Below are 144,179 nucleotides of genomic sequence, written 5' to 3' on the forward strand. Positions count from 1 at the left end.
GATGGCCTATAATACCTGTCACTGGATTGTGACTGGAAAAGTGAGAAAATGTTCACCTTCCAATGCCCAAGTGTTTCTCCTGCTAAAGGATGTGTTGTTGTTTGCAGGTGTTAAAAGTTGCTTCAGTTTGGGTCAGGTGAATTGGCTCCACCAACAAAGGGGCTTGCCACCAAGCCTGATGGCTTGAGTTTAATCCCCAAGATCCACACGGTGGAAAGAGCAGCGGATTCTTACAACTTGTCCTTTGACCTCCCCAGGTGTGTTATGGAATGCACATGCATACATGTGTGCATGTACAAATATACCTCTTCATACACACAAAGGTAAATAAATGTAATGTAAAAATTGTTTCAAGCTGGCAGACCAAAACAACATGGCCTGTATGTAGCAATACTGTCTCCATGTCATGCGCATAGGCCCTCCTCTGCTGGGCTGGTTCCTACAAACAGCCCTGGGGACAAGGCAGGGAAGTGTTCCTAGAAAACAGCCTCACAATAGATTGGTGGCACTAATCCATAGCCACAGTTGTAAACCATCTGAAGGGATGTGTTTCTCATGAAAACAATGCCCAATTGACCGAGGAGCAAGTTGCATAAGCTGGTGAAAAGTGTCTCTAACTAAAGGCAGATAGATCTGCGGGCTGGAGAGGTGACTCAGTGATTAACACTTGTGGTTGTTGTTGCAGAGGGCCAGAGGTTGGTTCCTAGCACCCGGACTGGGCAGCTCACAACTTTCTTTTAACTCCAGTGCTGGGGTCTGATGCCCTCTGATGCACTGCACTTACCTGTGCATCTGTGTACAAAGGCACAGTTACACATATACACACATGCACATAGACAATAATAACATAAATATTAAAGACAGTGGAAGAAGAGGGATGATTTTTTCCATTTCAGGATGTCTTTTTCCTACCTTTTAACTTCTGAGTCTTATAGGCTCGGGGAAGATTTTCTGATATCTTTTACTTTTTATTTCCTTTCTGTGTAACTATTGTTGCTGCATGTGGTATGAACCCTATTGTGTACAAGCCTGTGCTGAGATATCTGTACGCTAAGAGGCTGTGTCAGAAAGGTGCACAGAAGCCATCCTCTGTATGAAACAGATCTCCAGAGAGTTACTCCTAACAGTGGCGAGTGACAGATGGGGCCATGGATAGACACATTAGATTCCACATGATAGGGGCATATTGCCCTCTACATTGTAGAAAAGAACCTGCAAGGAATGCTGTCAATAGCTTAGTGTGTACACTCTGTTAATGGCTTGCTAATGGAACACCAAGTCAGCTCCCTAGCTCAGGCGGTCCCTGGAATAAAGTGGGGCTGACACCGTGGAAACTAAGCCTCCTGAGTATTCAAGAGGCTCCTGATCCCAGATGCCCACAGAGATGATGATGAAGAGGACGGGAGTGATAATGTGAGAGGCACAGCCATCACACATCTCAGGAATGTGGCTGGCCATCTAAACAGAGGGCCAAGACTTGGCCTCGAATGGCTGACTGCCTTTCTTCCCTCCTTATAAACCTGCTGGCTGGAGAGAAGAGAGGTTCTCCTTACGATTTCCAGGCTTCTGGATAAAACATTGAGTCCGTTGCTGTCTCTGCTCTTTGGCGTTTGGAGGGACAGGTAGCAGGTGTTCTGACCAAGAAGCAAGTGGACTGAGTGGGTTATTTTGAAGGATGGACCACTGTGAGTACTGATCAGGCCCCAGGCAGCTGACAGGGTGAAGTGGAAGGGATGTGGGTTGTGGAATATATTTAATCTTCTACCCCGCCTTTGATTATTCAATTCTCAGATAAAAGCCATGCGACCTTTAATTTATATTAAGCCTTTATCCGCACTAAAGCTGGACAGATATCTACCTTCTATGCTGTTAGAGTCTACTTTCCTATTGATAACTGAGTTATTACTTACCATGTTCCATCTGGTTCCATCCGCTGTGAACTTCAATTGGTCAGCTCTCTTGGCCACCATTTTAAGATTCTTACCCCATGGCATCTTCTCCTCTCTCTCCATCTTCCTCTCCTCTCCCCCTTGTGGTTCCCCTTGGACCAGAAGCCCAGGAAACCCAAGCCACGCCTACCTCAATTCTGCCCAGCTATAGGCTGTAGGCATTTTTGTTCACTAATCAGGAATAACTTGGAGGGCAAGGTGTAGCATCACTTGGGTCTACGTGTGGATTCTCTCATCTCTGGGGGCAACCAGGCTTTAGGGGTCAGCACTGAGCATGACAATACAAGCAGCATCAGAGCAACCCACTACATTCCTCCTATTTGTCCAATTAAAAAGGCTTCTTTTCTCTCAGATAGAAATCAAATACAATTATAACAATTGTGAAAACCGTAAGGTATGATACACATTTATAACGTCCAGTCTGTTTATATTGGCAACTTAGATAAAGTTTTCTATCTATCCTATCTTGGTGGGTTTAGAATTTAGTATTTAAATCATTTTTTATTTTAATTTGTATTACCATCCTGAAAACACTTTTCAAACCTAGAACATCCTAAATGCTAAACACCTTAAGCTTAATTGTGGACTGCTGACGCTTTTGAAGACCATCAATCTATTTATAGCGTATTTGAACAAGCAAACATTGCCTGTCTCCAGCTACCTATTATCTGTACTACCCAGGATGCATATGTCTGTGATAATACAGACTGATATCTAACATGACTATGAGCTTGATTGATTGATTATTGACTTGCCTATTTTAGTTATCCAAGACAGTTTGTAATAGCAACTATTTACAGGACTGAGATTAAACCTTGTGTTATTAAATGAGTTGTATTGGCACAATACCCATCAACGAGTTAATCTCAAACTTTGTACCGATATACATTGATTTATATCAATGAAAACTTTAAACATCTATCAATGTACAAAATTCTGTACCAGTGTAACAAAACATAACCTCAATTCTGCATCAAAATATAAAGATCTCTATCAGTATTGGATTATGGTCATGAAATGCTTTTGTTTAAGAGTCAATTGAGTTGTCTGTTTTATGATATTACTATAGCCTCCTTTTTCTTCTCAACCTCCTGCCCTTTACCTAACAAAGAAAGAAGGATGGATAGAAAGAAGGAAAGATAGAAATCCCCGAGTCTAAATTTCCTATTTTGTTTCCTCCCTGTTCAAGACCATAATTATTTGTTAATTATCCCCTAAAATGACAATATATTATTTACAAAATAACCGGACCACCCACCCCAACTTGGGACAACAGTCTTTTTATTATTGCTTCCTGCCGCATTGGGATGAAGAATTCCTGTTTGTTCCCCATCCCAAGGAAACCAGCTACAGATGTAGAGGCCAAGAGCCCTTTGGAGAAACTACCCAGCCTTAGGAGAGCTCAGGGACACGGGAACTCCAACAGTACTCAAGTCTAGGAGGAACAAAAGGCACAGGACAGTGGGGCAGGTGACAGGAGGCCAGGCCTCAGAGGAACTGTTTTTTCTCACACCTGATTGAGGTGGGAATATCTGGTGAGGGAGATACTTTGTGTAGAATGTCATGAAGCCTATAGAGAAGACAGAATTACCCTCACCAGACAAGCTGACGTAATACAAATCCTCAAATACAAATACAAATCACCCACGTGGTCTGGAACTGCTGGGGAAGGATACTATATGCAGTTGCTGCTCAGGACAGCAAGGGACACACCAGATTAGACAGTTAGAACTGACCCTGACTGGTCCAGACCAGTCTGTATGGGGCTCCCAGGGAGCAGAAAGGACAGTGGTTAGTTGGTTAGTGTGAGGAGAAAGGAAAGAAAGATTTGGTGGAAGCCCTTTAAGGACCCACTCTTTTTTTTTTTTTTAAAGATTTATTCATTTATTATATATAAGTACAATGTTGCTGTCTTCAGACACACCAGAAGAGGGCATAGGATCTCTTTACAGATGGTTGTGAGCCACCATGTGGTTGCTGGGAATTGAACTCAGGACCTCTGGAAGAGTAGTTGGGTGCTCTAAACCGCTGAGCCATCTCTCCAGCCCAAGGACCCACTCTTAATCTTGTCTCTGCCACTCTTCCAAAGTCTTTGGACATTTTTCTCTGCAGAAGAGAAACTCAGGACCTTGCTTTGACTTCGTTTACCAGTTAATATTGCAATTTCTAAAGTCATACAGTTAGGAAATTGTTTTCCCTTAAGCTTTTCAGTTTTAAATACAAATTCAGACGCGTCCCAAAACTCCAGCAGCATTTTGAGAGACTGTGACTGACGTTTATTCCTACTCATAAACAGCAAAAGGAGCTGTTGTTTATCTGCTTGCTTCTTTGAGACAGATCGTTCTGTGTGTCCTAGGGCCACCTCCTGTAATCACCCACAACTACTTACTGGGTCAAGGTCACCCCACACGGCCACTGGAATTAACTCAGGCAGGTCGGTGGTCAGTCTCAGCAAGACTGAAACTATGCCAGTTTATCGAGGGCCACCAGACATCTTATCCCTTTTTCTGAAACAGAATACAGTGGCAACCGGAATCAATACAGTTGCAGTTGCCAAAATGCGATGACTCTTGCAAACTTTGCCAGTTGCACGAGGCCAACGAGGCCAGTTGTCCTGCCGAGCTTCCGTGCATCCTTGACTTCTGAGGGGACAGAGAGGGAAACACAAAGCAGTCTGCATGCTTCACTGTCTGAGGGAGCACATCAGTCTCTCAGGAGCTGGAAGGTCTCTTGTGACCAAGGAGCCATAGACTCTAACCTGAAAAACCTATGATGCTTATTTCTCAAGGTATCTAGGTCAGGCCAACTCCATGGTTCCCTGCAACCTACAGCTTGACATCCTCCTGCCTCTGCCTCCTGAGTGCTTGTAACAACTAGTCTTACAATGAAGACCTTAAACTTCATTTATTTTTTAATTAGATATTTTATTTATTTACATTTCAAATGTTACTTACTTTCCCAGTTTCCCCTCCGGAAACCCCCTCTCCCAAACCTCCCTCCCCGCTTCTATGAGGGTGCTTCCCCACCCACCCACCCACTCCCTCTCCCTCTCCCTGCCCTGGCTTTCCCCTACACTGGGGAATTGAGCCTTAACAGGACCAAGGGCCTCTTTTCCTATTGATGCCAGACAATGCCATCCTCTGCTACATATGCGGCTGGAGCCATGGGTTGCTCCATGTGTACTCCTTGGTTGGTGGTCTAGTCCCTGGGAGGCTAAGCTATCTGGTTGGTTGATAGTGTTGTCCTTCCTATGGGGTTGTATATCCCTTCAGATCCTTTAGTCCTTCCCCTAACTCCTCCATTGAGGTTCCTGTGCTCCCTCCAATGGCTGACTGTGAACATCCGCCTCTGTATTTGTCAGGCTCTCACTAAGCCTCTCAGGAGACTCCTGTTTCCTGAGACTCAGGTCCTGTCACCATGTACTTCTTGGCATCCACAATAGTGTCTGGGTTTGGTGACTGTATATGGGAAGTAGGTGGGGCAGTCTCTGGATGGCCTTTCCTTCAGTCTCTGCTCCATACTTTGTCTCCATATTTCCTCCTGTGAGTATTTTGTTCCCCCTTCTAATAAGGACTGAAACATCCACACTTTGGTTTTCCTTTTTCTTGAGCTTCATGTGGTCTGTGAATTATATCTAGGGTATTCCGAGCTTTTGGGCTAATATCCACTTATCAGTGAGTGCATATCATGTGTGTTCTTTTGTGACTGGGTTACCTCACTCAGGATGATATTTTCTAATTCCATTCATTTGCCTAAGAATTTCATGCGGTCATTTTTTTTTGAGGGCACAAAGTTTAATAATTGCATAAAATATCAGACATTATTATTTTATCTCTTCCTCCTCTTTTTTTTATTGGATACTTTTATTTACATTTCAAATGTTATTCCCTTTCCAGGTTTCCTGTCCATAAGCCCCCTATCCCATCCCCCTTTTCTTCTATAAGAGTGTTCCCCCTCCCCAACCACCCCCCTTCCTGCCTCCAAAGTCATTGTTTTTAATAGCTGAGTAGTATTCCACTTAAACTCATTTATGTGTGTACTATATGACATATTCTTTAAATGTATTTCAGTTATTTTATTTGAATGAAACTTTTTCTGAGTTCTTATAAAATTATATATAGTCAATTTTAATTTCTTGTAAAATTTTAAAGAAAGAATATACATATTTTGCCATATGCTTCTAAAAACTGGAAGAATCATGAAGTATAGTGAAATATAATTGTCTCTCATAGTCCACAAGAGATCAGTTCTGGGACTCCTTATCTAAAGCTGCTTGGTACACACACGGAAACCATGTGTGTTCTCCTGAATGCTTCCGATTACCTCTAGATCACTCACAACACGGAGTGCAAGGTAGACATAGTGTGATGACTTCTACACTCTTTAGGGAATAAAGACAAGGAAGAGATCTGTTCCCCCTGCTCAGTGTGGACACAGTATTTTTTAAAATTCTTTTTTAACGCAAGGTAGGTTGAATTAGTGGAAATAGAATCCAAGGATGTGGAAGGCTGACAGTACATGTATGAGAACTAAAACAAATGCTCTGAGGGCTTGCTGCCCTGTCCACTAGAGGGAGGGAAGCTCAGTGGGCGTGCATGGGTGTATTGAGTGTGTGTGTGTGTGTGCGCGCGCACGCATGCCCATGTGTGTGCAAACCATATAAGCTCAAACAAGGAGTGAGGCTTGATAGCTGTACTAGGGTTGATGGTAGGGCAACTGTCTTTAAAGTGCCAGGATGGGAGAGGAGAGGGCGCCAACTCCTGCTGTCCTCATCTGAGGTAGCAGGGGTTGCAGCTCTCCTTGACACTTCCTTTTTAATCCTGGGCCATTCTGGTCCCACAAGGGTTGAGAGGAAGCATTGCAGGAGATTCAGGATTTCTGAAGCAGTGGCAGACTACTGTGGAGTGTGCCCACACAACCCTTCATTCCTGTACATTTGGCATTTCATGTACAGTGTTTGGCATGTGGCAATTCAAGTTTTGCTCTTTGGAATCCTCTGTAAGTAAAAAATAATATGTATTTTTAATTTGCAGTTAGTATCTAGAGGTGTGGACCCTACAGATTTGTATACATTTTGAATTGGAGTTATAAATCTGACTTTTACTCCAATTAGGCAAAATTCCCTTAGATGTGACAAATACTTGTAAAAATCCCAAAGAATATTGCATATATGTATATAAAATTATAAAACAATAAATACATTAAAATCAAATATGTAGAACAAATATGTAGCTGAATGGTAGTGTTTGTCTAGTGTGTGCATGGGGTCCTGATTTAGCACAGAAACAAACAAACAAACAAACACCCATGCCCATGGGTCCTGAAACATAAAATATGCAAACGCTACTTATAAATCTTCTAGAAACATTTTTGGGTCAAATACAACTGTCTATAAATTGCACAGAGAACACAACTTCTTAGATTCGAGAGACACACATGTAGTTAACTATTACATTTACATAACTTGGGGAATTCCTTCTTATTTGCTCAATAATACTGGCCAAGAAGCTGGTGATGATCTTGTCTGAGGCTCTGACTGGCACGCCGTGGACTCCAGTTACATTTAATAATTAGGAACTAAGCCAAGCAAGACAGTAGTCACTTAGGTCATGCATCTTGTTTTCCAAATGGTTCATCTTTCCATCTGCACGGAAGTTGTCAACCCTTGTTGAGTTATTGTCCCACATGATTAGGCTTAGCAGTCGTTGGCCCTTGAGATGCTTCGGTATATTATAAGGTACTCCAAGGAACATACAGTGTGATAAAACTCTGCCTTCTTTTCAAATTTTTCTGCTTGGTGTTATGACACGTACTGATACCAATTGGTGCACTTTTTCTGAGTCCTCTTGGAAGGGGGCAGCTGCTGGGTCACCATCTAGTCAGTCTGTTAGGTGAGAGACCACTGTTCAGTTCCTCTCCCTTGCAGTGCCTGTGTGTCTGTCAGCAGCTGTTTCCGGTGTCTACACTTATTCATCAGTACCCAGTTAAGCTCTGAAAGGAGGAGGAAATGCATGACTCAAGGAGTGCTGGGTGGATGCCATTCCATCTTGAGGTTACTGTATTTCCTCACAGATGAGCAAACCCCATGCTCTGGGCATTTCCATCCAGTCACGATCCGCAGAAGTGTGTGCATCAGCAAGTGCCTCCTTTTTTGTTCTTCCTAAAAGAATTCATACAAGGAATGAAAACTATTTATCTTGTTTTTGGGAATTTTCTGTGTTTGGTTCCAACTTAAAGAAGTCCACCTCACTCATCATCTATGGATTGGCCCTTGTAGTATCAGAAAAATCAACATCTTTCCCTCCCCCCTCTCCCTTCCTACCTCTCTCCATCCTTCTCCCTCTCCATCCACTTTGAATCTTTCTCTCTCTTTCTCCTTTTATTCCTTCGATCTTTCTCTATATTCCTCTACTTCCCTAAGCCTTATATTCCTGGAATATAAGTACCCTAAAAAAGGAAAACAAAACTATTGCGGTCAGGGTCTTAACTGCGGCAGAGCATGTATGTGTTTAGCATGCGGAGGTCCTGGTTCAGTCCCCAACACCAGAACTCCAATTAAAGCAAAACAACTGAGGTCCGACTAGATTCTATAGGGTCTGTGTCTCCGTTAAAAGACAGATGCTTCTGAATGCCAGAGAGGAACCCAGAAGCCTGAAGCACAAGTGGACCTGTCATTTGGGCAAACATACAAAATAGTTTTAATCACCAAAGTTTTGAAAGCCTTCCAAATTTACAAAGTGAAAATTGCCACTCCAACTACTGGAGTGCTGGTAGGAATTTGTGGCTGAATAAATGGCTTTGTTTGTTTGTTTTTTGAGACAGCATCTCATGTAGCTCAGGCTGGGCTAATTACACCATGAAATCCTCTTCCTTGGCCTCCCGAATCTTGGGGTTACAGGTGAGTCCCCACACCAGGCAGAAATCAGTGGCTTTTGCTCAGCCTTGCTTTTAGGATGACGAGGCAATAAACTCAGTTAACCTAGGCAGGCCAGTTTGAGAAGTCAGCGCAGAGAAGAGCAGCTCCCAGTGTTAGGGCAAGAGCTGAGTTTGAGAAATGTGGAGGGAGTGAGGCAGCTGTGGTAGAGCCTGAGCCTCCCAGGCTGTATCATCACATGGTGAACCTACAGAACCAGACTTCGCAGGGCACAGAAGTTCACTCTCAAGTTGGTACTGGTGCGTAGTGATCTAGTTTCACTGAGTTTCGAAGCTGATCCTCCACAAGAAATCACTTTGGAATCCAAACTCACAGCTTCTGTTACAGCAAATGCAGCAGGGGCTGTGTCTGAGTTTTCTTATCTGCACAGCACCTCCACCACTGAAGAGGAACATTACTGCCTCTGGCTCTTTCGAAGGCTAATCTCAGAGGGAAAGATTGAAAAGCCAAACCATGCTGGAGCCCAGTAGTCTGTGGCTGCATTTTCTTCTCTAGAAGCAAATCCCCTGGAACAGCAAACTTTTGTTCCTGAAGAGGTTTTTGAAGCACCAACACGTTAGCCCTTCTTTGAGTCTTATTGCCTTGTGTGTCCTCCAGGGACATGTGTATGAGAAGAAATTTGCTTTTCTCTTGTTTTCAGTTTGTTTTAGCAGGTTTGCAGGCTTAGGGATGTAACTTCCAGAGAGAGAGAGAGAGGGAGAGGGAGAGGGAGAGGGATAGTAGCAAAATTACAGTTATAAAGTAACAACAAAAATAATCTTATGGTTGGGGTCAGCACAACAAGAACTATACTGAAGGGTTGCAGGGTTAGAAAGGTTGAGAACCGCTATTCCAGATCTTATAAGGGATGTGGAGCTAAGGGGAAAGAGAATCCTGGGTTTAAAGGGAAATAATTCTGGGTTCAAATCTCAGCTGCTATTTCTGATGTACAGGATATTTTCATGTGAAAATGGGGGTAGGGATGCTTGCTCTGCCTCCAGCCTCACTTTGCAGAGGTCACGTTGGATCACAGGCACAGAGGGTAGATTATTAACTTGTTTTAAAGCAGGGGGTTTTCCCCTTATAACTGCCCTGTGGAGCCACATCTCCGTCAAGAAGCAAACCAATCTACCACCGTTGTCTTGATCACTTTGAGATGCGGCTATGGGATAGAGAAAGGGAAGTACTTAGCTTCAAAGCCATAGATAGAAGTGAGAGCCCCGAATCTTCCCCGTGGGTGCAAGGTTTGGCTGCTGCTCAGGGGACCATTCTGGGGGCCAAGGAAAGAGAAAGAAATCTGTGCCATCCTGATCCATCCATATCCTGAGCAAAATGCTGCCATTCAAGTCTGGATGGAAGCTGGTAGACTCTTTTAACAGATGTTGAGCAGAAACGGATGCCAGAGACATCAGGGTGGGGTGGCAAAGTGTTGAAAAGAAGGAGAAAGAGACAATATTCCTGGGCCCGAGTTGCAGCTTCCAAGGATGGAGAGAAAGCAAAAGAGTTCAAAAGATGTGTTTGAGGGAGAAGTGAGATTTTATGATTGGAGTAGTTAGGATTAAAACCTGGGTCTTGGCAGCCCTGACTAGCTAGCCTCTCCTATGGGGGCTCAATAAGCTATTTAAATGATTAACAGTAGACAGCAGAAAAAATATCTGTTCAGTGTAACCACACCAGGAAGACAAATAATGGGGGTGTACGATGCCCGCATCCTAAGTTCAACATCCCGTTACCACGGGTTTAGGTTTAGATAATTCAAGAAGTAACAATAAATAGACAGTTTGGTCAAGATGTGATATCCCCTAGTCATTCGCCCATCATCCAGGCTTCCGGTCTTTTCCTCATGGTGATCGGTGATCTGATTAAAAAACAAAACAAAACAAAAAAAAAACCTCCCTGTGATTGGCACCGGGTTATAATTTTTAACTTTCCCTAGCTGGAGCATTCCAATAACCAAAGAGAGAATGTGTCTGTCTCTTTAGAATATCCTCTTCCTTCCAGAACCCTTGCAGCAGGATGCTCAACTCAGCTAAAGGCGAGCTGGAAGCTCAACTTAACTTTCTCTTTAATAGCCTGGTCTCAGGCACTTGGGGGAATTCCCATACGGAGCCTCTGGACTCTCAGTTCTGTTTTGTCTGCCCTGAAGCCTCTGCCCTCTCTGGTGCCATGCTTGGCTCCCCTCGCAGACCCCTGTGGGCGGCGCTTGTCGCACCGGGGGTGGTGCTAGCGACCGGGAAGTTTCGTCCCTGGCCTGGGGACGTCCCCTTCCCGCACTTCCCGATCTTCATGGGCTGGTGCCCAGATGGCCAGAGGACTCAGGAGCAGCGGCTGGAGGTCTCCAGGTAGGTGGGTGGTTTCCCGCTGCTGGGTCGCTGCACCCCTCCCTGGGCAGGGTCGGAGCGACCGGGCGGCCGCTGTGCCTCTGCGTTGCGGGGACCTGGTTCCCAACAAGAAGCACCTGCGCCCCCAGCCGGGCGGCTCAGCTTTCAAGACCAGTGTTTCCAGCTGCAGTCCCAGTCTAAGCTTTGGGGCCAGAAGTTTCCAGCTGTGATCCCTGCAGGAAGAGGGATAGCCAGAGAGGTTAGGGGCACCGCAGAGCTGCAGCCACTGTCCCGGAGCCCGTCGCTGTGTGATCGGCATCTTTACAGGCTTTCTGGCCCCAGGGTCACAGAGGGGAACATCCGTAGTGCCCCTCAACCTTGGGGCGCTCAGGGTGACAGTGGCGCTGTCCTAGTTAACCTCCAGCCCACCCCTGTCGTCCCCAGTCTCAGGGCAGGCGGTCACTTGCAGGGGGTGTGTCTGCAATCATAGTTTCGAATGGTGATGTTTGGACAGCAGTGGAAAAGATGTCATTCGAGGAGGTGCAGACTGCTTCCTTCTGACCAGGATCTTGTTTCTGAGTGTAGGGGCTTCACTTCTCTGCTTTTCATTTATCTCTGGAGCATCGGAATTGCATCTGTGGTCAGATGGAACCGGCAAAGAGTGAGTGGAGTCTTTTCATAAGGACCTCCCTCCGAGGTTGCCCTTTCGGCTTCTTCAGTTCCATAAACGAGAACCCTGTGCTTACCTCTTAAATGTCAGGAAAAGGCTTTTCTGGTTTTAAAAAAAAAAGGACATTATTTTGGGTGTAAAACAGCTTGCCTGGGATGGTCTTGATCTGACAGAAAGTTCTTCAGCAAAGAGCAAACAGTCGACGAGGTGGCTGGACTTAGACGGAGAGACCCTCTTCTTCCTCAAAAGGGAAATAGTGAACATTGTGACTATTTGGAAAATACCTTATTTCACCATATTTGAAGTTTCTTTCTTTTTCAAGCAAAGAACACTTGCACCTTAAACGTTTAATCAGTGGGTACAAAACCTGCCAGACATTGACAGTATGTTTTGGAAATTTCTAAGCTACCAGGTTTTTGTTTTTGTTTTTGCACTTCTAAATTTATACATAAATTAACTAGATAAGTGCTCAGTGAAAAATCACCCTCAAGTTTAAAGGAGTGAAGTTAAGAGAGAACACTTAACGGGGAAAAATTTAGAAAGTTCATAATGCAAGGATTGGAAGCCTCCAAATATCAATCATATGGAATAAAAGGTACTTCACTTAAATGTTCAAGTTAATAGCATCAGAAAAGAATTAACACCTACGACCTACAAACCATCAGCTGGCTTATCTTTTTGAGATGATCTCATGCCTCACGGGCTGAGACTGAAACACATCATGGGGGTGTGGATGTCTTTGAACTACTGCACTTCTTGCCTCCACCTGCCGAGTGCTGGAGACAGAGGGGTTCACCACTGTGCCTGGTTTGCTCAGTGCTGGGGATCGAACATACTAGCAGAGCACTGACTGACAAGCTACGTCCATGGCCCATCACGTGCTGAGTCTAAGAAATAGCTTCCTTAGGGGCACTAAAAGGGAAGATGCTCAACCACTTATCCAAAGAAAGCTGTGGGAGCTGGAGAGGCGGGTTTGCAGTAAGGAGCACTTGCTGCTCTCCCAGAGGACCTGGGCTCAGTTCCCAACACCCACATGATTAGAGGGGATCTCATGACTTCATTTGGCTTCCAGGGACACTGCACACATGGTGCACATGTATGCATTCGGGCAAGCCACTCATGCACTCACGCCCGTACGATAAAGTGGCACTTACCATCAGGCCTAATTGAGCTCAATTTCCAGAAGCCACATGGTAGAAAGAAAGAACTGGCTTCCTCAAATGTCCTCTGACTTCCACATTTGGGTAGTGGCACACGGATGACCCTCCCAACCAATACAGAAGTGTAAAATGTATTTGGAAAATTGTTGCGTTACTTCTCTGTGTAAATATGACCATGAAACATGTAGCTGCATGGAACAGCTACAGGGTATAGGGCACAGAGGATGACCTGGGAGAGGAGCGTTGGATTCTCTTAGGAAATCATACTGGGGAAGTGAGGGGCAAGCTACCTTATTTCCTTTGCATTCATCTAAGTAGCCCAATCCGGGATTGAACGCAGCTTTCCACAAACTTAACACTGCAGAATGAGAAGGTTCTGGCGGCCTGAATGTCTCCCTCAACTTAGCAAAAATGACCCCACTCTGCCTAGGACTCCAAATGTTCCTTCTATCTGCTACTAGTAGGAGCAAGGTAGAATTAGTGGGCGTGGGAGTAGGCTGCTTCTGTGCCCAGTGAGAGACGTAAAGTCCTGTGGGGTTATGAGTCAAGTGATGAATCAAGCAAGAGACATGCTTGATGGCCAGAGGTATCAGAGATAGGAGCTCAGGACTAGAAAGCCATACAGCCACATCTGGTTCATTTCTTTAACTTCTTGCTTGTTCATTCCCAAGCATTCATCTGGTTATTTTCAACCCACATTTATTGAATCCTGTGTTATTTTTTGTTTGTTTGTTTGTTTGTTTGTTTCTCTCTTAGATGGCTGTTTTTACATTTCTTCATCAGCAGACATATATCTGCTAGTGCTATTGGGGGGGGGAGAGAGAGAGGGAGAGAGAGAGAGAGAGAGAGAGAGTGTGCACAAGAGTGAAAACAATGATCTGCCCTCAGGCACACTCACACATGCTTTGTTTGTTTTCAGATCAAATCTCAGAGGATGCTGCAAGCTCTTTGGCTCTTCTGGATCTTGATGGCTGTGATAGGCCTCTCTAGGGAAGGCCATTCTGCCCAGGCATCTCTGTCATGTGATGCTGCTGGTGTGTGTGATGGCCGCTCCAGGTCTTTCACCTCTATTCCCTCGGGACTCACAGCAAACACAAAGAAGCTTGACCTGTCTTTCAACAAGATCCCCTACATTGGCCATGGTGACTTGCGAGCCTGTGTGAACCTCCGGGTTCTGACATTGGAGTCCAGTGGAATCAACACAATAGAGGGAGATGCCTTTTATTCTCTGGGCAGTCTTGAACACTTGGACTTGTCTAATAATCACCTATCTAGTTTATCTTCCTCCTGGTTCAGGCCCCTTTCCTCTTTGAAATACTTAAACTTAATGGGAAATCCTTACAGGACACTGGGGGAAACATCGCTGTTCTCCAATCTCACAAATTTACAAACCCTTAGGGTAGGAAATGTTGACACTTTCAGTGAGATAAGGAGAATAGATTTTGCTGGGCTGACCTCTCTCAACGAACTTGAAATTCAGGCATTAAGTCTCGGCAACTATGAGTCCCGAAGTCTACAGTCAATTAGAGACATCTATCACCTGACCCTGCACTTGAGCGAGTCTGCTTTCCTGCTGGGGATTTTTGCAGATATTCTGAGTTCCGTGAGATATTTAGAACTAAGAGATACTAACTTGGCTAGGTTCCAATTTTCCGAACTGTCTGTAGACGAAATCAATTCGCCAATGAAGAAGCTGGCATTCCGGAATGCAGATGTCACCGATAAAAGTTTTAATGAACTCCTGAAGCTGTTGCGTTACATCTTGGAACTGATGGAGGTGGAGTTTGATCACTGTACCCTCAATGGGGTTGGTAATTTCAACCCCTCAGAGTCAGACGTAGTGAGGGAGCTAGGTAAAGTCGAAACGGTAACAATACGGAGCCTGCACATCCCCCAGTTCTATTTGTTCTATGATCTGAGCACTGTGTATTCCCTCCTGGAGAAAGTGAAGCGAATCACAGTAGAGAACAGTAAGGTCTTTCTGGTTCCCTGCTCTTTCTCACAGCATTTAAAATCATTAGAGTTCTTAGACCTCAGCGAAAATCTGATGGTTGAAGAGTATTTGAAAAACTCAGCCTGTGAGGGTGCCTGGCCTTCTCTACAAAGCTTGGTTTTGAGCCAGAATCATTTGAGATCAATACGAAAAACTGCTGAGATTTTGCTGACTCTGAAAAACCTGACAGCCCTTGACATCAGCAAGAACAGTTTTCAGCCTATGCCCGACAGTTGTCAGTGGCCAGGAAAGATGCGCTTCCTGAACTTGTCCAGTACAGGGATACAGGCCGTCAAGACATGCATTCCTCAGACCCTGGAGGTGTTGGATGTTAGTAACAACAATCTCGATTTATTTTCTTTGTTTTTGCCTCGGCTCCAAGAGCTGTATATTTCCAGAAATAAACTGAAAACACTCCCAGAAGCTTCATTGTTCCCTGTGTTACAGGTCATGAAGATCAGAGAGAACGCAATAAGTACTTTCTCTAAAGACCAGCTTGGTTCTTTTCCCAATCTGGAGACTCTGGAAGCAGGTGACAACCATTTCATCTGCTCCTGTGAACTTCTGTCCTTCATTCTGGAGAGGCCAGCCCTGGTCCATGTCCTAGTTGACTGGCCAGACAGCTACCTGTGTGATTCTCCGCCTCGCCTGCATGGCCAGAGGCTTCAGGATGCCCGGCCCTCAGTCTTGGAGTGTCACCAGGCCGCACTGGTATCTGGAGTCTGCTGTGCCCTTCTCCTGTTGATCCTGCTCTTAGGCGCCCTGTGTTACCATTTCCATGGGCTGTGGTATCTGAGAATGATGTGGGCGTGGCTCCGGGCCAAGAGGAAGCCCAAGAAAGCTCCTTGCAGGGACGTTTGCTATGATGCCTTTGTTTCCTACAGCGAGCAGGATTCCTATTGGGTGGAGAACCTCATGGTCCAGCAGCTGGAGAACTCTGACCCACCCTTCAAGCTGTGTCTCCACAAGCGGGACTTTGTTCCGGGCAAATGGATCATTGACAACATCATTGATTCCATCGAAAAGAGCCACAAAACTGTGTTCGTGCTTTCTGAGAACTTCGTACGGAGTGAGTGGTGCAAGTATGAACTGGACTTCTCCCACTTCAGGCTCTTTGACGAGAACAATGACGCGGCCATCCTTGTTTTGCTGGAACCCATTGAGAAGAAAGCCATTCCCCAGCGCTTCTGCAAACTGCGCAAGATAATGAACACTAAGACATACCTGGAGTGGCCCTTGGATGAAGGCCAGCGGGAAGTGTTTTGGGTAAATCTGAGAACTGCAATAAAATCCTAGGTTCTCCACCCTGTTTCTGTCTTGCCTTAACTAAAGGTCTTTGTGACAGGAACTGTAACAAAGTTTATTCTGACATAATTATGTAAGTATCATAGAATTGTACTATTGAGGATTTGGTAAGTATAACTAGTAACTATGAGCTTTATCTTGAATACTGTTATATAAATATTTGACATCAGTTTCTCTGTTTTTCTTTATCTTTCTCCATTATTGCTATCTGAATAACCTGTTCACTTAGAGCATCTGGAAACGGTACATGTAGAATGACAGTTTAATGCCTATTATTTAATGCCCAGGCAGTGTGACATAGGGTCACAGAAAGTATTTCCTAATCTACTCACCTGCCATCCCTCCGTGCAGCTGATATCAAGAGCAAGGAGTCACGATATTTGGGGCATCTAGGCAAATCTCTTGCTATTCCTAGAGAGGGGGTTGTATCCCACCATCTCCTCAGACCTTCCAGTACAAATGACACAGGCTGCAAAACTAGGCTTGTTTGTCTGAGTATTTGATAGTTTTCTCTAAGTATGAATTAAATGTTGATTTGTAAGGATCTGGTGCAGATTCCCACTGGACTTTAGCTCTGAATTTCCAGTGACTGGTTGCTGTGGCTCCTGATCCCCTTGGACATTCTGTTGCCTTTTTTCCTGTGCAGGGTCTCATTTGTAATTCTATAAAGCTTTTCTTTGCCTGTATGGAAAAAATACATGTGTGCAAAAGATTTTTAAAGTAATTATATGACTCCGTAATCTTATGACTCAAAATAACTCCACATGTAGAAATCTGGGAACAGATACCCCTGCCTTTAATGCTTGCAAGTAAGATTTGATAAAGCATCAAATTTTAATGAACTATTCTTTACTAAGAGTTGTTTGCTGGTTCTCAGCAACTTTTTTTTTTTTTTTGGTTCTTTTTTTCAGAGCTGGGGACCGAACTCAGGGCCTTGTGCTTCCTAGGCAAGCGCTCTACCACTGAGCTAAATCCCCAACCCCGGTTCTCAGCAACTTTTGTCTTGTGCTGGGAACCACAGGCAAAAGGAAACGAATGTCCTTTGACCCCTTGGCCAGAGCTAGGTTTATGTGGTTAATTGGGTTTTGGAGTCAGAGAGACACTTAGGCTAACAGATGTATGATTTTGAGCAAGTCACTTGACCTAACCCCAAACCCTTTCCTGTCCTTAAGATGGGCAGCATGGCCTGTGTACTCTGGTTGATGAGGGTTTGAGATGAGATGATGGAAGAACACTGCTTCCTGGTTGCCATCGCCGATGGAAGGATTATAGAGGCAAGACACATCCAAATGGGACCTAAGGGTAGCTGTGGAGTTAGAGGGATGTCTGTTGTAATATTTGCTACCAACATTAGTGTTTTATGGGAATTATTTATTTTATATGACTGTTCATATGCAGATATGCTCCTATTATGTGCACCAGCAGAGAGATCAGTGACCCTCCTTGTTTATAGAAAAATGACCTCAAGGAAGAAGTTCATTAGTGCGCCATGAGCGTTAGTGTGGGAACTTGGACAATGTTTCTTTCTTTCACAAGCTCGCAGGAGAGTACTGGGCAGAAAGCAGAGGCCAGCCTATGAAATGAGAGGACATACTCAGATTATTGTTACCCTGGCGAGAAAACCACAGAAATCCATCACAGTAATAAACTTTCTTTCCTCTTTCCCCTTCTTACAGCATTGCCACATTACCAAGAGAACCAGAAAGACCAAATATAGACTTATGTATCTATACGTGGCCTTATATTTAGCCAGAGAGGTGTGGACTTGATCGATTTTAAATAATTTAAGCCACAATAGAAATGGCTTCGTAGTTTGATACGTTTAAAACGACCTTTAATCTTCATTATTCATAGAAATGAAGGCTACTTTCAGCAAAGTGGCGGGATGCAAAATTAACACACACACACACACACACACACACAACAAAACAGTAACCCTCTCTAAGCCAGTGGTAGACACACAAAGACAGAAACTAGACAAACAACACCATTGCCAGGAGCCTAAAAGAAACCGAAAGGGGTAAGTTTCATTGACAGCTGAAACACCTCTACCATGAAAACTTTAACACACTAAAAAAGAAAAACCAGCAAAAACCCCAACAACAACATCATCATCAACAACAACAACAGCAAAAACCTGAAGAAGACACCAATAGAAGGGAAGATCTGCTATGTTCATAGAGCCAAAGGATTCCTATTATGAAAGTGGCCACTCTATTAAAAGCAGACCACAGATTCAATGTGATACCAATGAAAGCTCATACACCATTTTTCACAAAAATGGGGGAAAAATCTGCAAAATTCATTGAGAAGAAAAAATACCCCAGATGACCAAAATCATCCTGAGCGTAAGGAATGCTGCTAGAAGTATCCACATAGCTGATTTCAAACTCTGCTGGAGAGCAATGATAGTCGAATTAGCAGGCTAGCAGCATCGAAGGAGACGTGTGTCAGTGGGATAAAGTGGAGATCCCAGATTTAATACAGAATGAACAAAAGGCTGAATCTTCAGCAAAAGATGCCAGGAAAACCTGGTATCTACCCATAGAAGAATGTAGCCATGCTTTATCTTCCACTCTACAAAAGTCAACGCTAAATAGAGCAAGTACCTCAGTATACAAAACTCTGAGACTGATAGAGGGCGGGGCACCGAGAACCAGGTTCTTTGCAATGATATTGTTACCGTGGTTTGCAGGCCTTTGAAATTGGTTGGTGGGAATTACAGGGAAGAATGTGGAGTTACATGTGCAGCAAGTCCTTGCATGCCATACTCAGTTATTACTGGCCATTCCACTGGGTTTTTGGAAGACCAGCATGGCAATAGAAACACAGACAGTAAAGACTCGTGAGATCTCCTGGGAAGAAGGATTCCCGAGGAGTGCGGTGAGATGCCACTCAGGTTACAATCCAGCAGAGAACTGGTCTGTAGTCTGCCAGTGTCATGAAAGTTTAAATAGCTGAATTCAGAAGTAATGGGCTAATTTATTTGACAGAGGAATAGCAGGACAGGATAGCATACAGGCTGAGAAATGTAAGGACTCTAATTTTATTTTCAGAAACAAAACTAACTTTTTGTGCTTCTCCAAATGTGATATAAGCCTTGCTTGACTACATACGTCTTTGTTCTTGGTTGTCCTCAAGAATTTTATAGTAAAATTCTATTGCAGAAGATGCCAGATACTTGACTTGTAGGACACAGAGAAATTGAGGTAGTACTGATCTTGAAGTTTCCTTTCCCTTGCTAGCTTTCATAGTGCCAGAAGGTGCTTGGCATGTTATCAGGTGAGAAAACTTATCTTTAATCTTACTCAGCTCGGAACCATATGGGCTCAACCAGCCTGGGAAGATATACCAACTGTTAAAAGATATTGTTGCATGGCCATTTTCAGAACTGCTGTCTGATTGTATTTAAGACCTGTTCCCCAATAATTCCCATGCCTAGTACTGTTAACTGGGCCAGGAACCTGTGGCTGGCTAGGTCATAGGCTCTAGGGGAGAACTAGATATTGCTATTGCACTAACTGGACATGGTATTAAACTGTGCCCTAAAGTTTTCTTTATGTCCATAGATTAGTGCAGCTCTCACCTTTGATAGAAAACTTTCTTTTTGCAGCAGGTATTGATCGATACCGAGAGTCACAACTGGTCAAAGTACTAGGGAATGCTCATCTGTAAAGGGACCATCTTATGACAGCCCTTCATCCCAAGGCTCAGGGATCACTGTGGAAGAGACAGAAGCAGCAATAGGATAGGACTTCTGTGAAATAGTCCCTTCCAGGCATGACAGGATGCTACACACATGGTGGCCGTGGCTGCAAACACAAGGCCAGTATAAGCCAGCTGAAGCCCCAGCATGGATTGGGAATGAGTTCACAAGTCCCACCCCCACATCTGTTTACTCTGGATGCAGTCCCTGATAGGTTGTCCATGTTCTAGGAGATGGCCTCATGCTTGTGCATATGCTGGCAGCATTAAGTGCACTTAGTAGGTTAAAAAGAAAAAAAAAGAGCACATGAACTTGGAAGGGAGAAGTAGAGATGTGGTAGGAGAGGTAGGATGGGAGAGAGTAGGGAGATTTGGTCAAAATATGTGTATGAAATTCTCAAACAATATAAAAGAATATTTTCTTTCTTTAGGCCATGCCTATATATGCCTAGTGCACAGTGCATTATACCTAGTGTCTAATGGTTAAGATGTCTGCCAAATAGAGAAACACTACAATTAAATCTAGGAGTTTGAAAGGTGAACCAATTGTAACACCGAGGCACTTGGTAGTTTGAAGAAGAAAAATCCCCAACGAGAAGAAAAGTGAGTTACTTTGACAATGAAACACTGAAGGTCACACTGCCAGTTTGTAAAAGGCAAGAAAAGTAACCGGTGCCGTTTCTTCCTCATAAAAGTGTAAACGCCTCAGGAAGTGTAGAACACGTGTCTGCCTGTCTGTAGATAGTGTTGGCGGTTGAACAAGTGACTGCTAATGTTAGATGAATGAATTTTAGGAGTACTATCGGTTATTTTTCTATTGCTGTGATAAAACCATGACAAGGCAACTTGTAGAAGGAAGGGTGTTTGGGCTTGTGGCTCCAAAGGATAAGAGTCCATCACCATTATGATGGGGCAGAATGGCAGCAGGCAGGAATGGCTACTAAAGGAACAAGCTGAGTGCTCCTATCTTGAACCACGAGTGTGAAATAGAGAGAACAAACTCAGAATGTTACAAAACTCTTAAAGTTGGTTCCAGTGACAGACTTTCTCTAATACTGCCACACTTCCTAGGCCTCACAGTCAATGACATCAACAGTGAACCCAACATTTAAACACTGAGCCTATGGAAGGTACCAAAGTGGATGTGTATGTGTGGGTGTGGGTGTGTGAACGGAGAAGTGATTCTTTCTCCTTTACTTAGGCCCTTGGGTGGGTTGAATTTGACAGTACTTGGGATCTCTGAAAAGCCACAGCCCTACTGATATATGATGTATGAATAGAGGGGCTTCACAATATGAGATCTGTTGCGTGCTAGAAAGTATGAAGACTAGAAATGCCATCTTTCCTAGTTTTAAGCTGCTGAATACTTAACACTGCTACTGACTCTCAGATGATGTTGAACTGATGGACACCCTTGTGTGTGTGATACACACTACAAGTCTCTGAAACAGGGGGTGTAATGCCCAGGGAGGGAAGAAACAACAAATGTGCTTCCTGCATGGGTGAGGGGGTAAATGTTACAGGAGAGATGTAAAAGCACATGTGTTTATTCCACCGTTGAGTCTTTAATTCTTTCTACAGAGATAAATCATGTTAAGTGTGACATTAGACTTTGTTTCCTGACCTCTTTGGATCATCTCCACCATCCAAACAGAATGCCAATATTGAAAGCAGCAGAGAGGATTTAAAAATATCCCCATTATGCAATGCAGTGGGGAAGTCTGCGATGCTATTCCTCCTTCAGGAAACAGTTAATGCCTTGAACTATTCCAATCACTGCGGGCTGCCAGGCCACCAAGTAATGAAGCCAATCCAAGATCTTCCCATGCATGTGTGTGCTCTCCCAGCTGAGCCTTAGTTGAGAGTTCATTCTCTATAGAGCCAAGCAGAAGACACACCCATTAATTATCACTTATAAATATGATTAAAATGTCTCAAAGGGGCAATTCCTCTTTTAAATTCTGCATGCCCTACTAAAAGAGCTTTGAGTACTAGGCTCCGTGACGTGTGTGGTCCCAGCCGCTAGAGCGACTGAGTCAGGAGACACGCTTGAGCATGAGAGTTTGGAGCCAGGCTGGGCAACACATTGAGAGGCCGCTTCTTGAGAAAAAACAAAAATAAGCGAATATATAAACAAACATTCGCAAAATCTGCAGCATTCTGATTATTGTTCTTTACATCACATTCAATTTCTGGAAGTGAGCTGAGATTAAGACTAAAACAGTGATAAAAGGGCAAGGTCTATACCGAAAACAGGAAAGGAGAAATCTGTCTATGGAAAACCCAGGAGTAGGAGCTGCTGTAAAGTGAGCACAGCTGAGCTCCAGAATCCCGGCCGTGGATGCATCAGAGAAGATTCGGGACAGTAAGAACAATAGCACTGGTTTGTTCCATACCACGTATCTTTCGATTTCTCTGGCATCACTAGTTAATCATACCAAGAGAGCTTACCTGACGTACAGTTCATGGATAGCAATATTACAAAGGAAGACCGGCTTTCTCACACAGGTTTTTCCTTGCACGAACCTCAGTAAACGGAGTATACGGTGCACCCAGTGGCTTGTTCTTGCTAGGCAATACAAAGAGACAGATCCCTCTTTGTTATTTAAAGTATAGTTCAATGTGATAACTGGCTTTGTGACCGGTGGACTCACCCCAGCTTTGTAAGTTACTAACTGCAAGTTGTCGAGCCCAGTCACACGAGAAGCGAAATTCAGAAGCAGTAGCTGAAGGAGAGGGGACACCATGTACGCAGTGGACTTCCGGCCTCAGGCTGGGCCACACCTGTGGGTGGAGCAGGTAACTTACACAGGTGGCCTCAACCACAGCCTGACCCTAAGACCCAAAGCTACACAGATGGGGTTCTTCTCATGTCCTAGTTTAAAGAGGCCCAGTCTGTAATAGTCAGAGACGGGGCGTGCTTTGGGGTGGTGAGGAACAGAGGAGTGAGAGGGAGGACGTTGCCTCCTCAGCGCTGTGAAGTCTCTGACTAGGACCAAGTACAGAAGGGCAGCCTTCTGTGAGAAGACACGCAGGGCAGGCTGATGCCACCTTCTCAGTGCCCTTCTGCCTAAGAGGTGACATGCTCGAGTCCCGTTGATCCTTAGAAGAAATGTATTATAGCATCGGAACAGAGATATAGGGGCCACATCTTTCTGGTTAATTCTGATTGAGGGCTGTTACCTTTTTGTGCTGTTAATGGGACTTGCATTTATTCTGCCGAGCATCCTGGTGCCTACGTAAGTCTTCGTTTCTTGGACTGGAGAGATGACTCTGTGGTTAAGAGCACAGGCTGCTCTTCCCCGAGGATCCCAGTTTGGTTCCCAGCACCCACATGGTGATTACGACTATTTGTAACTCCAATTATAAGATATCCGTGACCCCTTTCTGGCCTCTGAAGGCGCCAGGGGCACATGCAGACAAAACAATGAAACACAGAAGCTTTTTTTTTTTTTCCTTGAAAGTCCTAATTGTTGCGTCAGCTTGCTGAGTCTACGGGTCTTTATTTCCTTTCAATAGCATTATTACCAGAATTTAGCCTAAAAAGAGAGGAAGCATAGGAAGAAATGTAAAAACCTAAGATGTAGGTCAAGAAGTCTAGTCATTTCAGGTAAAGACAAAATTCCTTCTGCTCCCAAGCAACCCTCTCCACACTAACTCACGGTTTTAGCTTTGAAAGTTTCAATTTTAATTTGTCTATGATTACCCACAAGCCTATTCAACCTCTTTGTCCACCCATCCATTCATCATCCCCACTCTTCTTCCACATATTGTGCCCATTTTATGAATTGCCCCAACACATTTCCACTGAATCTCTTAACACGGAAAGTAGGAGCCATGACGAGTGCAATGGTCTTGGGTATTTAATCTCCTAGCAAGAATAGGAGCACGGGTGCTGAAAAACTAAAAGAAAAGCTGCATGGAAATAGGGCAACAAGAGTTTCCTAGCACAGCTATGTGAAGACGATGGCAGTTCAGGCCGTGTTGGCATCCCTGGACATAGTTAAGCTACTGTTTCATGCATTTCTGGAAGGATACGGGTTATGGATCATCCTCTTCAGACCGACGTTCTCTTTGCAGCAAGGGCAAGGCTGCTTCTTCCCTCTGATACACCAGCCTTGGATGTAGAATTCATGAAAGCTGAGGTAGCTCATTGAGGAAGTTCATTAAAGAGCAATGCCCCGTGTGGTGACCTGGAAAGGACTGTTCTGTCTAGGAGTGGGAGGCCACCATGACTCACTCTGTGTGTGCATATCCGCATTTTAGAGAGAGCCAGTGACAGGGAGGGTGGAAAGGGGACTGCAGCAGCTTTATGACTGTGTTGAATTTACATAATATCTTGGCCTTGTTTGTCCTTGCCTGACTCGATTATAGTAAAAGTAGATAAAGAACGCAAGGACGCTTGTATAGTAGCTTCTTATGCAAATGCATCTTTGTACTCCCCTGATTCCTGTATTTGTGCGTTTCCCCATACAAGCTCTGGAATTCTCAACCCTGGATTCTGTGCATTGCTGGTTGTCTTGTATGAGTCCTACTGGTAGGTACTGGGGTTATGTGTGTTTTTAAGCATATAGCTGGTTTTCCTCCTCCTCTTCCCTTGTCTCCCTCCTGATTGAACCCAGGGCCTCACACATGCTAAACAGTACCACTAAATTACAAATATTCCTAGTTCTTCTTGAATGATTTTCCCCCCAACTTTTAAAAATTCTTGATGAAGGAACATTATTTTACTATAATACAAACACAGTAAACGTCTCATTCTCTAGCGTGTACAGATTCATTTGTGTACACCATCTGTAGAGAGTCTTCCCAGTGTCCTTCCACAGGCACAAATCCTGTTATCTGACAGGACCAGAGACAGATCCTAAGATACCATAGCCTCCCGCATGCACATATGATCTCTAGTAGTTTACAGAAGACCACATGACAATGGGCTATTCACCCGTGCTAGCTTAAGCAGGAGTGTAGGAAATGTTTACCGAATGAACATCTGAATGGCCCCTTCAAAACTATTTTTGGAAATTAAGATTTCCATGTTTTCCAGTATTGCAGATTTGGGGAAATAGTTAACTGTAATTACTGATTGATTTACAGTTATTGGTCTGAATGTGGTTTGGGGGCCAAGAGCACATGTTTCTTTTTGGCCAGCCTGCTACTCAACCATGGTGACAGCAATGATTTAGAACACCCCCCCCCAAAAAAAAGCAAAACAGGACTGTGGAGGTGGAGCCCTGGCAAGGCCATTGATCTAATTCCCCCTGACTAGCTCTCTACGCAACTAAGAGTTTCCACTACTTTGTGTTCTTGGAATCCTGGACATTTTTGCAATGTCCTTGGATTAGCATAAAGGGGTATCTTATAAGAAGGATTATGAACTCACATACAAGCCAGCCTTTTAAAATGGCTGGCATAGAGCCACACCTTCCAGACAGGTACAGAGTTCTGGGGTCAAGGAACCAGCATCAAACATTCCCATCTTCTGAACTGTGTTCTTTCATCTTCAATTCTCTGTGCTGAATGCTCGCACACTGGCAGAGCTGCTGCAGGGCGAAACCCAGATCAGTCTCTCCTGGCTAATGTGACTCACATTTGCTCACTCCTCACTAATGTGACTCATGCTAAAATGGGCCATTAATAATGCTCCCCGCAAAGCATATTTAAAGGTGACTACATTTTAGATTATATATGCACACGTGTATAACAATCCCTAAGGGCTTTTAAAGACGGAGAGAGAAAATATTTCCACTTGAAATTGGCAGAAGAGGCTCTGTTCCAACATTTGAAAAGTAAATCACACTTAAAACTAAGACCAGACTTGGAAAATTTCTACTAAGAATGATAGATTCTTGGTGTGTGTGTGTGTGTGTGTGTGTGTGTGTGTGTGTGTGTGTGTGTGTGATGAAAGGAAAAGAAAACACTGTAGATTCCATATGGGATATCTTTGTGTTTCTTCCCTTAAGTTTTTAAGGCTTAAATGTTGAAGAAAGATTCCTATTACATTTGAGTTGCATTTGAACCAGTTTCTGACTTTTAGCGCTGAATCAGTGGAAAGCGTCCAGATTAAACAGGACTGCATCATTGGCCATGCATATCGAAGGTATCAGGTGTGATTGACTGGATTAGGTGGGCTGCAGGATAGCTGGTCCAAGCATCTCATCACACCAGGGCTTTGATCTGATTGGGCGTATGGAGACAGTGCTACACAGTCAATGCTGTGGTGTAAAGATGAACCATGCTTTGCTGTATACTTAGGAACAAATGAAAACACAGACTGCTGGTCAACCCAAAGACAACGTGGGTAACTACAGCCACAGGCTTAGCATGGGTTTCTTCCTTCAAGGTCCTAAGGCAGCATTTTGTAGTTAGGGCTATTCTCACAGAAACCTGGTTTGTAGGTTCAGGCTTAACCACTGTAGTCTGGATGTGAAATATCCCTCATGGGTCCGTGTGTTTGGTTGGATACTTAGTCCCAATGAGGTGGCACCATATTGGAAGGTTGTAGAATCTTGAAGGCGAGAGAATTCATGGCAGAAGAATGCTACGAGGGGTGGATCATTGAAGGTTCCAGTCTGTCTTTGGTTCCAGCCTTGCCCTCTGCCTCATGGTCAGCCATGATAAACAGAACCCACCACTTGCTGCGGCCACCATGCATGCCCCGCCATGATGAACCCAAACCCTCTGAAACTGTAAGCCAAATCCAGTCCTTCTTCCCTCAAGTTGTTTCTGTGGAGCAGCGCGCCCATGGTCACAGGAAGGTAACCAACACACATTCCTACCCTTCCAAACCTTCCAGCCAACAGAGTGCTGTTTCAGCGGGAACCCATAGGTAGAAGTGCTGGGTAGTTTGAAAACAAGATGCCAAATGCCAGTCCCTCTTTTTGTGATCTGAAGTGTAGGACTGCCCTATGGTGCCATCCTTTTTAAAGGTCTCTGCCTAGAAACCTGACAAGAGGTTTGGTTTTCTTCTTACCCATTGTGTTGCTACGTGTGGGCTCCTTGTAGATTATTTTCCATCAAAGTGGACTTTGTATGTGTTGTTCTACCAAGATTTAGACACCAGGCTCTGTATGAACAGTCTTACATTCTCCCTTGAACCTGATACATTCCACAGGGTTTTGTGGTGCTGGCCTCTTGCATTTTAAACACATACCCAGGTGTCGAGTGATATCTATACATGACTTTTTCTAATTTTCAGCCCACTTCTGTCTTTGCTTCTCTTTTTGTTCATATGCTCATTTATGGCTTCTATCCTGCTCAAGTAGCCAGCCTTCTTGCCCACATGGGATGAAGAGCTTTACACTAGGAAATTACACTAAACGGGGAGGCTTATTTTAATCAGTCATTCATCATTCAGCATGTGGATCATCAGAAAGTCTCAAGAAAAGACAAGGTCAGAAGACAAAGGTTTGAGGGTGGGGGCTATGCAAGGCAGAGGAAACAGAGACAGAAGGAGAGGCTGGGAAGCCAAAAGTTTCAGGAAATTCAAGAAGAGGTTCTGTGGGAAAGATACATGTGGCTACATGACAACTGGTAGGTGTTTTTAATGAGCCCTTTTTTGTCATGTGCCACAAGGATCTTCTGCCTTCAAATCTCACAGATGTCGCCTGATAGGCTCCTGGTGGGGATCCCACTGACACTGTAGAACTATTGGGAAGGAAAAAGAGCAGCATTGGAGAGGAGAGCCCCTGCCATCGAGTGCACACAGGACAGCCAATGCAGATATCAGACAGTCGTTGGCAGCTGGGGTCTTCATTGCTTCTGAACTGAACTAGTATCTGAGACGCCTTTCCCTGTAGGGACAATGCTCAGATGGGCTGAGCATCCCTGGTAGTGCCCACGGGCACCAACAAACCTGGAGTGCACCGTGGTTATAGCCATCCCTCAAACCTCTGCACTAATTCTGCCTCTGAGCGGCCGTTATTGTTCACAGTAGCAAACATGAAACACAGAGGGCAGCTGTTGAATTTATTCAGTCCCTGGATCTTCCCTTTCAGTTTCCTCTGGGAGATTCCCATTGAGAGACCCGGAAGCAAATCCAAGCATATATTTCCTTTTCAAGACTCCCACATTATTATCTGAGCCCTCAGCCTGATTAGCCCCTGAAAACAACGCATTTAGAATTTGAACTTAGGAACCCTTCAGTTTTTCCAGAGCCTCAGGATGACACTTTGATCAATAATGGTAACACATCAGAATCCCCACGAAGTAAAAAACATTGATTTTGCACATTGCATTTATCTTACAATGGTTTTAGATTAAAAGAAAATTTTCAGAGATGGTGCAAAATGTGCCATACATGGCTTTGTCTGTCCTTATTAAGAGAGCTTTTTAAGGACCTGGCAGATGATGAATCTGTGGGACTAAGTCAAAATCCTGCAGAACAGCCTGGGGAAGGCTGGTGCAAGTGTCAATGCCCCTACCTGGAGGCAGGCTTCCTTTTCCTTCCCAGGATGCTCTGGGGGTTTTGATCTTCAGTCCTTTGCTTAGAGGTTTACCTATGTTTTACTATGGAGACAATTTTCACCTAATCCTCATAAACGGTCTTCATGTCAGCCCACTTTTCCTTTTCTTCTTCCTGTCTGTATCTTAAACATGTCTCTCCTGCCACTTCGGGGTGCCTCACTCTTTTTCTAGAGCCGCTCCCTCTGCCATATTGCTGCCTGTCCATCAGGAGGCTGAGGCTGATCTTCATGCTGACTTACTCAATGTGGCATGGTCTCTCTCTCTCTCTCTCTCTCTCTCTCTCTCTCTCTCTGTCTCTCTCTCTCTGTGTGTGTGTGTGTGTGTGTGTCTCTCTCTCTGTCTCTCTCTGTCTCTGTCTGTCTGTCTGTCTCTCTCTGTCTGTCTCTGTCTGTCTGTCTGTCTCTGTCTCTCTCTCTCTGTCTCTCTCTCTCTCTCTCTCTCTCTCTCTCTCTCTCTCTCTCTCTCTCTCTCCTCTCCCTCTCTCTCTCTCCCTCATCGTTTTCCCACTTTTCTCTGGGCAGCTGCTGAGATTTACAACTTGCTGCCTTGGGGATTTTCTTTTAGACTCTAATAAAATTGTCTTCAAACTCTTTTAAAGAGGACCTTCATAGGGGCCGGAGAGGTGGCTCAGAGATAAAGAGCACTGGCTTCTCTTCCAGAGGTCCTGAGTTCAAGTCCCAGCAACCACATGGTGACTCACAACCATCTGTAATGAGACCTGGTGTCCTCTTCTGGCCTGCAGGCACACATGCAGGCAGATAGCTATATACATCATAAATAAATCTTTTTTTTAAAAGACCTTCATAGCTACATCTAGATTAGTGTTTCAACAAACAGCCTACAGCAAACTCGCCCATCTCAACCTCCACGAGAGTGGTGTGTTTATATCACCGAGGAGGCATTCTGCAAGCATTTCCACCCTCATGTACTTGTCACCCTTTTCTATCAGTCTGACCTCTGGGATATGTGCTTTATATTCCAGTAATAACCTAGCACCACTGCTGCCTGCCACCAGCTGTGAACACCAGCAGCCCTTTGCACTTTGACCTCCCTGTTGTTGTGGGTGTTGCTGTTTTCATTGTCTTCTTACCCTAGGGTGCTATAAATCGCTTCATGCTCATACTGAATAGTCCTTACCCAGTTCTATAATTAGCTATTTCTCTAAGAAGCCCTGGTTCCACTTATTGTGGGGTGGTATGATAAACCAGGATCTGGGTGTTGGGGTGACACTGCTTCCATGGTCTCTTGGCTAAGAGGATGAGGATATGTATCCAGATACTAGCTTGTTTCTATGCAGATGCCTATAAATATTCTGTATTTGTCTGCCCCTATAGTAACAATACAAGTTCATACTGATAGTTCCAATCCTAACCCTATGTGGCTCTATTCTAACCCTATGGCTAATGTGGTCTATTTTGGGCATGTCTTCATGTTTTTCTGTAATCGCTCATTATGGCAAGGAGAAACCCAGACTCCAATATCAGCTGTCCTCTTATCTAAGGTTCCATTGCAGAATGCACATAGAGAACAGTCAGACTCATTAGTCCATAGCTCGGTCAGTGATGATCACTGAGAGGACAATGCTGTGTGCAGCTCTCTCAGCTTTCAGACCTACAACCTCCACTCAGTTTAAAGTCAGCACAAGCCCCTCCTTCAACATTATCAATAAAGTTAGATTACTTCCATCACACTAGTTTTTAATCTTGGGATTCTCTGAACTTCTAAATAGTTTTTAAAACTGCAGGCATGAAGATATATCCCTTATGCTATGTCATGCTGTGAATTTTTTTTGAACATGAAGTGTCATTTATCCATCAATTTAGTATCAAACAATTCCACTACTACAAAAGTCTCCCAGTGCCCCATCGAGCCAACCGTCTTCGCCCCTGATAAGCTCCTGTTGGCTTAGCATCTCTGTAATGGCGCCTTTTCCAAAAGGTCATGTAAATGGGATCAGATCCTGTGTAGCCTTTTTGGACTGGCTCCTCTCACTCAAAAATATGCATTTAAGGCCTGTCCATTTGTGGATAGTTTAATTGCTTACTCCTTTTCCTTGTTTTTTTTTTTTTTTTTTTAAACAAAGCAGATGCATACACTCCCAGTGATTCTGACCTAATTGGTCTGCTGTGAGGCTGAGACACTGGCATGACTATAGAGGATTTTTCTCTTTCACCTCAGTACATGTACAAGTGTGTGCCTTTGTGTGTACACATGAACACCCTGTACTTACTGGTGACTATAAAATTTTTCTGCTGTTGTTTTTTAAATAGATTTTGGAGCTAGAATGAAGATGAGAGGCGATGATAATGTTCAGGGCTGGGGGATGGGATCATGTAAGAAGTATAGAGAGTTGGTGCTTCATGACTGGGCTGTCCACCACGGAAACTCTTCTTCCTGGTCCATGGGAGAACAGAACACACACAATCATTCTCTTCCTCTAATGTTTGTAAACAAGCACAAGAGGCATCGGTGATTATCTTAGAGACAAGATGTCTGTTTAAGTCCTGATTCACCATGGGTAAAAGGACAGCCCAGATCCCATCCCCTGCTACCTATTCCCCAACTCATGTTAGCTGTGCACAGGACACAGGAAGAGCAGGATGGGAACTCCCAGGAACACGGAGCCCCTGGTTTGTGAGTGTTCAGGGATGTGCATACAAGCCAGACCCAGGTGACTGTTCCCAATACCTGGGTCTAGAAGTCACCTCACCAGGACCTATGTGCATTCTGAATTTTAATTTTAAAAGCAATTAAAAACTATTTGAGGTTTAAAAATAATCCAGTTACCAATGTATACTCAGAAGATATTTATCACTTTTTATATTTCTAGTTTTTCATAGACTGCATAATGGTGACTAACCTTTATGGCAAGATTACTCTGATTTGATTCTAACATGTTTCTATGCAGCGGCAAATGTGATTATTTTCTTACATGGTTAAGAAGTCAACTCAGGGCTTCATCCGAGTTAGTCAATTGCTTTACTCTCGAGCCATACCCTGACTCCTTAAATATTATTTCTATTCTATTAGATGAAGTTCCAATCAGAAATAATAAGTGGTTTCTGTTATGACTTATCTTTAATTAATTCCTTAAATGTTGGCAATTAGAATATGTTAGATATGCTAACTCAAATAAGTAACACATTTTATTTTTACAAAGTAACAGATTTCCCAGACCTTCCATACAAAGAATGTGTTTTCTTCACATTTAAAAATTATTGAGAGAGAGAGAGAGAGAGAGAGAGAGAGAGAGAGAGAGGAGGGAGGGATGGGAGAGAGAGAGAGAGAGAGAGAGAGAGAGAGAGAGAGAGGTGGGAGGATGGGCACTTGGCTTATTATGAAGGACAGAGGACAACTTACAGGAGTCAGTTCTCTCCTCCCACTGATTCCAGATACTGAACTCCTGTCATTAGTCTTGTCAGCAAGCACCTTCACCCACTGAGCCATCTTGTTGGCCCTAGGGATATATTTTCTAATTAACTGACAGTAAATAGTTCTTGATAGACTGTGACTCTAGAGAGCAAAGAGTCTGGAGAACTATGATAGCACCGAGGGGACTGATGTAGAGATATAATATAGGGCTGCTTCCTTCTCCATTTCAATAAATAAATCAAACAAAGAAATCACCAGTACCCCTTAGAGTAGATGCCACGAGGTCTGAGCAGATCTCAGCAAAGTCTCTCCCCATTATTTCATAGTAAAGGCCATACATAGGACAAGGATCCAATCTCAAAATCCATGGAATCTCTAGATTTGATTCTATGGAAAAAGCAATGTAAAAGGAAGTAAGAATGTGGCGTTTGGGTTGGGTAGGGGAGGGCGGGAGCTTGGGAATTACTAGTGCAGTAATATTTAACAGAGCAGTTATGCATTTGTTCAATACTTCGGTTTTTGTGGTTGTTGTTATTGTTATTTTTTCTCTTTTAAACTAGAGACTATAAGGTCCCTTTTCAGATTGTACCACCCAGCTCCAGTGGCCAGAGAACAAAGGAACTCCTTTGGGTGATGCGCCCCAAGCCCACCACAGGTGAATGAACTCTTGGTTAGTAGTGAGCCTTACGCATGATATTTTTCCTATGCATGCACACACTCGCATCTACTGTGAAGTTTAATTTACAAATTAAACACAGTAAAAAGTTAAAAAATGAACAATGAAATAATGAACACAGCGTAGTAAACGTCTGTGCTTTGAGCATAAACGTCATGAAACGCGGGTTACTTGGACACAGGTGTCATGATTCAGTGATTGCTGATCTAATAACCGGGCTGGCCGCTCAGTGGCTGGCTAACAGGAGGAAGCATACGCACAGGCACTGGACAAAGGGAGACTCAGGCTTCACTGAGATGCAGCCGAGGGACGAAGGGCTCCATAGGCTGCCGAGCTGAGAAAGTCATGAAAGTCAGCGTTACGATTTATTTACAGAATTTCCCACGGAATGTATTGCATCTTTGTAGCTCAGAGTAGCTGAAGCCGCAGAAAGTGAAACCACAGATAAAGAGGGGCTGCTGCAGTCATGAAATGCTGCTTTGTAATGCGGTGCTTAGACAAGCCTGTTCTAACTGGTTTCAATCTTGGCTGGACACAGAAAGGCCTGGGCAGCTTATAAAGACTGTCTGCAGGCTTGGTCTTCATGTGGCTCTGGAATAACTGGAATGGTGGCTATCCCTTAAGCGGTTCCCTGTCTGTGGAATATGTTCTTCTTGCTGAGCTGGCTTGTCTGGCTTCAGTGGGAGAGGATGAAGCTAGCCCTGCAGAGCCTTGATGTGCCAGGGTGGAGGGATACACAGGGTGTGTGTGTGTCTACTTTCTCAGAGGAGAAGGGAAGGAAGTATGGAGAGAAGGTTTGTGCGGGGCAGTAATTGGGATGGAAAATTAACAACAACAACAACAACAACAACAACATAGCTGTCTGCTGATGACACTGTATCTCAGTTACATTATAATCTCTGGGTGGGATAATGGGTCTCAGGATGACAGCTGCAGAATGATAATTGATGATGGTCCCTTGGCCCCAAGGGATTCTAAGGGCAGCTAAGATCATTAACCATTAGAGAAATAGTTCCTAGACATAAACATAGATTAGAAACAATCTGGGGGAGGGTTTCTGATGTACTGATGCATGGGGCTTCCCTCGGATGCTTCTGAGTTCATGAGTTGTGAAAGAAACCTTTTGGGGGCAGCTGTCAGGTACATCAAAGGCTGAGGATCTCTGCCATGGACTCTGGGTTCTGTAGAATGCTTGCCTAAAAAAAAGTCTGCAATACATATCATCCCTTCTCATGTGAAAGCATGAAGACTAGACAGACCTAGTAGGCAAGAATGAAGCGCGGGTCTTCAGGCACTTTCTAGGCACTAGGAGTCCCTGTGATAATCTTCTCCTGTATTCTAAAGGAAAGATCTTAAATAAAAGACAAACCAATGAACCAACCAACCCATACAATTAGCCCTAATCTTGATTCATGAATCGTAACCCTTGCATATTTGATGTGTTTTATCTCTAAAGTAGTCTTCAATGCTAGCAGCAGCTTCTCAGGCTTTACTGAGTCAGGGAAGGGACTGAGGTATAGAGAGGAGCTGTGTGGGCTACTGCAGGATCCATCTGATACATGCGTGTACACACACACACACACACACAACCAAGTCCACTTAGTGTCACTCATATGCATTTGTGGTTGACCAGTACTGGGACTGGACCATCAGTGACTCATTGCTGGAGAGGACTGATTCTCTCTCAGTAGTCACTGATTGCCTGTAGTTCTTCATCTAGGAGTGGAACCTTGACGGGCTTCCCCAGTCTACATTAGCATGTCAACTGGTATCATCATGTAAGTCATGTTTAGGGGACAATATTGTTGAGACTTCATATGTATAGTGAATATATATATTAAGTAGTGAATATATATATATATATATATATCAAGTTTCACCCATGTATATCACACACACACATACACACACACACACACACACACACGTATAGTGTTGCTGGAGATCGATTGTGTAGCCTACAGTCAGGTATGTTCTGCATTTGGGCTAATTATAGGTTTCTGTAACAGTCTCCATTGGCTGCAAAAGTCTTCTCTGATGAGTGGTGAGAGAATGCATGAGCCCTGCGAGACCAGAGCCAGGCCTGGCCTAGAACTCTTAATCCTCTGGATTCCCAGTGCTGGAATTACAGTGCTCATTCCCATGCCCAGCTTGTCGGACCAGCTTTATGCTCATTAATTTAAGAAGGACACAGTAAAGACTTCATATTTAGAAAAAAACAGGTGTGTGTGTGTGTGTGTGTGTGTGTGTGTGTGTGTGTGTGTGTTTTATATGAACTGGGAATTCCAAAGTGGATGGCCATTCATTCTTTCAGGATTTACCCTATATTTATAACGATTAAGGCAACGGGGGAAATAAACTCTATCTTTCCTCCACATGCAGAACAGTATATGCAAATCATCTAATTGATTAAAAGTGCAGTAACAAACTCACAGCTTTGTACAGAAAAGTCTTAGTATATTCACTACCACTAGTAGCGAATAACTAGTCCCTTCCAAATCTTAAGGGATAGGTCCTTGTCATGCCTTCTTGTAGGAAATTTTATGGATAAAGGTCTGAAAATCCCAAGCAGTAATAGTCTTAGAATGACTATAGTCCCAAATGTTTCACGAAAATCCTTTCTACAACGGAAAAAAAAAAAGCATTATAACATTTGCTAAAAGAAAAAAAGTGGCCCTCGCCTTTCCACAGCTTAGACTAGGAGCACTGGGCTGGCACAGTGACCTCTGTTCAGCTCTGCTAGCAACGTTAGCAGCTCTCTCAGGAAGTCCCGTGAAATGCTAATAAAACTGGATCGCAGCACTGCCAAAGGAAGTTGCCCATGGCAACACGAGGCTGGCTGCTCATCCACCTACCTTCCTTATTTTATGGCTCAAGGGTTGCCAGTCTCTGGTTTTTAATCTCTGTTATGGACCCAGAGACTTGGAGTAGCTTCAAGATGAGGGATTTTCTGGGGAATTTTTATTTGAGCTGCTTTCCATAGCTAGGTGATTCTTCCTGAACCCCTATCCTACAGCACAGGTCTGGTCCATGGACTCAGTAATGCCTGAGCCAGCTTCTTAATGGAGAAGCAGTTCTGACCACAGAACAGCATTACCTATCCCAGTTTATTTTCTGACAAGCCTTCCCTTCTGGTATCCTTTTTATTTCTGTTTCAGTCTCTAAGTACCCATTCCCCTCTACAGAGATCAGTGACGTTAAATGGGAATATAGCCACAAGTGCACAGTCGGGAACTGCATATTGACATTTCTGTAGCGATGGGTCACAGGTAAGGATGCTCCCATAACACTTTATCATAATTTGTGTAAAATTACAAGTGAGGGTTACACAATGATGAAGCTGCCTAACACGATTCTCAGAGCACATCACCCTCGTTAAGGGATCCCAGTCGGCCATATTAAAATTTCTCCCAGCTACATTCAAAAGTAAACAGGAGTGGGCGGTATCATCCCATCAATGTGTTTAAAACACTTCCCTTTCAACATGTAGTCAACACAGACCCTTGTTCTCGTCATCTTGCCTTTGAAATCCGTTGTCTTTTACACCTGATGGACATCTTTTTTTTCACATTTTAAGTGCTCAGTCTGTCACATAAGCTAGTGAATTTGCCAATGGCCAACTCAGTTCTAAGGATTTTAAGAAACAAGATTCCCATCTTTCTTGTCATCTTCTCTCACCGGTGAGTGAGTGTTCTTGAAGCTCCGTGTTGATCCGTCCGATATCTGCGTCATTTGGTTCTTAACTGTTATGATGAAGCATGGGTACATTGGTGAATTCGAGATCATTGATGATCAGAGAGCTGAGAATATCATTGTGAACCTCACAGGGAGGTTGAACAAGTGTGGAATTATCAGCCCTAGATTTGATGTTCAACCCAAAGGCCTAGAGAAATGGTAGAATAATCTGCTCCCATCACGGCAGTGCTGACAACCTCGGCTGCCATCATGGACCACGAAGAGACAAAGCGAACACATACAGGAGGGGAAATCCTGGGATTCTTTTTTTAAATGTAAATCATAAATAAAAAGCCTCTGTGGACTGTGGGAAAAAAAAGAATCAAGATTCTCAAAGGAGCGCTGGCCACTAACACTTCCTGGAAAGGGAACGTGCAGTCAGTTATTTCATACCATGGGAGCCCTGCTTTAATGGTGATCTCAGTCTGCAGGTGAACTACAGAGTCTCTTTAAAGCTCTTTGTTTTCAAAAAGTTTTACTTGGTAGGTTGCTCCTCTCTGGCTTTTCCCTTGGGTCCTCCAATGATAAAGCTACGTGTAGATATCTACTGTGGAGAATGTGTACGTGGAACACGGCAGAGCCTAGTGCTTCCAGGCGAGAGAAGACTGAGCAGGCGAGTGACCCAAGCAGGTGCTTAGCGACCTTGGTCTCTTGACTGAAGACTCTTACTCCAATATCAGATTGATTCCGCACATTGTGCACGTGACGACCAAATGACCCACTACACCAAGTGCATAACTGATCTTGCAGACTAGAAGAACCCATTTGTAGACCGATCTGTGGGAAGAGGAATGGAGGCAGCAGATTATGAAGTAGAGCACCGTGCCTCTCCAAACCCTGTCTAAATAAACTCTTTCAATGCCGACTTTTTGGGCTGAGGAGTTTAAAATGTTTTTGTTCTTTTAAGGCAGGGTCTCAGTATGCAACCAGGCTAGCCACAGACTCAACATCCTCCTGCCTTAGCTTCTGAAGCACGGGAATCACGCTGCGTTCCTCAGTTTCCCTCTGTGATTTCGAATTCTCTGCTTGTTGCAACCCTACCACCACCTACAGTTTGCTTCCCGTTGGAGGTAATGCATCGCCTGCATGATTAAAGTTCCTGATATTATTAAATCAAGCTTTCATTACAATTTTTAAAAGATGCGTTCTTTCCTTATCGTTTACAAGGAAAGTGCTGGGCACACATTGGCATGCCCAGCAAGATGACTTAGTTCACTGAGTTCTGATTAGAAAGGATTATTTGAACCCATATAGTTTGAATACGGCTTGTGGGCTAGCCTGAGAACCAAGTAATATAATTTATTTTTATGGTGAATGCCTTTCTGTATCCAAGAAACAGACACACAGAGCCACAGGTCCTGGCACCTACTGCCCAGGTGCACTCATGCCCATTGAGGGGCAGGCAATGGTACAGTCTGTGGAGCAGACACTTGTACCACTGCACACAGTGGCCTGCATTGCATTGGCTTTAGTGACTATGGTGTCTCCAAAGAAGGCTAGAGAAGGTGGTAGGCTCTTTCTGCTAAGAGGTACTTGAGCCAACAGTTACTTTGATCTGCCTGTGCTAAGCAGTTCACGTAATTGGAGAAGCAACTAGTTAAAGTGTTAGGAATGCAAGCAAGAACTGAGAGGCTCCTCCTGGCCCAGCCCCAGCCCCAGGTGGCATCATACAATAGGTTCCTTGGACTCCACACATAGTCAGGATCTCCTTAAGCTCAGGCCTACACAGGAGATGTTACTGGCTAACAGCATTTTTAACTGCAAGGCCACTCTGTGCCAAGTGGCATGTTGTTGGAGGCAGAACTTGCAGACTGTCATCTTGGGATGGCTTGATCTTGATCCTGGCTTGGTACAATGGGCCTTGGTCAACTTTTTTTGACAGCTCTTCCCATGACTGCCTCATTTATAAAGTGATGATGATGGGGTTGGTTCCTAACACTGACCTCGAAGATGTCTGTCTGTTTGTCCATCTGTCCATCTGTCTATCTATCCATACACATATACATGTATATACATATATATGTATAATATGTATATAATATTACATATGTATTTATGTGTACATATGTATAATATACATATATTATACGTACAATGCATTTGTATTTAAAAGACTGGGCACATTAACTCTCAACATGCTGTATCAGTGTCACAAATATATTAAATTATTCCTATACTTATCTCTCTGTTTATTGGGCTACATACTTCCAGGAGCAGTAGAACCCAGAGCTTCTAGGGTGCTTGAATTTACTCCAGGTAAGAGACTGTGTTTCTGCCTCATAACAGCCTCTGTATGAAAATATTACCCCACCACCATCCCTCAGCATCTAAATGTCCGATTAATACCATTTTGAATTGTGCTGTGTTAAAGAAAAACAAATCCATTTCAGCATGCACATCTGTTTCCATCTTTAGTAAAGAGTAGAAGGGAAGGCACACCAAATATTTGCTTTGAGATATTTCATTTGTAAATGTTTGATTCACACATGTAGTTTATGTACCCGTATATCTGGAGATCATGTAAAAAAATTTGTGGGTGAAAACGTTTAAGAAATTCTGCTTCCTAACACAGTGGAAAACTTGACTTTCAGGCAGCACTTGAGATATACCGGGCCTTGTGCAGGCGGAGGTTGACAGGTTTGCTGTGGGCAAGAGACATGGATAGCTTGGTACCCTGGACATCTGAGGTATGTGGGCCACCAAGACTAGCAAAGCAAGTTCTTGTAATTCCTGTAGTGAATTGTGTCTGCACTGGGTGAGCTGATTTGCTTAGGAGCCTGCACTGAGCTAGGGGAATTCACTCTGCAGTGGGAATATAAAAATGCTCTCATTGCAATTGTACTGGTTGTATTCGAGGGCAGAGGGGGTGAACCCAAGTACATTTGGGTTCTGAAACTCAAAGCACTTTGACAATTCTTTTTCTTTTTCTTTTCTTCTCTTTTTTTTTTTTTTTGGAGCTGGGGACCGAATCCAGGGCCTTGTGCTTGCTAGGCAAGTGCTTTACCACTGAGCTAAATCCCCAACCCACTTTGACAATTCTTAAATAGCTTATAGCATTTGTTATTCAGGAGAGAGGTGGCCGTGTATCTATTTTTTACTGACTTTAGAAAGCTTTCTAAGACCTCTGTCTGGCTAGTCTAAATAGTCTCTTGACACTACTCCCAAGGGCTTCCAAATGGGGAATTAATTCTGCAAACCTGCATTCGTGTAACTGATTTTTTTTTTTTGAGACAGGTTCATCTGAAACTCACTGTGTAGCTCAGGCTGGCCTAAAACTCATGCTCTTCCTCAAGAGAAAATTGTCAATGTTACCGTAGTGTTTATTTAAGCCTCTCTCACTGTCTACTTCTCCTTTTCCAAGCTAAAATGGAAAACTTACTGTTTTATCTTTCTTAGTGGTTACCAGAGGAACACAAATCCACACACAGAGCTACATCATGAAAATATTTTCCCAAAGCCTAAGATTTTGTTTTCGCCAACAGGGTATAATTTTGCTACTGTCTCATGACCTCTGCACACTACACACTCTCTCCTCTCCTTACTGCAGTGTTCCTCAGCGAGGACTAGCACCCCACTCACAGATCAAGGGAGAAAGAGAAAGTCTGTGGGCGTATGAGCCTATGAGGATCCCAGGGAACTGTGTAAACCTCAAGAGGCTGCCCCACGGTTGCCCCACGATGTTAAAACCCCACTTGTTAGACATGCTTCTGTGTGTTTCTGATGTGTTAGGTAAGGTCAGGTCAGATCCTAAACTTCCAGCCCTTGTTGGTTTTAAAGTGCTTGTGACACAACTAGCAGGAAAGTAAAACAAAATGCTGGGCTAAAAATAATCATGCAAACAGTGCTCTAGAGATTTAAAGAACAAAGTAGTTTCACTTCCTTTCTTCCAGCCTCTGCCAACTGAAGTCTGCAGCCATGAGCTCTCCAGGAGACAAGTCTGAGTTCCCATTGCACAGGGCATGAGAAACAGCGCCCTGAGAGCTAGGGTCTGGATGCGTTAACTGCAAAGGTAAAAGAGGATGAAGGGATGATGGGAAACCTGTAGACACTCCACCAAAGAGGGAAATTAAATGCACTCTAATGTTTCCAGCAAAGAGATGAACCGGGCATGCTAGTGCAGGCCTGCAAAAATAGTTTCAGGATCATTTACCTATGTAGGTATTTGGTTCTGTCATTTAAAATACTAGAAAGATACAAATATTAATTCCAGCTTTGGGAGAGGCTGAGGCAGGAGGATTGTGAGGTTGGGGCATGTATATTGTGAATTCTTGTTTTAAACTAAATCAAGAACAATAACAAATGAACAAAACCCAAGACCAACCCAGTAAAAACTTCGGTCTAAATTAAAAGTGAACTAAAAGCGACCGTGAGGAAGGAGTGACTGTAGTACATGCCTTGGTGCTCGCCCTGAAAGCGGTTTCTGGGTAGCTCTGAAGAGGATGTAACTCTTAACAATGGAGAACAACATTCCCCACACAGAAACCACCAGCATAGAGCTTTGTTGTGAAGAACAAAGGGATGACCCACACCTGCAGCACGATTACCAACTGTCAGGGAAATAAACAGAGTCTTCTTCAGTGATGGGGACCTCGAATGGCACCCCGGTTTGCTATATGATTCTGAACTAGATAAACATCAGCCCAGGGACCTCCATCACTCACTAAATGATTCGCACCCTTTCCAGTGGACAGCAACCTTATCATCGTGCCTTTCCACACCAATGGCCTACCTACCAGCTGTGAGTTAATCCTACAGAAAAGAGAATTGGCCTAAAAGATCACGTGGGGCTACTCCAGAATGCCCGCCCATGCCTGTTCTTCTCACCTGACTGCTTCAGAGGAAGACACGTAGGGCCTCAACAGCGAAGGGCTTTTGGACTAGCTAGTATCACTATAATTGTGAAACTGAGAATTCTGCTGTCTGTGCTGCCTCTCTATCCCGCAGGGTGACATAGAGTTCAAACACAACCTAGAGAAGAAAGCACTCTGACAATCACACTGTGTTACACAGAGCCCGGGAGCTGCTGTTACTAACACATGCCCATGTGAAAGGCCTCAGAGGAAGTGCCGGTGAGGGAATTAGCAGCTTCTGAGATGTCTACCTGGGCCACAGTGAGTTCTACAGCTCACACTCTTGGCTGTTATGTCCTCTCCCAATCTCCTTCCCCTTTCTCCTCTTTAGCTACTCATGCCCTTTCCAGAAAGCATGAGGTATAGACCTCACGCTTTCCTTGTTCTCAGTGTCTCAGTACCACTGACCAGAGTCCAGGTGGCCTACAGAAGGTACATTTAATCTGGCTGCACACTACTGGGGTCAGGACAGACTGAGCTGATCGGCTCTATGTCACTGGCTGCTAGACTTATTTTTGCAACAGTTGTACTTTAAGAGCAAGCCTATTAGCTAGCTACTTTCCTTCTTGCTTCCTTTCTTAAAATTAAATTATTTTCATATATTTTATTTATTCACTTTACACCCTGCTCACTGCCCCTCCTCCCAGTCCCCTTCCCACAATCCTATCTCTCTCTCCTTCTCCCCTGGGTATCCTCCTACCCTGGCACATCAAGGCTCTGCAGGGCTGGCTAGGTGCATCCCCTCCCACTGAGGCCAGACAAGGTAGCCCAGCTAGAAGATCATATCCCATGGGCAGGCAATAGGGATATTTGGCAATTAGGGATAGTTCCCATTTGGGATTCACATGAAGACCAAGCTTCACATCTGCTACATATGTGTGGGGAGGCCTGGGTCCAGCCGGTGTATGTTGTTTGGTTGGTGATTCAGTCTCTGGGACCAAAAAGGTTCAAGTTAGTTGACTTTCCTGGTCTTTCTGGAGTTTTTTTGTTTCTGTTTCTGTTTTTGTTTTTTGTTTGTTTGTTTGTTTGTTTGTTTTGCCAAAGTTGAATCAAGCTTTAATTAGCTACTGCACAAGATGATGGACTCTGGCCAGGTCCATTCCTGGGTTTCCAGAAAACGATGACAAGTTACATTTAGAAGCAGCTTACAAAGGCAAACCTACAAGGTTACATATTTCCCACCAGATCCAATCAGGGAAAGTCAAACATTCTGACCTATGTCCTGCCTACAAATCTCCCACATACATGTGATCAAGGGCATCGCCTTTGGTTGGAGCAAACAAACTTGTTTAGGGGAGAGAAAACATAGCTTTTTATATCTCATAAACAGTAGCCTCCAGCATTTTAGCAAGAATCTGTCCTTGTACAAGGGGCTTACCAGTTAGGGACTAAACTAGAATTTGCCAATTTCTGTGCTACTTTGTTCTTTCTTTAAGTGAACACCAGGAAGTCCTTCTACTCACAGATATCACATCAGCATTTTCAAAGCCGAAGTCACTATAATATCACTGGTAAGAACAACCTGTTTGTTTCTCCATAATTACAGCCCCACAGTTGCACATATCCAATTCTTCTTTGGTTCTACTTGGCCTCTTTTCTGAATGACTTAGAGGGAGGCCACCTGAGCCAGTTTGAGTAGGAGAACAGCTCTATATTTGAATCTGTGCTGACTTAGAGGAGAGAGTCTTTCTCCACAGACCTTAAGTTTATCTCAGAGGTAGAAGATGGAGAAGCAGTGAGGGACAGGAGTTTACCAAGCTCCTGAGGCTTTTCCTGCCCTCATCCAGTACTGTTCTGACTTCTAGCTATGACCGCAGGCCCACTGATGTATTTAAGTCCAATATGACCTTGGATGGGAACCAGGATACGGAAGGCTATATGGTATGAGTTCCAGGCTACTCCTAACATTGTGGCCTGGCTCTGATAACAGATGTAAATATTAGAGTCTTTCTTGTGGTAATTGTTTGACACATTAGCCATACATGATCATTGTAGTGTGAGACATCCTTCACCTGAATTGCCTTTAAGTACTTTTAGAAACCGTACATAATGAATGCCATGTAGGACTATTGCAACAGAATGTTTAGGTTTATTATCAAAAAAGTATATTGAAAAGTATGTGGCAATCGAGTTTTTGGGAGTTGATAGTTATTCCCGATCTTCTTTTTTTTTTTTTTTTTTTATTAACTTGAATTTTTCTTATATACATTTCGAGTGTTATTCCCTTTCCCGGTTTCCCCCTCCCTCCTCCCCTTCTTTATGGGTGTTCCCCTCCCCATCCTCCCCGCCTTGCCGCCCTCCCCCCAACAGTCTAGTTCACTGGGGATTCAGTCTTAGCAGGACCCAGGGCTTCCTCTTCCACTGGTGCTCTTACTAGGATATTCATTGCTACCTATGAGGTCAGAGTCCAGGGTCAGTCCATGTATAGTCTTTAGGTAGTGGCTTAGTCCCTGGAAGCTCTGGTTGCTTGGCATTGTTGTACATATGGGGTCTCGAGCCCTTCAAGCTCTTCCAGTTCTTTCTCTGATTCCTTCAACGGGGTCCTATTCTCAGTTCAGTGGTTTGCTGCTGACATTCTGTATTTGCTGTATTCTGGCTGTGTCTCTCAGGAGCGATCTACACTTCTGCACTTCTTTGCTTCATCCATCTTATCTAATTGGGTGGCTGTATATATATTATTCCCGATCTTCTGACATGCAAAATATTTCATTATTTCTCTTAAAATTTTATACATACACACTGCCTTAGTCCATAGAAATCTTAGTTAAGATTTCTATTGCTGTAAAGAGACACCATGACCATGGCAATTCTTCTGAAGGAAAATTGCCACATACTTGTCATTTTGTTATTTTACCTTACTTTGACTTCCTGGAGTTTTTATCCCTTTCCATGCCGTCAATCCTTCCTCCCTACTCTTCCATAAGAGTCTCCAAGCTCCATCCATCAATTGACGGTGGGTGTCTGTGTCTGTCTGAGTCAGCTGCTGGGTGGAGGCCCCTAGAGGACAGCGGTGCTAGACTTGTGTGACTGGTGCTTGCCCATGGGATGGGTCTCAAGTTGAGCTGGTTGTAGAAAGCAAACTTGGAAACATAAGACCTTTGGTCTTTTACATTTTTCCAGCATCACCCTCTTATCTACTTGGAATGGTTACAGAGAGCAGTCAGTGAGGCGTCATCTCCAAGTGGGAACAACCACATTATAGGGTTATTTGATGATTCTAGTCCTGGATCTTGGCTTAGCAGTGAAGAACCCCCTACCTGTTCATTGTATTTCCAGCAAGGTGGGGAGATCTGGTAGAATATATCACATATTTATTATCCCAAACGCAAAAAAGAGCTTAGTGGGGAATGTCTGTGACTCTTTTCAATAACGTCTCGGTTGTGATGGTCTGAGGCTGATAAACAAAACCACAGGTCAGGACAGGACTTCAAGGTGTGAGAGAAAAGGCAAACAATGGGGAATTTTGCTGGTTTTTGATTCTTCTTCCCCACTTCCTCCAGCTTCAGAAACAGGATCACTCCAGTTCATTTTTTCAGAAAATTCTAAGGTCTGATTCTTTCACACATAATTGAAAAAAATTCATAGAACATAATATGTTTGGAAAGTTTTGATGAAAATATTCATCAGTCTGTATTTTTCAGTAAAAACTTTAGAGAAGAGTAAATATTCTTTATTTTTTGTCTAATTAGTCATTATTAGTCATTAGTCCTCCTTAGTCATAATTGCATTTTTTGCTCTATTTGTGGGTATGGTCAACATGTATGTGTGTGTGTGTGTGTGTGTGTGTGTGTGTGTGTGTGTGTGTGTGTATGTGTGTATAGGAAGAGGAGGAGGAAGAAATGAACCTTTCATAAGGGCCTGAGATCACTTGAGAGATAACCAAGACTCAAGATACAGAGATGTTAGTACTCTCATAGTGACTACAGAATTCTGATATTAACAATAAAAATTGTCAACACCTAAAACAAATCACCTATATTTTGGTCATTTGTTATACATCCTATATTACATATTTTCTGTTTTGTTTAAATATTTATTTATTTATTCATTTATTTATTTAATGTATATGAATACAATGTTTCTCTCTTCAGCAGACACGTTAGAGGAGGCCATCAGATTCCATTACATGTAGACGGTTGTGAACCACCATGTGGTTGCTAGGAATTGAACTCAAGACTTCCAGAAGGGCAGTCAGTGCTCTTAACCATTGAGCCCTCCCTCTCTCCAGGTCTCTATTTTTTGGTTTTAAGGGTTCATTACTTCTGATTTTAAGGGAGAGGGGTGTTTTTCAAAAATCACACCATCTGGTTTTATTTATTGCTTTTTGTAATCTTCATCTTTCTAAGAATACATTTATCTTTTACATTTCCCCTATAAAAATGAAATTTATAAAAAAGAAAAACCCGAGTCTGTTCATTTAAAAACATGAAAGATTTATTTTATTATTTTACATGCATGAGTATTTTGCTTGTATATATGTGTGTACACCCCTTACATGCCTTGTGCTTGGAGGTCAGAAGTAGGCATTCGATCCCCTGGAACTGGAGTTACAGGCACTTTTGTGCCATCCTGTGAGTGCTGGGAACCTGATCTCTGACCTCAGCAAGGTCTACAGTGGGTCCCATGGGCACCTGCACGCACGTATGCATACCCCTTTTCCATACCTACACATACTTAAAAATAGTAAAAGTGAATCTTAAAAAATAAGAAACCAATCCTAGAAGACCCCAACTATCTGTGTTTGCAATGCCTGGATTTAATCACCAGCAAGTAGCAGTGTTCAGTGTACAGGCATAACTCTTAAAAAGAGGCTACAGAGACTGGGAATGAAAACAGGGCACCAGCATAGTCTAAAGTACGCATATGAAAAAAATTGTTTCTTAAACTATCTCTAAATTGTATATCCAGCACCATATTTTCTCAAGAGAAAGGTTGAAAGCTCACATCATGAATTGAATAATTGTTTGAGGAGGTGTTTCAGAAATAAGGATTGCATTTCACAGCAATTTAAAAGATTCTTTATCAATCCCCAACACAGAGCTCCTTGTTTTTAATAGTTACTGCCACGTAAGAAATGTAGGAATGCCGTGTCTCATAAATACACACATGCTCTAAGTGAGATGAAGGCATGCACATGCAGAGAAGGACGCCTGGCACGCAGGAGACATTAACAATGCCAGAGGGGTCACCATCTGGGCGTGTGAGGAGAATTCACATCTGCACAACCAGCCGAGGCAGCCTGAACATCTGGATCGCATCTTCTCTCCAGCCGCCCATCATAGCTAGAGGAATTTCCTGACAAATCAGATGCTGCCCAAAGGTCCCATGCTTCTTTTCTTGTCTCCGTGAACATAAATGAACGTCAGATGATCAACAGATCAAATCTAACCAAAGGTATATTTCAGTTCAGGACACAAGGATGAACGGGCCAAGAGTATTAAAGGGAACATGTGTGATGCTCGCGTTCTCTGCACTGCGGTATCTCAGTTATTTACAACCTTTTGTAAGTGCGCATGGTTTGTAGGGGACAGGAGGCTACACAGATGTAAGGGAAGCATTATGGAAATACACGACCCCAGTAAACTCTGGTGCTATCAGTACAAAGGCCCTTACAGAAAGTGTGGACATGAATCCGAGAGAGAAGAATGCATGGAATCTTGGCATACAATGGGCCCTGAGAATGTTGGTTGCCCACACTTCTATCTCAGTCAATCCAGATAGTTTAGTTTATCACTTAACTCTTAAAGAAGATCCTACAATGGTCTATACATAACTATGTCTGTGCAGACCCTCCAACATTACACACATTACTGTGTCTGTGCAGACCCTCCATCATTACACACATACCTGTGTCTGTGTAGACCCTCCATCATTACACACATAACTGTGTCTGTGTAGACCCTCCATCATTACACACATAACTATGTCTGTGCAGACCCTCCATCATTACACACATACCTGTGTCTGTGTAGATCCTCCATCTCCATCATTACACACATACCTATGTCTGTGCAGACCCTCCATCATTACACACATACCTGTGTCTGTGTAGACCCTCCATCATTACACACATAACTGTGTCTGTGTAGACCCTCCATCATTACACACATAACTGTGTCTGTGTAGACCCTCCATCATTACACACATAACTATGTCTGTGTAGACCCTCCATCTCCATCATTACACACATACCTATGTCTGTGTAGACCCTCCATCATTACACACATAACTGTGTCTGTGTAGACCCTCCATCATTACACACATAACTGTGTCTGTGTAGACCCTCCATCATTACACACATAACTGTGTCTGTGTAGACCCTCCATCATTACACACATAACTATGTCTGTGTAGACCCTCCATCATTACACACATACCTATGTCTGTGTAGACCCTCCATCATTACACACATAACTGTGTCTGTGTAGTGTCTGTGTAGACCCTCCATCATTACACACATAACTGTGTCTGTGTAGACCCTCCATCATTACACACATAACTGTGTCTGTGTAGACCCTCCATCATTACACACATAACTGTGTCTGTGTAGACCCTCCATCATTACACACATACCTATGTCTGTGCAGACCCTCCATCATTACACACATACCTATGTCTGTGCAGACCCTCCATCATTACACACATAACTGTGTCTGTGTAGACCCTCCATCATTACACACATACCTATGTCTGTGTAGACCCTCCATCATTACACACACAACTATGTCTGTGTAGACCTTCCATCTCCAACATTACACACATAACTGTGTCTGTGTAGACCCTCCATCATTACACACATAACTGTGTCTGTGTAGACCCTCCATCATTACACACATAACTATGTCTGTGTAGACCCTCCATCATTACACACATAACTGTGTCTGTGTAGACCCTTCATCATTACACACATAACTATGTCTGTGTAGACCCTCCATCATTACACACATAACTGTGTCTGTGTAGACCCTCCATCATTACACACATGACTGTGTCTGTGTAGACCCTCCATCATTACACACATACCTATGTCTGTGTAGACCCTCCATCATTACACACATACCTATGTCTGTGTAGACCCTTCATCATTACACACATAACTGTGTCTGTGTAGACTCTCCAACTTTACACACATACCTATGTCTGTGTAGACCCTCCATCATTACACACATAACTGTGTCTGTGTAGACCCTCCATCATTACACACATACCTATGTCTGTGTAGACCCTCCATCATTACACACACAACTATGTCTGTGTAGACCCTCCATCATTACACACATACCTATGTCTGTGTAGACCTTCCATCTCCAACATTACACACATAACTGTGTCTGTGCAGACCCTCCATCATTACACACATACCTGTGTCTGTGTAGACCCTCCATCATTACACACACAACTATGTCTGTTACACACACAACTAACTGTGTCTGTGTAGACCCTCCATCATTACACACATACCTGTGTCTGTGTAGACCCTCCATCATTACACACATACCTGTGTCTGTGTAGACCCTCCATCATTACACACATACCTGTGTCTGTGTAGACCCTCCATCATTACACACATAACTATGTCTGTGTTTGTACCTTGCCTCATTTTCAAAAGATTTGAATAGACACATGCATCATTGGCACGATAATAATTTCTAGTGTTTCATGACTGTTAACAGGCAGGCTGTTTGATCTGCCATAAGTCATTTGTTTTTGTATTGAGGTAAGTTAATAGTGTATCTGAACTCTGAATTCTGTATAGGAAGTTTTCAGGTCCTATTAATTTTATGGGGTCATTGAAGGATTCTTTTTCAAGGGAGATATTTCTCCTTACTTCCTGAAAATATGAAAAATAGCCTCACATTAAAACAGGTAGAGATAACAGCATTGAAAGGCTTTATGTTTTAATTAAGATCTGTTAAAAGCACTTGAAATGATTTAACCTTGAAGTTCTGCCAATGTCTACTCTATATCGAGCTTATCATCTTGAGGAAAAAATTACTGGCTGAAAGAGAAAAATTCCAACTTTCAAATGGTTGGTCTATACCATGCTGAAACTGTAGGTTAGGACCTTTTAAACATTTAGTAATATCCCAAACAAAGTAGGGGATCCCCGCCTCCTCACCTACACTTCACATAGAGCAGTGTACACACACACACACACACACACACACACACACACACATACACATACATACACATACATACACATACATACACATATATATTTGACAGTAGATTGTTTTCTGTGCTTTTTCTTTGTTCTGGACTCTTCAGCTCCTATAGACCACAGAGTATAATCTGGACAAATTAAATGATAATTTTGTATTTTGTAAGTGTGTGTGTGTATGTGTGTGTGTGTGTGTGAGAGAGACGTAGGTCTCATATAGCTCAGCGTAGTCTCAAATTTGCTATGTAGCACACTCTGGCCTTGAGCTCATCCTTCCGCCTCTAGCTCTTCAGTGTTGGGCGTGAGGCACCATACCTGTATCAGAAAGTGTTCTGGCTTTGGGAATTCTCTATCCACTTAATACTTACCCTGAGTTATGCTTGAAAAATGTGAAAATAATAATACCATCAGAGTATAAACAACCCACATAAATGATAGTGTCTTCTGCATATAGTTATTTGCCCTCATTGGCCTGTGCTCAGACATTTTTTATTGACTCCTTTCTCTTGCTTAGGGTCTGTGCACTCCTGTCCAAGCTGCAAGCCACCCAGCTCCCGCGGGCACCTGTTTACCTAACTGCACAGCACTGCAGATCTGTGTCAAATTCTTAATCACTACCCACGTGGGAGCTACCTTATTCACTAGTATTCTGTGCTCACACACACTCTCGGATGCCTTCCTTCAGAGCCCACTAATTGCCAGCATGAAGTAGAAGTACATTTTCCCACCAACCTCCTTCAGTGCTGCTTCCCGCACCCACGGTTTTCTCAGATCCTTCTGTTAGAGTCTACATTCTTCCTTGGATTTCCAATCTTCCTTTTGAGCTTTAAATATTTCTCTCTTTTAAGGTCCACTTTCTGCACCACACAGTTCTTTGGGATTTGACAAATGAGTGTTTTGTATTCATGAATGCAGTATAACACAGATCAATTTTACTGCTCTTAAAAAAAACCTCATTCCATCTGTTTATTTCTCCTCTTCCCTATGAAGCGCTCAGTGTTTTACTGAAGAGGTTCATGTTTCTGCATATTCCACATAATTAGAACCATACCATACGCAGCCCTTCGCCAGGGTTTCTTCATGTCTTTGCATGATTTGGGAGCTTCCATTTTTGTTGAATAGTATTTCATTGCATGGATATATAAGTTAGCTCATTTATTCAGAGGTTAAAGAGCACAGGGTTACTTCCAGTTGGGATGATAATGAATTAAGATTCTATCAATGAGCCTATCTATCCGCCCATCTATCCATCTATCTGTTACACACACACACACACACACACACACACACAGACACACACACACACACACACACACACACACACACACACACACTTTTGCACTGGATCTTTTTTAGTGAATGTAGATTTTAAATAGACCTGAGTGATCACCTAGCGTTGATCACGTGGTCAGACCATGTGCAGCCTTTGTGGGAGACTAACAGATACCTCCAGACATTTTGCCTTCTCAGCAAGGAGCGCTCCTCTACTGCCTCTCGGCTGCAGTTGACACTTTCAGCTTCTCGGAAGTCAGCCTTTGTGATAGCACACATCTGCTAGCACACATCTGCACTTCGTTATCATGCCAGGTTTTACTCTCCCACAACACAGGATGCTGTGAGTGGACAGTTTCTTTACCCCATGACACGGGATGATGCATGGAGAGTTTCTTCACATACACTCTTGCTGTCTTCACACCTGTTCTCTTAAGGTGTCCTTCCGGACATCTTGTTACTTTTTAAATTAGTTGTTTGTTGTAGGTTTGTTTTAATTGTGTGTGTGTGTGTGTGTGTGTGTGTGTGTGTGTGTGTGTGTGTGTGTGTGTGTGTGTGTGTGTGAGAGAGAGAGAGAGAGAGAGAGAGAGAGAGAGAGAGAGAGAGAGATGCATTTGGGAGCCCACAGAGGCCAGAAGAGAACGTTGGAGTCCATGGAACTGGAGTTACAGGCAGCTGCGAGTCACCTGATTTGGGTAGGAACCAAACTCAGGTCCTCTGCAGGAGCCGTAAATGTTCTTAACTGTTGCACTTCCTCTTAAGCCCAAATTGATTGCTTTTTTTTTATAGTTAAAGTGTATTTTGGATTCAAGTTCATTTCCAAGTACGTGTAAATATTTTCTCTCAGTCTGAGGTCTGTGTTTTATTTGGTTTTCATTTTCTTTTCAGTATTTTTGACAGGTTATTGATTGATTGATGATTGATTGATTGACTGACTGACTGATTGTAGAGTTCTTCCTGCATGTATGCTTGCAGGCCAGAAAAGGGCACCAGGCCTCTTTATTTTTGGTCATGAGCCACCATGTGGTTGTTGGGAATTGAACTCAGGACCTCTGGAAGAGCAGCCAGTGCTCTTAACCCCTGAGCCATCTCTCCAGTTCAATAAGATAGTTTTTTAGTTTCTTAAAATAAAATTTCATTTTCATTTATTGGTCAGACCTTTTGACATCAGGCCTAAGAATTCATCACCAAATCCAAGTGGACTAAAGTATTTTTTCCTATGTTATCTTATGAAAGTCTTGATTTTATATTTAAGTCTAATGCATTTTGAATGTTGTGGAAATAATAGATTTTGTTTCCAGGTTAAATTGTTTGTATACAGAAAGTTGAGCTGGTCCATCCCCAGTTATTGAAAAGTCTAGTCCTTTTCCTTTGAATTGTCTTTGCCTTAGATTTGGATCACTTGACTGTATTTGTGTGGTCCTGTTAGGGGACAGTTTATTCTGGCCGGTAATTGTGTATTTATTCTTTTTGCTGATGTCACACTGTTGATGACTGAAGCTTTATAACAAGTACTGAAGTGGGATGGTGTCCACCCTTTGATCACATTCTCTTTCAGTGTTGACTTCCTGTCCTGGTTCCTTGGTCTTTTGACATAAATGGTGGATTCATTTTGTTAAAACCCATAGGTAGAGCAGCCTGCACAAATTTGGATTGGGCTTTTATTGATTATAATATGTATGCATGTATGCATATATTAATATATATTATTCAAACTGGGAAGAATTAGCATCTTAACAGTATGTAATTTGAACACAAAGCATCTTTCCATTTATTTTAGGGCTTTCGGTTGTCTGCATGTAGATCTTGCACATGTTTTCTTAGGTTGACGCCTACATTTTCTCCATGCCACTGTGAATGGTAGACCTGACCTGGATCACCCCCACTCACCTATCTGTCCGATTTTAGGGTGGTGGGTCCCTGTGTCCTCAGTTCTCTGACAGGTTCAATAGTTTTTGATGCTCAGTTTGCTCAGGCTGTTTTAAGATGGGAGTGGTGACTTCTAAAGTTTTTACACATTGGAGCAGTAACGGACAGTTTTTCCTTTTTCTTTACATTCTATTATCTTAGATATCAGGAAAATGGCGGCCACTGTGGTTAAAGGAGTGGCCGGGGTCTTTCAACTCCCGAGCTAGCCTGTGTTCTTCCCCTTCATCATCCTCTCCAGTTCCAACGAGTAGTACACCTTTCAGCAGTATCCCAGGGAACTGTTCTCCACACAAACGGCAGAGTAGAGGGTGTGGCAAGGCGGGACACAAGTGCATGGCTTTCAAAGAGAAATTCATCCAGATGGCCTAATGTAAAATGTAGACCAAAGACCAGTGAGTCACTTTAGTATTACCAAAGCAATAGAAAGGAATTCTTCCATCAGCAGCCTGCTTCAGTGGTATGTATTTACATACGTGTGAGTCATATACATGCCCGATCTGTTTTGTACAGAGTTAACTAATGGCTCTGAACCATCCAGTACCCATGCTAGACATCATTGTTCCGGAACCACACCTCTGTGAGATGTGTCCTTTGGTGTGTCTGCTGTATAGAGAAGGAAGTCAAGGCTCTGGGATATTTAAGGACCTTTCTCTTGATGTGAGAGTAAATGACTAGTGAGGCTGGATTCTATCTGCAACCAATTAACTATACAGCTTTGGCCAATGGGTTTAAATTCTATGAACTACAGTGTACAAGTGGATTCAAAATTAAGTACCACTCCAGGTCACTGGACTAATGTTCAAAAAGGCTCCTTTTGTGGCTATAATAGTAATTTGGGAAGTTTGTATTATTATTATGGTAATTATAAAACTTATAAGGTGATGATTATAGCCATTATAATTGTGTATGCTGTATAATGATATGCTACTAATATATTGGTAGAAGTTGCAGCAGCAAATGATGGAAATAAACTTTATTATATGGCCCTTTATTATATTATATTTTAGAAGATATGGCCATGCATTGTAGATTTTATGGCTCTTTGATATATTGTATTGTAGATGTCATGATCCTCTGTTGTATTGTAGATGATGTGGCCTTCTGGTACATTATGTTAAAGAAAAGAGCTAGAAACTTCACAAATCTTATAAATAAGTTCAAGGCTCTTGGTAGCTATGGGAGGTACTATGTGATCTCAGGTCCATAGAAAATATTCAGAAGCGAGACTCTCTCTGGATAGTTACTTAGGATGTCATTGCTATAGCCTCAGGATATTGACTTCCGAGATACAGTCAGTCCTGGTTTCCCCAACGCAGTTCATCTAACACATAATAAAGAAGCAGAGCCTTTAACAAGCTATGGTTGCTTTGAGTAGCACCTCCAGTTCCAGTGGTGGCAGATGTCACCAGTGTCATGCTGTGCCCTGATGACCTGCTCTGGAGATGAATTTTCAAGAAGGGATGCACAGCACAGAGCAATCAGGGATACATGTGGGAAAGCCAGGCCTTGGTGCTGAATGCCCCTATGAGGGACAGCACCAGTGGAGACATGCAGAAGAACGGTGACTTGACCTGCTCCTTGGGACAATGCCATTAAGGGACTCATGGCCTGCTTAGTTCCTAAGCTAACCCAACAGAATATGGTCACAAGGAGACCTGGCTCTGCGCTTGATCATTGTCAGACCCCTTTATCAAGGCTCCCAGCATTTTGAAGAGTAAGACAGGATTGCCTCAAGAGAGGCCACAGTCTTAGCCACCCGGTCATCTCCAGGAGGTGACCGTTAGAACCGCAGAGCTCCTTTGGGTTGCCATAAACTAGGAGAGCTGTGTGATGGGAATCAGGGAGTGAGTGTGGGGTGATAGAGAGGGTCTGGGGTCACCCATACAGTACAGGCATCTCCAAGTGTCCAAGTCAGCAAAGTGATCCAGAGAACAGCTTAGAGCTGCTTCCGCCAGCAGATGTCAGGGTTGCAAAGCCTGCCGGGACCCATTGTGTCCTTAACTTCAACGGGCACAGGTCCTTAGGAAGAAGCTGACTGATTCTGGCTTACCTGCGTTCCGACACCAGCAACAGCACCACCCTTACTCCTGTAGTGGAGGACAGAGTCCTTGGCGTTCACCACCCCCAAAACTCAACAAATAAAACTGGATAAATAAGTAAGGCAAACAGACAGTGGGCTCACATAGCTTTGTTTCCTTTCAAGGGCAGGGAGCTCAATGCAAAATCCACGCCCCATTAATACAGAAACAAAACCACCCCATATTATCTAATTCAGGGGTAATTGTCAAGTGTGGACAAAAGACGGAGCGATGGCTCAGTGTTTCAGGGCACTGACTGTTTGTGCAGAGGACCCAGGTTCAGTTCTGCACCCACATGGCCCAGGGGATCTGGTGCCCTCTTTCAAGCTTCACAGGTACTGCACTTATGTGACGTGTATACATATATGCAAGAAAGCACTCAGACACGTAAAATAAGCCCTAAAAAAGCAAAGAAGGAAAGATGAACGGAGCAGGGAGTGACTCTTAGGTCTTCAGGCTCTTTTCTGCTGAGGACTCAGATGTAACATCTTGTGCTTCTCCCTCTTGCGGAATGGGGCACGTTGTGAGATAGAGTTCTTCTGTGAGGCTGGCGGTGGATAACTAGTGATATTTGACCCTAGTTTTATCTATTTAAAATCTATCCAAGTGCAATATAAGAGGTAGGTTTTGTCATTTAAAAAGTTTTTGTTATTAGATTGTTATTTGTTCTTGAGATGTTCACAGAGGGATATGGTGTTCTTGACATATCTATCCTGATCCCCCTTCCACTCCTCTGGTCTCCTCCATATCCTCATCTTGTGTCATTTATTTAAAAAAAAAAGCCAACATCAAACCCATTGAGTCAGGGTAGTGCTACCCATATGTTCAAGGGTATAACCCCCTGTGGTAACCTACCAGGGTTCAAGGAGGTGGGGTTTTTATTTTATTTGTTGACAAGATAATGGTGATGTACAATTTTGAAGCATCTGTTAAAAAAAACAACAAAACAAGATTATCTCATTAAAATATCAAAAATCACCCAAACGTAAGAATACTGTCCTGAAAGCTCTTCTAAACCCCGGGCTACATAGGAAATAATGTTTATGATGGAAAAATTAAAATAAAATACTGGTGTAAGACAATCCTTTATCTTTCACAGACAAGTCTCTGACAATAACCAGTTCAAAGCTCATTCCCACACAGTGTCCACAGAGGACCCACTCCTGGCACCGCCATTGCTTTTAGGCTATGTTTGCTGCAAACCAGAGGGTTTCCAAGTGTGGTCTCAGGAGAATCCACACCAGAAACACCTGCGTATTTGGTTCCAATTGAATCAGAAATTCTGTCAATGGAGCCTTGGACCTGATTGACTTAAGCCATCCAGGGAATTCTGACTGACGACTGTGAAGGTAAGCTCGCAGGCCACAGGGATCGCAGGGTTCAGTGGACATGCTCTGGTGTGACTGATTTGCAGAAGAGATATCCTGATCTGACTTGCACATTCCCATGGAGATTCAAACCTTTTGTGGCAAGATGGCAGGCAGCAATATCCGTTAGTATTGTTTCCCTCTTGTGAAGCAACATCAAAGAGCTTCAACTTTTGATCTCTGCTATCCTAAACCTCGTTTTCTAGGTTTTTTTTTTTTTTTTTGGCAGAGGCTGTCCATGCACAAAAGGGAAAATGGTAGTTAAGCCAGAGCCTCTCACCTTGACCTTAGTGACATGAAGGCTAAACCATTCTTGTTGCGGGAGCTGGCCTACATGGTGGAAGTTTACCAGCATCCCTAGGCTCCTCCCATTGTACTCAAGGAACAATCTCTTTCCCTTCATCCTGTCCCCCAAAGTCAAGTCTAGACAATCAGAAACCTTTCCCAGATAGAGCCCGGGATTGCCCCAGAGCAAAAGTGCACTCGGCTGGGTAGAACTGACGTAAGTCAAAGCAGCAATAATCCATACTAGCCATGGAAGAGGAGGGTGGCAGCCTGGGGACAGGCTAGCTGATGCCCGGAGGACTCATGCGATAGGAGCGGCTGTGCCTCTGTCTCCACTGCACCACACCACCTGGACTGTGGTCAGGGCAGAGAAGAAGATCAAGATCATCTCCAAGGGCGTGGCCTCATGGTCCTGGTGCATCTGGAGCATCTTCTCCTGGTTCAGGCTGCAACAGACAGACAGGGATGTGAAAATGACCCCAGCCATTGCATATCTGACAAATCATGAACACGACCCTGGCTCAAAACAAACAAACAAACAAACAAACAAAAAAACAAAAAAGAAAAACAAAACGAGGATTTCAAATTGTCGGTGGGTAAGCTTTGATCACAGAGTCCTTCTTGACTGCTTCCTTTCCCTTGTGATTGGGGGAAGGAACAGCAAGATCAGTGCCTCCTGTCCTTTGCAGTGTGTGACTGTGATCTCAGTCTTGTCTTTTCATTTAAGAGACCACGTAGGTTGAGAAGGTTTGGGCTCCAGTTGGTTCTAGATTGATCACTTTACTGTCTCATAACCCTAGGAGAGTAATTTGTCTGTGAAAACTCCTTAGTAACTCAGGGTACAGATAAGGCCATAAAAGAAACTGTACACTGACTTCAAGTAATTTCTACTATCTTTAAGCAAAAGGCAGTGCTGCAGATAGGCAGCGTCTGGGCCAATGGTGGTGATCTTCACTGGAAGGCAGCTGATAGGTCTAGAGTGGACTGTATACGCTGGTACATTAGTGTAACCGCTGTAGGGGGAACGACAGGTCTAAGTGTTCTCTTGGACCAGAGCACACACATTCAGGTGATAAGTGGATTTCAGTTTTTAGCTGGACACTTGGTTTTTCACCTTGATAGATAACATCAGTAAAATAGCATACCTGGCAAAAAAATGACCTTGAAAAGAATCTAGAGCAGTGGTTCTCAACCCGTGGGCCTAGGGGACACATATCAGATATCATGTATATCTGATGTTTACAATTCACAACACTAACAAAATTACAGTTAAAAAGAACCATTGAAATCAGGTTATGGTCGAGGCCCCCACAACATGAAGAACTGTAGTAAACAGTCACAGCGTTAGGAAGGTTGAAAACCCCTGATTAAGAGTGAGTATTCTTGACCCTGACTTAAATTAAGATCATTACTGGGCTTTCAAAAGTCCTAGTGCCTGAGCTGTACCCCAGATCCATGAATGGCAAACAAGGGACATTGAGAGTTAATCCCCCCCCCCCACTGAAGGCCAAACCCCTAGTTCTTCAGCCTGCCAGAATTCAAGAACTGATGACGTAGCCCCAGTTACCTCCTCTTGCCAGCCTTGCTGATACTTTGATCATGGCCCTTCAGCCTCTAGAGATACCAGGAAATCAGCGTTTGGTGCTTAAGCCATCCCATCTGTGGTATTTTGTTATGGTAGGCCAAGCAAATAACGAAGATTTCCAGGATAGAAATTTAAAAATTTAATCATGTTTCTTTTTAAGGGCTACATAACACTGCACTTGAATGGGATACTGTGTGATATTTACATATACATACAGGCTGCATAAAGTTTAAAGCATCAGTTTTTTTTTTTTTTTTTTGCTTTTTCTTTTATTTTGGCAGAGCTCACAAAAAAATGAGTGGGTTGTGAACTTAGGGGGACTGGAAGTGAATCTGATGTGAAACTTCTAAATAATCAATAAAACTATGTTAATTAAAAAAGAAATTAAAGACAGAATTTGAATTTCTGTGTAAGGGTTGTATATAAAATATTACCTCTACACTCTCTCAGGTGGCATGGGAATTAGGTTTATGAAATCATTGTTTATAACATACGTATAGGGCCATTAGGCCTCCTACACTCAGGATATTCTTTTTTTTTTTTTATTAACTTGAATATTTCTTATATACATTTCGAGTGTTATTCCCTTTCCCGGTTTCCGGGCAAACATCCCCCTCCCCCCTCCCCTTCCTTATGGGTGTTCCCCTCCCGACCCTCCCCCCATTGCCTCCCTCCCCGCAACAGTCTAGTTCACTGGGGGTTCAGTATTAGCAGGACCCAGGGCTTCCCCTTCCACTGGTGCTCTTACTAGGATATTCATTGCTACCTATGAGGTCAGAGTCCAGGGTCAGTCCATGTATAGTCTTTAGGTAGTGGCTTAGTCCCTGGAAGCTCTGGTGGCTTGGCATTGTTGTACATATAGGGTCTCGAGCCCTTTCAAGCTCTTCCAGTTCTTTCTCTGATTCCTTCAACGGGGGTCCTATTCTCAGTTCAGAGGTTTGCTGCTGACAATCGCCTCTGTATTAAAGCATCAGTTATTAAAAAAATCTTCACATGAGTTCAAGGCGGTTAATCACTAGGAGAGGGGAGGGAGAGGGAGGCAGAGAGACGCAAAGGTGGAGGGAGGGAGGGAGAGTTGGGGAAAGAAGGGAGAGAAAAGGGAGGGAGGTGGAGGGAGGAAGAAAGGGAGAAGAGGGGAAGTAGGGAAGGAGAGAAAGAAGGAGGGGGGAGGGAAGTAGGGAGGGAGGGAGGGAGGGGGAGAGGAGGGAGGAGAGAGAGAGAGAGAGAGAGAGAGAGAGAGAGAGAGAGAGAGAGAGAGAGAGAGAGAGAGGCGAGGAAAGTATAGCTCCAAGACAGTGTGATTTCAGTTGCAGTGGGGCACCCTCAGTCGCAGACTCTCTGAAGATATTCTCTACTTCCGGCTGGTTACCACAGTCAAGTGCACTTAGCTAGTGTTGCAGTCAGAAGCCTGTGACCTTGTAAAGGTTCTTGTTGGCTATGCTGGCCATTTAGGCTCTCTTCTTTCCTAGCATTTCTACAGGGTCTGGAAGTATCCAGTATTCCAGAAAGGGGTCCCATCCAAACCCCAGGGGTGCCCCCTGCTGGAGAAGGCAAGGAAATGATCTTTCTGTGATTACCATGCCTGGTGGAGTCCGGCTTAGGTGTCAGTACAGAAAGGGACATAGACGAATTAGAGCCCTTCATTTACCAAGTGAGCATGCTGGAGTCAAGTCATGGAAGTCACATACATAGCATTAGTGGATCTGTGGGAGCTGAGCTCAGAAGACGAGAACTATTTTTAAAAGCCTGTAAGAAATACACGCATTGCCTGTAAGAATGAAGCATAATGACAAGAGTCTAAAGAAATTAAGTCTTTCACAGATCTAGATCCAAAGTGAGCATTAAATATTCTGTGAAACGAATGGATTTCCCACATAGTCCATGTGGATGGACGTGGATTCATCACCAATCTAAAATGGGATTTTTTTTTTTTTTTTTTTTGATAATTAATTTTTTAATTTTATTTTTCTTGGGTATTTTATATATTTACATTTCAAATGTTATCCCCCTTCTTCCCTCTCCCATCCTCCCCTCCCCTCTCCCCCTGCCTCCATGAGGATGCTCCCATCCCCACCCACCCACTCCCATCCCAACGTTCTGGCATTTCCCCACATTGGGGAAACAAGCCTTCACAGGACCAAGGGTTTTTCCTCCCATTGATGCTGGACAATGCCATCCTCCACTACATATGTGGCTGGAGTCATGGGCCCCTCCATGTGTACTCATTGGTTTAGTCCCTGGGAACTCTGGTTGGTTGATATTGTTGTTCTTTCTATGTTGTTGCAAACCCCTTCAGCTCCTTGAGTCTTTTCTCTAACTCCTCCATTGGGGTCCCCTTGTTCAGTCCAATGATTAGCTGCAAGCATCGTCATCTGTATCGGTAGGGCTCTGGCAGAGCCTCCGGGGGACACTAAAATGGGATTTCAATAGATAGAATTGAAACCAAATCTGCCTTATGGTAGTAATCAATTGTGTGTGTGTGTGTGTGTGTGTGTGTGTGTGTGTGTGTGTGCACGCACATGCACATATACATCCCACTGCACACACCCATGTATATGTAATGAAAATCCATCTAAGTGGCTTAACCTAAATGGAAGTACTTTGAAGAGCATACATTAGTACACGCATGTAATGAGTATCTCCTATTTTGAATAAGAATACATTCATAATTGATTACTATAATGCAAGAAGGGAGGGGCCTTCATTTTTATTTCTTTCATGTGGTGCTCGCAGTACCCAATGGCCCCACTGTGGGTCCCAAAACACAGAGAAAGCAGCAGTTAAAGAAAACCAGATGTCTCGTGTGCCTAAAATAAACGAGAACTTCATAGTGCCACATTTCTAAGAACGCACAAATCTAACTTGGTGGTACTGCATGGATCGCATTGCAGAAGGCACATAAAATCCACACTCTCTGGGTCTAGAGTATCAGCACGACATACGCAATGCTATCCTGCCCCCTCTATCATAGTGCATTCACAAACACAAGGATGACTCCATCCAGTCTCTCAAACTGCTAAGAAGAGAATCTTGCTGTTAATAAAAACAGCCGTAAAAATACTAATAACTTACTTCCACGCATCGTCTGTGGAAAGCTTTGAGAGCAGCAAAACATAAAGGGACACATTAAAGTCGCTTTATTTTCTCAACATGTATTTTAAAACATTACAGAGAAATACAAACTGGGGGGTGGTGGTGGAAGGAGTCCTGGTCTCCACCACTGGAATCATTTAGGATGAAAGTAATTATAAAATTACTTGCTTACAGAATAAAACCAAAACAAACAAACAGAAAACATGGCAGAGCACCAGCCATCGGGTCACTATTAATAATATTGGGTTCTTTTCCTAGGTCAGAAAACCAGATGCGTCTCCAGAACTCTCCTTTTGTTTTGGCAAATCAGTCAAGATCGTAGAGTGGCCTCCCATGGGCAGCTTCAGGGATACGGCCTGTAAATCCAGTATGCCTCAAAACCATCTGGTTGATAGTGTCGGGGCTGGTGCCAGGGAGCAAACACCAGCTCCAACTTCAAGGCTTCAGAGTCAGAGCCGACTAGAAGTTGTATTTGTTCAGAGTGTTGTTCTGGCTTCTAGGTAAGGAGGCCCTGCTGAGCAGAGCCCATATGCTTGTGGTGGAACTGCTGAGCATAGCCGTTCTCAGAACAGGATCCACCAAAGACTGCCTTCCATGAGCTAAAGCCTTCAGACCAATCAATAGAAAAACATAACCTTATAACGGTTTATTTCCCAGGCTAAGTAGTATTAAAAAATACCGTTAGAAGGCTAATATCCCCAAAGACAGTAAAGAGAAGGCGGACAGAACGCTGGCTATACAGATCTATCGTTAGCCAGATTACACTTTCTTTAAAAGCTGTAAGCAATTCTGACATGGTTCAGTCGAAGATTTCCAGCTCAGACTCCATCTGAATGTGTGCTTCTGTGAGAGGCAAGAGGAATCCACCAAGAAGAAAAAGCAAGGCCCTAGGTGACTCTCTTGAGTTTCTTAGATAGGCTTGTGCAATGTCTTCCTAGATGACGCCAGGAAACAAGAAGTGCAGCACTTGACACTGACATCTATCCCATGGCTCCCACAGGTGGGACCTAGGTGGAGGTCACAGCAGCAGGGCTCAGGTGCCAAGTTCTAGGGAATAGAAACTCTCAAATAGTGTCGGTACCTCTGTGTGGCGGTTTGAATGGGAATGTCCCTGTAGGCTCGGGTTAGCATGTTTGGTGCCCACTTGATGGACTATGTATGAAGCATTAGGAGGTGTGACTTAGCCGGAGTTAAGTGTGGCCTTGTTAGGGGAGGTGTATAACTGGGGATGGGCTTTGGGATTTCAAAAGCCCATGCCGGGCCAGTCTATTATTCTCCGTCTGCAGCACACAGATCAGAAGTGAGCTCTTAGCTACTACTGCAGGGCCTCCTTGCATGCTTCCAGATATGACAGCCATGGACTTGCCCTTTGACACTGTAGACAAGCCCCAAGACTCCCCTCCCTTTGCTGTTAGAGATCTGTAGGTTAATGGTGCTTAATGTTAAAATTAGATTCAAATAGGAAGCTGAGTATTCAATAGGACGGACAATCTATTTGCCTTTTTCTAGTAACGGTGTCCTGGGTATAACTCTCTTCAACAGTCCTGTGGGTTCTGTCACGTTTTAAACAGAGAGTGACAACTCATTCTTCTGAAGCCTAGGAAAGTTGAAGGTGAAGAATTGTGCCTAAGACCTTTCCCGTTAGCGACCAGTGGTGATTTCCTTAGCTAACACATGACATTGAAACTATGATTTCCTAACAAAGGTGACAGTAACGAGACAATAATAATCTTATAAAAGCTTCTTTAAAAAGTAGTTACTGGGCTGGAGAGATGGCTCAGCAGTTAAGAGCACTGACTGCTCTTCCAGAGGTCCTGAGTTCAATTCCCAGCAACCACATGGTGGCTCACAACCATCTGTAATGGAATCAGATGCCCTCTTCTGGTGTGTCTGAAGACAGCTACTCATATACATAAAATAAAATAAAATCTTAAAAAAAAAGTTGTTACCGTCCTCAGTAGCACAACCTCTACCACTCCACTGGGGTGTGGTACCTACATTTGAGGCCATATTTTCTGAGATACTATTAGGTAAGCTTATTCAAGGTCCTCCGAGTCTGGAAATGATAATGAGACTGAGTCAGTTTGTCTGGATAGATGAGTGTGTGAAAAAAGTCAAGACTGAGGTGGACTGAGACTCTGAAATCCACGATGTGTCCTTAGAGACCATCTGAAAACAGTACTGGCTTAGAGACGGGAAGACAGAGGGGGGAACAGAGAGGTCTAGGGGTTGACCCAAGTGCATGTGATAAAGGAACTACTTAGAATCAGTTTGGGGAAAAAGGGGCGATTGCCCAATAAATGGGGCTGGGGCAAGTGGCGAGGTCTTTGGAAAAACGTAAGGTGGATCCATCCACCGTCATTCTGTACTTCAAAATAAGCCCCGTAGGGATCAAATACTTAAATGTAAGGATAAAACTCAAAAGCCTTAGAAGAAAATGTGTTTATTTTTATATATCTTGTGGTAGATGAGACAGTTAGAAGGAAGACACAGAGCCCAAAACGATAAGAGCAAAGCAGTAGGTGGGTTCTGAGCACGTAAGACTCACCAATAATAACCATGTTCTTTTAAATAAGAGAAGGAAGTAAAAACAAGGTGTTCCGGCGAAACACGGCAAGTCCAATGTATGTGGTTGACTCCACTCCCTCACACAGGGCTGGGATGACATTAGAAGGACAGACTGGCATGGGCCTCCAAACAGAAGAAGAGAAGGCAATCCGAGCAACAGTTACAGGATGGGAAATCAGCTGCACTCTGGGAGAAAAAAAACGTGGATACAGACCTGCCCACTTGACTCAGAGAGTTGGTGACCAGATACACCCCATGCTTCTGTGGAAGCAATCTAACCCCAGAGAGAGGACCTACAGCCATGGACAGTTCTCATTCACCCTGAGAAAATGTTCTGCAAGTCAGCTACCAGCACTGTCTGCCGCCTGTGTTCTCTGCTGCAAGAGAGCGTCCAAAGTCTTGTGCTATGTGCCTGAGTGGACAGTTAAAGGTCATAGCTGCTTGGGACAGGAGGTTCTCCACCCGTGATGGAAAGAATCCTATAAGCACATAAACAAAGTAAGATAAAGTGACAGACATACAACTGAATGGAAGGACTGGATATAAAATAAGCAACTCTCTGAAAGAATTTAAAAACTCTTACATAGGGCAGAAAATATAAAACTATTAGAGAGTTTGCCCAGAAGGGCAAACATCCAAATAACTGTTTCTAGCAGATGACAGAAAAACCCAAATTGCACAAGAAAGTTGCCAAAGCCTGAAAGTTGCTGTTTTTTGAGATACTTACCAAATAGATGGAAATATCCACGTTTATCTTTCCTTTGAGAAGAACCTGTAGGATCTTTAAAAGGATAACACAGGTTGCTGCTCCATGACAGATTAAAAGGAAAGCATATATCAAACGTAGCTGTTCCTAATACAACCCCGTTCATGAAGGATATGCATTCTTATAAAAAGACATCCTGATGACCAAGACACTCAGGATGCTTACAACAAGATCAAGAACGTCCCCCAGGTGGGAATGTGTCTTCTATTGTATGTGTCTCCTTCTACTGAATAATGCTACCTGGAGGTTTGTTTCCATCCCCCATCTTTGCTCCTTCTGTCCGATCCATCCCACATCTCTTTTTTCTCTCTACCATTGCTTTTATGAACCCTCCTCCTACCATTTTTGTAGCCTGCCAAATCCCACATTTGAGCGTCAGCTTCTTCTCACTGCTTCATACAAACCTCTACTTAGCTGTTACTCCTACTGTGAACCAACCTGACCCTTTGAGGACATTACCTACTCTCCTCCCCTTCAGACACCTATTGCAGCTCCCCAATTTTGCACCACAGACCCACGTCCCACCTATCTAACTGCTGAGAGCAGAAACCCAGAGCCCCATTCTAGAGCCTACCCTCTTGCCGACCCTACTTCTAAGCATTACATCATGCATACGTCCACTCCTTTCCACCCCTTATGACTGTTGGCTATCTTCTCATTTATTGATTCATCTATTCAGCAACTAAGTTCTGGCTCTACTATGTGCTGGGCTGAGAGGTGGCATACACTGGCCCACGAAGGCAGACAAAGGTCCCATGTTACAGAGGAAGTGAATGACTACCAAGAAGTCATCAAAACAAGTGCCCGATCTAGCAAGTGCCATGAAGAATATAAACAGACCCCCCCCATATAGAATGAGCAGCGGGAGGAAGGCTCCAAAAGTCCTGAGGACAGGATAGAGAAGGGCAGGCCAAAGCCTGTCCCACTGTCTGGGATCTCTTCTGCCTCAAAATTTAAGTATGGTTCCATTAGAAGCACATAGATCGTGCCTTAGAAAGGGTTCCCTGGCACATTCAGAGGAAGTATGTTTCAAACAGTTGCATGTAATATCTTTATATTGGCACACTGCACACTCAGTCAACACATTGGGGGAGATGCTTCTTTTTTCAAAGAGCAACTTAAACATGAAAGGGTTATGTTAGCCACAGTTCAGAGCATAGTCCATCATGGTGGGGAAGAGAAGGCAGCAGGTGCTTGAAGCAGCTGGTTATAGCATATCCACAGTCAGAAACCAACAGAAGATGTTGGTTTTCTCCACTTTATACAGTCCAGGGTCCCCTGCACGGGGAACGGTTCCTCTCATAATGTGGGGCTTTCCACATCAATTGGCGTAATCAAGAAAATCCCCCAAAGGCCCATATGCCAAAAAAGTCTAGGTTCTGTCAAACTGTCAGCTAACTCGACCATCTTTCCAAGTGGCAAAGCCAGAACAATGAACTCGGAAACCACTGATGTCCCCTGGCCACATCTGAGCACATGAGTTCCTGTTAAGGAACTCATGCCATAGGGCATTAAAAAAAACTCAAAACCAAACAGACAAGAGAAGATTGAGTTGTGCCAGCTGAAATTCTTGAAAGAAGAAGTTATGACCCCTCTTTCTGCACAAGTGGTTCTTGCCTTCAAAAATTGTTTGAAATCGCTTGCAAGATTTGAGAATTCTTATATGTATGAAAGGTGTTTAAACTGGCTTACTAGACTACAGGGCCTGTGGTTGGTGTTTGGCTAGGAAGGAGTGCTGGGAGCTGAGGTCCCAGACCATGCCGTTTGATACTATTGTTCATTCAGTCAGTAATTTATTCACTTAACAAATGTACACTGAGGACTCGCCATTTGTTAGACTCAGTTCTGGATACTAGGAAGCCAGCAGCCAGCAAATATGATCAGGAACCAGCTCTCCTGAACCTTTGATGCTGTTGGAGATTCTCAGACAAGCAAATGCACAAGGAGACATACTAAAGGTGATGTAGGGAAAGAAAATGGGGTGAGGTTTAGAGTGGCGAGGTGTTATCATATATAGCCTTGTCAGTAGCTGCTCCAGTCTTTATGTCCCCAGCTCTGTGAAGTCTAATTGAAAGCAGCACTTAGTTCTCTAAGACCACCTCAAAGGAACACCCTCCTGCCACGCCCCCAGTACCTCCTTGCCACGCCCCCAGTGCCTCCTCTCTTCTCTTCATCAGAGGTAATCCTCTGCAGCTAGTCTTCCACTCTCAATAGGATACGTTTGTCCTTATTTTAAGGATTCAGGCTCCAGAAGAAAAGCCAGACTCTAATTTCAATATCTAGGCAGTACTCATAGGGGCCAGAGCAGAAGAGCTATTCCATGAGCAAACATAAAAAATTACACTGAATTTTAAATTTCCACCAATAGGAGGCAAGAACTAGCCCGGCGGAGCTTCAAGCATCAGCATCATCAACTCCTAGGAGGTAGACAAGCTAACTCATAACCAGGCCCCACCACATAGGTTTGAATCAGAACCTTGGGGCAGAGCCCCGCAATGTACCCTTTAAGGAGACGTTCTGAAACACCCTTAGCTTGATTTCCTCAAGGCCGAAGGAGAAGGTGGAAGTACAATGCCACTCCTCTCTTTCAGTATCAGAGTCTTTACCTTGAGCTCGTGGGAGGTAGTGGGAACGGATCGGGAACAGCTCGGGAGAGAGGATGGAGAGCAGGAAGAAAGCCGGGGAGAAGGAGGAAAAAGAATGGGAACATTTTCCAGAAGGTCCCGAGACCCTGTCTCCATTCTGGGCTGGCTTACACCCCTGTGGGCGGAGACTTGGAGACCAGACCTTGTCACGCGCTTTCCAGGCCACATCCTCAGGACCCTAGCGGGGTTCCTGGCCTGCGCCTGGCTGGTACCTGCTCCAGCTGCGGGGGTGCCTCTAGCACAACCACCACCCTGCGCACCAACATGATCATGGGTCGGTCGGATCCCCGCGGGGAGAGTGCGGCAGAGTACGTGTGGGAGCCGAGCTGGCGGCGGCTGGGCGGCCGGCCGGGCCATGGATGTGCAATGCGGTGCCTCCTCCGGAACCCATGTACCGCGCACCTCCCAAGCGTAGTGAGAGACCCCCTCAGTCTCAGGACGCACAGCATGGGAGCGCCTGCAGGTCCTCCTAGATGATGGAGTGTCCTGGGTCCCGCCCCGCCCCGTACTCCCTGCTGGAACCAGAGGTGACTGGGCTGGAGGAGGGTCCGGAACAGGTAGGAGGAGGTGTGGGGAGTTCAGAACCAATGGATCAGAGCGGGCAAGGGGCGAGGGTGGGGAAAAAGGAGAGTAAAGGACACGTTAAGAGAGAGGGAGAAGGATGTGGAGAGGAGAAGGCAGAGGAGGAGGGCGACCAGAAGGTATGAGAAAGGAAAAAGGCGGAGGAGGGAAAAGAGGAAGAGGAAGGGAGGAGAGGAAAGAGGAAGAAGAGGACACGGACAGGAAGTTAGAAGAGTAGGGGAGGAGGGAAGAGAGGAGGAGAGATGAATGCGGAAAGGGGAGGGAGAGGAGGAGGGAACAGAAGAAAGAGGGGAAGTGCGGAGGGGAACAGGAGAGAAGAGGAGGAAGAAGAGACGGGCAGAAGACTGGAGGAAGCTGGGAGAAGGGGTTGAGAGAGGGAAGAAGCGGGAGGCAGAAAGGAGTTTCCTTTTTAGCTCTCTGGCAGAGGGGTGCATTAGAAGGACAGAGTCTGGTTGGCGGCCCACGTGATGAGCTTGGACCTCCCTTGGACCTCAGATCTTGTTTTCTGGGCCCACTGTACCTTTTGTCAGCACTTTCAAAAGATAACAAAGCTGAGGAATTCCACAATGAAGAGTACCCAGAACTTTGTGGTCCTCGGGGTGGTGCTCCGGGACCTGTAGGGTCTCTTGGGAGATCACTCACAACTTAACTTTGCCTTCTAGCTTCAGAGGGCACCGCTCTCCTCGCATCGAGTGTAAATTTACTCAAGCACACAACGGAGAAGCACACAGCTAAATCATCCAGGCTACAGAATGTGGTTTTACTTCCTCACCCACAAGCCGTTACCACTGTAGATTAAATGAGCAACTAGATGCTCACATCTCTGCAAATGGGGACCTTACTGCCTACCAGGGGATGAGGACAGACGAACGTCCAAGGACAATGAGGGTCAATGCGTATGCTTGGAGCTTGGCTCTACCAGAAAGGCTCCAACAGCTCCCATTTCTGGCGCCTCCCTGAGGTGTTCTGGTAGAGGGGATGTTGGCTGGGGCAGGAGAATTTCTCTTTTTAACAGGGCTCCTGGTGCTGCTGCTGCTGCTGCTGTGGACCAGTCCAGAGATTTCCCTGGCTTGATCAGGGACAGTGCTCCAGCTTGAGGGAAAGGGGATGGGAAGGCCTGGTGACTGGAAAAGCCCAGTGATCGGAAGGAACCAAAATAAAAACCTTAGTTGTCACAGAATACTTGCAGTGTGCCAGGTGCCACAGTGCCCTGGTGTTTATAGGCCTTGACTCATTCAACCCCTCACCCCACAGGCATGGTCTTGCTGTCTCCATGTAACTAAAGAGTGATGGCTCAGGAGCTTGGTAGAGTGGCTGTGGGCATACCTCAGTGGTACAGCACTTGCCTTGGATTTCATTCCCTGCACCCGCAAAAGGTTTCTTGACACTTTAAAGCTAGTAGGTTGGACAGTAGGAATTTGAAGCCTGAATCCGTGAAAGCGGCTGTGAAAGTCCATGTAAGTCATATTGGGCAGTGTGGATAATGGCCTCAGGAGAATGGAAAGTGATTTCAGTTTGAAGGGAGGGCAGTACTAGACTTGTCTCTTGTCTCCCAGGAGCCTTCAGGCTGTCTGATGGGATATGTGTCAGAGGGAGAGGATGGAAAGATTCAGGCAAACCCCGGAAGTTCAGGTGATGGGATCTACAAGTCTTGACTGCTCTTGAGTGATGAGGCCCTGGCCTGTGGCTGGTGCAGTGCAGCCTTTATTTACTTAGGTGTTACTGAGGATGAGTAAGGCAGATATGGAGGAACTGAGATCCACTTGAGCAGGTCGCATCCTTGCTTTAGCTTCTTGCTTGCCTTACAGGGGGCAGAGGTTGTCATTTTTATCCAGTGTCCTCACATTTTTCTGGACTTTTTCCAAGTCAGTCAAATAAAGTAGACAATAAGACATTTCCAGATGAAAATAGGACTTTTCTTTTTCTATAAAGTCCTGGATGATGATGATGATGATGATGATGATGATGATGATGATGACGACGACGACGATGACGACGACGACGATGATTATTATTATTATCATTATTGTTAGGTTCTGGCTTCCTAACTGGGAGACTCTCTTCCTAGGTTGATGATATGAATCTCCAAATACTACACTGAAGACATGGGGAGACATAAAGTTGGCATCCTCTTACTGGTTTCACTTCGACAGTTATATCAGAGTAAGACCCCAAACACATCTCCTATGCTACTTCTCTGAACCTCCATGCTGTGGTTTGCAAAATCCTCATTCTTCTTCAATAACACAAAGGGAAGTACAGAGCTGACATGACATGATGGGGATTCACTAGAGTATTGCAGTGACCTCTCTGAAGGGGTTAATCTACTCCTTCCAGAACAGAAGTTAATTTCCACAAGAGCAGGTGTGATGGTTTGAATGAAAATGGCCCTCATTTATGTGACCACCTGGGAGTGACAGTGTTTGAAAGGATTAGAAGGATTAGAAGGATTAGAAGGATTAGGAGGTGTGCCCTGGTTGGAGTAGGTGTGGTCTTGTTTGAGGAAGTGTTTATCACTGGGGATGGGCTTTGAGGTTTCAAAAGCCTAAGCTCTTTCTCCCTCCTCCCTCTCCTTCTCCCTCTTCCTCCTCCTCCTCCTCCTCTTCCTCCTCCTCCTCTTCTTCTCATTTTCCTCCCTCCCCCTCCCTCCCTCTCTTTCCTTCCCTTTCTCTTTCTCCCTCTCCTTCCCTCCATCTCTCACTCTCTTTCTTTCCCTCTCCCCTCCTCTCCCCACCTCTTTCTCTTCTTTGCCTGAAGATCAGGATAAAGCTCTCACCTACTTCTCCAGAACCATGGTGCTGCCATTCTTCCCACTATAATGATCATGGACTAACACTCTGAAACTGTAAGAAAGCCTCCAATTAAATGCCTTCTTCTATAAGAGTTGCCTTGGTCATGGTGTCTCTTCACAGCCGTAGAACAGTGACTGAATCTCTCTGGCTTTCTGTCTCATGATTGTGATGTTATCCACGATGAAGTCCTCACCAGAGCCTGAACAAATATGACTGCCCGAGCTTGGACTTTCAGCTTTCGAAGCTTTGTTGTTGATAAGCTCCCTTTCCTTAAAAGCACCTGCCTCAGGTGCTTTCTTATAACAACAGGAGGGGTTGGGGATTTGGCTCAGTGGTAGAGCGCTTGCCTAGGAAGCGCAAGGTCCTGGGTTCGGTCCCCAGCCCTGAAAAAAAAGAAAAAAGAAAAAGAAAAAGAAAAAAAAAACAGGAAAGAGTGACATGTAAGACTAATTTGCAATGTTGCTTCCAAATCAAATAGCTTGTTGTAGTAGATGGCATATTAAATTCTGGGCTAAATTAACTACTTTTCTGTTGCTTGGTGCTAACATATTTAAAATATTAGGCTGTTTATGCATCTTCCTCTCATCCAGAGTGTGATTGTAATGATGTAACGGATGAGATGGGTGACTGTAGTAGAAGTGGTGGAAAACATAGTGCGGGTTAAGAATAGGTGCAGGATTAGACAGGCAGACCCATAGAAGAGAGGGGAAACACCCTAGATAGACACATGCTTTCTGGAGAACTAGTTTCTGGAATAGGGAAAGGATTGATCTATCCACATGAGCAGTTACATCACAGCAAGGTTAGCAGATGACCTATCCACATGAGCAGTTACATCACAGCAAGGTTAGCAGATGACCTATCTATATAAGCAGTTATATCACAGCAAGGTTAGCAGATGACCTATCTACATGAGCAGTTGCATCACAGCAAGGTTATCAGATGAACTATCTACATGAACAGTTATATCACAGCAAGGTTAGCAGATGACCTATCTATATGAGCAGTTATATCACAGCAAGGTTAGCAGATGACCTATCTACATGAGCAGTTGCATCACAGCAAAGTTAGCAGATGACCTATCCACATGAGCAGTTGCATCACAGCAAAGTTAGCAGATGACCTATCTATATGAGCAGTTATATCACAGCAAGGTTAGCAGATGACCTATCTACATGAGCAGTTACATCACAGCAAGGTTAGCAGATGACCTATCCACATGAGCAGTTACATCACAGCAAGGTTAGCAGATGACCTATCTACATGAGCAGTTACATCACAGCAAGGTTAGCAGATGGCCTATCTACATGAGCAGTTACATCACAGTAAAGATAGCAGATGACCAGTTATATCTGAGCAGTTACATCACAACAAGGGAAAAACACCATGGGAAAATGAAAACTAGTATGAGTGTGAGGAATTGGGTAGGAGCAGTTGCATTAAACATGACCCAAGGAGGGGCACCTTACCTTTATGAAAAGGACCTAGCCAGATGGCTTAGCAGGTTAAGGCACATGGCTCCCAGCATGATAGCCTGAGTTCAATCCCAGGGATCCACGGGGTGGAAAGAGGCATCTGACTCACACAGGTTGTACTCTGACCTAGGCTATGTGCCCTTGTCCCCCACTAAATAAATAAATAAATAAATAAATAAATAAATAAATAAACAAACAAATAAATGTAACAATGCTTTTTCTTTTTTTAAAGGGGCAAGCTATGTTCCAGAAGAAATTACTTACTCATATCTACCTGACCAAAACCCTAAAACTCTGCAGGTAAGCCTGCCATCCCAGCTATGTAGAAGGCTGAGGCAGGAGGATCACAAGTTCAGGTGTCCCTGGGATACACAGGGAGTTAATACTGGCTTTGACCAACTTTCTGAGACTTGCCTCAAATGGGAAAGTACAAAGGGGACTGGGGGTACAGCTTAGGAGCAGAGCACTTGCTGGCTTAGCACTGTGGGCTCCATTACTATTAAAAGAACAAACAAACAAAGCAGAACCAAAAGCAAATGCAGTTTAATGAGAAGTCTGAGTGAATAGGAGATGGGGGCGGATAGGGATGGTTGGAAGAAATGTCAGTTTTGTAATTTCAAGGGAAGAGTTGCATTTGTGAGGATGTGTGCTAGTCTGGCAAGCACTTCAGAGGAACTGTGTAGAAACTAAGCTCCTTCAGTCTTCCTGGCATTCTCTGCCTGTTCATCAAGTCTCCCCCTTTCTCCTGGCTTCCAGGGGGTCGAGCTAACTGCCTTGGCTGACAGGTCACTTGATGGCTTGCTCTTGCAAAACTCCTTTGTGCTGTTTTACAAATGAGATTTTCCTTTCATTGATTCATTTCTTTTTCTTTTTTTTCCCCCACAATGACACGAAATATGTAACTGATTAACATTAAGCTAATTAAGTGGCCCCGCATAAGAGTCAGGTGCAGCCAAGGACACCTGGAGAAGCAACAGACACGGTAGATTCGGTGTCTGTTGGGGTGGGAGCATCAAACCTCACAGTCATCCAGGCAGTGAGAGCCGAGAGAGCTTGTCTGGTCTCAGTTACCAGTATGTAAAGAGGCACTTGGGTTCTGTGCCCTGATCACTCGGGGTCAGGGGCTAACTTGCGCGTCACCAAAGGGTAGAGCATTGAAGCCAGGTCCCATCTTAGGTGAAGGAATAGCTGTGTGGTCTTGACCAGGCTAAGTTCTCCACTCTGCTCCCCCGCAGGCTGCTTTGTGGATTAACCATATTTTCTTCAGGTGCAGGCGTTGGGCCCTTAAGAAATGCCAAGATCCCTGCAAGTTGGTCTGAGTCCCAGGCACTCAGCCCTGCACTATAGCCCCAGTTTTCCTGGGGTCCTGAGCCTGACTGTACAGACCTATCGGTATCCCTCTGGGGAAGTCTGGTTTGGTTTAAACAATGAGAATCAGTCCAGAGGAGCAATATTCCACTCCACTGCTTACCTCACTCTTTAGTTATTGGGATTGGGACACTACTGATTGCTAGTTTTTTCTTCCCAGCTAAAATGTACAGGTCTTGGCCATTAAGTGTGTGTGTGTGTGTGTGTGTGTGTGTGTGTGTGTGTGTGTGTGTGTGTGTGTGTGTGTGTTTTTGCCTGCGCGCCCCTGGGTGCCCCTGCATGCTGGCCTGAAGCCCTGATAGTCATTTATTACCTTGCATCTATGGGGAAAATGCCTTCTGCCTTTCAAACCACAGCCTTGCAAATGCACTTTTGGAACACAGTCTGTTTGTAAGCTGGGGCTGACAGCACTAACAAACAGCTCTTGGCCCAGGGCAGCCCCACAACCAAATGACATGTGGTTTAAGGTTCACGTAACAGCCAGTTCATTTAAATAATGCTAGCTAGACCCGGGGCTCTCAGGTTCTCCGGTTTCTGGGCAGTTTAGAGTGGAGGGTAACAGTCTCCACAGTGACAAGGGCGGGTGTGGGGTGCCCACTCCCTAGGAGAAACGCCACATTCCTGCTTTTAATGGCTTGCCCTGCAGGTTTTAGGACCGAGCCTCTTCCGAGGGCAAGCTTTTTCAGTTCTGCTGAACAATTGATCTTGAGAAAGGAGAACTCCTTTTAAAAAGCAGCCATAGTTTGGAGCTTGGAAGTTCAGCCAGGGTCATTCTGGTTTATTGAGTGCAGGGGCCCCTCAGTGGGAGGGAAAACCACATTTCAGTCCTCCCTGGGGCTCCTGTCCCTCCCCTCGCCCTGTTTTCTTCTTGCCAGCGCCTTTAACATGTCTCCTCTTTACTAAGTTAGAAGCCAGACAGCCCATCCCAGGCGAGCTAGTCCATTGACCTAGCCATAAAAGGAGCTAATCTTTCGCAGACACTCACAATTAGCCCAGGCACTGGGCTAAGCAGAGGTTGTGTCTGATATCTGTGGACTCATCCCCCGTGGTAGCTGTCACCAGTTTATAGCAAGATCAAAAGAGAGTGGGTAGCGATGTCCAGGCTGCCCCAGCAGCCTGACCTGCAGCCTGTGATGTGGGGTCCTCAATGCAGGACTTGCCAGCCTGGCTCCAGTACTTCAGGTTAATTGCCAAAATCACACCACAGCTCTGTCCCGCCAAAGTCATGCTGTTAGGAAAGAGAAACAAGAACATTCTTATATTCAAGGCCAGCTGCAGACCCTCCATCCGGAGGCCACCCTTAATTTTGATTTCTAACACACACGTTTGGCCCGATCTCCTATTCTGCTTCCTATCCATAACAATAGCTGAAAATTATTATTCGTTCTCATCATCATCAATATCGTTAGTTTCACACTAGGGGTAGAACCAGGGCTTCCTGAGTGCCAGGCAAGTTCTCAGCCAATGAGCTTCAGCCCCACTCTAGGTAACTGAAACTTTTTGTAGTACCTGTATCTAAGGACTCTGACTCCCCCACCCGCAAGCTTGCAGAACACTCTCCCTTCCCATTTGACTCTTGGGAATTCCACCCTCATTCTGGGGCCTGGCTGCCTCTGTTCCCTCACTGGTCTTTCCCAGACCCCAGGGGCAATACATCTCTCTCAACTCTTATGCATCCAATTCAATTCTTGATTGCTTAGTATTCAAGGTGCTGGTATATAGAATGATTCCCCTTTGTGCTTGAGGGAGGCATTCCAAGACATAGTGGATTCCTAAACTGTGGATGGTCAGTCCCAAACAGCATATAAAAGGCACAGTGTATCTAATAACTGAAGGGGTTATTAAGGAGCCAGCAGATGGGTAGTGCATACAGTGTGGACACAGTGGACAAAGGGACGGCTTCTGTCCTTGGCAAGACATCACCATAAGAGCGTCCATTGTGTTACCCAGGTGGTGCAGTTTTAAACTGGTGAAACGTGTCTCTGGAATTCCCCACTTAATATTCTAAGGGTACAATCGACTACAGCCAGTTGAAGCTAATCAAAGCAGAACCGTGTGTGTGTGTGTGTGTGTGTGTGTGTGTGTGTGTGTGTGTGTGTGTGTGTCAGTGGTGGGGAGGGGGAAGGAGGGGAAAAGAGAGAGAGAGAGAGAGAGAGAGAGAGAGAGAGTCCAAATCTCTGTAGAGTCTATCTTCCAGTTAGGTTTTATTCCATCTGCAGCCAAACTAAATTGATACCATTTTGCCCCAGGCCTCACTGGAATTTGGAGTGAGATGAAGAACAGAGGATCTCCCTCAGTCCATCACCTGCAGAGGGCTCTCTTAGGAGAGAGGGCTTTTGTTACTGTGGCCACAGCCTTTCTATACCTACCCATTCCAGAACCATCGAGAACTTTGCAGGGTTACGGGCTGCACATAAGAAAAGAGGCTTCCAATGCATCCTGTGCACAGCTCTGTGAAGTCCAGAAGGACCGCCCTGCTGCGCCTTATTGTATGGTGAGCACGAGGAGGCACACGTCTGTGTGAGCAGGTTCTTATTTTATGTGAGACCATTAATGTTTTGTAATGAGCATGCGCTACAGCCATGTGCTCTGTTATAACCGTATTCTAGTCTAACAGTAGACTCTGTGCTATTGTAGTTCTGTAAGATTCTGTGACCTATGGGTACCAGAGCTGTCTTAGTTTCCGTGGGTTCACTGGGTGATGATAAACATTAGTAAGATCGCCTAGTGGTGAATTTCTCAAAACACAGCCCTGCCTGCGGCTCCCTGGCCCTTACTGTACTTTTTAGTATATAGCTTGTTAATTAGGATGTGCACGTTTTGGCTGCACTTGGAGGTACTCTGACATGGTTGGGAGAAGGATGTCAACATAAAGTCCAAAGGGTGGGCCTGCTCTGTTTCACTTAATTTTGTATTTCTGTAGAACAATGATCATGGTTTTGCATTTTGTCAGAAGACAGATGGAAACACGAAGTTAGGGATAGACAGCTGGTGTTTGGCAGTAGGGGCTCCTATAGGAGTGACCGTGTTGCCAGGGGTCTGTAATTTGAGACAAGAAGAAGGTCCTGGAGCAACACTGGTGGTGGAAACAGTGGGATTCGCTCAAGTGTCAGTTACGACACACCGTTCACATGGTTTCCAACCTCGGGACACCAGGCTTTGTCAAAAGGACACACTTGAGACATAACTTATACACTGCACCATCCGCCCTTTTAAAGCTGATGACTCTGCAATTTTTGTAGACTCATGAACTGGATCAGTCACCACTACTGACTCCAGAACACATTTATTACCCCACGCCCCAAGTTCATTAGCTGTCATGCTTTATTCTGTCCCTGGCCTATCATGTGGTGACGACTAATCCATTTTCTGTCTCCATGGTTTGTCTATAATGGGCATTGCTGAGTATAAATGCAGCCTTCTACTATGTGGGCTTTTGCCTAGCTTCTTACTGCCCTGCTTCCGCTGCTCATAGGTGTAGTACAGGTCCCTTCCTCTTTGTGGATGAATAGTGCTCCGTTTCAGGAACACACCACAAATCACGCACTCTGGGGTTGTTTATACTTTGGGGCTAAAGTAGATTATGTTGCTATGAAAAGTTATAAACAAGCGCTCTTTGCAGACATACATTTTCATTCTTTTCAATATGTCTCAGCAGGCATGGTTGGTGATTCATACACTTAACTGTGTGTTTAGAAGTTTGAAGATCTACCAAATCATTTTCTAAAATGGCTGCATGTTACAATTCTGTTCATAATGCTCACATGCTCACTGGAAGATCAGGTTAGCTTTTTCACATCAGTCCTTCTGGTGGGTGAGAAGCAGTGTGGTTTTGGCCTGTATTTCCCTACCAAGCAGTTACACAGAGTCTTTTTATATGTTTGCCACTCATTTCAGTGTCTTAGAAGATACATTATCTCAGGCCTTCACCCGGTTCTTGGTATCTATGATACTTGTCTCAGATACACGTTTTTCAAGTATTTTCCCTAACTCTCTTGGTTGTGTTTCTTTTCCCCAGTAGACTGTGAGATGCAGGTAGTTTTACATTTATCTGTGTTTTCTCTTGCTGCTTGGGACCCCAGTGCTACAGCTGTTGTCTGTTGCTTAATCCAAGGTCATGGGAACTCACTGCAGTTTCTCTGTGAGTGTGGGGTTGATCTGTTACTGTAACATCCAGTGTAAGGTTAGGGTGCATCTTTCCTGTTTTGTCTGTGTGTGTGCAGATAACCATTTATCTTGGTAGCATTTATTACAAAGCTATTACCTCTCCATTGAATCCTTGAATTATTGCCTTATTTCGCTTATAATTATTCATGTCTGCATACTTAATTCTGTTCATTTTCAAATGGGTCTGACACACTGTCTTCATCCTTGAAGGTTTGTATTAGATTTTCAAATACTAAAATCTAAAGTAAGAGACATCCACCTTTGTTCTCTTGCCACAGCATCTCAGCTGTTCTGTATTTTCATAAGAATTTTATAGTTTGTCAGTTTCCACAAAAGAGACACTGGAGAGAGCAACAGGGGTTATTCTGTATTTATAGACTAGTTGGAGGAATGTATTAAATCTTCGAATTCATGAACACGGATGCCTCCCTTTAATTTAGTTCTCTTTACATTTTCTTTCTGTGGTTTTTTAGTTTTTAGTGTGAAAGTGTTGAATTTCATTCATTAGATTCTATTTCTGATTATTATTATTAATTTTAATATTGTGTAAATGAAGCCACACTTTTAATTTCATCTTCAGGATTGTTTACTGTTATAGAAATGCAATTGATTTGTACATTGTATTATATTCTGTGAACTTTAGGGGCTTAATTTTTAGTGATAATATTTTCTTTTTCTTTATTTTTTTCTTGAGTTTCTTAAAGTTTTTTAATGGTAAGATTCGATTATTTGTTGCTTTTAATTTTGTCATAGCATATTTTAGATCATCTTAATTGTTAATAAAGGTTTCAGATCTTCCTTTTCCGACACCCGTTTTCGTGGTCTGTTTCCCCCCTCCTCCTTTCCACACAGAACTATGGCAGCTCTTCCCAGCGCTCCTTGATAATTGCGTGTATTTCTGAAGGGTTGCTAGTGCCGCCCTTCCTGCATTCCTGATGCTAATAACTTGGGTTTTGTCTCTTTGTCCAGGCTTTTGTTAATTGTGTTGATGGACTTTGTCTAGTAAATTTTAGAGACTTTATTGTCCTTTGTGCTAAACTCGGTCGTTTCTCTCCTTCTGTTCATTTTGGGTTTGGTTTGTGCCCTTTGCATGTTAAGTGAAAACCAGGTTATTATTCGAGAGCTTTCTTTCTCTCTCAATATAGTCATTTGTAGCTATTCATGCCTGACATTGATTTAGCTCTGTCTTGCACATCTCCATATGGTTCCTTTTATTTATCACAATTCCCGTGTCTAGGAATGTATTAATTTCCACTTTTTGTGAGTTTCCCCAGCTTCCTCTGTCATTCTCCTTCCTTCCATTGTCTTTGGGACAGTCCTTTCAGGTGTGCTGAGGTTGGTGCTGTCTTCTGTGTTACCTGAGCTGGGAGATGTTCTAGTGCGCTTGTGTACTTGGTGCATGACTTTCAGGGCAAAGCAGGAAAAAGATCAGAGCACAAGTTGACGCGATCACAGTGGACCCAGAAGATGTATTCGGTAGTGTACAGGTAGGATTGTGGGAGAGGTGACTTTCTTCACGGTCATAGGCCTTCCAGACACAGCAACTGTCATTTACAAAAGGAAGGTGCCTTCTGGGTTTAGATGATATCACAGAATAGCAAGATAGGGAGTCTTTGGATCGGTTAGACCCCCAAGGGGCAGTGCTGTGCTAGTCAGCCTTTTCATTGCTGTGCCAAAATGCCCGATACAAACAACTTAAAAGGAAAAAAGTTTGTGTTTGCTCTTGGTTTTAGAGGGTTCGGTCTGTCATGGTGGGGAGGACATGGTGTAGAGCAGTTCACATCATCACAGCCAGGAAGCATGGAAAAGGAGAGACCAAGCAAGACTCAGCCCTCCAGACACCTTCCCTCTGACCTGTTATTGTTTTCTTCCAACTTGGTTCCGCCTCCTACCCTCACTACTTCCTAATCTTGCTAGCACATTATGTACCCGTCAGGGATTAGATCAGAACCCACACAATGTCACTGTCTCCAGGATGCCCAGATTGTGTTTTTTCCTGCACTAGGCATTTTCCTACCCTCCAGTCAAGTTAATAGCTCAAGTCAGCCATCAGAGGCAGTGTACTCTCCCTTAACTGTCTTAACAGACAGCACTCCACAGTGACTCACTGATATTTCTATCCCTGTAAGCATTTTCGTGATGGATCCTGTACTCGACCTGAGCCAAGTATTCCGTGTTCTATGCTGGCTAACTATTCTCTCTTCTATGTGTTGCTGAAGGCCACGGACAGCTCCCTCTGATCCCATGTTGATTGTCTGCGCTGTTCTTCTTTATTGGGTTCTGAGTCCTTTTGGAAGGCCTACTCCTGTGTCATCAGAATCTGGAACAGGTCCTCTAGAGTAAAGCTGGGGTAGGGCATAATCACTGCATCTATGCCTGCACCGGCTCCTGGCTTGTGGATACACACTTGGTGTGCATTTGTGGATACACACTTGGTGTGCACTTACTGAGGAATAAGCCACTGCCACATAACTGGTGGTCAGCAAATATTTGCTGAGTTAATAAATTAGTGCGCATGTACATAATGTGTTTCACGGGCAGAAATCACACTGTTTGGCCCTTCAGACTCAGTAACTGCATAAGGGAAGAACAGGGTGAGGAGTAGTCATGGGGGCTTATGCCTGGATTTGATTTTCAGGGTTGACACCCCCTTTCCCTAAGAACATTGAAAACCTCAGACATACTGTTGTTCGATGAGAAAATAGGAAGTGGGGGGTGGGTAGCAGTTTTGGGTAACTGAGCCGGCCCTCTGTGCTGAATTTCAGTCTACTGAACTGTCTTTATGGGTGCTTTCATTCTTTGTGGAGTTAGGAAGTGCTACTCAAAGAACTCTTATGTTTGCCTTTATGGATCAAATCCTACCTCAAACTATGTATTAGAGGGATGAGGAATGAGCTGCCTAGGGATATATAATTTAATATCCTTTAGCTTTTCTGCTTAGGGGACTCTTCCTACTTTAAGTGATTGAGCTTCTCCATGAGTCACAAATTATTTCTAGGAACTCAGAAGTCCAAAGCTCTCTCTGTTTCCATTCCTGGATGCACAGTCAGGGCTCCATCTGCCTACGAAAGAAACCTAGTAGCTAAAGGAGTAGTTAAGAGTACAGTCTCATGCGTATCAAGGATAAATAAGCTATGTTTATTAGCTCAAAATGAGACAATAAAGCAGAGCCCAAGCCTATCGGCTCCACACCAGGCCCACTTTATGACTCATGCCTACATCGAAGATGGGACCAGCGTGAGTAGTGGCCAGAACTGGAAAGTTCACAAGACGCCATGCATGGCAAGAAGGAGACAGAGCATGAGTCACTGACAGAAGCCCTGTCTGGCATCAGCGTGCTCTGTAGAGCCCAAGGCTGTGTATCCTGTGATAAAAGTTGCAACCTCTGGCTTGTTTGGAGAGAGAACATTCAAGTAGATTTCTTTTATTCAAGTGCGTTTGCTTGTTGGTTTTGGCGAGCTCTATCTACTGTCATGCAGGCTGACATTGAACTTTCACCTGATCCGACTGAACACCTCATCTCCCAGCATCCACCTCCTGAGAGCTGAGGGTGTATCCTTCGCCACGCGCCTGTCTTCCCCAAGTTGTTTCTCTTTACCACTTCTGCCGAATGTGTCTATCCTCTGACTCCTGACTTTGGATGAAGTGGACCTTTCATTTACTGTTTGCTTCTTTGTGTTTTTCTTGTTTTTGTCCTTCTCCTAAGCCCCACGTCTCATGGTTGAACTGTCTGACTGTGAGATTCTCATGCTCACACACAGCACTAGAGGGACCAGAGATGTTAAACATGGATGCTTTTCTCTTCAATGGAAGTGATTTATACCTGTTTCTGCCTGGAAAGCTGAGAATGGGTGTAGTTAATAACTTGGTGTTCTTTGGTATCTGTAGGACCGGGCCTCATCCAAATCCCTCAGACTATCACGTCCATCCCAGACGTTTCCCAGGCTCTTGAGCATCTTTTCTCAGTCAATAGAACCAGTTCTTATGGAAGGGATCACGGGTGCTTTGCAAAAGAGTTTCAACATAGTCGTGCCTTAAACTTTATAGTGATAACTCTCCCCCTCCCAAAGTTTACTGTGTAAGTAGGTCAAAAGTAAATGTCTCGGGGTCAGACTGTAGAGCTTTGAGCAGACACTGGATCTCTAACTAAGTCATATTGAGCTGGATTGGCTTCTTCTCTTGCTGTGTTACTCTGCAGGGCGGCAGTGTTTGCAGGGACCCCTACAGAATTCCCCCATCCACCCCCTGCTTCTTCTGGTCGTGCTTTGGTGGTATCCATGGGATTTGTCTTGAGGATCTGATGAGAAGCAGAATCTAGTGGTGGTGCAGAGGAAAATGAAAGGCGTTGGCTAAACCGTGCAGCCTGGGGAGTGGACCACATTAGCTGTGTAGGGAGAGGAGTCTGAGGTGCTGTAGATGGCGAGGGATGGAAGGGAAGAGGGTATTCAGCTAGATAGATACAATGCTGTTAGAGGAAGCCCTCACATGACCACCATTAGAAATGTCAGATTAGGGGCAGGAGCGGTGACTCTGGTTAAGAGCGTGTGCCTCACCTGCAGACGACTCAAGCTTGGTTCCCAGGACCCACACTGGGTGACTCACAACTGCCTGTAATGGCAGCTTCAGGGTATGTGGTGTCATCTCCTGGACTTGCCAGACATTGCACTCTTGTGTAGACAGACAGACAGTCAGACAGAAACACACACACACACACACACACACACACACACACACACGCACGCACGCACATTGGAATTTTCTTTTAGAAAATCAGAGTTGGCAAGGAACTGCTGTGTTCACCCTATCTGCATCCCTTCTCCAGACGAATCACCAGTTTTACTGACACGATCTTCCAGCTCTTGGCTTTTCTTCATTTCCTTACACGATCTCTATAAAGTGATCTGTGGTGTCTGTGTTCTCAGTACTTAAAGCACGCGTGGCACATTATCAGTCACTATTTGCTCACTAAGTACTCGTGCAAAGACGAGTGTCCTCACACTTCCGCAGTTCACTCCCGCGCTGAATGGATGGCAGAGTCTGTTTTCTCACTGGCTTGCCTGTTTTAGGAGCCCTGCTGGCTGGTCTCTGGGCCTGGCTTTCATGCACTGGATACAGTGTCTAAGTTTTATAATAGAATAACGAAGTATCTGGATACTCATGGCTAAGGTTTATTTGTGTCCCTCTGAAATTCATTGTAAGGTGAGGTCTCCAGCGAGTTGGTATTAGGAGTTGGTATTAGATGAGGTCCCCATGGCAGAAATGAGGTTACTGCTGTTATTAAAGCGGCCCAGGGAAGTTTTCTCACCCCTTTGCCATATTGGTAGACAGTGAGAAGGACCCATCTATGAAGCAGAGAGCAGGACACCAAGTCTCCTGGCTTCTTGACCATAGCCTTTCCAACTGCCAGAGCTGTGCAAAATAGATTTCTGTTGTGTGTTAATTGACCAGTCTAAGCTTTTTTTTTTTTTTTTTTTTTTGTCACAGCGGCCTACACAGATTAAGACTGTCTGTTTGACTCTTCCTTAATCTGTTTTTCAGCATCCTCTCTCTCTATCCTGGCTTCCAATGGATGGTCTACTAATCATAGCTTTCTTTACCTCAGAGCTTAAGGAGGGAAGGACTTACCACGCTCACAGTGGCTGCTCTTCTCACTCTAAGAATCTCCAGCAATAAATAGCAGGACTGTGAGGCATAGGACCCTGCAGTTCAGAGTCCCGCTGCACACAACTGAACTGAGGAGACAGCCAACAGGAGCCTTCGAGTCTCTGCAGTCCGCAGGAGCAGCCACGAGCAGTGAAATGTGAGGTGCATGCGAGCAGTGAAATGTGAGGTGCATGCTAATGTACGGGGACAGGAGTCCTAAAACACTGGAGTAACTGGTAACTTCAACCTGCTGTGGGGAGGGCTGGGCCTCCTGAGGGCAGGGCTCCTTCCCAGCTCCTTGGTCAAAGGAGCCATGGCGGAAAGACAAGGAATAAATACACCAGGCTGTAAAGTTTATATACAAAGAATATAATGTTTATCTGAAATATTTACAGTGTCGGTTAAAGCAATATTTTTACAACTTTTCCAGGTCAACTACTACGTATATTACAGGTTAGCTACAATGATTTAGTTTGAAGAAAAAAAAAAAAAAAAAAGAAAAAAAATGGAGTAAAAAGATGTTTTAAACAAGGCTTAAAATACTCGTCGATTTATAAGCTGTATTCACGTTGCCCTTTATTTGAAGGCATCATGCAATGAGGAATGGTTAATGTGTGCTTATAAAATGAAGTTCTGTAGCTGGGCTGGGATGCATGCAACGGTCGGAGTTAATGAGGGTGTAAAATGAGCAGTGAAAACCTTTGAAGATTTAGACGCCGAGTCTCAGGCTGGAACAGAGATAACAGCCAGCTTTATCTCAACCACCAAGTCTGGGACCCACACGCTTAGACCACAGAGGGGGGAAAAAAAGAAACAATTTGCCTGACATGGCAACCTAAGGGCACAGTATAAACCAACAGACTGACCAAAGAGAGAAAATGCCCCTCGGGTCACAGTACTACAGCTATTCAAAACTACCCTTAAAATGAGCTGTTTTAAAACTTCATAAAAAACAGTCATGATTTTATTAGTTGGAATATTTCTACAAGATCTGGATGGACTTTTCGCTTTATGTGAAAATAGCTATCTGTTCCCGGGGCCTCCTAGGGCCTTATAACTCAGGACACGTTAGGATACACACATGCAAAAGGCAGGGCAAGCGGCTCCAAGCTGAGGCTGTAGCTCTCCCGACAGTACTTGGGAAACCGGAAATGAGGTCGCAGAGTGGAAGTGGTCCACGGAGCCCAGGGCCTGGCCGGCGAGAAGCCACCCCACTAGGAAACTAGCATTGCAGCTTGCGGATGCTGCGGGAGATGCGCTTGAACTCTCTCTGGCCCTTCTGCCACCGTTTCACGGAGGTGATGACCAGCTCTCCACCCTGTTTCTGTCCCATGACCAGATAGGGAGCGTTGATGTCGTTCATCTCCTCACAGGTGCACTGCAGGCTGTCTTTGAGCCACAGCACTGATTTCTTCAGGTCCCTTTCGGACACCCCGTTCAGCTTGTAAATGGTCTTGCTCTTCGTCTCCAGGATGATTTTGGTGTCTCTGTTGATGTAGGTTATCTCCTTCACTTTGATTTTCAGTGCTGTGAAGACAAGAGGGGGCAGGAACGGCAATACAGAACACGGGTTATGACAAGGGAGAACAGGGTAGGTTTGTAAGCCTTGCTGTCTACCCTGCACTTGGTCTGTGTGGAGAAGAGGGGCTTCCCAGAACCGAACAGACCATGAGGGTTGCGCGTAGGGGCTTTGGCCCTGAGGTCAGCAGTCAGTTCCATTTCTAAAGTCCCCAAACATTGGCAGGACATTTGTTTCCAATCAGCTATCGTTCCAGAACCTTCTTGCAGGACTCAGATAACTCTTCTCCACACACCGCCCCTTGTGTTGGTAAGTCACTTGGCATGTGGTTCTTGCTACTCCCAGCAAACGACTCCCCTATTGGAGGAGTCTTCAGCATGAGGAGAAATGCCTAGCTCTTCAGTGAAACCTGAGCCTCCCTGGCTGCAAACCTTAAACTGGGTTTATTATGTCAGAGAGGTTTCTAGGCAAACTTGTGAGGACATGGTATCATGGTCACTGTTTTCTGAAGAACAGATTACAGGGGAAGGAGAAATGGGTCTTGCAGCTGCTTTTGATTTAGTAAAGTAACAAGGAGGGGAAAAAAAAACGCAAGTCTCTCTTTTTTTTAAAGAGCACAACATGTTTAGCCATAAAAGTGTTTTTCTGAAGACTTCATTCTCGTGTGTTCTATCTGCCTGGCCGAGGCCAAGGCATTTACAGATCATGTATGTACTCTTTCCAAAATGTGTATGTAGAGTCATCAGAATGTTAAGACCAAAACGTAGGTTGTTTACTATAAAAGACACATTTTATAGCCGTGAACACTATGCGTTGGGAAACACATACGCCGGGATTAAATGTCAAGACTCCACACATGCAGGAAAAGGATAGAGTTTTCAGGTTAGAAAGGGCCATCCCATTAAAAGCTCATTAGTACACCAAGATGCAAGTCGAGAGAAGTGTCTGTGACTTGTACCAGGCCACCCAGGTAGCTTGTGTCCTATCTCAGTCCCCAAACCTCCTTCTGCACTACCACTGTGTTCTCTTGAGGCGATGTCAAATATCTGTCCTCGTGGAGCATAAAGTTGCTCAGCTCCAGTGTGTCCCAAGACTCTTGGTGCCATCGACAGCTGTAATGGATGACACGCATGTCTGACTTCCCAACTTTGATGGGGTTTAATGCATTGTTTAAATTAGTAATAGTGGAGAATTGTGTGTGTGTGTGTGTATGTCTTTGAGGTTTTCTTTTCCTTTAAAAAACATTCAGACAGGGAATTCAACTGAGCTGGCTCTCCAGCCAAAATAGAAATGAATGGTGCTGCATGGGGGAGCGTGGGTGCTGTGACTTGGTGAATGACAGTTTTTCCTGAACCATAGTACTAACTCCTCAGAGTTTACGGAATGTGCCTGAAATGTCACATGTTTCTGTGACTCTACTAAGGAATAAGAGGCCGCCATAGGGGTGAATTGAACTGGGTATATATTAGCCAAGAGTCTTGTCTCTGACATGGATGGGGCAGGCTCTACCTGGCCAATGAAACATTCTTGATCTTTAAATACCAGAAGCATCAGTTTGAGCTAGGAGCTGTGTTCATTACCTCTCTTTAGCTCTAAAACATATATCATAGGGGAAGGGATTCCTCCTTAGACTCGAAGCTGAGACAAAACATAGGGAATCGAAGACCCAACATAACAGTCTTGCTCCGGTAGGTGTGACTGGGAGACAGGGTGTGTTGGGAGGCGGAGGTGACAGTCATGGGTCCAGTGGCATGGTGGGTAACCTGCAGTGCAGAGGTAAGGTGGGGCTTTCTGTTCCTCTGTTTCGAGTGTGTCGTTGGGGTGGGGAGTGCCGTGCGTGCCAGGATGATGCAAGTTAAATATGTTTCATTGCTCTACCTGCTCTGTCTACTGTTCCCCAAGGCGCAGAGGCAAAGTGGAGTACTCCTTCCTTGTCGCTATCTCAAAGGAACAGGGCAGAGAGAGTGATGGTCCTGGCTGCTGCCCTGTGCAGCTCACACGGCTTCTTAGCTCACAACTTCATATGGCCCTTTGAGAAGGTTTGTCCTCTGATTGGTAAGCCACAAAACAAACGTGTGTGTGTGTGTGTGTGTGTGTGTGTGTGTGTTAAATGCATTTCCTTTAGATTCCTATGAAAGTTAGCAAGGAAATTTTATGTGTAATGCCAAGAGCTTAAACTGCTGCAGAAAATACTTACTAGAATTGTACGTTTTTCTAAATGATTCTCTGACATGTGGCAGCAGAGGACCGTGATCTAAGACTCTTGAGGCTGAAGACTACGTACTGTGAACGTACCCGGCCCTGAGATAGTATGAGATCTGTTGTTTGAAGACAGACATGTGAAACCTTATGACGCCCTGTGAGGCTCCATCTACTTGGCAGTTATTAGCTAGGGCTTGGAGCTTTCCATCTGTCTTTATCCTTCCTCAGCAGCCTCAAGTGTTTCCTTGTGTCAGGGCTACAGTTCAGGAACCAGCCAAGGTTCAACTGTTCTCAGTGTTTGAGACTTGTGTGTGTGTGTGTGTGTGTGTACAGTGGCACCAGTTTCTTCGGTCTTACAGATTTGTTGAGTATATGGAAATGTTAACATGGATCGGTTAGACCTCTGCTCACCACCAACTTCCAGCTTTTGACTGAATAAATACACTTTAGGGATGCTAATACAACCTCACATGACTATCCTTGGGGCAGGATTAAAGCAACAGTGCTGGCTGGGGGCTGTGATGTGGGATTTTGGCTTTGGCCCTCATCTAGGTAATTTCCTTCCTCCCCCCAACTGGGGGTGGGGCTTGCAGACAGCAGGTAGGTTCAGGTGCTGGTAATGATCTTTGCAGAAAGCACACACTCTCTCTCCTCTCTGTCTCTCTCTCCTCTCTCCTCTCTCCTCCCTCCCCCCTCTCTGTCTCTCTGTCTCTGTCTCTGTCTCCCTCCCCCTCTTCCCTATTTGTGAAACTGTGACCAATGTGTTCCTATGGGGGCTACAAATCGAGTGAAAATATTTTTGTTTGATGCTAGTGCAAGTGTTTATTTTGGGCCACTGTAAAAGCTTGACTGTATTTTGCTGAGGGTCCTGTGTTCTTGGCACACATGCCAAGCAGCATGTGACATGGGATTCTGTGTGTTGGCACCAAAAAAACAAACAAACAAACAAACAAACAAACAAACAAACAAAAAACCAAACCAAAACCAAAACCAAAACAAAAACCAAAAAACAAAAAAACAAAAAAACAAACCACCAAAGAGTTTAGCAGTTATCGATCGTGCACTGGTGCCTTGGGAAACTCCCACTTGGTTATTGTTTCAGGAAACAGTGAATGTCGTCCAGGGTAGTTCATTTCGAGGTGGTTACATATGAAGAGGTTTAAGAGCCAGTTAGGTGACCTTAGGGAACAGGAGAGGTGATCATGTCTCACCCAGCCTCATCTGGCGACTTCTTACCGATTTCTACTTTTTAACTTTGCCTGGTGAATGTAAGGCGGATGGATGTGACATCTGTTGGCCGTGGCAGCTACTTACCGAAGTCATTCTTACAAAGAGTTTCCATTATGTCGTTGTCATCCTCGTTCTTGGTTTTGCAGGCTTCACACACCTTGGGAGCTGGGGATGTGAAAAGAGCTTCCGTGAGTTTGCTTAGAAGGGAACAGCAGGTGGCGTTTGTAAACAACTCAAAAGGACCGGGCCAGGCCAGCTCGGCCATTGTCCCCTGTGACCCCTGCCTCAGCCTCCTCCATAGAAATTGGACCCCTCGGTCCCTCGCTGCCCTTTCTTTCCACTTCTGGTTGGGTGAAATCAGAGCGGCCACATGTCTGGCTTTATTAGCACTAACCCTCAAATAAAAAGGGAGCCGTGGACAGTGGGTAGGTGTGGGGGCAAGATGACCTGGAGAGGCTTTTCAGATCCTCCTCCTCACTCCTCAGATGAATCCAGGCATTCTGGAATCTCTAAGGAGAAAGTGTTCAGGGATTTAAACCCCACGGGGGCATGGGAAAATGGATAACCATAAACTACAATGGAAGGAAGGTTCTTATCTGCAGGACGTAGAGAAAGCCTCTTCTGCTCAGCAGGGCTGTAAGTCTAGTGGATTGTTTTGCAGATTTTTTTTTTCCTCCTCTGGGCTGGGGATGATGGCCAGTGTGGTGCTGTGAGGAACCAATAGGGCCTGTTTGCATCTAGGAAGCACATCTCAGTAATTCCCACAGCCAGCTCTAACCGGCTCTCCTTCACCTTGTGCTTCCTGCCAAGTCTGTGGTTCAGTTCCGGTTTAGTTCATTATTTCCCTCCAGGTGCTTGGTACAGGTGCTTGTTGCCTACCCTTGCCCGTGCAACGAGGTGGTGTGGATGAAGAAAATCTTTTTCCGTGGGTTTGTCTGAGCAGAGCCCAGGGGCGCTGTGCACTTTACAGCCATCAGTCTGCCCAAGGCTGTCGTGAAAACATACTCCCATGAAGGAAACACTTTCTCTAATTTATACATGTGCCCAGTGATATCTTCAAAATTCAAGTACAATCTTGTAGGTTTTCACTAGCATGAAACTGGATTGTCACAGGGAAAATCCCTGTTAGCCATACAAGCTGTCTGATTTTGGAAAGTGTGGAAGAGTAAACTTTGCAGGGACACAGGCTTATTTTGAAGGAGGAAAGCGAACACTGGAGGATTACCCAGTGTATATTTGGGTTGATAGCAGGAAGAGAAACAAAGGCAACCCCCACAAAACAACCCCAGCCCTACCCAACCAGAGAGAAACGCTTCCAGTCAGGAGGCTCAGAATGTATCTGAAATGCTACCAACCTGTATTGGTTATTCTACTGTATATGTTGGGCGAACGTTTGAAAAATGCCAAACATTTGCAATAAATTAGAAACCTAACCAATAAGATGATTGCAGACTCATGGTGCCTGCCAGGAAAGATTGCTAAACAACTTTGTATTTTCTTTAACTAATGATGTCTGCAGGAAAACAATTAGAGATTGAAAGGGAGATGCTGCTGCAGCCTGAGAGGGGTTAGGAAGCCCCCTTTCTATCTCAGGGGGCCTAAATCAGCTCAGACACATTGTATACTTTTTCCTTTCAGGAAAAATATCAAGAGCCCATGAGGTTTTCATTGCTTTGATGGTTTTTTGCCTATGAACTTCCCTCTGTTTTTCTAAAAACTGGAGGGAACTCTTCTGCATGATCCCCCCCCCCAGCTAATTAAAACCACTCAGAAGATAAAAGCCGATAGTGACAGAAAGATGATTTCAGGAGATTCCCTTTATCCTCTCTCCCTCAAACACCTGGGGAGCTAAAACCCATATTCAGGGTCCAACCCGCTCCCAGGCAGTCTTCGTTTTATCTCCAAATCTACATTGGCAAAGGACAAAAATTCTCAGAAAGTGGTCAGTGCGTATTGTTTGTATCCAGTAGGAAGAGAAGGAGCAGAGAGGCCGAGCCTAAGTGTCTGGCCTGGGTGCTATCACTAGGACTATGGTAAACGCTTTCAGAAGTGGGGTCTCAGAGCAAGAATCTTAAAAAAATAAAATAAAATAAAATAAAAATAAGGCTTGCCACTTTTGTTTGGCTTTCTTAACGACCTAAGAGGAGCTGTTAGAACCAAGGAGGAATTTTGGCGAATGGGTGGATATCTCGAATTTGATACCCCGTATGGCAACAGACTAGGGCAGGGACAGCTGCCATATCCAAGGTTAGGACCCCAGCCTGGACAAACTAAGATTTGGAGTGGTGGCTGCGGGGTGTCCCTCCACCCTATTCTCAGGTCCTAGCACCTCAGGCTACTTGGAAGTGGATGGAACGAAGAGGGAAGGCTTACCTTCCTCTGTGGCCGGCAGGAGGTGGTCGCTGCTAGCAAGGGGGATGCAGAGATCGTTGTCCTGCGGGAAGCGGTCGCACTCCAGCATGTCTGGCCAGGGGAAGCCGAAGGCGGACATGACCGGGGCACAACGGTCTTTCACCTGCACGCAGAGCGAGTGACACGGCTGGATGGTCTCGTCTAGGTCGTCGAGACAGACAGGGGCGAAGAGCGAGCACAGGAACTTCTTGGTGTCCGGGTGGCACTGCTTCATGACCAGCGGAATCCAGGCGCCCGCTTGCTCCAGCACCTCCTTCATGGTCTCGTGGCCCAGCAGGTTGGGCAGCCGCATGTTCTGGTACTCGATGCCGTGGCACAGCTGCAGGTTGGCGGGGATGGGCTTGCAGTTGCTGCGCTTGTAGGAGAAGTCGGGCTGGCCGAAGAGGAAGAGCCCACGCGCCGAGCCCAGACAGCAGTGCGAGGCGAGGACTAGCAGAAGCAGCGAGGCAGGGCCCCGCAGCATCGTGGACTAGCGACCCCCGGGGGGCTGAGGGAGCCGAGCTGGGGAAGCGAGTGGCGATCGGAGCCCGAGCTCGTCCCGGACTCGCTCGCTCTGCTCGTGGGCTCTGGACAGCCGGTGGCGCGAGCGCGCGAAGCCGGGAGCCGGGAGGTCGGCGCGGGCAAGGCACTGCAAGCCCGCGCTCAGCTCCGGGGGGCTCCGACCCGGGGGAGCAGAGTGAGCAGAGGCTGGGGCCTCGCCAGAGTTTTCTTGGCCTTTTTTATGCAAATCTGGAGGTGGAGGGGGGGAGAAGCAAGGGAGGAGCCAACCCGGAGTAATCTGAGGAGGCCGGTCACTACTTTCTGGGGCTGGCTGCTTTGAGAATGCCCCTCACGCGCTCGCTGGCAGGAAATTCGGGCTGCGCCCCCACCCCGAAGCAGCAGCCCCTGCGCGCGCGCGCTCTGGCGATTGCCTTGCAAGCAGACAAGCGCGGCCACCGCGTCCCAGTGCGAGCGAGCGGAGAGCGAGGCGGAGGCAGCGAAAGTTGAGGGCACGCATGGAGCGAGGCTAGCTGCCTTGCTGTTGGATCTGGGCTGGAACGCGTTTTTTTGCCCCGCGCGTGGCCCGCGCCCATATTGGTGTGCAGCAACCTTTAAGTCTCAGCACTGCGCCCCCGGGCAACCATAAGCCAGCAGCGGTAGCTTTTTCCTCCCTGGTCTCCAGCTCAAGTTGAGCAGATTGGCTCATTCAATGTGTCTCTACTGCCTTTCGACGCAGTCGAACTTACAAAACGGAATAGCAACGATGCATGGAGTTGCTGTTTTGCTGGGGTGTCTATAGGATTTTGTCACTGTGGAGGACTTGTCAGACACGGCACGAATTTGCCCGCCATTTCTCCTCTTTGGAGGAGAGACCTTTACCTCTGAAGAGACGTCCATACTTGAAGGCTGCATGGGCTCTAATACATAGAGGTTCAGGATTGTCTCACTAAAGGCCACCAAAGCAATAAATGGGGCTTGCGAGTACTAAGGTCAGAAGGCGGACAGGAACGGGCAGATACCTCTGTGTGGAGGGTCACCAAGAGTTAGTCATGCCCTCAGAGTCGTCGGCTGATTCATCCCATAACAACCAGGAACACCATCCTGGTCACTGATATGAGTAGTGAACCAACGGGCCGTCCTTTGCTTTGCAGGAGTAGGGACCCTAGTGCTGAAGGCTAGGTGGATGGAGGCGAACTATGGAATGTAAGGTGCCAGGCCGGGGAACAAGAGTTAAGAGTACTGAGAGACAGTGCGAGCGTGCGCAGGGGGTGGGAGTGGGGTCTCCTTTCCCCAAACTAACCCTTGTTTTAAGAGTCAGCTTCCCTTTCAGTGGGATCTTGCAGGTCCTAGGTAGTGACTCCCTCCCCGGCGCTCCCCAAACAATCCTCTTTCAAATGTAAGGTGTACACATTGTTACGGCTTCCTGGACTCTTAGATCTAAGGTCAGGCTTGCCTGTCTGCTGCCCGATTTACATTTTCTATCCTTCTGGATGGTGCACTCAGGGTTTATGGGTCAGCACGTTTTGTGGCCCTGCAGTTTATGAGAGTTTAAGGAGTGAGGCGAGGACGACAAAATGCTATTTCCTACCCACTCCTGGCCATAGACAAAGCAGGTAAACATCCGGAGGGTTCCCGCAATCGGAGTCTTTAAAAGTCCAGTCCCATTTTTCCTGCTCTGCTGAAGAAAGGCCTGGGCGCAGCCGCTTCCATCCATTTGGCTCTGGACCTTCCCGTGTCTAGCTGAAGAGCCAGAGGCTTAGAAGTCTTTCTCCCTAGATAAAAACTAGTTGAAAATAAACCACACAAACACAAAAAGGTTAAATCAAACAGCTACGCAGTCTGAATGCCGAAATGAAATGCTACGACTTGGACCTTGAGGTGGGATTTGGGTTCTCTAGTATTCACTACTCTTGGCCACAATGTACTTCCATGGGGTCACCTCTCGCCTGCAGATTCCCCGGGTGGGAGATCAAGAAGCCCACAGCCAATTCGTCTAGTTTGTGCTTCTCCTTTTGTGTTTCGGAGAGCAGCAGGCTGCCCATGCGCCTGGTTCATTCCCGCGGGCCTAGGCATTGTTTGGGGAGCCTGCGTCCTCCTCGCTCGCCACCAGGGGGCGCCCGAAGTCTTACAGGAGTCTCCGGCAACACTGGGCTCAAGGTCTAGCTAGTTCCTGCCCGCCTGCTTGCCCGGCCAGCGGAAACCCAGGGAACTTGTCTCAGACCCTTCCAACACAAGTACCGCTCGTCCTGGACTGAAGCTACATCTTCCTCTCCATTACGAGTCGTGCACCCTCCTTTCGCCCATCATCAGCCAAGTGCATGCTTATGTGACAGGCGTGCCTGCACAGCAAACCCGCTGCTGGGGAGCAGTGTAGTAGCCTCTCTCAGAGGGTGGACCACTGTCTCTGTGTGAAGCACAGCCCAGGGACACTCTGTGATCAGCCCTACGGTTCCTATAGCCCAGAGGACAGATCTCCGGGAGAAGCAAGCACTTTGAGTGCCTGGGTTAACCTAGGCTCTTCTGCGCTTCAGGTAGGCTCCCGGGTTCACAGGTTTCCTTCCCTCTTTGCTATTTATTCAAAGTAGCAGGCCTTTGGCGATGAGAGTCCTAGCCAAGACTCTTCCCTACTTCCTGTGAAGGGAAGATCCTAGTTAGTAAACGGTGTGATTCACAGTGCCAGGCCCAGCATTCTGTTTAGAGGACGCTGCTTACGGGTGCCAGGTCCTTTGCAATAGATAAGTCCCCTCCCGCCATCCCTACAGGGAACAACCTCTACTCAAATGCTGCAGGCCCGAAGAAGAGCCTCGGCAACTCCTGCCTTTGGTCCTGTTTTTACATTTGGTGCTTTCTGTATTTTTAAGGCATTGAAGAATCTTGAGGGACTAACAAAGCTTCCCTAGGCCCTCTGCTGCTTGGTTAACCCTTTGCTGGCTGCTAGGTTTCTGGAGAGGCAAGACTTTCGCTCTCAAGTCAAGATGCTTAGAGGATCTCCAAGCTCTGGAACTTGTCAACCCCAGTTCTGCCCAGCATCCGAGAGAGGGTCGCAGGGCAGCCTGGGTGCCAGGAGAGCAAGCTTCCTTCCGCACTCTGGAATGGTGTCCCGAAAGCACACAGAAGCCCAGAAAAGGACAAAAAGCAAGAAAGCCTAGAAGCACACCGTGTATGTGTGGTTTCTTAAGTTCTATGACGCAGTTCTGGCTGCTCAGGGGGCAAATTTAAATGGAAATTAGTTCCTCACACCCTTCCCCTTCATATCACCGTCTGTACTTCCTTTAGAGAGAAAAATGTGGGTGTCCACTTTCCTTGTTAACATGCAGGGCTGGGGACGAAGGAAGGGGCATGTAGGCTCTACAGCTGCTTTGGAGTCAAGTCAAGTCTGGAGCAGCACCTAGTAGGGCAAACACCCGAGGAACCACCTGACCAATGTCATCTTGTTCTTAGAAATCCTCACTGCTACCCAGCAAGTGGCAGTGATCATTATCCTTTTTTTTTGTTTTTTTGTCTTTTTTTTCCGGAGCTGAGGACCGAACCGCCTTGCGCTTGCTAGGTAAGCGCTCTACCACTGAGCTAAATCCCCAACCCTAGTGATCATTATCCTTAATCCCGCCCCCCCCATTTATTTACGAGGGTTGGTGGGCCACAACATTCCGGTGGAGATCAGTGGAGATCAGAGGACAACTTTTGGGAGTTGGTTCTCTCTTGGCACCGGTGGACTCCCAAGATAAAACTCAGATGGTCAGGCTTGGTAGCGAGCAAACTTGCCCGCTGAACCGTTTTGCTGGTCCCTTGATGGTTACCCTTATTTTTCACAATCATAAGGAAACTGAGGCACAAAGGAACTGATCCATGTCACACAGTAAGTGATATAGCCGTCTGCTTTCGGGTCCTGTCCTTTTGGTTGCCTTCAGAAGTGTTATTACTTGGCTTTTATCCACAGACTTCCCTGGGCGAGGGCTGTCTTTGTCCAGTGTACCAAGCCTTCGAGGCCAGGTAAAGCTGCAGGGGGCCAGGATGAGTTCTTTCTTCAGCCATCTGGGGGCGCCATTTCCCAAACCAGAGGTTGTCTCTGGTACAAGGAGAGTTGCTTCCCTCTTCCCTCCCACCGGTGGAAACTTTTGAGTGTTTTTTGTTTTTTGTTTTTTACCGGTTCTTACCAGTTGCTCAAGAGGATGACCTTTGGTGCACATAGGAGCAACGACTTCATTTCTTAGACTGTTCTTCATCCCGTAACTAGCGGGTCCCCACACCAGAGGAAGCTACCTTCCTTCGCAGGCAAGTGCTCAAGCCTGGAGGCACTTCTCACCTGAGGAATTTCTAGAACTTGGAGCACCAGGTCCATGACCTGGTGCTTTGTGTTTCCATTTTAAGAATTGGCTAGAGTGAGGGCAAAGACTATGCTAACAACTGGACGGAGCTCTCGCTCCTCATTTAAGATGTCAAGGGTCTCTGCGCCAACCTGGGAAAACCAGCCAAGGGATCAGACCGGGAAAGCTTGCTGCTTGGCAGAGGCCGACTAGGGTAGGGATTAGACTCAGCATCCAGTTTTTGCCATGGGGGACTTGGGCAGCTGTCAGGGGTGTGTGAGGCTATGATCTCCTGGGGACAAAGCCAGCTGAGCTCTTCTGTGTCTGACTTGATGGCTACCTCCCCGCCAGAAGGAGCTTGTCTGGGAAGAACTATAATTGCTAGGCTCTCAGTGAGCCTTGTGTTTGGCAGATTCCAACCGCCTGTGGATGCCTGTCCCCTTCCCTGTCCCAAAGTCAGCGAACTTGCTCATTGACAAAGGCCAAGAAGTCAATGAATGGATACTTTGGAAGTTCTGTAGTAAACGGATAATAAGGGAGAGGCCGCTCAATGGTTAGGAGCACTTGCTGAGGGGCCAGGTATGTGCCAGCATCCGCATTAAGCGCGGTTCACACTCCCCTGTTAACTGCCGTTCTGGTACATCCCGTGCCCACTGTCCTCCGCCCCGTATGGGCACTCATGCGGTGCGTATACATGCATTCAAGCAAACACACTGACACATAAAATAAAAATGTTTACCTGACTGAAGGAAGCTGGACACCCTGAAGCTCACCTACAGTTCCAGCATCGGGGAGACTGAGACAGGAGCATTGTCAGGCAAGCGCTGGCTATGTAGTACATTCTAGGTTTGTCAGGGTTTCACAGACAAACCCTGATTCAAATGCAGAAACGAATAGCAATCAAGTACAGTTGCTCTGTCCTGATGAAAACGTTCACACCCGTGATCATGGTCTGTGGTGGCCGAGGTACTCTTCCCTGGTCATGAGAAAGTTTGTCAGCAGCAGGCTGCAGATGGATGAGAAAATTGCTTTAGAGAAGGTTGCTTTGGGTGTGCCTATGGTGTGTGTGTGTGTGTGTGTGTGTGTGTGTGTGTGTGTGTGTAGGTTACACTAGGGAAGCTGTCTGTGGCTGGTTATCTTGGAGGGCCCTGTTTCCATTCCATCTGTTCTTTCAAGAAGAGAAATGACTCTAGAATCTTGGAAGAAAGAGCAGAGAATGCCTTGGCCTCCCTTGGGCTGCTTCTGCTTAAAAACAAACAAACAAAATAAATAAATAAACAAAGGGTGTGCAGTAGCCACAAGTCCTAGCAGGGAGGGTCCCTTCGGCCACACCCGCCCCTAGGACAGGAGAGACCATTTGCTTGTCCATCCCTCACAACCCAAAAGCAGAAGCCTTTTAGTTACATCCTAAGCTATCACCTTGGCCCCACCACTCCCAATTCCTGTATCTGGGGGCTGAAAAATTTGAAACCCAGGACAACCGTGGTGTAGACCTAGCCTGCCTTTTGCACCCTTAATTCAAGGCTTACAGACACCTTCCCTTTCCTCTGCCCTGCTGGCTGCCTGCCCAGCTTGCCCTGTCTCTTTCTGGGATCCCAGGAGTTCACTGCTCACTGATGGGTTGCAACTGCTGAGGAGATTCATGAAGTATGGCCTAATTACTCACATTAAAAAATGCTGACTGGAAATAGAAAAAGGCCGAGGTTATTCATAGAGGCTGTTCACCAACCCAGAGCCGGGGGAGAAAGGCTGGCTTGGTTGCCTGATGTGAATAGCAGGGATCACTGGTTAAACAGGTGCTGGCTCAGGTGAGAGCTGCAGCTACAGGAGGAGGGAGGTATCAGACGAGAGCAGGCAATGGGCAGATGGGACCTGAGCCCCTGCGTGAGTGTGTGCTCCTCCCAGATGGACTTCAGAATGGAGAACTGTTGCTCTCACTCAATCAGCTTTCCAGAGATGCTTCTCCATATTTTGTAATTTGCCTCTTTGGGTCTTTATAATTGGTAAAATTCTTTTCACAGCCCAAATAAAGACATTTGTCAGATTCATTAAATTGACTCATCAATTTATGACAGGCTCAGCTTCAGTAAGCTGCAGGATTTGGGCTGATCTAGGGCTAAGCATGCAACATATCACTTCAGACTGTGGTGTCCAGCCGGGGCAGAATTAGCACCCTGGCTGAGTTCACTGGCACTAAGTATTTATAAAGTTTTCATTAGTAAGCTGAATGTTCCTTAGTAGTTTGTAAATCTCCAGTTGTACAGGGAGGAGTCAAATATTTCACAGAAACATTTGCAAATGTTAAATTGGGTTTCTGGTCCTTGGCCAGTCTGTGAAGTGTCTAGCAATCATCTTGGCTGTGTTGTGCAAAGTTTTCTGTTTTCCTCTTGTTTCTGTGAAGTTTTAATTAGCTAAAGCGGTTCTCGGCAACTTCTACCCCAGAAGAAACCAAGATAGAGAGTGCTTTGCGGTGAAGTATTATCCACAGGGGCTCAGGAACCCGCTGTCATATTTCTGGATTAAAGCTGAAGATGAACAGACTGGGATGGCCTGTGGTTTTCTTTTGATTGACTCTTCTCTGCAAGCAAATACCAAGACCATGTCGGAGACCTTTCTGCGTGGTAGTAGTAAGTTAAAACCTTTGGTTTCTGCAAGTTCTTGTCCCAGTCAGGGGAGATGGTGCTGGAGGGACCACAAGGGAAAAACAGAGAAGAGAGGATAATTTTTCTTGTACCCAGCTTCGAAATCGGGTCACGTCAGCATACTGCTTTCATTTTGAAAGTTTTGGAAAATGCTGTTCTGTAGCATATCCATTCACATGGTAGTTTAGGGAATTTATAGTGTCCACGTGGCAATGATTGCCATAGGATGTCACTGTGTCACCACAGGAGGACAGTTTACCCTGCTCCCATCCCCACTGAAGATGCAGCCTAATGCTTTGTAAAGGAAGCTCAGGGTCCTTGGGGTTTAATTCCATCTATCTAATCAAAAGGACGTCTATCATGCTTTGTAGTCTTTATTTAAAAATGTTCCTAACTTCAAGAGGTTTTTTTTGTTGTTTTTTTTTGTTTTCTGTTTTTTGTTTCTGGCCTAGTTCTGGCAGATAAAAGTAAAAATTTGTCCCTTCTGCATTTAGCTTAAAGGTGAAGATGATTCAGCTTTCCGGGGATAAAAATTTTTTACAGACAGATGAGGAGGCAAGATCTTCATGGGGAGAAATATGTGTCCCGCAGGAAAGCGATAACAAAGTGAAGACCGGTCAACTGTGGGTCTCATTGGAGTGGTGATAAGTTAAGTTTTATGGAAAGTGGGAGAAACCTCTACAAACTGTCTTCAGAGGCCCGTTCCTTGTCTTCATGTAAGACCAGCTTAACCTGCCAACGGGAGATGGTTCTTTGCCCACTTTATAAACAGCTTGCAGACAGGAATGCGTCTGCCCTAAAAGCCCTAAGTTGTTTTGAGTTTCCCCATGAAGAACTGATGAATGCCTGTGGTCATCATCTGATCCGCTCATCACACGTCGTCTGTATGCCTGAAAATGTCACACCTCTCCACACACACGTGCAGTTACTGGGTCAATGGAAAGTAAAAGTGTATGTGAACACCCTAAGTTATAATAAACATGCAAGGAATTCACACAGCTCATAAGATAGATAATGTACGCCGAGCAATTTTGCATTTCCCTAACCAATAGGTAGCTACTGTAGAAAGTACAGATGGGACACATGCAGACTCAAGCCAAATCGTTCACTCAGGGCTTGCTTCTCTTAAAATGAAATGATGTGGGATTATTTTTTTTTAATACACATATAAAGTTTAAAAATGCAGACAGCACACAATTACATAGGAGTTTGTAGAAATCTCTTTAATTTCACTACCCCATGTGCAAAAGAATGCGGAAGATGGAGGCAAGGACTTTTAGGCAAGAGTGCAAACCAGAGCGTGGATCCTCAGCACTTGTGTAGACCGCTGGACGTGGTGGTGCCCACGTGTGATGAGAGGAGACAGGAGACAGGAGACTCTCTGGGCCTCACTGGTTAGCCACTGCGGTTGAATAAGTGAGCTCCAGGCCCAGTGAGAGGCCCTGTCTCAAAAACTAAAAATGAGGAGTAATTGAGAAAAGAAGGCATATGCGAATCTTTGTTTTCCATATGTGAATGTGCAAACACATGCAAACCACACACACACACACACACACACACACACACACACACACACACAGAACTTTTCACATGTCATTGCAGGGGGTGGTTCTGATGTTTTGATCAGGAATTTGCATGTGAACACTGAAGGTCCTGTTCCCCAGTTGTTCTTGATCCATCAATAAGGATGCTCGCATCCAAAGAGCTGGGTGAAATAGGCAGGACTTCTAGTTTTCTCCCCACCCCCAGCAGGTGGGCTGGCAGATGGCAGGCAGGAGAATGAATTTGCCATGCTTTGGAGGGCGAAAGAGTCATCAGCCATGAGAGATCTGGGGCAAAGTGGCCCTTGGCCGCTATCCTGACTGGGCCTGGCCGCTATCCCGACTGGGCCCGGGGTAGCAGGTGGGAGATTAGAAACATAATTAAGCTGAGGGCAGATTTAGGGGGCTGGGCGAGGAGTGAAAAGAAGGGCAGTTGAGGAAGGTTTAGAAGAGCCCAGGCATTGAGCAAAAACATATCAAAAATAAGCTAGTGTGTGTGTGTGTGTGTGTGTGTGTGTGTGTGTGTGTGTGTGTGTGTGTCCGCACTTCATCCTGAGATCGGAGGGAACCTAGGCGGGGCTGGTAGCAATGTCTGAAGCTTAAAGCAGGGTAGCAAAAACTACATGCTACATGTCATAAGAATGGAGACGTATGTCCATGAGTCACTGCTAGGCATCTATTCTAGCTACACAGGCTTCAACAGTGTGCTGCTCTCAAGATGCTCTTCTCCTGCTTATGTCTCCAAGACCGCTGCTATGCGCTAACTGAGATTCGTGTGCTGTGACTGGGAAGTCCCTGAGTGAGTACCTCATTGTCTGTTTTTCCTGATGTAGAAATTTGATCATGATATTTTCTGGCATTTGGACAGCTTCGCCGGATCTCAAAAAGAATTTTTCTTGTTTTCCTCAACATGACATTCCCCATACTGACATGGTCAAAAAAAGAGGAATTTTTGATTTTTAAATTAAAATTTAAAAAGCCAATAGAGCTTTTCTCTGAACCTCAAAAATGGTGTGGTTAAAATTTGAGAAGGCTTAGTCCTTATTTTTCTGAATCACTCTTCCCATTCATGTACTTCAAGTATCCCTTTGTGCAGACAGGAATGTGCTCTGGGAAGCAGGGCTCTCTAGTGCCTGGAGAATGTCCTTGGAAAGACTAATTTGCTTAGCAGGAGGGTAATGATACTGAGTTTCTGCTGTTGCAAACATCCCTTTGGAAGGGGACAGTGTCAGACACCCGCCAGTGCTGAGAGTGACACTCCTTTGCTCATAAGATGTGCTCCTAAGCCTTTGATAAGCATTTCTTCACGTTGGCAGAAATGGTGGCCACATATTGTGCCTTCTTTCAGAATGAGTTTAGCTAATTATGTTTTTGTTTTGTTTTTGATTTATAAACTATAATGGGCTATTCTTTATGTTGAAGGTTGGTGCTACTGATCACTGGGCTGCCTGCATCACTCTCTTTTACAGAATTAAAGAGTTACATTGTGAATTAACACATAGATTTGTGAAAACAATCCATATTAGTTTCTTTTCTATTGCTGTAACAAAACACCATGACCAAGGCAATGTATAAAAGAAAGCTCTGAATTGGACTTACAGTTTCAGAGAAGTAGACTCCGGGATGGCAGAGCAAAGACACGGAGGCAGGAACAACTGGGAACACATAGGCTGAGGAGGCAGAGGGGACACTGAGTTGTTGTTTTTTCGAGACAGGGTCTCACTATGTAGCTCTAGTTGTCCTGGAACTCTCTATGTGGTGTAGATGGCTAGTCTAGAACTCACAGAAATCTGCCTGCTTCCGCCTCTCAAGTGTTGGAATTAGAGATGTGCTACACTATGCCAGGTCAAGAGGAACACTGTAAATGGTTATCAAGCTTTTGAAACCTGAAAGCTTATCTCCAGTGACATACCTCCTCCAACAAGGCCACGCCTCCTAATCCTTCCCAAACAGTTCCACCAACAGGAGACCAAGTATTCAACCTTATAAGCCTACGTAGGCTACTCTCATTCAAACTACCACAGAGTTTTCCTCAGTGCCCCTTGGAACTACATGTTAGCAACCATTTTCCCAATGCTACTATCAAAATGATACTCAGGCATCAATGGGACAAGATGGTTATTACAATTTTTACATATGGCTCTAGGTCTCAATGGGATTTAGTCATAGGTTGGGTACATTGTAGTCGTGTTAGGCAAAGCTATGCTGCTGTAACAATTGCCACCAAACAACAGAAGTTTGTTTCTCATTTGCAAGTGCAAAGCTTGCTGTGGGTGGCTGTTTTCCAGGCTCAGAATTCTCATCTGCTTTTTGTTAGGGTGCTGCTATAATAAGATCTGTGCACACAATTGCTGGATAAGCAGAGAGAGAGCCTGAGCACCCATCACTGGATGACAAATACTTCTATCTGGAAGTGGTATGTGTCCATTTCACTCACATCTATTGGACAAGTTAGTAAGAAAGATCCCTAACATAGAGGGATACAATTTGAATCTTACCTCATGGCTGAAGGTGGAAAAAGCTATATAAGGGAGGCAGCAGTAAGGATCACTGCACATAGGCATACATTTCACAGCAGTAGTTTTGAACAGCACTTGAGATACTATGGTTGGGGCTGAAGAGATGGCTCACAACTTCCCAAAAGAGCCATTGGCTGAGAACCAAACCTTTAACACGTGGGCCTCCACAGACACTTATCCAAACCATAGTAAGTCCCTGGTGAGAGTTAATAAAATAAAGTACTTAGACAAAGTACACAGTAAGTGCTTTATGTATGGGTTATTTATTGTCTTCATTCCAGCAGGCAGTAAGTAGTGCCTTGTGGCAGCCAGCTCCACCCACAGAAGCTGCCTCTGGGAACTTTGCACATGGATACAATGAGGTGTTGGGAGACTGGCCCAGCTCCCTAGCAGAATTGGACTGTTACTCAACTGTTAAGGACTGGGTCAGGACCAAAGGCCATGCTACCATCACAGCAAAGGAAACAAACCTAACTCACACACCGAAAAGAAAGTCAAGCTCACTCCATTAGAAAGAGATCCAATTATTGTTAAAATGTTGCTGTCACTGCAATCTGAATTGCAAGTCAAAATTGTATTACAAGATAGATGACAAGTAGTTGAAATATTGACTGAGGAAAATAGTTCGGGCATGCCCAGAAGAATCCTTGTAATTAATCTTTCCTGGTAATCTCATCGGGGTAACCATTGCTAATAAGAAACATGTTTTGTCAACCCGTCCAGATCCCAAGCCTGGTGAAGGCAGGGGTTCACTGCAGCCCCAAGATAGCGGTGTGTTTTGTATACAGCAAGAATATAATCAGTGTTGTCTGCTATGGTTCTGCATTGAAAGCTAAACATGAAATGGCACACTTTAAAGCAGCCCCAGAACAGAAGATTTTTTTTTTTTTTTTTTTTTTTTGCCCCTGGAATGGGGCCATTGTCTTTTCTAGTTACAATCCACGTGGAAAGAGCAAATTTGTTTCTGACAGTGCGAATGGCAACATCTGGAGTCTGGCCTTCTACCCTGAGCCTTGGCCTCCTCTCTCAAAAGCAGAAGAAATACTGTGTAGGAAATGCTAAACGGCAAAAGGGTGTGACCCTACGAAGCACAGGGCAATGTGACTGGCACTGTGCACATAAGTTCATCGTGTCGGTCTAAACAAAAGACACTGGCTTCTCTCTCAGTCCTTCTGGGTTGGTAATTGTTCATTTACAAGACCTAAGAAACCTACGGCCATATCTTATGCCATTGAAATTTTGTGCGCTTTTTAAAAATTGTATTGAGATAGCCGTAACACAAAACTTGTCATTTAAACCGTTTTTAATTATAGATATAGTTTAAAGATACCTGTGTCACATGTTCACTTTTTGAGTAACATCACTATTCACGGGGATGCGGTGGCATTTGTGACTGTTCGTCAGCTACGGGTTGCTGTGATGAAAGCCTGGACCAACAACTCAAGAACGAGAGAAAGAGAGTTTATTTTTATTTATTTTTTTTGTCCCCTGGTTTCATCCACTGCAGTGGGGAGGATTGTGGTCAAGGTGGGCAGCTGGTGGCAGGGAGCCAGGGAAGGGGGAGGATGATGTCAGCCGACTTTCTCTCTTGCCTCTTTGATTTCATCAGACCACTGTGGCCTAGAATGGTGGCAGGCACATTAGAGTGGGCCTTCCTGCCTTAGTCAGTTACTTCTGGAAACCTCACAGGCACACCTAGAAGTACGCTCTCCTGCTCGGCAGACCCTTCTCGAACCTGACAAGTGGTTATGATTAACCATCATGACTCGTTAGTGCTTTTGCCAAAGAAAAACCGGGGCTGAAAAGAAAGGTAGCCCAATTACGTAACGAGTTCTCGCTCAGTCACACGTCTGTAGGTGATCGGGTGGCGCTAGAAGTGGAATTTATTGGCCAAAATGAAAAATTGCTTTTAGCAGTGGTCATTATTCTTGCTGTGTGTTTCTAGAATTAGATTTACTCACAACGTAGTGTAGCTTACAGTTCCCTAAGCTGAATGAGCTTTCAGAATCCTCCACAGTGGGGCAGGCTTGGTGATTCTCCAGCTAGGCAGAAGATGCTGAAATACTGTTTCCTCAAGGTAACGACAGCTTTGCAAAGACCATCTTGGTGACCCTTACGAGGAAGGTGAAGCTATCATCTAACTTATCACCCCAAGACACAACTCATGTCCTTGTCCTCCCATTGGTTAATATCTTATTTGTCTCTAAAGCCAGTTTCAAACACTCACGTCACCCAAAGTCGGTGACAGCAAAGTTGGAGACTACGTGTTTCAGAAATTAAAGAGCAAAGGAGGGAGGAACCAGAGGAGCCAAGTGAAAATCTTTGTGTGGTTTTAGTTTCTTGATAGAAGAAGCCAAGTATATGATGATGACAGTAACAATTTTTTCCATAGAGAAATTTAGGTCTTTAGTGTAAAATGCTATAATTTAGATGATGGGAAAGGTGTTGGAAAAGAGATCCAGCTGGTCTTTTCCCCCAGCCAGCATCTTGCTTCTGACTCAGACTGACTTCTAGGCGTGAGCACTCCCTCCTGTGTTATTTCTCAAGATTTTCTCTTTTCTATGTCCTGCATTTGCCATGAAACCCTCACATAGGGCAGCTCTACTTGGAAACGTGAAAACAAAATACCCAGATGGGGACCTTTGACACCAGGCATTTGCTCTCCCACAGGTCTAGGGTCAGGGGTCTGAGACTGCTCTCTTTGTCTTGCTAATCAATGGCCTTTTTATGTTTTGCTCTCACAAGATAATCTGTCTGTGCACACACATCCTCTTCTTATTAGGACACCAGTCATAACTAGCCATTCAGATAAACTCTCATTTCCAAACGTGGTTACTTTCTGAAGTGCTAGCTAGGAGTTGGGACTTCAACATAAGATGTCAGACTGTGGAAATGCAAAGGCCCACACTTTAGTTTATCACAGGTATTCGGGGAAGACTGAGGCTAGAGAAAACCAGTGAGCCTTAGAGTTCTTATCTTGAGGTATGGATTCTCTTAGCCTTTTGAGAATCCTTACTCAATAGGAAGACAAGGGCTGGGGGTGTCTCTCTAGGAGAGAAAGAAGGCCACGGCACACTGGTGTGCCTCAAAGGTCTTATACCATGCTTAGACATGGCTCCTGTTAGGCTTCAGGGTCCAGTGATGGGCAAGGGTCTGCTGGGAATGAAAAGCAGCTTCCATATTCAAACACTGCAGCTTTGGGTTTTCTTTGCATCAGTGCCAAGATGTACAAAATGCTGTGAGGTTCTATGGGAAAACCATCGACCACAGACAGGAGAAAGTCTCCGTTCATCAGTCCAGGTGGATATGCTGTCTTGTGAAATACGCATGGATGCCCTTTGACACCATGAATGCAGAAGAAACATGAAATAGGACCTACTGTTGAGGATGTTACCTGTTGCAGGATAGACTGACGAGGAGCTCTAAGTTCTCACTATCTCACACAGACGTGCTTAGGCTGGGTCTAGCTGCTTCCTTCTGGGTGCGCACAGACACAACTAACTCTATAACACTGTACAGTGTGACCCACTAGCTGGTTGTTACCAGTCCACCAGGACACATGACATGACACCCGAATGCCAATCTGCAACGGCCCCATGCACAATGTTCATCTGGTTTTAGTTTTTCTCGTAGTCAGATGTTCTCAGTGGAGGAAAGAGTCCATTGATTTGCAGAGTGAATCACTTTCATGTCACTATCAGAGCAGTTCCAATCTGAACTTTCAGCCCAGGGACATATGGATTGAGAGATATCTTTGCCCCTCTGTCCCTGTAGTTACACAAGCTCTGGAGGGGGAACTGACCTCATTAGGGAGGAACATCTTTGAGCCCCAGCATCTGGAATCAGCCTGTGAGTCCTGTGAGATTTGCTGAGTCAACTTCTTCCTAAGCTCCCAGAAACGGGAAGAAATGAGTCCCCTGGGACACTGGCTCCCATACAAGATTGTGCTGTAGCTTATTACCAATGCCTTTGGAATGTGAATATCATCTGATCAATCTTGTGTGCACAGACACAGTGGTATTTCTGGATCTGCGGCACTGAGGTCTGTGCTGTGGACTATGGTCATTCCCAAGCCAGCTGGTCATCCTCAGTGACACCTTTCCACCGAAGAAAATCCCACCCTTTCTTCTTGTCAACTGTGTCTGGTTCACTTGACACCACTTTGACGTGTTCTGTCAATGGTCTTGATGTTGTCTTAGATGCCATACTTGATTCTTTATCTTCTTTAAAAAATATTACTCGAGACATTTTATGAGGAGGATGCTGCCTCCCTGATCGTGGCAGGCAGGGGAATGAATCACGAAGAGGTGAAAATGAAAGCTAGGTTCAGCTTGATTTCATCGGTCTGGATCAAACTTCCAGAGAGTCTGGTGCCAGGCTGTTTATTGACATATCTAAACTCAGTACAATTTGGGGAGAAGTTTCCTGGTGTAGTACAATCTGGGTGCTCAAGGGGGCATAATTACATTGAAACTCTACTCAAAGCACATGGCATTTCTTCCAAGAAGAAGGATTCTAGAGATGGGCTACCTAGGCTTCCCTAGCTTTAAGGCCTAGGGAAGGTTCTGGCCTGGTCTCAGTCATACGGATAGCATAGAGGTCATTTGGGTAGCAAGCAGATTCTCTTTTTAATGTTCTGTCACGACTTGCTGTCCTAGCTGTGGGAGCTTGGGGAGCCCATAGCTATATAGATACTCTAAAGGTCATTTAGACTACTAGTCACATCCTGTCCTCTTGTGGAAGCTTAATAAGTCCTGACCCAACAGATAACACAGATCGCCAGGCTGTTAATCACCTCTAATTCTCAGCTTTCTAGATGGAAAACAGGTTATGCATCCTTCTCTTTGAAAGGGAACTCCTGTGTGAGGAACATTACTAGTTTCTCTGGTGATCTGGGGGTGTAAGGACCTTTATGTCCCAGCAGTTTAAATTGCATTGATTGATTGTGTGTATGTGTTGGACGTGAGGGCTGGGATGTAGTGGAATAGGTGTAGGCATGCTGTGCTGTGCTGTGCTGTGCTGTGCTGTGCTGTGCTGTGCTGTGCTGTGCTGTGCTGTGCTGTGCTGTGGGTATGGAAGCCAGAGGAGAAGCTGTAGGAGTTGGTTCTTTCTTCTACCGCATGAGTCCTGGGCAACAAACCTGGTTTGGTGGAAAGAGCCTTAGCTTTCCACCATATGGCCAGCCCAAGATTATTATTTCAAGCGCTATGTTGGTTTGAATAGAAATGGCCCCTATAGACTCATGTGTTTGAATGCTTGATTCATCAGGAGTGGCATTATTAGGAAACGTGGGCTTGTTGGAGTAGGAGTGGCCTTGTTGGAGGAAGTGTGTCACTGTGGAGGTGACCTTTGAGGTTTCATGTGTGCTCGAGCTTCACCCAGGGTGGCACAGAGTCCCCTCCTTGCTGCCTTTGGATCAAGGCATAAAACTCTCAGCTCCTTCTCTAGCACCATGTCTGCCTGGGCACTGCCATGCTTCCTGACATGACAATAGTGGACTGAACTTCTGAAACTGTAAGGCAGTCCCAACTAAATGTTTTCCTCTATAAGAGCTACCTCCATTGTAGCATCTCTTCACAGCAATGAAAACCCTAACTAAGTCAAGTGTTCTTATTTACAGCTCAGCTTGGTAAGTAGATGGTGTGCGATAGCCTCAGTTCTCCTTTTACTTTCCATCGAGGCTCGTTAGCAGATGCTTGAGTGTGTTCCTTGTCTCAGTTGGCCTTGACCTTGGCCCAGATGAGTTTTCCTCCTACTCAGTTTTCACTTGAGGTCAGATTCCTGCTCAGGTAAGGAAGCTGGGGTCATTTCTACCTGACACGGCTTTTTTGCCTGGTATTCAGGTGTCGGCATCTGTGTGTCCTCTTTTCTTTTTGCCTCCAAAATTATCATCTCCAACTGAAAAAGAGGGATGTGGAAGTAATAGTCATGCATGCTGTCATGCACACACTGTCACACACACTGATATGCATTCTGTCATGCACACTGTCATGCACACACTGTCATGCACACTCTGTCATGCACACTCTGTCATGCACACTCTGTCATGCACACTCTGTCATGCACACTGTCATGCATACACTATTGTGTACACTCTATCATACACATTCTGTCATGCACACTTTGTCACACACTTTGTCATGCATTCTGTCATGCACACATTGTCATGCACACTGTCATGAACACACTGTCATGCACACTGTCATGCATACACTGTCATGCACACTCTGTCATGCACACTCTGTCATGCACACTCTGTCATGCACACTCTGTCATGCACACTGTCATGCACACTCTGTCATGCACACTCATGTCATGCACACTCTGTCATGGACACTCTGTCATGCACACTGTCATGCATACACTGTCATGCACACTCTGTCATGCACACTCTGTTATGCACTCTGTCATGCATACTGTCATGCACACTCTGTCATGGACACTCTGTCATGCACACTGTCATGCATGCTGAAGCAATGTGAGGAGTAAGCTATGTTCCTTTGAGGAAAGTGAAGTAGGCAGAAAGAGAAGAAAATGGACTGTATGGTTGCCTAAGCACACAAATAAAGCATTGGTAAGGCCTTAAGAGCAGCTTTGTCTCTTTGCCTTGCTCTCTTTCCCTATGAGCTAGAATCACAGGTAACAGAATGCAAAGCATAGGGAGGAAGTGCTTAACAGTTTGGGCAGATAGCACAACACCTTTATCTCAAGATGTGTAGAGAATTATAACTTAAAATTAGAAATAGCTTCAGATACTTATGCAAGTCCTTTTACAGTCTTCATGGTAGGACATCTTGCTCTAGGCCTTTGCATGTGTTGATCTTTCGTGTTACTCTAAGAGGGAGGTCTTATTTAGGTCACAAGCACTGACTGTTATCCAGCTTTGCTATCTTAGGGCCTTAATTGTGAGGTTGATTTGATGATAACATGAAATGGGTAAGAGTGTACTTTTAGTTTAGACAGCCCTCTTCTCAGAGTGGAATAATGCTCACAAGTAGTGAATGAGTAACACTTGAGCCATCTAACTATGTTTGCTTCAGCAACATACATACACAAACGATATGATACACAGATTAAACTCTGTCATTGTGCCAGGACGAAATGAAATTTGTGAATTCTTCCTTTTTTTAAAAAAAAATTAAGTTGGCTTCATTTCAGGGATCTCCATGCATAAATCAATAAATGTAATACAACATATAAATTTATTTCAAAACAAACTATATGGTTATCTCAATAGATATATAAAAGGCCTTTGACAAAGTTCAATACCCCTTCATGACTACCCTTAAAGTCTGTGTGAGAAAGCTATAGCCCACATTATTACAAATGGGAATAGTCCAGAGACTTAGAAATGAAGCAGGCTGTCCATTCCCATTTGATACTGCATTTTCTGTCTTAGCTGCAGCAGTATGACAAGAGGAACAAACAGGGCACAAACAGCAAACTCGAAGGTTCAACCATCCCTCTTGCACTGCTGAGAAGATCCTCAGACTTCACTAGGAAATACTGCTCAGTGAGAGATTCAGTGAAGTAACAAAAATCGAAGTGTGAAGTCGGTAGCGTTTTCTATACTAGCAACAGAATCTCCCATAAGATTTCAACCTTCCAAACTGCTAGAGGGAAACAGGCAAAATGAATACTTCAAGAGCTAATTATAAGTGAGGACTTTCTGGGAAGGACTTAGGCCTCTCGGAGGAAAATAATGCTGTGAGGTGTCAAGTGGGGTTGCTTGGGATTCCAGAGTTTCTGCACAGCCAAAGAAACAGTTAGCATAGCAAAGCAACAGCCTATAGGATAGGAGAGAAGCTTTGTCAACATCCATCGGCGAAAAGGTTAATATCTAGAATCTATAAAGAGATTAAAAAAATAACCCACCAAACTCCCATTCAAAAAGTGATCAAATGAAATGAGTAGTCAGTTCTGAAAAGAAGGAGCACAAACTGCCAACATATCTATGAAAGAACGCTAAGCACGCTTAGCTGTCAGGGACGTGGCATTTTAAAACTGAATCGTGACCTTGTCACCAAGAAAGTGGAGAGAAAATGCTGGCCAGGATCTGGAGGAGAGAACCAGATGGGAATGTCCACCACCACATTGTGGAAGCGGAAACTACAGCCACACTGACAAGGCGTCCGGCTCTACCGCTCATGGCTGTCTCTCTGAAGGAACCCAAGTTAGGTCACCATAGAGACACTACAAACACAAGGTCGTGCTGCACCATCCATGGACTGTGGTATGTGTAAGCAGTGGAGCTGGTCAGGGGTAAAGGAGAGTGGGGCTATGTCATTTACAGGATCGGGTGGGGCCAGAGTCCACCATTCTATACAGAGTAAGTCAAGTGCAGAAAGACAAATCACACATCTTTTCTCTCATATATGGAATATATAATACGTATTGTAGACACACCTTATATACATATTCCTTATATATATACTTTATATATTATATACATACCATGTGTTCTCTCTCTCTCTCTCTCTCTCTCTCTCTCTCTCTCCCCCTCTGTGTTTGTGTGTGTGTGTGTGTGTGTGTGTGTGTGTTTTGAAAGTAGGAGGGGGATCACCTGAGGGTAGGATGCAAGGAAGAGGAGTAACAGGGTGAATATGAATAAAGCTCAATTACATATATGAAAATATAATGAAACCATATTATTTTGTACAATAATTAAAACACATACTGGTTTAACCAGGCTTATTGTGAGTAGTTCGAATATTTTGTGATCATATGCAGAATTCTGCTTTTTTAGATTGGGATTTGGTTTATATTGCCCAAGTAAACCAAATTATGAATTTCATAATTTTTCAAATTATGAAAAATACAAATTGTAACTCATAAGAATAGCAGCAGAAATTCTTTAAAAAATATGATGATTAGGGCTGGTGTACTTCCCAGCACTTGGGAGACAGAGGCAGGCAGATCTCTATGATTTGGAGTCCAGCCTGGTTTACAGATTGAGTTTCAGGACAGACAAGGTTACACAGAGAAAGCCTGTCTCAAAACAAAGAAACAGACAGACAAACAAAAGCAACAGAAAGAAATGATGTTGAGAGAGCACAAAGTCTCTGTGCTCACACATAAGCAGTAGGGTAAGTGGGCCTGGAAATTACACAGGCTTGTCTCGTCAATGAAAGGGACGCGTACCTGATTTCCACCCAGAGTGGGTGTGGAAGTTGTTAATAGCCTGGTGATCTATGCCACACCTGAATGCCCCTGACAATGGCCTTTATCCCAGACTCTCTCTTGTAGACCTTTATCTTGAGCTCTTCTTCTCACTCAATAGAACCGATCCTTAGGAAGATGTCAAGGTACTTTGTAGCTAGGTGACCTCTACACTATCTGTATGACCTAGACCACATAGATCCTCCCCTAGGCCCTCAAGATTCCTCAAGTTTTGTTGTTGTGCATATGGGATGGTGATAATTGTTACCACGAAACATTTTTTCCAAAATTGTACTATACTTTAATATAAACTATACCTAAATAAACTGCCTAGTATCAGACTCTAGAAATCAGTAGTAGCCAGGCTAAGTCATGCTGATTGCCTCTCATGAGTCATTCCTCTGCCAGCATCGCAGGGAACCCGTGAGACCTTGACCCTCGGTCAGTGGTACTTACTTCGAGATGTTCCCCAGTGAGACAAGGAGATTGAGATCAGTGAAAAAGCAAGAGGTTTATTTTCCAGGGCATTGGGGTCGACCCCCAATCCGTCCCTCAGGTGAGTGATTAGAAGGTGATCCTGAATGACTATTACTAACAGTTTTTATTTTTAGGGGCACAGGTTACCTCAGCAAGGTCACAGTTAAAACTTACTGGCTAACATAGACCTTTAAATCTATTGGCTAGCAAGTGTCAGTCAGTACGTTTTGAGAATTTTCTACTCAAGAATGCTCCTGTGGGTGGAGAATGGAACTTGGCCTAGCCTTGATGGGAGGCAGGAAGCTGGAGCCTGGCCCAGCCTTGACCAGAGGCAGGTGGGTGTTAGGCTGGAGAAAGCCCCTAGGGTCCTTCAAACCCCCATAGATTACCATGTGATTTAGTCTTAAATTAGAAAATTCAGAAAAACATGTGATTTTAAAGCTAGATATTGATATCAGCCCGTCTGTCTGCAGGAATGACTGCCAAGGGTCAGAAGAATGAAAAGGAACCATGGTCACATAGGAGGTCAGAGGATGAACTCCTGAGCCATAGCTGAAGATTCACACAGATATGGGACTCAAGTATAGGTGAGTGTGGGGTCATGTCTACTCTCGTGGCCTGCATCCGTCAGGCTGACCGAGCAACAGAACATTAACTTCCTCTTGGGTTGTGCCCTCAAAGTGATGGGTGGAATCCTAGGCATCATGATTTTCTGTAAGGGGAAAAGGGTAGGTGTGAACCAATCTCCTCTAGCACTTCATTTTAGAACCTTCTGTAGTACACGTTCCCTAAAAGTGCCTCTGGCTTTTCCCATAGGTCTCTCTCTCTCTCTCTCTCTCTCTCTCTCTCTCTCTCTCTCTCTCTCTCTCCCTCCCCTCTCCCTCTCCTCTCTCCTCTCCTCTCTCTCTCTCTCTCTCTCCCTCCCCCTCTCCCTCTCCCTCTCTCCCCTTGCCCCCTCCCTCTCCCTCTCTCCCCTTGCACTCTCTCCCCCTCTCTCCCTCTCCCTTTCTTCCTCTCCCCCCACTCTCTCTGTCTATCTATCTACTATTTGTTTTTTTTTTTTCCAAGACGAGGTCTCACTGTGTAGCTCTGGCTGTCCTAGAACTCCTCATGTAGACCAGACTGGCCTCGAACTCAGAGACCCAGAGATCCTCCTTAGTTTTGGAATTAAAGGCATGCACTACTAAGCCTGATGTGAGATCTGCCTAGATTTTAAAGTGGGTAACTCCCCCTTCTCTTTCTGTAGAAGGTTCTTTCTGTGGTGTGTGTGTGTGTGTGTGTATGTGTGTGTGTGTGTATGTGTGTGTGTGTGTGTGTGTGTGTGTGTGTGTGTGTGTGTGTGTGTGTGTGTGTGTGTGTGTGTGTGTGTATGTGTGTGTGTGTGTGTGTGTGTGTGTGTGTGTGTGTGTGTGTGTGTGTGTGTGTGTGTGTGTGTGTGTGTGTGTGTGTGTGTGTGTGTGTGTGTGTGTGTGTGTGTGTGTATGTGGTGTGTTTGAAAAGTGGAGTCATTCAAAGTTTTAAAAGCATCTCATGGTGCCCTCAAGTCAGGAATCCTTCCTTCCTGATTGTGTCCTGTCAGTGTCTAGCCTGGCACCTGGCTGTATTTACTCAGTACCCACGTGCCTGACAGTGATGTGATCTACAGGGGATCTTTCCACGCTGAGAGATTTTTTTTTATAAATCTATGTGGGGAAGGACTAAGAAGGATGACTAGGAGTGAGGGAATAGCCTCAGGACGGTGCCTCGACACTCGGGTCCTTTTACTGTTTGAGGAATGGCATGTGGCTGATACATGATCACACAAGCATGCCCTGCCTTTTGGAATTTCATATTTCTTAGTAACCCACAGCAAGCTTTCATCGCATCTGAACGGTTTCTACGGGAAACCGCTGCCAACTGAACTGTGGCGCATCCTCATTTCCGACCAGCTAGGGGAAGATAACTGCGGACAGCTGAAACAACGGGTTCACTCATGGTGGAACTCTTGTTCTGTGCGCACTCACAGTGCCATCGCTTACGGTGGCCCGTGGGTGGGCCGTTGTGTTCCACGTGCATTGGATGTGGTCTGCTCCTTTAATGGCTTCCCTTTCACTTCTGGGGTAACGTATCTGCAAACTCCTGGGGGCAATAGGCTCTTATGGAGCAGAGGAAGCAGCTCCCTGCTTCGAGCCTCAGTGCGGAGCCGAGTTTCGCCTGTCAGTGATGGCTCAGCCGGCGGCTCCTGCAGTCTGCAGTCTTAGCAGGTGGAGAGCTGGCGATGCTAGCTGTGCCGCTGTCCTAGGGAGAGGTGCGTGCGTATGGCTGGCTGGTGTTGGTGGCCAGAGTGTCCTCAAGAGAAAGAGAAATGTGACCGTTTCCTCTAACCATCCTTTTAAATCTTGCTCTCCTTCCATGACTCAATCCTGACACTTAACCCCGTGTCGCAAGACTCTGACCATTCGTTATAGAAGACGTGTGTCCTCGGGATGGTCAGCTTTAGTGCTATGAGAGTTAAATCACAGCAACAACAAGGGCAACAGAAGCGCCTGCCGCCCCTGTACTCAGCAGAGTACTTTCTGTTCCTGGACTGTAGCTCCCATCTCACTCGGATGCATGGATTTTTGTTTAGTGCATGGCACTTATGACAGGCCTCCTGGTCAACAAGTACAGCACAGAGACCGTCCCACTACACCTGGTCCCATGGTCGGGAAAACAAACGTTGACACTGGCTCTGAATGGAGAAAATAGTGCCATTAGTTTAATGTCAGCTGCGCATTGTGCCGTCTTCTCGTGGCCTTTGGACTGGGCTGGAAAGGGGAACCAGGTGGTCATATTACGTGGAGCATTTGTGTTGTTCCTTGCCAACCACCTCACCCCTATGCTCCTGGGAGCAGTTTCCAGTGGAGTGGAGAGCAGAGACAACCATAATTATGTCTCAGTCCTGCTTCATCACCCAAAAGGGTCTTGTATTTCTACATGTGTCCTATAAATCTTTTAGCTAAATCAGGGTCTCAGATGTGAAATCCAGCTCCCCTGGGAACTTTTTAATAGAAACGAAAGTCTGGTTTAGGTTATTATTTTGTTCTAATAAGCTTTGTGAGATGTTTACTTAAGATAATTGTAAATTTAAAACAAAGGTATTTTATGTGACAGTGAAAACAAAATTTAAAGGAATTAAAGTAGAAATGCCTCAAACATACCTTATGTTATACAGAGCATGACATATCACAGTTTGCATATTTCCGAATTACTTTTGCTGTGTGTGTGTGTATGTAAATGTTTGCATATGTGTGTGTGTATGTAAATGTTTATGTGTGTGTATGTAAATGTTTGCATGTGTGTGTGTGTGTGTGTGTGTGTGTGTGTGTGTGTGTCTGTATGTATGTTGTGGACCAAACATAGTGCCTCGTGTGTGCTGGACAAATGTTTTGCTACTGAGCTCCATCTCAGCCCTCTTTTCCAGTGAAATAATTTGGTAACTATAAGGTGAATACATATAATAATGAAAACAGGACAAACTTAAACACTCTGGTTATTGTTATGCCCTTGAATAATCTTTAAACTTGATAAAAATGAGTAAACTATTTAATTCAGTGAGTTTGGTTCAGGCTAAATCCCGAGAGGGTGGAGTTCTGGAGTCTATTTTCTAAGCAGCACCCTGACTGTTCTCAAAGGAAGAGATCTTGTCTGTTCAGCCCCCCAGGAAGCTGAGCATTATTTCAAACTCTGGCTTGCCTGATGCTGTCTGTCAAAATCTAGACAGGGATGAATTTCTCCTAAAGAGAGGAAACTGTTGCAGGGTCATTATAGGGGATCATTTTGACAGTTCCAGTTCCATAGTTGTTCTTTTAGCTATCTATGTAAATACACACATGCACATACACGTACATATACTATGTACACATACAGTACACACATGCACACACATATAGTATGCACACAGTACATACAGATGCACACACATGTGTACATGGGTATAGTATACACACAGTGCACACATGCACACACATTCATTATACACACAGATACACAATGCATATAGTATAATATAGTATACACACAGTACACACATAAGCACATACACATGTACACATACACACACTTAAATAATTTTTTCTCATTTTGTACTCCTGAATTTGAATTGAAGATCAAGTTACTAGACACTTGTGATGGTTTGAATATTGTTGGCCCAGGGAGTGGCATTATTTGGTGGTGTGGCCTTGTTGGAGTAGGTGTGGCCTTATTAGAGGAAGAGCGTCATCATGGGTGTGGGCTTTAAGACCTTCATCCTAGCTGCCTAGGAGTCAGTCTTTTCCTGTTTGCCTTTGTAACAAGATGTAGAACTCTCAGCAATTCCAACACCATCCCTGCCTGAATGCTGCCATGCTCCAGCCTTGACCATAATGGACTGAACCTCTGAACCAGTAAGCCAGCCCCAACTAAATGGTGCCCTGATAAGAGTTGCCTTGGCCATGGAGTCCGTTCACAGCAGTGAAACCCTAACTAAGACAGCACTATTAGTGAAAACTGAGTCGATGAGCCCCTGAGAAACTCTATGACTCTTCAGTAAGAATTGTCATGGTCGAATAGGAACTGTCTCCCATAGCCTCATGCACGCGAGCACTTGGTGACCTGTTGGTGGCACTGTTTGGGAAGTGCAGCCCTGCTGAGGGAAGACTGTCACTTGGACTCTGAGTTTATAGCCTCATTTCCGTTTGCCCTTTCTGCTGTGTTAGAAGTTAACCATGTGAGTCTCAGGAGTCCTTTTCAGCTACCTGCTGCGGTGTCTCCCCATAGTTACGGATTCTCTCCCTGGAGCTGTGTCTTAGTTGGGGTTCCTATTGCTGTGATAAAATGCCATAACTAAAGGTAACCCGGGGAGGAAAGGGTTTATTTTACATTATAACTTGCAGTCAGGGAAGTCAGAGCAGGAACCCGGGACAGGGACCTGGAGGCAGGAACTGGTGTAGTGGTCATGGAAGAGTGCTGCTTACTGACTTGCTTCTCCTGGTTTGCTCATACACAGTGTCTGCTGCAGCCCTGATGTCCAGGAATGGCATCAGCTACAGTGAACTGCTCCCTTCTACACCAATCAGTAATCAAGAAAATATCCCACAGGGTTGCGCCAAGGCCATTCTTGTTGGGACATTTTCTCAGATGAGGAACTCTCTCAAGAAATGACTCAAGCATGCCAAGCAGCAGACAAAAACAGAAACAAACAAACCAAGACAACAACACTCCCCAACCAGAACAAACCATCAGCCGAAGCGAACTCTTTCTTCTTTATACCGCTTTGGCCACGCTGTTTCATCACTGCAGTGAAACTAACTGCTTCAGGAAGGGTAGAAACCCAGAGATCAAAACTTGACATGTGAGGGACAGACAGAGCACCTACATTTTCTGGAGAAAGTGACTGTCTCTATCAGTCAGTCATTTCTCCTTAGCTTTAAGCCTCAGCACTTGTAAGGTTAATAAGAACCTTTCCAAAGATGGAGATGCTGGGCTGATAAAATAAGCTTGTATATTTGCAGAATTATTGCAATTTATTGGGATATCTCATGCTAGGGCCTCATGCAGAGTATAAGTGGCTTAAGGGGCATACCCTTTTGCTCTTTGTGTGTCCCCAAACCCAGTATTTTGTAATCCAGAGAGGTAAATGATTGACTTTCCCATGAGGCAAGTGTCTCGACATGCAGTTTGCAGTATTGATGACACACGCCCATAGTTGAAGGATACTGCTTGATAAATACGGGCGTGTCATTCTCCTGCATCCTTTCAAGTTAGTGCTGATACACACCGTGCAGTGTCTTCAATTACGTTGTAGTAACTTACTTTGTTTCCGATATTTGCATCCATTCCTTTTGAAGTCTTAGTGTTCAATTTATTTTCTATTTTTTAAAAGGTAAAGGAACCATCTTAAAGGTCTGCAGCAGACGCTGCATATGAGGATGGCAGAAAAGGCATAAAGAAATAATTAGCATGTGAAAAATTCAATCTCAGGACTAATAACCAAGTAGACATTAAAGTGAGATCATTTCCTTATCAAATCGTACAAGGTTAAGCAGAAAGGAATGCATTGGGGAGTGTCTGTGGCTAGGGAGCCCATGGCCGTTACTGCTCTGGTAATACGTACGATGACTAAGGCAGAGATAAACCAGAATCTCTGGGGAATAAAGCAAGGCTAGAAGCAGTGGGGAAAATCCCCGCCCTCCCATGGCAGGAATGCATTAAGAAGGACCATAAGGAGGTGGGTGTGGTGGCTCATGTGTTAATCCCAGCACTCAGGAGGCAGAGGCAGGTAGACCTCTGTGAGGGTAGCCTGGTGTACATCGTGAGCTCCAGGATAGCTAGGACTTCATAGAGAGTCCCTGTCTGACAGATGCAGACACCCACAGCCAAACAATGGAGGGAGCTTGGGGACTCTTATGGAAGAATAGGAGGTAGGATTGCAGGCCCTGAAGGGTGTAGGAACTCCACAGGAAGACCAACTGAGCCAACTAACCTGGATCCTTGAGGCTCTCAGAGACTGAACCACCAACCAAAGAATATACATGGTCAGGACCTAGGCCTCCATGAACATATGCAGCAGATGTCTTCTCTACAAATGCAGCTTGGTCTTCATATGGGTCCTGAACAACTAGAGTGGGGCTATCCCAAAGCGGTTACCTATATGTGGGATATGTTCTTCTAGCTGGGCTGCCTCGTCTGTGGGGGAGGATGCACCTAATCTCTCAGATTTAATGGATTGGGGTTGGGGGACAGCCAGGGGCCGCCATCTGTTAGAGGAGAGGAGAAGGGAGAAAGATTGCGGGAGGGGGCAGTGAGCAGGATGTAAAGTGAATCCGTAAAAGTAAATAGAAAAAAGAAAGGAAAGGAAAGGAAAAGACTTGAAGGAGAAGGAGTGGTCTGAAAAGGATGGCGAGGGCAAGTGGAAACCAAGCCACAGACCTTTATCTATGTCGAGAGGAGACCAGATCCTATTTTATTTATTTTCACAGTGGGTTTTTTTCATTTCCGTCTATTCCATTGTCTAAGTAATTAGCCATTTGTTTCTGGATTCGCTCTTTTGATGGACAATTAGATCGCTTTTAAATTTCCAGCGAGCAAACCTACAATGCACATCTTTGTGTATTGTGTGTGTCTCCTGGTATGTATTTGCAAGACTTTCCCAGGGAACTCCAATGGGGAAGAGATGTTGTGAGTCACAGGCTATGCCTGGAGAGTCCACAGTGGCCATTCCGATGGAGACTCTCACGGGAGTGTCATTCTCCTGCGTCCGTACACGTTAGTGCTGATAGTGATGGGGATGAGAGGGAAGGATGAAATCTGGATACAAGAGCCAGACCATACAGTGTCTTCAGTTTGAGGGGGTGTGAATAAACGGTACAAGAACAACTTTAGTTCCCTGACTACATGTGAGGTTTTCAATGCCGGTTGCATATCTATGGGCCTTCTGATGTCTCCTGATGTCATGTTATTAATTGATTTAGAGCTCTTTAAATATGTTTTTGTTGTCACATTTAAAAAAAGTCAATCACAAGAATTGCAAATATCTCTACTACACCGGGGTCTTGCCCTTATAGCTTATTTATTTTCTGTAGTCTTTCTTCTCATCCAGATAATTTAGACACAATTATCTATATTTTTCCTTGTGGTGTCTGCTTCTATGCCTTGTTTTAAGTGCTGTTCCTAAGAGATTTCATAGAATAGCCCAACATTGGCCTGCAGTGGTAACAATGATAACTGTGTCACGGCAGTTACCACTGTGTCCCTGTGCTACGATTTTTGTGGCTATTTTTCTAGGTTACTCTTCTATGTCCATTACACAGTAAGAAAGTTTATGTAGACTTCAGAGCAAAATCTGGAATCCTCCCAGGGGAAGTGTGTGTGTGTGTGTGTGTGTGTGTGTGTGTGTGTGTGTGTGTGTGTTTTCCTATTGTCACAGGGGTCATGGAATCAGCTAAAAATGCTGAGTGCAGACATGATTTGAGTCTGAGCTCAAACTTCTTTATTTTAAACACAGCAAAGTAGTGGGGTTACTAGCAAAATAAATCAACTTGCAAAATCTGGCATGGAAATGATTATAATTGGAGAGGAGTCTGGGGTGGAAACAGGAGTGGTTCACTTCAAGTCGTTTTCAAGGGTCAGAGGTCAAGGTTCTATGAGACTGAAGCAAGCGGGGGCAGAATAGACTCAGACCCAAGAGCCAACAAAATCCGCCAGACAGCACAGGGGACTGAGAAAAGCACTTCTTTTGGGCAAGCTCTTTGCACACAGCTTGTGGAGCGCCTTCCCGCTCCCACTTCTAACCAGCCTTCTTTAGCCTTCTTCTGAGAAGGCTAAAAGTTATCACACACTTGTTCAGTTTCCTACCTGGCCTGTTCATGACACAGCTGAAGCCAGTTAAGCAACTGGATGGCTTCCCTCCCCATGCAAAACACAACCTTGCCTCAAGACAAGGCTTTTAGGCTTTCCACCTTCTTCCGGGAAACATGGGACATGAAGGTAGGTGCAGAATCTGTCCAAACGCAGTGAATGGAGTCACTGGGATTCTGAGATACTCTGCAGTGGTGCTCCACTGTGGTGTTCCACTGAGGCATTCCTCTGAGGCACTCCCCTGAGGTACTCCCCTGAGGTACTCCCCTGTGGTAGGTACTCTGCTGAGGAACTCGGCAGTGATACTCTGTTCTTCCTGCAGTTAGACTTGTTGCCAGACACAGAAATAATACACATTGCTTTAAGTCTTTGCAGAAAGGATTTTTATTTCTTAAATTCATTTTTGCCTAAATACATGCCTCTTTCCTTTCTGCATTCTGTGTTAGCTATCACCGAAAACACACACAGTAACGAGTGTGTGTTCGTTCAGTCCATGGGGATGAACAGAAGAGAGCATGAAGATGAAGCATGTACCCTTGTTTTAGTTCAGATTTCCACAACTCTGAAGAGACAATGACCATGACCATGGCAGCTCTTATAAAAGAAAACATTTAATGGGGGCTGGCTTACAGTTTCAGAGGTTTAGTTCATTATCATCATGGTAGGAAGCATGGCAGCAGAAGTGAATGCCACACTAGGTCTAGCTTGAGCATCTGAGACCCCCCAAGTGACACTCTTCCTTCCACAAGACCACACCTACTCTAACAAGGCCACACCTCCTCCTAATAGTACCACTCCTTATGGCCAAGCATTCAAACACATGATTCTATGGAGGCCATTACTATTCAAACCACCACACTTGTATAATGCAGATTTTTAACTTATAATAGAAGTGAAGTGTGACCACTACTAGAGTCAATTTGTGACAGATGACACACTTGACATTATTCTCTTTTCAGATGGTTTTTATAAGCGTACAGGACTCACAGCAGTAGTTTTGATACTATGTGGATATATTTGTGAATTCCCATCCCAAGGGAGGGTATGTATATTCTGTGTGTTTTTGAAGTCATATCAAGAACATTTGTGCAGTGAGATGCTAGTGGTATGCTTTCATCTACAAAGTAGTCCATAGAATATTCTCTTTGGAGCTATGAGTAGTTCCACCTTTTACAGACAGTGTAGCTTTGAGAGACACAGACTGCTGTTTTTTTTGTGTTGCCTCCTCCTGTGGCCTGAGAACAATGTAGCCAAGGGTCTAAGTCAGCAGGGAACCCCTGCATCCTTTCTTGTTTTTAACTTGTATTCCTCATCATAATTTCAAAAAATACTTAATTTGTTCACATGTGTATAATGTCTTCAGATTAAACTCACTCCACATGCTTATTCTCTTATCTCCCCAGCCACTGTCATTTTTCCTTATATCCTACAAATGCCCCTCATACACTCATGGTTGGTTGTTTTGTGGTCCACTGTATTTAATAAAGGCCGTCCATTTGAACCATAGGGCTGGAACTATCCTTTGGATCCTGGTATGTCTCTTGTTTTCGTATCTTAGGAACTTAAGATGTGATTGTTCTTTGCTATGGTCTGAATTTGACCCCAGTAAACTTAAGCTTAAACTTATTCACTGGTGAGACAGCATTAAGGGGTGACTGAGTAATGGGGGCATAACTCCCATGGATAGAATTGTGCTCTTTATTAAGGACTTAGAGGAGGGACCTCATTTTCTCCTGTCTTTCTCCTCATGTGAAGACAGCCATCTGTCTTCTCTAAAGGCTTTAGAACCAAGGCATCATCAGAGAACATCCTCCACACCAACCCCGACTTTAGACTTCCAGCTTCCAAAACATATTGGAAATAAAATCCCTATCACTTATAAATGACCTACAGAGGTAAAAGGTCCTCCTATGTTTTGTGGTTCTAGAGGTAGAGCTCAGGTATCCTTTGCTTTGCTAGGACTGAGCAATATTCTGAGTCCAAAGTTCTAGACTTAAATTCAACAGCCAACACTGTCTGGTTTTTAGTTCCCTGGCTTAGAAAAATAAAGTCTACACCAACAATGTGTGCTGGGCCAACTCATTTCTCACAAAGTATCCTTTGGTTGTGGTCACGCCTGATGACAGAATAGTGATGGGGATGAGAGGGAAGGATGAAATCTGGATACAAGAGCCATACCAGGTTGTCCTTGGCCTACAGAATCCCCAGGAGGATGGCTTGGGAGACATCCAGGATTGTTCATTCTCCTTGAATTTCCTTCTTGTTCCCAAGAAGCAATTTTCAAGGGTTTTGCAGCGACCCCCATCTTGGCTTTAGTTGTGTGGTGTGTGACTCAGGCTGTCCCAAGGTCTATCCCTGGCACTTCTAATCTGAGCAGACTTGACCTGAGGCTCAAGAAGAAACAACTACAAGTGTCATAGCACAGGACTGAGTTTGGGTGAAGCTCGCCAACTCATTATTATGGTGCTGAAAACCCACTAGTGAAACCTTCCATGATGTACTTTGTTGAATCCCTTAGATGAAGACAGCTTAGATATGGGAATAGGATGCCCTGGGTCTTTAAATGTCTATCTGTAGTTCAGTCTACACACAGGATGATGTGGTTTTCAAATGTTTGTCTTCCTCTGCCTTTGTTGGATGCCATCTTTCTAGACTAATAGAAACGCCATGCATATGAGATAGAAAGTTAATGGTAATAACTTTCACTCCACATGGAGGCATTTGCTTGTTTCAGAGCTTGTTTACAGTCCTTCTGTGATTGCCCAAGTTCAATTTTCTTTTATATAAACAGAAGGGCTTTAAAAATATGATGAATCCCAATGTTGGCACATGCTGAGAGTCATACTGACCTCAGAGTGGAAGTTTATCTTTTGAGGTTGTTTTGACTTGGGCGAAGGATAGATACTGGAACTTTCCATGGAGAACACTACTTGGTTGACTTGTTTCCTTCTCCACGATGTTAGGAGGAGACCCTCCTGACTATGAGGCCTGCTCCTCGATTGAAGTGACAGTCTATGTGCTGCCTCACTATGTTTGCAGAGAGGATACTCCCAAGAGAGGAGTTCATGCAGATCCTACTCCTGGGATGGAAAATTTGCCTTATGATGCCTTATTGGTAAAGAGCCCAGAACCCCAAGAGTGCAGGACATCTTAGCAAAGTCCTTAGGAAATAATGCTAATGACTGATGGGAGATGCAGTCCATATAAAGAAAATCAGTGGGCACAGTAGCAGGGCGTGGGGAGTGCCCTAGGAATTCTTAATTAGCCCCATGTATCTGTATTGCTAAGCCGGGGATCCATAGATTGTTGAGTGTTCTGATGCTGGTCTTTTGGATTCTGTAATTAAGGCCCAGGCTATACAATGACGGAAAAACATACTGATTTTGCTGTTTATAATTGGGAGATGGTAATACCTTTAAGAGATAAGACAGTGGGGAAAAGTTGGGTCATTAGGGGTATGCCCTTGAAAGGACTAATGGGACCTTGGTCTCCTCCGGTCTCTTTCATTTTCCAGTTGCCATGGAATGGAATTCCTTTCCACTGTGCTTGCTCACACAATGTCCTGTTTTATCAGAGGCTCAAAGGCAGAAAGGCCAAGTGACTATGGATTAAGTCTGTGAGCCAATATAAACCTTTCCTTCTCGCATATTGACTATCTCAGGTTGTTAAAGTAGCACAAAACTAACTCACAGCTGGCAATGGCTTACTCTATCCTGGTTTTTAAATTTTCTTTTTGTTTTTAGTCTCTTTAATTTTTTTTTTATTAACTTGAATATTTCTTATATACATTTCCAGTGTTATTCCCTTTCCCGGTTTCCGGGCAAACATCCCCCTCCCCCTCCCCTTCCTTATGGGTGTTCCCCTCCCCACCCTCCCCCCATTGCCACCCTCACCCCAACAGTCTAGTTCACTGGGGTTCAGTCTTAGCAGGACCCAGGGCTTCCCTTCCACTGGTGCTCTTACTAGGATATTCATTGCTACCTATGAGGTCAGAGTCCAGGGTCAGTCCATGTATAGTCTTTAGGTAGTGGCTTAGTCCTGGGAAGCTCTGGTTGCTTGGCATTGTTGTACATATGGGGTCTCAGCCCTTCAAGTTCTTCAGTTCTTTCTCTGATTCCTTCAACGGGGTCCTATTCTCAGTTCAGTGGTTTGCTGCTGGCATTCGCCTCTGTATTTGCTGTATTCTGGCTGTGTCTCTCAGGAGCGATCTACACTTCTGCACTTCTTTGCTTCATCCATCTTGTCTAATTGGGTGGCTGTATATATATGGGCCACATGTGGGGCAGGTTCTGAATGGGTGTCCCTTCAGTCTCTGTTTTAATCTTTGCCTCTCTCTTCCCTGCCAAGGGTATTCTTGTTCCCCTTTTAAAGAAGGAGTGAAGCATTCACATTTTGATCATCCGTCTTGAGTTTCATTTGTTCTAGGCATCTAGGATTTTTTAATTTGAGAATTTTATGCATGAGAACACTCCATGCCTCCTTCCTATTTCTCTGTCACCAATCACTCTTGTGCCTCCCCAACCATCCTCTTAATTTTATCTTCTATATTTGTATCTCTCAATAGATGTAAATACATATATGTATATCTCCTAGTGAATATATTGAATATATGAATATCAATACATTGAATATATAAATATAATCATAACATATATACATATATACATATACATAACATATATACATATATCTCCTAGTGAATTGTATCAGTGTTGCCTTTTTTTTTTTGTATATGTTTAGTTCTTACCTCTTAGCATTGGAATTCTGTCCCTGAACATAAGATAAAGAAAACCTGGTAGTTTCTCTTTTAGCAGCCATTGCTCACCTGTAACACTTTCCATAGGTGGAGCCTTGAAATTTTTCCTTCATCTACATTGGCATGTCAGTTGGTGTGGTCTTCACAAGTCTTGGGCAGGCAGGCATCTTGCTGAGAGTTCATGGAAGCAAGATCCCTGTTTTGTCCAGAAGAAGCTGTTGTGCAGCAGGGCTTCCTGGCCCTCAGGCTCTTAGTCACTTTCCACCCCTTCTTCTGTGACGTTCCCTGAACCTTGGGTGGGCTGGTTGTGTTCTCATTGTCCAGTCTGCGTCTGGGGACTGTGACATCAGTCACACATTCTCTGCAGTTGGCCAACCATCCATCTCTGCAGTCGTCTCCAGCTGCAGAAATAGAAGCGTCTTTAGTGAGATGAGGGAGTTGCCTTTACCAAGAGAGCTCACTGGTGTGACTTCCATTTGCCTGGAGGGGTGACTTGGGGTGGTACAGAGTGAGGATCTTGGGTTATATTAGGCATCAAATCTTCTTTGTTATAGTGTAAAAATAATCTGTCTTTTTCTCCAAGGCTTGACCCCTTCACCTGTCCCTCAACGGTCTGAGAGTCCACCTTCCTCTTCTTCCTTACAGTGCTGCACAAGGTACATTCCAGTTCTTTGCTGGTGTCCATTACAGAGCAAGGTGACTTATTCTTCTCTAGAACATGCCATGTGGGATGGTTGGTGTGAATGGTCAAGATCATGGCTTCTTCACTGACCTGGCTCCTATGCTGCTCTCTACGGGATTTCAAGTCTCTCCTTCCCGAGCATGCCTTCCCTTCAGTTGGCAAATGGAGTCAACTTCTCTGTTTATTAAAAAAATATTTCTGGTCTGCATCCCTCATTAATTTCCTTTATTTGAAAGGATTTTTTAAAAAAACTTTGTGTGTGTGTGTGTGTGTCTGTCTGTCTGTCTGTCTGTCTGTCTACCCATGTGCAGGCCGGAAGAGGGCACCAGAATCCCCTGGAGCAGTTATAGGCAGTTGTAGACTGCCTGACTTGGGTGCTGGGAACTGAACTTGCAACAGCTCTGGGCTCTCCTTACAGCCAAGTCTTCCCTGCAGTCCTCTCCTCAGATTCTTGGCTTCATACTTACCTTCTCTACATCCTCAGCAGTAATTTACAACTAGACCAGCAGAGCCCTGGCCTCATGTCAAAGGTCACTGTGGCAGTCTGGTGTGCTAGTTAACAGCAGGAGCAGATTCAGTTCGTCTCCTTTTTATATTTACTTCTTTGTTATTGTACATGGGGATTTTATCATGTAGCCCAGGCTAGCCTTGAACTCATGATCCTCCTGTCTCAGCCTCTCAAGTGCAGAGATTAAAGACATGAATCAACAAGCATGTTTGACTTCTCCATGGCATTCAAGGGAATTTATATTTAGGCTATTTCTTGAAGATAAATAACAATATTTAAGGTAAATGATAACTTCCCTTTTCTCATGCCTTTCTATTATCACAGGTAGTAATTTAAATGGTTAAATCCTAAACTCTTAACAAAACTTACTAGATTTCCTGCTGCGAGCAGTTTTGGGGCTGACAGAGAATTTGAGTAGAAGGCACAGAGGATTCCCTTTGCTCCCTGTCGTTTGTTACAGATGATACAGTTACATCGTTTTTTTTATGCCTGTTTACAAGTGCGTAAGGTCACATACCACTGTTACTATACTGTAAAGAACCCTGGGCTTCATTCTCCTTCTCTGAGTCTCACTTTCTTCCCATTACCATTTATTTTATATTTCCCCCTTCTGTTGGCTATTTTGTCAACCTCTTCCACGGTGCCGTCTCTCTGGGATCCTCTGGGTGTTCTCATCTCCCAGGGCTTCAGCTAATTTCATGACTGTGCTCACACTTCTATTTCATTATGCATACTTCCTCTGGCTCACTTAAACAGCAACAACAACAACAACAAGAACAACAACAACAGCAACAACAGCAACAACCCGAACAACAACAAATTCTGCATGTACGATTGTTTTGCACGTCTATCTGTGCACCACGTGTGTGTCTAGTGCCCTCAGAGGTCAGAAGAGGCTGTTGGATTCCCTGGTATTGATGGTGTGGATCGTTGTGAGCCTCTGTGTGGGTGCTGGCAACAGAACCTGGGTCTTCTGCAAGAATAACAAGTGTTGTTGAGTTCTGAGCTGTCTCTCCAGCCCCTGCCCTTGCTCCTTAAACATCTTTTACCCAGAGACCTGGGCAACTCAAGAGAGGAAAGGAACATTCAATTATGACAAATACTTTTCCTATCCTGGCATTGTTCTTCAGACAAACACCGGTGAAATGGCAAGGTTTGCTGACCAACTCTTCAGTAGATGGAAATTTCTCAAATCCAGGGTTGTGCGTAGTAAGATATCTAGCTGCACGGTGGTCTTTTGCCCATTAATGACATTAGACCCTTGCCCTTCTATCCCTAGTCCCAGGTTATAATAACAAAAATGCCTCTAGACACTGCCAAATGTCACACCAGGCACTAAATCATGCCATTGAGAAATATTGTGCTATTACGAGGGGCTTTCTCGTCCCCAGGAGAACTGAGGAACTATTGTGCGTCATTGAAGAGTCTTAAATCATCCATTACATGGTGTCTAACGTACCCTCCCTTCTTTCCTACAGGGACACTTTGCACTTGGTTCTCACTGTTTTCCTATGATGTTCGGGTTCTTGCATTCATACCCATAGCTCTCTTCCTGTCCCAAGGTTGGGTACCATGTGTCAGTCTTATAATCCTAGTAATGTTCCAAGGTGTGGCCATCACTGTGTCCAATCTACTGTTGAGTAGATGAGCTACAGTGGCCTCTGCTAGTCCTCATCCCCTGTGATAATTCTCACCATAATGTCCATCTCCTTCAGACAGTTAGTAAGTCACTGCCCTTCCCCGCCTCTACACAGACCTGTCTAAACTCCACGAAGGCCAATGCTGTGTTTGCTTTTTGCTTTTTGTAATGCACACCGTGTTTAGGATGTCTGGTATTTGTAGAGTGAATGGGTGATCCTGGGAGTGAATGGCCAGCTGGAGCGGGGGGGGGGGGCTTGACAACATCTGTAGCTGCAGCTGTTTTTGAAACATCTTCATAGGCCATTCCACCATTCAAGAATAACAAAGCTGCTAAGATGGGATTCTTTTTATGATGTAGATAAGACAACCAAGGAAGACCAGCGAGGCTGGACATCTTAAGGACTTCTATACCATTATGACAGAATTTGGGATTTGATTTATTAACTTTTCATACATCCAGATTTTGAAGGGTTAGCAAATGGTTTAGTGAAATAAGAAACAAGAGAACATGTGGATATTTTGTAGTTTTACATGGGGTGTCAGAACTATGAGAAAAGATTACTAACACTGACAAGAAATGGTTTCTGCTCTCCTTACCAGCTTTGCACGAGCCCACACAGTCATTTGTACAGCTAGGGAAGTCAGTGCAGAAAACCTCATAGGCTAGCTAGTGCTTACACTCACAGGAGAAAATCACTGATACTCTGAAGGACACTTTGTACTAATTTACAACATGGGCATTGGCAGTTGAATGCCATCGGGAAAGCCCAGGTCAGGGGGTCATAAGTATTGTAGTTCATGCTGTCCTTTGGAGGATAGAGACTAGTATAGACACCGCCCCCTCTTAGAGTAGGAACACAAGCAAAGGAAGAGGTAGAAGAATTTACACATGTGAGAAACCCACATGGTGGGTAAATTATCAATATATTCCTGAAATTCCTAAGACAAGAGGATGCTGAAGAATGAAAGATGCTTCATTAGAACAGTGGGCTTCTCAGCTGGAGGCCAGTGGTCAACCTTGGGTATCATTCTCACAAGTGTTGTCTACCTCTTTTGAGACAGGGTCTCTCACTGGCCTGAGGTTTACAGGTTAGGCTAGGCTAGCTGGCCAGTGAGTCTCGGGAATCTCACCATTGCTAACTTCCCAGCACTGGGGCTGTGGGTGTGTGCACCATAGCACCAAACCTGACATAGGTTTTACATAGGTCCCCGCTTAGGCTCTCACACTTTCAGGGTAAGAACCTCACTAACAGCCCCTCTACCCCACCTCAGATTTAAACTCTGAAACAATGAGAGTTTGAATCTTAAAAATCTGCCTATGTAGAAGTGGAGGAGATGCCAGGTCTATGTGATCTCTGCTGTAAGATGCGCTGGATAGGAGGACAGAGCTTGCATAGGTGAATGGTTTTACTGTGACCTTTCCAGCTAAGGAGGGCACTCTCTAGTTGTACAAGGATGAATGAGAACTCCTTCTACCATGAAATTCCAACAAAAGAAAAGTCTTCTCAGACCAAGAAACTAGCTTTTATCTCAAGTGGCATTTTCTGAATTATAGGAAAATTTTACTCTTGGAAGATACCCAGGGGTGGATGATACCCAGGGCTGAGTGACATCCAGGGATGAGTAATATCCAGGGGTGTATGGTACCCTAGGATGGGTGGTCTCCAGGGATGAGTAACACTCAGGAATCGGTAGTCCCAGAGTGGGTGATACCCAGGGATGGGCAAGACCCAAGGATGGATGAGACCATGAGGATGGGTGGTACCCAGGGATGGGTGATACCCCAGGCTGAATGAGACCACAGACATGTAATCTTTATTTTACATCTGAAATAAAAACACTGGATGTGGGAAGATATGCACTGAGTGTTCTTAATACAGAAATGGAGATAAACTCTTGATAGTATTTGACCTGCCTCTGATGCCAGGTAAGGAAATGAAGATAAATGTGAGCGTCAGGAGGGGATTCCAATAATAGCATAAAGGCCTGAGTTATGAGCTTCTGCCTCAGTGATTATTGATCAACTTCTTATTAAGATGTTCACCAAAGGAGAGAAAACCTTATTGCCTAGAATTACAGTATTGAGAGGTGATGGCAGCTGCTGGGAGCAGATACAGCTCGGCTCTGTGGGAATGGGTGCGTTACTTGGGGTCATTGCTAATTTATCAAGGCCCAAGACTTCAGTGTATAACAGAAACTCTTGCAAATTCCTCTTTAGCCAGAAGAATGATTCTTTTTTTGTGTGTGTGCCGTCTCTGACCTTCATATTGATATGCTTGACCATCCACAGGCAAAAGCAGAGATGATATCCTGCTTTTGGGGACTGGGGAATGAATTTGGCTGTTTTCGTTTAGAAGTTCCTCTGCAAAAGAATCAATGCTGCAGACCCGTAACATGGTTGTTCATTCACAAAGCATGTGCATGGCCTGCATGTGCATGGCCTGCATGTGCATGGTCTGTATGTGCATGGTCTGTATGTATGTGCAGGAGTGATTCTCTGAGAATAATCTGCAGAAGCAAAACAGATTTGCTCCGGCAGAAGGAGCCCAGTGGTGGGAAGCAGCCGTCTGAGCAGAGGCTGATCCACTTTTCTGGGCATCACCTGCTGGCTGCCTACTCCGAGTTGGAGCCCCTCCACTGGGATGTGATTTTATGGGGTTTAATGTAAGGTGCTGTATTTCATGAGATGAAATCATAACACAGTGGGCTGCAAGAGCTTTGAGAGATGATTTCTTCAGAGTGTTGGCAAGCATCGTCCTCCAGAGAATGGCTTTGTCTTAAGCAGAAATATAGACCTTTCATAGAACTGGAACGATAGCAAATTCGTAATCCTTTCTAGACAGCTAGGGCTTGGATGGTTGGGCTGACGTGGAATGCACACGGCTGGTTTGACCTCTCCAGCTGAACTGTTTTTTTAAATCTGTAACTCTGACTGTATCCTGAGACCCCAGGGTATGTGGGACGTGCATTTTGGGGTGGCCTCACTTCTAAGTCATCATTGCAGCTTGTTTCTATGTAGAGATGGTTCTATTCTCAACAAACTTTGACAACTCTTATGAACATTTGACCCAAACTGAGAACACTATCAGGCACCATCTCAGGTTTCCTTCCTCTCCTTGTTAGTGTTTTCAGGGAAAGGTTTCTGTCCATCTCTGCTGTAGGGAAGGGAAGCTGAGCCATTTCCTTGTCTTAGGGTGGACCTTCCCCCTTCATTCTAAAACACACACACACACACACACACACACACACACACACACACACACACACACACACACTCCTGTCGTCAGGCTGAATATCTCCTCCCTTTCACCCCCAGTTTCCCTGCAACGCAGCATCTTGGGCCAGGTTTCTGGTGAATGGAAAGGAAACAATACCCCAGGAGGGAATCTGGTGTCTCTTCTGATTTTTGTTGTGTGTGAAAGGGGTTTGTGTCCTCTGCAGCCCAGAGCCTTTTGAAACGTGGTTCAGGCAGGACTGTTTGGAAACACAATTAATTCAGCATGGGAATCTAGCAAAGCCAACTGGAGCCCCATGGCACATAGCTCATTTCCCAGGGAGGTTTCCGCCTTCCTTCTTTCAGAAGTAATAGTTGAAATCTTACAACTTTAAGGAGGTCTGCACCGGCTGTCATATCCTCTCTAACGATAAAAAGATGTGCACATCAGGACGGATGCGTTTGTATCAAATTGTGTGCTTGATATATCTCATGCAGAGCCCCCAGGGGATTCTCATGGCAGCCTCAATGAAATTCTTGTTACCGAGGAAGGGAGGCAGGGGTCGTGAGTTATTACCATCAAGAAACAAATGTTACATTCCCTATCATCCTCAAATGCTTTCTCAGAAATACAAGTCAGAACAGGCTTTCCTGTGAGACAATCTGGGCTGCAGGATGCTGGGAGTCAAGCCCAAGGTGTACAGTATGCCCTGTGGCCAACAATGGGGAGAAAACTCATTTGTACCTGTAAGTAGTCACCCATCTTTAACCTTCCTTCCTCAAAGAGGATAGTAGTGGAAAAAGGGTGACTTGGGGTTGGGGCGATGGTTCAGTCAGCAGAGTCCTCACTGTGCCAGTGCTGTGTTTGGGTTTCCAGAATGCTCGTCAGAAGCCAGACATGTGACTTCAGGCAGGTTAAGGGTTAGTAGCTGTCAGATAAGTTGATACCAGAAGTTCATTGGCTAGCCAGCCTGGCCCAGTCAGTGATCCCCAGGTTCACTGAGGGATCCTGTACCATACAGCATAGGCAGAGCACGGTCAAAGAAAGACAACCTGCTGTGGGCCTTGGGCCTCCACACATGCGCACACAAATACCACAGCACACGCATGCCCACAAACAGCAGCGGTGGAGACTTGCAGACTTTTTGAGGGCTCAGACCAGGAAGGGGACGTTTTGATAAGTTGAACAGCTAGGACTAGGATCAGGGAAATGTAAGAATCTGGTAGGTTGAGATTGAGCGTTTAATAGCTGGCAGCTTGCTGAGTGTATCGGGTGATTAGTAACATCACGAGGGAGAGTTCTGAGTCCCTGCTTGCTGAGAAGGGGACTTGGTTCCCTTGCATTTCTCAAACCCCTTCTATTTGAGTGTTCCTCCCAAGAGTGTTTCTCTTCAAATTGTTTTAATGAAAAACCTCAGTTTTGTTCCTATTATCTTTCATGGGGGGAGAATTTTATGAACCCTTGAATTGCTTCAGTTGCCAGAAAATTAGCTTGTTGTGTGGGCGTGTGCGTGTGCATGAGTGTGTGTATATGTGTGTGCATGTAGGTGAGTGTGTATGAGTGTGTGTGTGCGCGCGCGCGTGCGTGCGTGCATGTGAGTGCATGTTTCTGGGTAGAGGACAACTCTCAGGAGTCACTTCTTTCCATCAAGTGAGTCCCAAGCTCAAGGATGGGACTCGGGTCACCCGGCTTGGGATCCCAGGAATGCCATCACACTCTGCTGCTTATTTAGATTTTCATCCTGCTCCTGCCAATGACCTACCGTGGATCCAGGGGAGAACCAATGATGCCTACCTCAGTTCTAAGGAATTCATTGGGTATCTGCAAATGAAAACCTTAGACCAGTTACCCTGGCAGTAACGGAAAGTCCACGATCTGAAGTTGATGCGTGCTTCTGTAAATGACAGCTCTGTAGAAGTGGGGCAATGCCTTTCGCCTGTTCACAATTCGCTAATTACTTCTTTTGTTTTCAGTTTAAAGTAAAAAGTACATCAAGGCAAAGACAGAAGCAAACAGTACAAAGCACTAGGATTTAGGACAGAGAGCATTTAGAACAAAGAGGACTTAGAACAAAAACCCATGAGCCGACCCGTGTGCTGAAACAGTTGGCCTTCGGAAGCTCTGGGAATATTTGTTTCCTAACCTTCTAGTAGATTCTTGTGCCCCTTTTCTCTGCTCTCTCCTATGGGAAAAACTGCTTTCTCCTAATGTTTCTGCATCCCTTTCCTTGCTGTTGAGGTCTTTTTCCTTCTCAGAAGGCAACTGTTACTATCAGGGGAACAGATCCAAGCTTCCTATCTACAGAGGTCCAGTGATTTCCGTGTCCTATAGGGGGGTAAGTTCCTCTGCTCACCCCGTTTCTCTTCCTTGGTGTCCTTTGCATGGTTTTCCCACCACCCTCTCAGCTTCATCCTGCACTGCTGGGCTGCAGGTCTCTGTGCTCTGTACTTTTCATCCAATTCCCTCTTTCTTTTCTTGATGTAAAATGTGTCTGAGCTCATGTCTGTGTGGATGTCTTTACTTTCCATGAGACGTTAGTGGGTCAGTCACTGTAAGTGAACCTGTGCTGGGCACCAGGGGTGTGTCTGCCTCACACAAAGTCCGACCTGGTATTTTTGCTTTCGGGGGTCATTTTGGTAGTGTTGGGTCTTTCAACTCTAGGCAGCAGGAAGGAAGAAAGAGAGGGAGGGGTGGGGGGAGAGGACGAGGGCAGAGAGAGCTTTATAGGGAGACTATGAAATATTAAGTCATGTCTACTTGAATGTTTCAAGAGGGACCAAGAAATTAAGCTCAACTGGCACCTAGGACAGGGAGAGGAGCTGAGGGGCCATTCCAGAACAGTCTCTGTTCCATTTCCTCAGCAGGAAGGCAGGTTTGTGCACAGCTCACTTACTCATCACCCTTTAAATTGGCTTTTGATTTAAATATACTTTTAATTGTTTTTGAGATAGGGTTTCTAGCCCAGGCTGTCTTTGAACTACCATTAGCCCAAGACCTTGAACTTTTGACCCTTTTAAGGCTTCCACCATGCTCTGAGGTGCCAAGGATAGAGTGCAGAGTCTTGTTCATGCCCAGTACGTACTCTATCAACTGAGCTGCAAACCCTGCTTCTAAAGTGACTTTTAATTGTCCAAGTGGGAACCAGAACGGCTTCAAAAAATAGCTGAGGATAAACCTGACAAGTGGATTTTTGCTTACCAATGCTTTCAGTATAAAAAAAACCACTCTAAATATAATGCTTATCCAACATGGAAAATGTCAGACTCCAAAATTACAATTACCCTGATTTACCAGAGCAAAGGAAGTCAACAGTTTAGTTGTTCTGCTATTTCTCCAGCATCCCCCATGTGCTTGTTTAATTTGAGTTTTGTTTTGTTTTGTTATTTTCTGCCCACTAGTTTATTTCAAAGCTATATTGTATTTCACAGGAAGTGTTCTCTCCTCTCTAGGCCTTCAAATTGCCCTGATGTTTGGCTCTTAGAAGCAAAGCTCTTGTGAGGTTTTCAAAGTCATAGTTTTAATTTTCTGTACCTAGAATTTTACTGTGAAGGTCATTATTGAAGAACATACATTTTCAAAGCTGTTAGTTTACCAGACTGCTCTTCAGAAGTCTCTGCCATTCTGTCCTTTCACATCAGATGTTGTCCCCCCTCTTAATTTTGCACTTGAAGATGCTGTTTTCCCCCTGAAACATTACTATACTGAGCAGAATAGATGTTCTTCCTTGGTACTGTGCCTTTGTGTAAAGTTTGTATTTCCCTATTAGGAGTCACCAACATGGACTGTCCATAGGTAGAGCTTAGTAACCCTGCAGCTAATCGGTATTACCACGACTGCACATGTGTATTGCTTTGGGCTTCTCAAGACTCACTGGACACTCGATGGTTAATTTTGACAGTCAACTGAACACAGTGAGTGAGCATGTAAAAAGTGGGTCTTGATGAGGAGCTGTTGTCTTGAGGGCAGGCCTGTGAGGGATGTCCCTAACTGGGTTAATTGAGGTGACAGCACTTCATTGACTGAGCCATGGACTGAATGAAGAGGAGAGAAAGTGCTGAGCACACGCAAGCATGCATGCATTAATTCACTGCGGTCTGCTAGAGCCTCTGGATACCATGTGACTCACACCTTGACTCCCCACAATGATGGACTGTAATCTAGGATTGTGAGCCATTAGCCCCTCCCCCCCTTCAAATTGCTTTCTTCAAGGAATTTTGCCACTTTGAAGAGGAAAGGAAATTGGAGGGGAATAGCTGAGGAGAAGTTGAGGGGCCAACAGAGTGACTCTTGTAAGATTTTCAGAAGTAAAATGGCTGGGCTGGATGTTTGAAGGGTATGATGGACCAGATCTCCAGACTTAGGAAGCAATGTCTTAGGTCACATGGTGGTGATCATTTATCACAGAAGGGCTGCAACTGTCTGCCAAGGTTTGCGACAGATAAAGGCAAACAGGCTTCATTGTTAAATATCACTCGAGACTGATGGCTGGTGAGACCCTGCTAGTATCTCCCACTTCCCATCTTAACCAGTTTGTGACCCATTGATATTTTCCCAGAATACAGCTCTACAGAAGAGAGCAAAGACAAATGCCTCAGACTAGGAGAAACACCGCTGACTAGGACAAAACACCAAGGAGAGGCCAGCCCAGCAAAGAATGGAGGGAATTTAAAAGACCCAGTGAGCGTATGGGATGGGCTCAGATGCTTTCTGGACAATGATTTGGGGGTCAGCAGGAAACAGAGTACAAAGGGCAGGTTATAACCAAGGCTCTTAGGGTGCTCTTAGGGTGACAAGGTGCTGAGAGAACCAGTGATTCCTTAGATAGTCAGGAGAAAGGATGATGACAACTGGGCAGGCACTAGGATTGCTCCTGAGGGCAACAATGTTTCAGCAATGTCTGTGCCAGCCTCTATTTTAGAGGAGAAAGCTGCAGGGACGCATCTACTGTGAAACTGTCAGACACTGCTGCTCCCAAGTCCCTGTGTCAAAACTTGCCAACTCTGCCAAAAAAAAAAAAAAAAAAAGATCCAGAGTAAAAGATACAGTTGATGTACTGTGTCTGCCTTCTGGGTTGACGCTTATGTAAAATATTGGTCAAAGACAGAAAAAGAGCCAAAAATATGACAGTAGGGATTAAATGTCAAGCCAGATGTATCTTGCGTGACCATTTCTGGATGCTGCAGACCAGCATGCTATCTTTGGGTTGGAAGCATGTTCATCTATTTGGTTTTTTTTTTAACTTGAGAGATTTGAGAACGCCATTAAAAACCGATAGTTCAAGCTGAGGTAGAGCTCAGTGACAGAACATAGGCTTAGTCTGAGAGAGGTCCCAGGTGTCCAATTACACACACACACACACACACACACACACACACACACACACACTCAACTACCAGATTTTATAGTTCTTTTTTTCCTCCTAAACTTTAATGTGGGAGAACAAAGGTTAATTTTCTGATTTTCAATTTCTGGAAATCTCTAGAGCAATCAAAACAATTACTATTTAGAATAAAAGTTGCAAACCAAAGTATGATTTTTCAAATGAGGGGATAATTACTATGAAATGCTGCCATGATGAAAGTCTTTCTGATTCTTTTGAATCTCTGGTAGTTCTTGAAAATTTTATTTTATTCTTACTTTGTGTGTGTATGTGTGTGTGTGTGTGTGTGTGTGTGTGTGTGTGTGTGTGTGTGTGTGTGTGTGCAGTTGCCTGTGGAAGCTAGATGAAGGTATTTCATGGAGCTGGTATTAGGGGCAGTCATGAGTCTTCTGTCCTGTGTAGCAGACGTGGGAACTGAACTCACATATATTGCAAGAGTGGTTAAAAACTCTAAGACAACTTCGCAGCGCCCCCAGGTTTTGGTAAATCTTGGTTAGTTCCTTCATGTGCATTGAATTATGACTACTGTATTCTGAAAGTTTCTTACTGGGAAGTCCATACTCATCTGCATAGTATAAATTAGAAATAGTTAGGAAACCCTACTTTGAAGCAATTCTTGACCACTCCAATATTTTGTATTTAGTCAAACTCACAAGTGAACATGGGAACCCATTGTTCTAACTTCTGTCCGTTCCAGAGCCAAGAACAAAGCAACAGGTACTTCCTGCTTTCCAGAGAAGGGGTACAGAGACTAGACTCACGGAGAGCACAGCAAGATGGGTTGTATCACTGTCAACCCTTCCACCCACTTTCAGCCTGGCCAAGACAGGATTAGTCCTTTGAAAGCTGTACCAGAAGGACCCACAATGTAGAGGACAAGCAGTTAAAGATGGTGGTTGTGTCATCTCAGGGGGCGGTACTTGTGGGTAAATACACACATTCACGTGTTTACGCACATACACAAATGCATATGTGCACCCGTGGGAGACAAATGCGTGCAGAACTTGAGGAGATTGTTCATACACTAGGTATCAAGAAAGCCAGCCTCTGTCTCACTTTCCACCTGACTATTTCTTGAGTTTTAGAAATTTATCAACCCATTTGTGCCAGTCCTGTCACCATAAGAAAGATATGGTCAACTCATAAAGAAGGGGAAGTTTCAATTTAAGACCACCGGGCCCATGGCAAGGTTGAATATCACTGCAGGAGGACATGAGGCTGAAAACTGTGTACTTTCTGGATAGAAAATTTAAAACTAAATGAGGACAGGTTTGGGTCCCACAATGTCCTCTGAGGGCACCCCTAGCACCTCCTACAAGGCCCCATGAGGGAGAAGTTCTGTTCTTTCCAGCATAGCTAATTAAAATACTTGGCTTAGGTGCAGGAATGGCACCAGCAGGAGCTGTACTTTCTCTGGAAATGATGTCAAGAATATGCATCTCCCACGGTGAACCATGCATGACAACAGACCCTGGGCTTGAGTCATTCTTCAGCGACCTTTGTGAAAGGGTAAGCTTATAAGGTTCACAAGACAGGAAAGAGTTTAGATCTCACCCATCACTCATTGTCTGATCTACGGCAATGTATCACACTACTCCTGTGACTTTTTCTTTCTTTTCTTTTGTTTAGATATTTATTTATTTATGTATATGTGCACTCTGTTTGCGTGCATGACTGCATGACAGAAGAGAGCATCAGACAGCAGAGGGCAGTAGATCCCACTATAGTTGATTGTGAGCCACAGTATGGTTGTTGGGAATTGAACTCAGGACTTCTGGAGGAACAGCCAGTACTTTTGACCACTGAGCCACCTCTCCAGCCCCCTTTGTGTGACTTTTTCAGGGAAAATTGGTTTAGGAAAGACTGACTGCCAAGTCTCAGAAGAATACTGACAGGAACATGGAATTGGAAAGGACGAATTAGATCAAGAAGAGGCATGGTGATGGGAAGGCACTGTGGGTCCAGGAGAGATGGCTGAACACCTCTTTGTCCCACCCATGTGCTTTGTCAGGAAGGGCAGCATATAGGAAGAATCAAATTGATGAAGTCATTCATAACCCAGTTGTGAATGCCCTCTACTTTCTGAGTGACAATGACATTAAAAGAAAGATGCCTCTTACATTACTAGAGAGTGAGGGTGGCGGCCATCAGAAGATGGAGACCCTGAGACACGGCTATGACTGGCAGTACAGAATGAAGCCTATAGCAGTATTGGAGTATCATGGGGGGTGGTGACATTGTAAATCAACAGCAATGGCATTGGAGCTCAGAAAACTGAGGCATAGGGCAAAAACAGGTAAGGCATGAGGTTAGGCTGGTCAGACAATTGCTCATATATATACACATATACACACATGCACACATATAAATAAGTATACAAATCATACATATGCACACACATATATACATTATATATAATATATACATATGCACATATACACATACATATATGCACACATATACATGAGCCCCATCCTATTTGTTACCTTGAAGCCTCTTTGTGCTGCCTAGTTTTACATCAACTTGACACAAACTAGAGTCATTTTGAAAGAGAGAACCACAGTTGAGCAAATGCTCTAACTAGATTGACTTGTGTTGAATTTTCTTGATTAATGATTTATGTGGGAGGGTCCAGCCCACTGTGTACAGTACCATTCTTGGCAGTGGGTCCTGGAGAGTGTATAAGAAAGTAAACTGGGCAGGCCAGTGAGTAGCACTCCTCCATGGACTCTGCATCAGTTCCTGTCTCCAGGTTCCTGCCTCCAGGTTCCTGACTAGGGTTGCTGCCCTGAGGTTCCTGGATGATGCTCTGCAAACCATATGAGGAAATAAACCATTTCCTCCCCAAGTTGCTTTTGGTCATGGTGTCTTACCATAGGGATAGAAACTTGTAGGATGATGTCACAGGTGAGGCAGGTACAGGATAGAAGGAGGCCTGTCATTGGAGGAGAAGGAAGGATGGGCGGGAGAGAAGTTTGAAGGAAGAGGAGGAGACTAGGGGAGAGAGGAGGAGACAGGGCGGAGGAGAGGGGCTGAGAAGCCATGGCAGGACAAGATGGCAGGTGATGTTAATATTCTGCTCTGTGTATTTACAGGTTGTTATTAATGTTCTCAAGGGATGGATAGTACTGGGCTTTGTGTGTTTAAGTGGGCAATTATATCTTACCAATTGGATCTAAGATTATTGTGTTGTGTGTTCTTTTATGTGAGGGTTTGAGTGTAGGAAAGTGTGCGTCTGGGATGTGTTTCCACCAAGGTATCTAACAGATATCTTGGGACACCGCGGCGTGGGCCTAGCGGGGTAAAAGACTTACATTTTTATTTTTATACTTTTACAACAACAGAAACTCTAACGTACTATTAGAGACCTAGGAACAGAGAGATTAGAGATTTACCATCTTGAGGAAAAGGTCACTCTTCTAGCCCATTTAGATATACGGTATTATGGTGTTCTGTTATGGCCTCATAATGGTTAATTTTCATTGTCACCTTTACTGGATTTAGAGTCATTAGGAGATGTCTACCTGGGCATGCCATGAGGATGTTTCCTGAGAGGTTTAACTGAGGTGGAAAGATACACCCTGAATTTGGGCAGCATCATGAGGTTCCAAACTGAATTAAGAGGAGAGAATGAGAGGAGAACCAGCATTTGTCTCTGCTTCCTGATTATGGACCCAATGTTAACAGCCACCTCAAGCTCTTACTGCCATAACTCAAGATAGACTGTGCCTTCTAACCCTTAGCCAGATAAAGCCTTAAGTTGTTTTTAAAAGGTGTTTTGCCAGAGCAACAGGAAAAGTCAATAATATGGCCCCACCAACTGGCCTGGCATCGGGGTTCCTTGGATTATGGTACAGCTGTGAGCATGACCCACCTGAAGGATATACGTCTTTAGAATGTCACCACTCATGAGCTAGCATTAAAAGGATGTAAGAAAGATGGACTGGTTTGGCATCATTTAATATCCAGTAGGTGCATATTCTTTTCACTCTCATTGTTGTGCTAAAATGCACTGCAGAAGCAGCCTAAGCCCTAGAACTTGTAGAACTCAGAAAACCGGAAGTTGATAGGAACGAGCTCAGCCAGTCATAGCGGGGAAGGCATGGGTCTGGTCTAGGTCAGTGGGAGCTTCTGGCTGAGGGTCCTCACATTCTAATGTCAGACTGTCAGCAGAGGAAGTCTTGGAAATGGGACTGGGGTATCATGTGGAAGCTCCCATCTTACCTGCTAATCTGTCTATGTGACTCCACATGCCAAAGGTTAACAATGTCTGCAACCAGTTCCAGCACCACCAGCTGGGAACCAGAGTGTTCAAGCCCTTGTAAGCCTGCAGGGGATATTTCACATTCTAGTTGTGACAGCAGGCCCTTGATGAAAGCCTGTGCATACTGTTATCTAAGATTAAAAACTCTGAATCTGATATAGTAACATGGAGTGGGTCTGTACCAACACAAGGATGACCCTGTGACCTGCTTTGGGGATACTTCATTTCCTTCCTGCCGGAGGGAACGGCTAGCAGAATGTTGTCCCTCAGGGAAACCTTAGAGTAGGTCCACAGTGGGTCTTACTGGAAAGAAGAAACATCAATGTGTACATTTGAGACCTTTCTTTTCTTCCTTCCTTCCTTCCTTCCTTCCTTCCTTCCTTCCTTCCTTCCTTCCTTCCTTCCTTTTTTCCTTCCTTCCTTCCTTTCTTCCTCCCTCCCTCTCTTCTTCCCTCCCTCCCTCTCTCTCTTTCTTTCTTCCTTCCTTCCATAAGCTAAATTTCCTAGATGGCCTAAAGTCAATGCACAGCCTTCAATATGTGCACTTGCCTATTGTAACCGAGGGACAAACTTGATCTCATTGACTGGGGAATTTCCACACTGTGATGGCTTCACCTCCTCATCCCTTTCTTTCATGTATCCCCCCCTCCGCCCCGCCTTGTTTTGTTGAGGAATTTTCTTTTGTCTTCTGCTTCATTTGGCATTTGGGCAGCTCTTGTCTCTTGAATCTCTGGGACCTGGGAGGGCCTGACTATGTATTTGTGTTTGCTGAACTGCACTGTGCCCAGCCAGGCAGAGATGATCATGGAACCTTACCGTAGCTTCATTCCTGCAGATTGCTCAGTCATTTGTTGCTAATCCTCAAGAGCTCTTTGTCTGGGAGACAATACCATCTTACTGGAGCCCTCAGGAGGACAAGGCCTGAGCTGGGAATCTGTCTGCTCTGCCCAGACAGACTTATGAGTGGAAATGACAATGAGAGATCCAAGTAGGGTTGAGTTGAGCTAAGATGGGGCTGAGGTTTTCAGGGTTTTAAAGTAATCCTGACACCTCAGACTTAAGGTGTGAAAGACTCACTGATTGAAGACTGTTTGGGGTTGGGAGGGACACAGGGGTGGGGGGAGATAGCACAGAGAGGAGCCTGTAAACTCAGATTGCTTAGGGGTGGAATGGTTTTAAAAGGTAAATGTTTAGCCTGCTGTCATCCAGGTCGCTTGGTTACTCTAAGTGGTGAAGTGGGTGGATAGTAGAATCTTAATTTGCTTTCTAGCCCTGTGATGTTTTAGTCTCCACTCATATCAATTCTTTCACATTTTGAATCAAAGTGCCCCTGCTTTCTGTTTTGTTGATAAAATGTGGGTCATTGTGCATTTGAGTGCTTAATCTCTCCCTTTCCCTTTTTCTGAACCTCACTTCTGTCACAGTTAGTGGTTGTCAACCAACCAGTAGACCACACCTCTGGGCGGGCCTGGGTGGGTATTTGCAGAGAGGGTTAGCTAAGAGGAGAGGGTCTGCCAGGGTCGGGGGAGCACATTTCATAGGTTGAAGACCTGGATGGCATAAACGGAGAAAGAGAACTCTACTTAGTAGAATAGGCACTCTCTGGTTTTAATTGCTTCATGTCCATCAGGATAGAAGTTACTCAGTTCCTCTATGCTCCCTCCACCATGATGGGCTGAAGTCGCTGAAGCCATGAGTTAAAGTCTACCTTTTGTCCTTCATATTGCTCCCTTTAAGTATTTGGTCACAACTAAAAGTCTAACACAGAAAACTGACCCCAGAGCATTGGGCTCCTTGCAGTGATGGATCCAGACTACTCAGCTCTGATGGCTTCCTAGCTGCCTTGCAGGAGAAATTTGGAGAAACACGGAGATGTGGTCTAGAAAAGCCCTAAAATGTGGTAATCAGAGCCTAATGGGCAAGTCTGATTGAGCCCAAAAGAATGTCAGATGATAGAAAAGACTGTGCCCATTAGCCTTCAAATGGGAAGAAGAATCTACTTGGAATTGAGTGTGGTCATACTCTTCACATCCTGAGACCCTGTGTGAGGCTGAACTGACTAACTGACTGATCTGATAGGAAATTTCAAGACCGTCCAGCATTCAGGTTGTGCATAATCATTGCGGGCTGCTTTCAACACCAAGTTTACAGTAAAGAATCATAATTAGAAATCAGAAAGAAAAGATTAAATGAAATTGCAGTTTGCCCAGAAAAGAGGCTCATGTAATGTTGGGGCCAAGACAAGTGGCCACGGAGAGATTCGGGCCATTAACAGAAGCCAGACACTGCGTTTCAAGGCGCTGTGTAAGATGCTCTGAGGGTGGCTTGAGCAGTGGCTGGGCCCCACCCACTGAAGGCTCTCTGGTAGGAAGACTAGCTATTTGGAAAGACTTTGCGTTGAGAAGAGAGCTCCAGGAGTCCTGAGCCCTCCCTCCTCTTCCTCTCTCTTGTCTCTTGCTACCGTGAATTGAGCTTCTTTGCTCTGCCATACTCTCCTCACGACAAAAGACTGAAAGTTTGAAAGTGTGACTCAAAATGCATCTCTCCTCCTTTAAATGTTTTCTTTCAGGTGTTTGGTCACAGGAATGAAAACCCTAATGAATTTATGAGTCTTCCCTGTAGTCCTTCCATTTCGAAGAAAAGAACTCTGCCTTTCTTCCTGGGGAGTCTCCGTGTACCCTTCTTACCCTGTGCTTGCATTTTGACCCATTGTCTTGAGGATTACTCCATCTCTTCCCAGCATGCTTCTCTTTGCCTTGGAAAGCCCCTACCGAAAGCCCCTACCCATTATTTATGGTGCGATTTGCTGCTTGATCCGAATGCGCCCCTCTTTTTGAAGACAACGGACTCCACCTCTTGTCTCCATTTTCCTTACTTTCACCTTCCATGAACTGCATCTCGCTCGTTTCCCATGTTCGATGTTGAGTTTGCCCTTACTGTTTTGGCCACTCTCCTAGTTACTTCTCAATTTGGTGAAGGGACACCGCGGCTAACACAACTTATAGAAGAAAAGCTTATTGGGACTTATACTTTCAGAGGGTTAGAGCTCACGGTTATTATCATTTCAGGGAGCATGGCAGCAGGGTGGCAAGGCAAGACTGGCACTGGAGATTCCTCCAACAAGTCCATACCCAATCCTTCCCAAATAGTTCCACCAACTGGGAGCCAAGCATTCACATATATTAATCTGTGGGGCCCATTCTCATTCAACCAACCATAGTCACCAATGTCCAGCTCCCCCTCCCCCATCCTCTTGCATGGTTATTTCTGAATTGTTCCTGTCCAGATTATCCCGTGTCCTCAGAGGTTTTTCTCATTCAGTTTTATAACTGTATGAGGGAAGAGTGCCATATGGTTTGTTCTCTCTCTTTCACGAGCCCCCTTTATGTGTCCTTGTCTTCTTTACGATCCCCAGTGAACCCACCTGCAGCCTTTCTGCTCCACTGACTTAATCTGCCTTCACCTTGAAGACTTCCAGCGTCCTCCAGTCCCTAATGTCATGTGACTGGAGATTTCCGAATGGATGTCAGGACAGCAGTTGAAGCTGCATGTGTGAAAACGGAGTTCCCCACTCCCCCTTTGCACCCATTTCTGTAGATGGTGCTGCAGAAGGCTAAACCAGAGCTATCCTGGAGTCTTTTTTTTTGTCTCCTACCGTCCCCTAGGGCTTGTCATTTTCCCCATCACTATATGGCTTACACCAGCCTCCGTCTCCTGCCTCAGTCCTGGTGCATGCCTTTGACCTCTGCTTCCTCAGCCCCATCTCACTGCCTAGCTGACCGCTCTGGCCCTTCCTCCAGGCCCTCCTTCATTCTACCAGTTCTTTTTCTGGTGGAATTTTCCCCATTTCCAGATGCAGAGATGACAGTTACTTGGATTCTATCCATTCCAGGCTCAGATATAGTCAGTTTTTAAAAAATCACTTCTGGAATCCCCTCCAAATTTTATAGCCTCAGATCCTCTGCCTCCGCATCCCTCATGACTAGCTCACCTTCCTTCCTT

The 144,179-nt window shown here is 44.8% G+C and overlaps 3 protein-coding genes across 4 annotated transcripts; 1 reads left to right on the forward strand and 2 right to left on the reverse strand.

Moving 5' to 3' along the window:
* The first annotated feature begins 10,879 nt into the window (after positions 1-10,879).
* On the forward strand, positions 10,880-17,035 carry Tlr2 (toll like receptor 2). Of its 2 annotated transcripts, XM_032898180.1 has the most exons (3): positions 10,886-11,204; positions 11,769-11,844; positions 13,933-17,035. In XM_032898180.1, the coding sequence occupies exons 1-3, from the start codon at positions 11,029-11,031 to the stop codon at positions 16,300-16,302; spliced, it is 2,622 nt and encodes an 873-aa protein (XP_032754071.1). In that variant the 5' UTR covers positions 10,886-11,028; the 3' UTR covers positions 16,303-17,035. The 2 variants fall into 2 exon arrangements, with proteins under 2 accessions (XP_032754072.1, XP_032754071.1); XM_032898181.1 differs by lacking the exon at positions 11,769-11,844 and having other exon boundaries at positions 10,880-11,204.
* Positions 17,036-21,745: 4,710 nt separating this feature from the next.
* Rnf175 (ring finger protein 175) lies at positions 21,746-67,313 on the reverse strand. Its single transcript, XM_032896948.1, is given in 12 exon segments — positions 21,746-21,863; positions 24,055-24,156; positions 27,527-27,660; positions 32,096-32,191; positions 32,193-32,238; positions 36,932-37,039; positions 40,657-40,752; positions 40,754-40,809; positions 54,528-54,564; positions 56,549-56,653; positions 57,775-57,821; positions 67,077-67,313. Coding segments are annotated over 12 exon segments (1,182 nt in total).
* Positions 67,314-83,223: 15,910 nt separating this feature from the next.
* Positions 83,224-90,958, reverse strand: Sfrp2 (secreted frizzled related protein 2). Its single transcript, XM_032896717.1, has 3 exons — positions 90,216-90,958; positions 87,927-88,007; positions 83,224-84,418 (listed from the first exon to the last, which is right to left on the reverse strand). The coding sequence occupies exons 1-3, from the start codon at positions 90,715-90,717 to the stop codon at positions 84,114-84,116; spliced, it is 888 nt and encodes a 295-aa protein (XP_032752608.1). The 5' UTR covers positions 90,718-90,958; the 3' UTR covers positions 83,224-84,113.
* Between the last annotated feature and the right edge of the window lie 53,221 nt (positions 90,959-144,179).

Source organism: Rattus rattus, chromosome 3 (assembly GCF_011064425.1).
Source record: "Rattus rattus isolate New Zealand chromosome 3, Rrattus_CSIRO_v1, whole genome shotgun sequence".
In the NCBI taxonomy this organism is placed as follows: Eukaryota; Metazoa; Chordata; class Mammalia; order Rodentia; family Muridae; genus Rattus; species Rattus rattus.

What these genes read in the sequence shown, in the direction of transcription:
- Sfrp2 (XM_032896717.1), bottom strand. Translation starts at nt 90,717, where the DNA reads ATGCTGCGGGGCCCTGCCTCGCTGCTTCTGCTAGTCCTCGCCTCGCAC. An exon ending in CCTGCCGGCCACAGAGGAAG is followed by an intron (nt 88,008 to 90,215) that starts GTAAGCCTTCCC and finishes TCACATCCCCAG; the next exon opens with CTCCCAAGGTGTGTGAAGCC. An exon ending in TCTTTGTAAGAATGACTTCG is followed by an intron (nt 84,419 to 87,926) that starts GTAAGTAGCTGC and finishes TTGTCTTCACAG; the next exon opens with CACTGAAAATCAAAGTGAAG.
- Tlr2 (XM_032898180.1), top strand. Translation starts at nt 11,029, where the DNA reads ATGCTTGGCTCCCCTCGCAGACCCCTGTGGGCGGCGCTTGTCGCACCG. An exon ending in CAGCGGCTGGAGGTCTCCAG is followed by an intron (nt 11,205 to 11,768) that starts GTAGGTGGGTGG and finishes TTCTGAGTGTAG; the next exon opens with GGGCTTCACTTCTCTGCTTT. An exon ending in TCAGATGGAACCGGCAAAGA is followed by an intron (nt 11,845 to 13,932) that starts GTGAGTGGAGTC and finishes GTTTGTTTTCAG; the next exon opens with ATCAAATCTCAGAGGATGCT.